Genomic DNA, 137532 nt, shown 5'->3' on the forward strand with positions numbered 1-137532 from the left:
ACTGACACAAATTGGCCAACGGACATAAACAGGATGCCAACGTTTCATTATTTAGCAAAAAAAATGGTGTTCATTGAAAACAAAAGCAGAAAATGGCGATGACCTGTCTAGTGAAGGACCCAAGACATGCACTTCATTTACAGCTATTGATTGGAGCATCTTGAAAGAAAGAATACAAGCGCTTAGATACACGCAAGAGATAGGTTGTGAATAGAACTACATGGCAAACCACGCCATTACTACGTAACGAGAGTGCAACGGCTAGTGTGCACTCCAAAATGGGCACCATAGATATCCACCCGAAGCGCACCAAAGGGCAAAAGATGTAATCGCATGCATTTATTTCTTCTATTTCTTGGAAAAAAAAAACAGAAATTTACAAATTCAGTGTAGGATCGTTTGAAGTTGCCGGTTATCATTAAGAGCTCTTAATGATAATTTGTCACAAGATCGAACTTTGTAATGATCTCTTAACAATTTTGGAAAAACAATTCGAACGAAAATAAGCTAACAAGAAGAACGAATACTTCCCACAAATCAGGGATAACAGCAAAACACGTTTGTCTGTCCATCATCACGGATAAGCCACGCTGGAACCCATCTGTCAGGCACATACGTCTCAAAGAGCATGCCTGGCAACTGTAAAAAGTAAGCTGGAGGGTTTATATAGGAGTTCACCGTCAAGAGCATTATGGTTTCTAACTGACTTTCTCTCTGGGCACATAGTGGGTCTTCGTCGTGGCACACGAAACAGCTCTGTATATGTTGGCTTTTGCCGTCTATTGAGGCTCTACGTCGCCGGTACGAATAATGCCAATAACTGGGACGACTGTATATAAATATGTCCATATTTAGATTTCTATCAAATATAACCGAATATATCGATCCAAATATTTGCAACATTGCCAGCAGTCAGCGCCCCATGTGATTGCTGAGGCGAATACGTATCGCAGGTAGGATGAAATACTGTTTTCAGATATCAAATGGCATTTTTAAAAAAGCTAGCAAACCGACCTCTATGCGTTGAAGCCATTCAGTGTAATCTGCATAGAAATAACCTCTAATTTATGTTATGTCATTATCTGTGGCGGTCTATGTTGTCGCGTCAATTAAAAATGAAGTCGTTTGCGAAACACATCACAGTATCAATTACGGTAGCAACGATAACATTTTAATGTTTTCATAAATTCTCGTCAATTAATTTTAAACTATATGTGGGTATTTTTCCTGCGAGGATGTGGGTCTTTAGTACGTCTTCACTACCTATACGTTGTAGTTTGTTTGATGTGCCTTCGAAGCGCCATACCAAATTCAATTGTTTTCAGCTTAAAAACATAACTTCTATTTTCTGACATATAGTTTCCCTTTGTAGTTTACGACGTAGCGGGCACCTTTCTCATACTACGTTTAAAGCCAGGGCATATGCTGCTGCTGTATTTTTGTCTGATTACTAATTCGTTTGTCATTGTCCGCTGGCTAAACGAACCACCATGAGAATTCCAGGGGCAGCCTCGTCCCGTTATACCAACATCTGGCGTTTTGCGTGTGTCCAGCCCAATGGCGGTAAAATCCGTCATAGCATTGTTGTGCAGCGAAAGAGTGGGCAGGCAACCCAGCTGGCGGTTTCGTTGGCCTAGCGTCATCAAGCATAACGAAAGCTGACTTTCTTCTTTGTTTGGGCTTTCTGCGAAACGGCTGCCGCGGCCGGTAACTTCGAAACGGAGTTATGACCTCGCCCTCGAAACTGCACCTTTAGTGGCAACAAAGCACTTCATAATCAGCAACGAATTAATTCATTAGTCCTCGACGTATGCGGCTGCCGACTGCAGCGACAGCGAGTGACTAGGTTCGTGGTGTATGGAGGGAGCGTCGCAGTTAGCGTCGGCGCTCGCGTGGTAACGGAGCCAACTTTGTCGTTATCATGGATTGATTAGGTGTTTGTATCGGTTAAAGAAGAAAGCGTTTTTTCTTTTTGTATGTTAATGGACATGTGGTATCTTGTCGGTGTTTAGTTTAATTGAATCAGTGTCATTTTGTCATTAGGAAAAGTGGGTCAGATCATCTTCTTCGTTGTTAACTCAGGCATTCGTAAATCGGCGACAGCGACGGAGTCACCCGCCGACGCCAGAAAATCGAAGACAGAATTTGAAGATGCTAATGGAAAGTCGCGCTTGAAATTGTACCTTCGCTTCACGGCTGAACTAGATAAGGCATGTTGTGAGAGGTGGTCGTGGGTATCGTTCGCATATTGCGCGTGCTCTTATCGTAGTTAATAACACTTAGATTGTAATGATATTCGATCCTCTGTAATATATATATATATATATATATATATAGATTTACTTGTTTTAGTAAATTTTCGTTGCCCAGAGTTCGTAGTCAACTATAAACTATTAGGTGCAAAAAGAACAGGAGACTTCGCATGTGCCAAACAACGAGTGAAAATTACACTGGATTAAAATATTAAACATTTATTTTAATACTTACCAGTAATACTGTCGTAATTCGTTTGTTGTAAGTGCGCTACGTTGGATTATCAGAGGTCAATCACGAGTTTTATCGTAGACGACACATTGATTTTCCCGATCTCATCCGTATTATGTGAATATTATGTTACTATCCATCATCTCTTACCGGCAGCATTTAATAAACAGTCTAAACTGTCTTTTTTTTTTTATCCAAAACTACCGGAACGTCGTTCGTTCATATTTCCACAGTGGCTCGTTCGAAAAAATGATCCCCAAAGTGATAAAGCAAACTTAGAAATGACTCTAAACATTTATTTACAGCAATCGTAAATTAAAGTGGTCGTTACTGTCGGCTGGCTTAAATATAACCAAATATTTGTGGATTTGGCTCGAGCAACGACGTTCAGGATAAACAGCTGATCAATGGTAAACTTTGGTTGAAAAAGGAGAGCGTAGGCCTTGCCTGCCGCAGCGATCGAAAACAAGCCACGAGAGAATGCACCCACGAGAAAGCTATGAAAGCAAAAGCGCTGGCTTGCATGAAAGTCCATGAAAGGTTCGATAGTATTCCATAACTTCCCAGTTAGTATAATAGAACAACTGCTAGCATAGAACAAGTAGTAGCGCACTGAATTGCAAATGATGTACGTATTTCTAAAACTTTCAAGTGTTTTCTTATGCCCAGATAAATTTATATGTATAGTAATGTATTAACGGGGGGACGAAAGCATGTTTTTCTCAGTTTGTTCCGGCTGGCCAACTCTTTCCGGCTTCCGGAACATGCATATTGTTGTCTGCTTATATTGCTATCTTTCCATTAAATTTTCTCACTCAGAAGCGTTTTCAGTTAGTGTGGCATTAAAGTAAGTTACATGGTGCGTTGTGCCTGACCGAAATATCCGTCAAGACCGCGTTTAATACTTGAATGCTACATACAGCATTCATTGGTTCAAATATTCGTCATCAGATTCAATATGAACGAGTTGAATTTTTAAATTTTGCTAATACTGTATTAGTCGTCGAGTCGATCTTCGTGCACCTTGAACGGTCGATACAGCCTCCTAATGGCAACGATTGTCCGTTTCATCTTGTAAGTCTTGAAAACGTATTTCGGTGAAGTTTTTAACATTCAACAACATTTTTGTCGCTGGTTAAAGCGTTCTCTTCTGCTTATTGTCGACGAACTGGCTGACACCTCGTGACCTGTACAATGATCTTCATGTTGGTTAAAAACCTTGGATTGTACGTGTTTATATTTTTATACTGGTTGGAGGATCTGGCCAAAAACCTTGCTCCTCTATCCTAGGAAATTCTGCATTTCTTTCATAGGAATTAAGTGAATGAGACAGGTCATCGAAACTAAATTGGAGACCTTTGAAAACGAGGTGGTGATGGGGAGACGACAATAATAGCAATAAAAACGATAGGAAGCTGATGACAGGAGACGCTAAGCTTTTTCGTGGGACAAAATTGTACAGACATTTAAACAGGAGGCCTTGTTCAAAACAACTGACGTCCATGATGGACCACTGTAGAAAAAAGTATACATTTTACTTTTTCTAATCTATGCTACTTTAGCGTTCAAAGGACGCCTGTGCGTTGCTCGGCGTATAAGGTGCTTCCAACAAACAAGACGATGTCAGGTGAAAAAATAAGAATAATCCCATGAAACGCAGTAATCGCAGAGATCACTTCGACAATATGTTAGGGTATCAAAGCTAAAAAGGTAGATAAGGATAAACTTGAATACCCCTAATTCTTTAACTTTCGTTCTAGAAAGGCGCCGTGCTATCTCCCTAAACGCACGTTTTTTTTTTCGAATTTTCGAACCAGACGAGAGATTCACCATGAAATCTTACGTATCACAAGGGACTTAGATAACGTTTATTTATAAAATTCAAGCTTAACGACATTTGCCATTAAAAAACTGGTTTATTCCCGTTCTGCTCTATTATTAGACAGCCCTCCCATGGCAGAAAGTATGTTTACAGTTTTTCTTGAATTGCAATAAATGCAATTCATGATGAGCAATAAATGATTAGGTTATTGGTTACCCATACGGTTGGGTTGTAACGCTTTCTGATGTGCCTTACTCGTGCAGATATTAAAAACTTATGGACAGTGCTGAGATGGCCACTGTTATTTTACAAAGGAGATGATTTTCCTATTATATATACAGAACCATTTTTCCCGAACACACTTGTGATAGGTTATACTCATCAAAATGCCAAGATTGTTCTGGAGGGACCTAGCCTGAATTGGTTGGTACTGATAGGCACTTTATTTATTTTCTAAATTTGTTCCGTGAACAAGTATAGACCAACGCTAGGCTTCGCGATTAGTTATTTTTTCCCAACGTAACTCTTTGTAAGCAGCATTCCCTTGCTGAAACTCGTAAGCAAATTGTATGTGGCAGGCCTGAAAGGGCGGGCGTCCTGTGAGAACTGAACACTTCAACTACGATGGCTACAGCTTATACTATAGCCCCTATATTCGATCAAATTCAAACGTACATGGGCTAAATATCTCTCAATCATAATGAAGAACTACTTTGGGCTGTTTGCATTTTTTCACATAACTGCTTTATAATGAGCGTTATCCTGCTACTGTTCTGTGCCACTTAGGGAGCATACCCCTGAGCTGTACCTCGGGTTCGATTAAAGGTCTGCTTGTTCCACCTTTTATCAAGGCTTTCCTTAGTAGTTACAGCTTCGAATTATTAACTTGTTCGCCGCTTTAAAAATCAGGTATCGGCACTATGTTTGACAACATTTTCCATCTTCCAACTACCTGATGGCTAGAACTTGTTCTGTTCTAATCAAGAGAAGGTACTATGAGCTGAAACGATATCACCTAGGAGAAGGAGAAACAAAAGTGGTTGTAAACTACTCAGTCTGCTATTGCTACACTAACCAGCAGCGATCTGCTCCGAAACTTGCCTCACCTGTCTTTTAAATAGATTCATAAGAATAACACCTCGATTCTATGAAAGGAATACGCGGTTCGTTACCTAATCTATAGAACGTGTTCGAAAACTTATTCGGAAAACTACTCGTATCCGCGCTCATCATCTCCGAATAGTTAAACTGGCAGTCTGCTTTTACAGAAGATTTAGGTGTTTTCTTTCTCTCCTGTCAGAAGACTACACCGGTTTGTTTTGTTCTCACCATACGTACTGGTGTCGATAGACTCAGACAGTAAGCTATGACCCCGGCAAATAGCAAAGTTAACCCTGCCCTTACGTGAGCCTCCACCGATCCCACAGTAACGAGTCTCTACTGTTCGCGCCTGGCCCTTTCTGCAAAACAGCTACGAATTGCATCGTTCCAGCAGCCCTTCTACCCTTTCCGTCCACAGAAGACGAGTGAGTGATATCCAGGAGTGTTAGTAACTTGGTGTCGGCGCGATACGCGGTCTAGTCATAGTCAGTGGTATTCGAGTGACATTAGCGCACAGCGGTGCTGCGGCGAGCAGGACGACCCGTGCTAGAATAGGCCGTAAGTTGTGCCACTAGCTCACACAAAGGCCTATGCCAAATAAAGAGCCCTTGGGATTGAACTGTGATTACTGTAGGGCTTGCAACAGGCAGCACTAGCTTCTTAGTGAAGATAGCTATTGATGCATACGCCGCATAGTTTGTGCTATGAAAAGTTGAATCTGCAACTCGCTTGTGTGTCTGTTCGTCGAGTGGAAAAGGAACGAAAAAACAGTGCGCGATACGTGCACTCAGTTCAACGGAACTTTAACAGTATTCAGTTTACCACTTCGACTGTGTTAACACTCGTGGAGCTTACGATACGTATCTATATTTATTAAAGCAAGCTGGATCCTTTGATAGAGTGGAACCTTCTTTAAGGTGCGTACGTTGAACTCCATTACTGCTTGAGAGGAAATAATTGCGGAGTAAAAAATGATAATTCCATGTGTATCGGCTAGTCAACGTCGTTTCGATCGAGTCGAAAGAATATTGTTCCGGGTGTCACACCTGCTCCAAAATCTCATTTTAGGTCCTCGCTTGAACTATAGAACGAAATTAATTCGTTCGAGCAGCAAACATTGAAAATGTCGCTTGTTTGTCAACAATGTAAACCCGCTCATATCGCAAGTCCAAAGTGAACACGCAAAGAGTAAAATCTCGGAGAGAAAACGGAAATGAGTACATGTTCATTATCACTTGTTGCTTCCCAAGCATCGATATAGATATATGTGTACTTTTTTGACACCGTTGACGAGCAGCTCAAATTTTACCCTATCCATGTTCGAGTGGCATTGATAATCCCTAGTAGAGAAAAAGATTTAGATACACAAACACGGACTATCGGACTTCTTGGAGGCGTCCTAATTACGCACCCGTCTGCATTGGCATACCTCTGAAAAAAATAAACACGGTTTCACTAGCTAGTTAGTCAGCCATATTGATCGCCTGCGTCACAAACTGAAGGTAAATGAAGTATGTACCCCGATCGCGATGTTAGTATGCATGGAAAATTGTAATACGATGTCGCCGACGCATGCCGGAACGTCACTGTTTAGCATTACGGGAATGGCTGCTTGACCGTTGGTTAAAGCAGCCTCCGTACAGAGATGGTCTTGCAGATGCGTTGACGGAGGTGTGCCGAACGGGGAAAAAAGACCCTAGTCCACCTGCACCGGCCCTCGGTCAACCTTCACTTAGGCAGGAAGAGATGACTCACTCACAGACGACCGCGTTCGCTGCGCGTGCTGAAGTTGGCAAAGCAAGTGACTAGGAAAAAGATCTAGACAGGACGGGCGGCGTTCAAAGAAAAAGCCTTGCTCCAACGACAGACATTAACGGCAGTAACGTGCTGTTTCGATGCCATTGTTGTTATCCTTGACGTATATGTTCGTTGTAATTATGGTAATTTTATTACAGGTCCTATTGGTCGCAGATTATGCTACGAACCCTATCTGCGTGCAATGCTGCCAATCAAGATACTCTACTTTTAGAGAGAGAGAGAGAGAGAGAGAGAGCGAGGGCAGAACTACCAAATATGATGACGGAGTTGTTGACGTTCGCTTAGAGTGACAAAGGAAAAGATTTCTTTATCTGTGTCAATTATTTGGTCACCCTATGTTCAACGTCTCGTGGAAGAAGCACGAGCCGGTCCATATTTCCGCAACGCATCAACACATGGAAATTTTTAGGTGGGTAATTTGTCTCAAAAGCTGAGAGCCGCTGTTGAACGGAACGGCAAAGTAAAAGCAGTCAACTAAACTACAGGAAACAAATAGCGGTTCAGTTTTAAAGAAGCTGCCGCATGGTAAGGGTCGATCGAACTGTACGAAATCTCTCGCCATCTCTACAGGTGTCCGAACAACAGGGTTTCCAGACGCATCGAAAATCATTTAAAAATAGGAACCGCGATATTCCATGACCTACAGTTATTTGATAAATTTTTGTTTCTTGCCTATCACTTTGTATTATAGCTAATCTTTAAATCTTACAATTAAAAATGTCTATAAGTAGCCATGTTTTTTCATGTTAACTGTATGTGGGTGCTTGAGTCCCGTTAAGCACAGGATATTATGAACTTTTAAAAAGGGCATACTTCCTTGTCAAGGTTGATATTTCAACTCGAACCCTTACAGGTATACCTGCTCTTACGTATATCTATAAGAGAGCTAAGTAAGCGAAATGCTATTGATAATAGGAAACGCTTTGACGTACTAATATTGTTAAATATATGGCCTCCACTGTATATGTGGCAGCATGAGTGTCTTTTGCTTAATGTTACAACTGATCTGTTGGCGGTCACGCGTACGCTATGAGCTCTCGCTCAGTCGTAAAGTCACAGAAAACTAAATGAATCAGATATGGCGAAAAACTATCTCATAAACTAGTCACGTTCGATGTCCACATAGCCACCGGTGAAACCTGGCTGCAAAGAAAGGAATGAAATAAAAACGATACTCGTTCTTAATATAAATGTCACTTATAGACAAAATGAGCACTTGTATAAATCGTACCTGTTTGATACGGACAACAGGCCCCGAAAATATAAACGGGAGAAAAGCAGATCTTTCTTAGACCAACTTGTGAGCTGTGGCAAAATTTATAAAACCAGTTAGCCCGAACAGGTGGTATAAGTGTAATATCACTCAAGTCTGTGGGCATGCGAGAATTAGTACAGTAAGTACCGTTTATAGAACGGTAAACAAAATACAAGAAACTGTTCTGGAGACCCTCGCTACTGGCTAAATTGATCACTACGTATTCGGTGACATAATAACAACTAAAACGTTTACCAATAAGAGTGCCGTATTCATGTTATCAGAACATACCTGTCGAGATTAGACTGTGTTCTACGGAAAGAGTGATTATATAGAATCTCAGTATAGGGTTCACTTGAAACCGAATGTTGTGACTATAGTGTCTGAGGATGCTTCTTTGACATTTTCATATGACAGATGTGCTCGGGGGGTGCCAACTGTAATTGCTCAGAGACGCTAATGGCAGCACAGAAAAATTCCAATGTACATAGAATTTGAATTATCTTTACGATTCGTTCACCTGAGTCTGTCGACAGTGGTCGCAATAGGGGGACATATGCACATGTGGAAACGCTGTACATCTGTCGCAAATCGGTATTTTGTTCAACCAAGATTTTACTGGCGGGGTGATCGAATAGCGAGGGCGTCTGCCTGTCCATAAGAATTCATTAGTTGCCGTCAGGTAATTCGTTTTTAAGTTTACAAACATTTTAAACGCTGTTGTATTCTCTCTATTTGAAATGGGTGACGGTTGTAGAAAAAAACTTGGCGCCTGGCGGCTTTTCATCAAGATGGTCTTGGCATTAGAGTGGTGTCTATAAAAGGCGTGCAAGAAGAGTAGAAAACATTAGATCAAGAGCTCTATACTGAAAATCCCTTTACGCGGTGTTATTATTAACACAGCTAGGCACAAAGGTATAATATCAGCCTGATCGGCTCGGTTCTTTGACGTGATATTTTTTGGCCTGTAAATTTAGTAACGTCTGCTGTATCCAGTTGTTCAGTTTGATCGAGCTGGCTGCAGCCCTGTAATTGCGACCTGTCTCAGCAAAGGAGATCATTTCCGAGAAAATAGGGGCGGGCGCGTACGTGAATACAGCGCGGGTAAATCGGGTAACGGTCTACGGTCTGTGGCCTAGGTCGAACGTAGCTAACAGCCAAGGCCACCGGTTTAGTGTCGCCTATAATTTAGTGATACAATAATAATTTGCATATACTGAAAAAAACTGACCTACACAAAGAAGTGATATCACTAGTTCAAGCTATAAAATTTAACAGAGCAATATTAATGCGGCACGTTTAAGGTTAGTATTTCCGGAACGGTAAGTTACAAATGAGAGTTGTGTGATAGGAGAAGTTATCGATGGAATATTTTAAACCAATTTTGAGCTTAGTGGGTCCATTGTGGAAACTAAGAAGTTGATGCAAGGGTGACGTGAGGTCAAAAATGTTATAGCCATCCATAGTAGAAATGATCATATACGCGTCTATATGCTGGACCGAAAGTTCGATCTTCACTTATAACTTAATCTTTACTATGACCTATATAGAAGTTGAAGTCGAATCATATAAGTGGTTAAAGATAAAGTTCTGATTAATTATGCTAAATAGGAACAATGCGACTTTTGTACCCAGATGGTTTATGAAAACCATATTTATTTTTGGCTCGCTCTGCAGGCTTTGATGTCTCATGAATTGCTTGATAAATTGCTAAATAGATCGAGGTCCTATTTTGCTAGAAAGCTTGCATGCTGTCATGTATTATAATCGTCAATTAGCAGATGTCGCAATAGCGGGTTAAAATCAGAGGCATCATCAGCAGCGATGATAGCTTTACCGATGGATTGGAAAAGAACCAGGAATAGGATTGTGTTCTATTATTTTGTTGCATGTAGCTGGATCACCGTTACCCCTGAAAACAAGTGATCGCTCCATTCTAAGTATTGCATGAACATACTCGCACGTAATGCGACACGTATGCAGATGGCGCAGTACTTGGAAGCCCTCCCCAATCCCGTTGCCAGCTCCAGCTAATAGCTTGAATTTGTTACACAATGCACACGATAAAAATATGCCTGTTACATAAGGCTAAGTGTACATTATAAATAAATTATATATGAAAAATGTTTCAGTAAACAGAAGGGTATCGGACCGATCTTTTACGCACAATACTAAATAATAATAATAATACAGTTTATGCAAACTTCGTAGAGGCTGTAGGTAACTGTGAAAATACATTATACATAACCTGATGATGCGAAGGCGCTCAGAGTGAAAAGTTCTTGCCTAGCTATAGCAGCCTTATAAGGCCATAGCCTTAGAACACTTGGCACAGCATTACCGTTCTTTAAATTCATCGCAGAATTTGTTAACGGATTTTGATTTGTTTTTGATTAATGATATAAATCACAGTCCCCAAATCTTTAATTCCATTATTTACATTATGATATTATATTCACTTTTATTACTATTATAATAAGCCAATTTTGATAGGCAGCACAATTGAGTTGCGTTGGAAACCAGAGATTGTTTCAGTGCATGACAAACTGTTCGAACATACATGCCTTTGTCACCTACATATATCTATGTTAAATATATATATGTCATATCAATGCAGAATTATTGCAAGGGTGATGACGCAATGAGGCTAGACGAGGAAAGGATGGCGTATTCGATGGACTCCGTGTTTTGCCAATGCACATGACGTGTTTCTATGCAAAAATGGCTGACACGTCATTTGTCATGGATGAATTGTTTGGTAACAGCTAGGTAGATCTCGTTTTAGATAGGGCGCCTAAATTTGAAGGCCGCTTCGTCCTATCGCCCTTCATACGTCAACAGCTGGGTCAAGGTTCTATGACGGCGATGCGAAAGAGAGCGCGCATGAGCCTTGTTGATTCTCGACAAACAGACTTGAAAAATTAATTTCAACATGCAGAGATAAAAACTGACATACAGCGTTAGTGAAATGTAACGCTCATAAATACTTTGATTGGTAGCAAATGACGGGAATTGTATAAGCAGCAAAAACGCATCCATAGAATGATACCGTACGTAAAGAACAGTGGTTTTTCTATCAAGCTCGAAACACGACTCGACCCACAGCAGGAATTTAACTAAAATAAGCATGGCCGTTTTTAAAGTTTCTATATGATCAAAAATATTTTTTAGAAAAAAAATGAACTGGTTTTGATTTTGTGGTCATGCTGAGCCGTTTTGTAATATGTAAAAGAACAAAGACACAGGAGAACCATATAGAAGTTGCCATAGCAAATATGTAGTATGCAGGAAAGCTACCATACAATACTGCCACTTTTTCTGGGTGAAGCGGGCTCTTTTTCTCGGACCATTTAAGCCCCAAATCTGCTAATTCTGATTGTTGATAGACTAATTCATGTAGACATATGCCTTACGTTTTTCGCAAGAGTGTGGGGACATATGATCAGCTTTTGGTATGCGATTCTCCCCATGAACCGTTTCATTGTGCAGACAAACCCAAATCTCCGCATGTTTGACCGCCGCAGAGACAACGTTTCACTTGGCTTGTCATATGTGGTTTACACTTAAAACTTTAGAGGACTTTTAAACACCCTATACATATTGGGTGCTCTATAAGTTATTTTCGACATTACTATGCTTTTCAGACCTTTGCGTGACGACGGCTAGGTATCGTATACCGTATTGTATATTGTGCTCCTCTCAGTTTGTGACACCTCATTCGGCCTTCCATTAAAAAAATTATAAAAGAAAGAATAAAAACAAAGCATATGAAACAGCAGCAGCTTAGAACCAATTCTAAGGCAAAAAAGACTAAAAAACAGATTAAAAGCCCATTTTAAAAAAACGACCTAATATACATTGGGAAGACAAGGCATAAACAGTAATTAGAAAACACCAGATACAATTTGAATGTTCTGTTTTATATTTTTGTATCTTTTAGCGCTAATAGACAATGGATATAATTAAGTCACTTTAGTAGAAACAGTTCTGAGGAACTTTCGAAGTTTGTTCAATGAATAATAGAGCATTTTGCCCCTGAGCAGCATCTTTCTTCGGGAAGGTAAGGAAGCAAACTGAGAGCGTTTTAATGATCTTGTTTGGATCTCGTGCCGATAGACTTTCAACATTTGTACGGGGCACTTTTACTAGCAGCAGCAACTCTGTTTTTTTAAGATACATAAAAGGTTGCTCGACGCACGTCGATTAATGTTAGATTCAAATCTGTAAGGTCACTTCTTCACTCCTGGACGTTTGAAAGGACCACAGTTGATATAAATTCGTATATGAAATTCATCTGTGCAAAAAAATTTGATACGTAGAAAACATACGCTTTTTATATGGAGAGTAAATCATAGAATTGATTCGTTACCTTTGTGCCTGAATCACAAAAGGATACGAACTGTATTTTTGGACCCAGTTGGACAAATCTCGCCTTCAAAGGCTATGTTGTAGTACCATATATCGACTTAGGTCCTTTCGCACGAAAAACCTCAAATACGTCATCGTTTTCTTCTTTTGCCTGCAATTTGAGGTGGTTATTTTACAAGGTTACAGCGGACATCGAGGAGCTACAAATCGGCTGCAATGTAGGCAGTGATATGGGGCCAGCTTAGTACCAATTCTAGCACAAAAAAGATTTCATAAAACTGTTCTTTGTATCTCATAAAGGCAACACTTATTATTGCGATCTAGGCCTAAGCGGTTTAAGGCTTTTGCCATTAATACGTAGACGGGTATGTCTGGATTATCGGTTTCAACTTTTTTACCAATTGACTATGTATAGGCTGGACCTGATAAAAACAAAAAAGCTGATTACCGCACGCCTTGGGGCAAAAATTGGCTCTACACTAAAATCTACACAAAATCATAATCGGAGTGTAAAATGGCTAAAAGTAAGTTTTCTAACAGCAGTTTATGTGTTGAGGACGCATCTAATTCAATTGTAGGTATAATATTTAGTTTATTTTACATTATATATTAGGTCGAAATGAAAATTGTTCCGCTCCTTTACTAAATAAAAAATACCACCTTTTTCGTTTTTATTATGAGTAGCTATTAAGTTATGCTTCCTCTGTCACTGTTTACGATTTTCTCTTATATTTCCCCCGAATGATGTTTGCCGTAGGCGGTAACGGGTCTTGTCTCGAAAAAGTTCTCCAGCAATGCTTTTAGTTGTTGATTCGGCTCGATAATAAGACCACGAAGGTGACTGTCCAGTGAAAACGTAAAAACTCGTCGGCAACAGGTCTGAAGAATATGCTCTCATCTAGAAGCAGCTTTGACGATGTTTGTTCCGTGTGGCTTTACGTTAGCACAGAGCAACGTTACCTAACCTCGTGTGCCGGATGCTTTCTCTTGAATAGTCTGCTCGATGCAGTTGGACCAGACAAACACACCGATCAGCTGTCTGGTTTGTAGAAAGCAATCCCCGATAAGTCAGACCCTTGCAGTCCCACCAAACGTCAAGCATAACCTTTTCTGCATGAAGACCTGGTCGAACCTTCGACATTGGCTTCTTACCTGGAATCACACATTCGAATCTTCGGTTCATGCTGACATGTAGAGACCACTCCTCATCACTGGTGACGATTCTATGCAAAAATCGGACATTATGGTAGCATGATGCTCGATACCGGGTGAAGAAATGTTGAAACGCAGCGTTGGGTTTATTGAGAGGGTTCATGAGGTATCCAAGTTTCTGTGCAAAACCCGAAGGACTTAAGGTGTTTAACGACAATCTTGTAACCACAGCCCATCTTTTCGGCCAGTTGTCGAGTTGTCGCACGTGTTTCTTCAAAGGTGCTTTCAGATAATAGTTATCAAACTCAGATAGACAGCCAGGGTGCGCGCATCCTTTAAGTCCCAAATAGTCTCTTCAAGCATGGCGAACTCCGCTTGAGCCACGCTTCTAACGGCAGAGCGCGGCTCTACACAAAGCAAATGTACCGGGCTCCTTCGGTAGCGCTTTTTGGCGACGATAAGATACGTAGTACAGAAAGCGTCGTCGAAAAAGTGTACTTTTTTCCACCTGGAAAATCCATCTTGGAAAAATTGTTTCGACTTCAAATGGTAGTCACAGCAGTACATGGAAAAATAGGGTTGTTAATCGAGGTGATGGGACGATTACTGCAGAATAAGCAGATAGCCCTGTGGAGAGCAGCAAAAGTCTAATTGGAAAAAATAACTAGAGAATTATGAGAACTATACAAACACATTGCTGGAAAAGAGTAACATAATAACTACAGGAAGGTAATAGAACGACCCACACAATACAATCACTTGTACGCAAAACGCGAGTAGAGTAATAGGATAACAGAGGCTCTGTGCCTAACATAAGTGCGTCCAGATACAGCGCGTGTTGAAGGTACGGTTTATACTCAAAAGAAGAATGAATGGATATTTGCAATTAGGTCCTCGTAGCTATTAAAAATGCTTTGCTCTTCAGAGGTTAAGAGACGACAGTCATTTGGGGCCCATATTTTGGTCGGGAAAAGAAAGACAGGCTGGCATTTATTTGGTAGTTAGTACCATTACCATCACTGTTTTCATATGTGAGCCAACATAGTGGCCGCAAATAGGCCACTGTGTTGCCATGCTGCCACCGTTTAAGGTGAGAAGATTTTTTGCAAAGTAAACCTAACACAAAAACAAGAATCCTACCATTTCTGTCGATAAAAAAAATGAAAGCGGCGGTGTAGATGCTTCAACTAGACTCCACGCTGAAATATTATAGTAATTCATCGGGATGTGCAGCGGACCGGTGCCTATTTCCATGTAGCAGATGTATGACATTTTGTTTAGCTCTTTTTTTATGAATGATCAAGGTGGCGTTCAAAATAGAAACTACCATATTTGGCCGATTTCTGTAGCCGATGCAATCAATCACTAACTTTGTGCAGCTTTTAACGAGCACTTGATAATGCCGACGAAGCAAAATTTGTTAGGATTGATCATACGCTCTATCATATGCGCATCAAAGGTTAGTTGGGTTATTTTCGAATTAGGTTCACTGTTATTTTATTTCTTTATTAATCTTTTATAAGAGAACTAAACCAACATGTTCAGATTTTGTATCAGGGCTCATAGACGCGTTCTGAGTTTACTGATTACGTTATGTTCCTTGTGTGATTACGTGAACGTTTTTTGGTAACAAAATTATGGCTAGCTTATATTTCTGCCAAAAGGCAGAACTACCTGTCCATATCGTATCTAAACAGGTATCCTTTGCAGCTTAGGGTTTGCAGGCATAGTTTTTTCTTGTTCGATTTAGCGAAACCATTTATAATTAATAAAATTAAGCGTTTCAGTGAGATTTCGATGGGTACACATCGGTACCTCGCTGGACGTCTCGGACGTGTCAAATATTGTATCAGGTAGTACGCAATCAATGGTGCCATCGACTTTTCTACGAGGTCGGCGATGTGCGTTTGCTCTTCTCCTTCACTTTAATTGTTATTTATTACACACAGCGAGGAATCTTGAATGAAGTAACATTAGGTTGTTATACAATATTCGCATCTAAGGCTGATTTCAGTCTTTGTGAGCATAGAGCCGAAAATGTTTGTCAAACAGATATCGTACGTATTTTTAGCATTGTATTGTTACACGGATCGGTTAGTATTTGCAAAAAAAAAAGGATTTTCACCATCTATAAATACGAGATGGGAATAGTAAACAGTCATTTATTGTCACTGTATACTAATGGACAGCTACCATTGTTTTGTGGCATTGGTTATAGCTATTCGTATACTCTTAGTTAGAGAACAAGGACAAATGTTTGCTCCAGACGCCCACAATGGGAGCTAGTTGACCGCTGAATATCGAAGTATCATCGGATGAATTTACATATTATTAGCTCATGGTCTTTTTTTTTCTACTACAACTGACATTGGTACACCAGACGTTGATTGCTTTCATCTAGCGTAGCATTCTAGCTAACGTATCTTGAACCTATTTTCGTTCCGTAGCTATCATTACGACAAACTTACTAATCATTGACGCCTTTTCGTCCTCCTGTTCGGTCAGCTCGATTTGGGTCAGCTGAGTTTAGTGGGCAACGCCCACGTGCGCCGCTGTAGACACTGTCGTTTTAACAACTTTTTCGGCTCGTCTGCCGAGTCCCGTGTATCTCCCACACCCGGCCGAAATCATTTCTAGCCACAGCGTGTTCATGCTATCGGCTGTCTTCTGCCCCTGTTCCGAGGCAAGCTCTTACGCGAGCATCTGAATGAACTTGTATTTGGCCCTGCTGTATGCATAGATGTAGGCTTTTCAGCAGACAGAGTTAATTTCGTTTATTTATGAGCTAATTTTTATATATTATGAAAGTCTCTCTCGCGTCTATATACGCCGACGAGAGACGACAACATCTTCCACAAATGTTGTTGTTCAATGTGACCGCTATTTGTGTTTACCATGGCTTCACTTCAAAGCCTGAAGCGCTTACAAGTACTTGGTAAAAACATTTACGAATAACTTTTCGATGGAAGATGGGCCAAGAATATAGCGACATTGATAGCCGTAGATTCGTTGGTCTAAACATATGACATATAAAAAAAAAAATCCAACTGACTTAAATATTGGGCTGATGATAAATCAAAGGCTCGGGGGTTCAAGAAGGCCAAATATTTTTGACTCTTGCTGTGAACAATCGGATTCATAATAAATACTCTAAAGTCTGAAACAAAGCCTAACTTCTGCATCAAAATCATCGTTCCGCTATTGCCACAAATGACCTTTTATGCCATTTAGTGAAACCTGCGAATTTTTTAAATCGACTTTTCACTGTAGAGCTTTCAACGACGCAAACACATTTTACAATTGCTGCTAATTTTCATTCACATCTTTACAACAATTCTCTGCCTCGGCTATGATGGGTCATATTGTTGTTTTGGAATGGATTTCTAAAGCTAAATTTCGTTCCTTTCGACAAACAGTTGTCCGCTGACAGCTCCTCAAATCCTATATATATCCTATATATATATATATATATATATACATGTGCTTTTGGGCGATGCGATCGAAGTAAACGAAAACGATGAAAGGAGCCACGGTGAGCAGATGAAGTGTCCTGTTGCTATAGAGGTTTTCAACGACGCTTACGCAATCGCGTTGGTGACTTCGCAATTTCAAAGGGCTGTAAACAACGGAGCTCATCGTATTTCAAAAGAGCCTTCGGAAGGCATCGTATACAGTAGCAACCAACGATCAGACGAAGTAACAGAAAATGAGTCAGAAAAGACAGCGATAGTAGTGGACTGATGGAAAACTGGGAGGAACGCGGTCCAACATGGCTTGCTAACTAACCTAACAAAGAATGAGATTCAGACATGGTCTTAAGTCCTAAACCCAAGGCAACGACGCTCACTTGCTCGTTGACAGAAAATGATCTTAATTGCTAGACGACTAAAGCAGGGCGCTGTTTGTCGGGCAGCAGGATGACATTGACATTTATCTTTGTCGATGAAGACGCGCTAGCGAAGAGACTGTTCCCTACCACAGTTGAATTCCTGACGTTTGAATTGAGTGACGCGGACGTCGTATGTTCGTACCTTGACCGGATGACAAAAAAAAGAAGATTTTCAGCCGATTAATAAACATAACTCTAGAGTAATTTCTTAAGGACATTATGATCAGCAGCAATCAGAATGTAAAACAGCAAAAATAACGTCTTTATGTGTACACTCGTATTAGTTAATACCTAGAATTTAGTGTTGTATTTTTTTAGTAAGGAAAAAAAGCCGAATGAGAAAGTTTGTCAGTTATGTTGAACAGAACTCGATGCGCATCGGGACGCAATGACAATCAAAAACACTGTAGAACCATACCGGTTTTATGTATGAGTTTTATGTATGTCTCGATTGTGTATGTCAAATTGGCTTACTGAAATCTAGGCTGGGTGCAGATTTTTGTATGATTTACAACATGTGGGTCTGCAGGGACCGCGTAAGCCTTCTCATCTGTGACTTAGGCTATACTTATGGTGCTACGATGAGATATTGTTTGGAATAATCAAAGTGAGTTGTTGGTGTGTGATAACGAAATCGATCCTACTGCAAACAATGCAATACCCAATCTATCTTCATTGAATATGTTAGTATTATGTCGCATTATTATAGGGATTGCAGCGGCGGCGGCCCCCGCCGGCCGTTGCTTTTTACAGCTATACGATCCGCCAAACCGGTAAAAGCCGACCGTCTTAGATACTACATACATAAATCTGATAAAGAAATGGTCAAATTTATATCATGCGAACAGAAATGTTGCAGCCTAATTTTATTCAGCCACATCTTGTAATCGTATTAAAGGCAAGTTAGTAAAACTTGTGAGATCTTCAAAACGGATGAAAAATTAATGGAAATTCAACACAGCTCCTACAATTGAACCTGTCAATTCGTTCATGCCTTTACAATGTTTTATATTCAATTGTCAAACCTGACAAATCAAGATCTAGCTTCCGTTATACAGTAGATGATTAAGAACTCGTTCATCCCACTGCAGTCCGCAGTCGGCGCATTTGATTGCCTTTTCCAAAATCGCTTTTATCCCATTGTACGAATTAGATAAATTCTAAGCTAACTTTCTGTTATACTGAATCTTCTGTAGATGCTCCAGTGTCAAAAGCATTGTAAATGTCCGCACGTGAAAGAAGCTATCTATTCAGCGACCCGTCTGTTACCGTAGCGTTTTCCCAATTGACACGAATCGTTGGTCGATGGTCAACAGTTAAAGGGTCAAAGGATGACAAACAGACACATCAAACGTGGCGTAATGGTCAGGACATGTATTCTAACTTGGGTCAGGCGTATTTCGATTCAGCTAGATTCACCTTTGTATTTTTTTGTAACTGGTTTGAAGCTTTCAAGAGCACATGATAAATTCAGATTATTTCGCAAACATAAAACACCGCGGGCGCAGAATATATATTTTTAAAAACAATTCATCGATAAGGTCAGCTATGATATTTGCAGCAGACAAGTTACGGTGCTGACATTTATCTTCTTGCGTTTGTGTCTACCAATGTTCTGTTAAAGCATGTACGTTTGTTGATTAATTACTCGATTTAGTTTTAATCCAAGGAATACCTGTGGAGGTTGAACAGCGTTTGATAAGATTCTTCCTATCTGGAGGTTGCGTGGCTAAGACTACGCCCATCTCCGAGTTATCGTAGCAGTGTTACTCCAGGGCTGCTCGTTGCGAGTCGACTCATCCAGAAGTGGCTTCCTTTTGCTACGCGATACATACATACATACATACATATCAAGGCCTAAGCCGCAGGTCGTTAGCACGGGTTTCGCGCACCCGACGACCCGTAATAATCAAGAACCTTTCGAATTAGGCCCTAGATAACTTAGAATTGATTTTACATAATTTTACTGTTGTGGGTTCAAAGCCGTTTACTTTCCACATATCTAACACTGAGGCGAAATTATCTGTTAATTTGTTTCAACAAGATTCCACACCAGAACTTGATTCATTTGTTTGTCATATTAAAGATTCGACTTCGGGCGACTTAAGTGGGTAATGTGAAGGCGTTGATATTCTTCAATTCCCTATTAACTCGGTACTTTTTTGGTTTTCGACAAAGGATTCATTAAACAATATATATCAGATATATATCTGACGATGTTCCTTTGGCAGTTTGGCTTAGTGAATTGCAACAAGCTTTTGTCAAGAAAAAGAAGCACGTTTGTTCTTCTGTATGCATTACCCTTACAATATTTAAATCTATCGTTTTTCCCAATATTTTAAGTCGTGTAAATAATACTACTACGTACTAGTTAGGGTCCTCAAAAAATATTGCGGTTCCGAAAAAGCCACATAAGCCGGACATAGATGAACAGACCTGCGTAAGCTCTGCATTACTCTGTATTCTGTACAATTGAAGGTTTACTATAAAAGATTTGACAGTGTGCCCGCTTAAGCCAACTGGCCTACCAATTGACAGACTGGTATATTTAATTCAGCTAAGATGCAGTTAAATACTTATCCGTAGTAGGGTTTGCGAATCACCTAATTCTGAATGATTACCAGACAAAGGTTAGTAACCAGAATGAGAGCAGATCATGATTTTGGTTTTGTACCTTGCTACATTGCTCCTGGTAGTTGTATGATCGAAATAGCCGTTACCTTTCCTCCGACTCCCAGAAACGCTGTTTCGCGGGTGTTTTTGAAAAATGCGCCATACGGCTGTGATGCCGATTCGTCGTGACCTGTCTCATATTAGTTATTACGACTGCGTCAAACGGTGAAATTGGGGTGTGACTGTACGGCGACTATCTAACGAGTGTCTGTCCAAGTTATGCCGTTACGTCCCACCATTTCTGATTAGTCCAAATGACCACTGAAGAGTATCCTTGCAATTATAGTCAGTTACGCGTATGTGAGTGCTGGCTATGTAATGATCTATCTTAACTTAGGGTGCTAAAGGCTAGACATAAGCCTTGACCGATGATCCAAATTGCCGATATTTAGCTATTTTAAATGTCGATAAAAGTTAAGACGCTAAAATTTGGTCATTTAATGTAGACAGTCATCAATTAGAGCTCTCACTTTTTCTGCTAGCCCTGACCAGACGAGCCACAAACTTCTGCGGGCAATGCTTGGCCAAATGAAAAACCCGCTTGTATCAATGCTTTAATAGAGGAGATTCAATCTTGGCTTGTTTGTTACTATGTTAAGTTTGCTTTCTGATTTCTAAAAAAAAACAACAAGATAAATAACTACCAAGAATAATGTAGATGTTCAATAAAGATCGCATATTCGAGGTGAGTGCACACCCACTCACCTCGGCTGTGTCAATGTGCTGTCATTTAAACTTCGACTTTTACAATAAAAAAGCTTATGAACAGTTTCTTTCAACCCCTTTGTAACAATGCTGGGGGATGGGTAAAATCGTCTGGAACGGGGCTGTTAGCCATTCGACATTTCAGTTTTACCACGAACGTATCAAATTGTTGCTTCGTAAAGAAAAACCCACTCCTTTCTTGTGGGCGTTTCTTACTCATCGCCGACCCACTGAACTAAATGGGCATAAAACGGAGTTTGTCCTACCAGAAAATGTATCTTTTGTTATCTTATAAAGGGTCCAGTCTACAATGTCACATATGCACGAGGCGTTCATTTAGTTTCGACAAATATCAGGCTGCATATGTCTTATAGGAGGTCATTTGCTGAGAGCTTCTGAGCATCCTGTCTGTGCAGCAGTCAACAATATTGAATCTATAATGAAGATAAGTAATTAGTTGTCCAAAACAAAAATATCTAGTCATCTTTGATGGCGCATGTCCAACGACACGTTTGAATAAAAGCACAAAATTACAAAATTAATCGCCGTTCTAAAGGTATCGCGTCCTCTGTCAATCGACGCTAGCTGCCGTACATAGTTTAGCTAATTAATGTTAGGAATTTCAACTTCCGTGTTGGCCTAAGTTGGGAATTATATATTGAAACAGCTTCTATCGTAAGTGTTTAGTTAGCTATTTCCCTAACAACTGCATGTTTTCTTTAACACCCCGTTGACACGTTATAGATGGTGTGCTCCTGTTATGCCTTTCTAAATTCATGACAAACACCCAAAACAGACCTCTCGAATTTGTAATGATAAATAAAATAAGTGCGTAGAGTAACTTGCTGGATTGAGCTAATCGGCGTTTGATTCGGATTTTCTTCGCAGGTGAAGCGGCGACGAACGTCGCCATTGCTTATCGTTGTTTCGCGGAAGTAAGAGTCACAATGGCACTTGGGGAAGCTTCTGACCCAATTTACTTGATTATCCAACCCTTGACAAAGTGCCGCCGCTCTTCAACGCTTGCTGTGCTTGTTTTCGTGCTTGTCAACATCTTCCTTAACCCACACACCGTGTCGGCGCGTAAGTGTCATATCAACAAATAAACAGGCCTCTTATGCTTAAAAACTACGATACTTTAAGTTGGCATTCTGAGGACGTGTATAGTAAATCGAAGGAGAGCAAAATTATGCGATGGATGCTATCGATATTTGCTCATAGGATCAATGGCTTTTTCGAGGATGTCTGGATCGGACCGCACATAATCCTTCAATGAATATTTGGAAAGCGGCCTAGTGAATGAGCATAAACATTATAGCTATACGACAAAAAAGTTACACGACAACTTCCCGTTATAAGTTTCTAACTGCATTCAGTGTATAGCTTCTTCTTTAAGGCATTCGAGCGTAGGGTTCAACGACTCGGTGCACACGATGAGAGGTCTTCGCATTTGCTACAGATGCTCCTATTATATTAGATTCATCAATAGGTCTTCATCAGTAGTAGACTTCATACCGCGTTTACAAAGATACTTGCAATTTGACGATCATTTGCAATTTTTATAGGTTTGCTGTTCTTTTTATTTTCACAGGAAGCATAGCTTTAACAAAACGTGCGGCCTTTTATATTGCTAACGGAACAGGTGAGATACTCTCTAGATAGTCTATGTTAAGCTATCAAATAAATGTACAGAAAAGATAAACTCGTTTTTCGAATAAGCTTTTTTTTTTAGCTGCTTTTGTTATTTACTAAAATCTGGCATTTCAAAGAAATGTTCACAGGAAGTCTCCTTAAAGAACTTCAGATGGCGGTGAGTCTCCAGTACGATTGTGTGGCTTAAGAACGCCCTCTAGTTTCAGACGGGCATAGAATACAGCGGCAACACCCGCGAATCATAGGCTCTATCTACGCCATTTCTGAAATGATTATCTTCCGATTTACCCTAAAAGATGATAAACATAAATATTTTATATAAAAAATTATATTTAAGAAAGTATCGTAACCTAATGACGACATTCAAAATGATTGGACGCTGCCGAGGATCTGGATGGACCACTGGTAAGGCATATGACATCGGCACTAACCTAGCGGATTAGCGTTGACACTTAGAAGTAAGGGTTTTTGCTCTTGACACAGGAACGGAACAGGTATCAGGTCAATGGTACGTCCGTGGACATCATTTGCGGTGCACACACTCCACTGCTGAGGTTTTTTTTTTAGCAGGCTAGAGGCCAAAAGCCGTAACGAAAATTAGGTAATAATTTTTAGTTTACTTTAACCGTGGACTAAAAGCTAGCACGACAAATAAGACAAACTTACGTGTGTCTGTCCTGCAACAAGAATTTTGTTCCCACTATAAGAAAACAGGGGCCTTTAAGCCATCACAAACTATACACACCCGCCAATGAACTGGATTATATTCGTATTATGAGCCATAATTTCACAATACATATTTGTGAACGCGACTATTTACTTAATTGGTTATCTTCAGTATGCAACGTCGACGGCGTCATTTACCAGAATAACGAGAAGATCCCAACTGATAATCCTTGTGAGGTAAGTTATGTACATTTCTGGATAATATGTGAGAATATTTCAACCTTTTCACAGATCCACACTCCTTGCCATAAACAAATAATTTATCATAGTTTTTATTTCGTTGCTGACATAACACGGCGATGTTTCTTTCTATCGGTATTCTTTTGGAGAAATATGACAGCTCAATAAGATTAGGCCGTCATTTTGGGACTTGATAGCCAGGCAACCATTTTCGATCTTTTAACACTCAACGAGTGAAGATTCCATGCCAGCTTCCGATGTGCCTATGCAAAAAAATAATGTAATTTTATTTTTTGACTAAAAAAGAAATCTACACTTTTATCTATCATTCAAGAAGAATCTGTTTATTAAGAACTTTGTCATAGTCATAGAAAAACCATCTGAATGATTATAGGTTTGTTACTGTCGACCACCCGGGTTCGCCTGCGTTCTCAAAGACTGCGAACTAAAACCACATTGCAAAGCCGTTCGAAGAGAAGGCCAATGCTGTCCAGACTATCATTGTGGTGAGCTTTCGTATTGTAATTTCTTGCTAACTAACACTTAGGGTAGCCATTATTTTTTGTGCCGTTGAAATATAATTTTTCATACAATTTAATTCAGTTCAAAAAATTAATTTTTGTGTGATACATCGACTGTAGCAAATGAATAGACTTGTCTGTTTTATTAAAAAGGTCTAAAAGGAAAAAATGTGTCAGGTTAGAAAAAAATTCTAAAATATAATGACTACTGTTTTAATAGATATTGACCACTTATAGCCTAATAGTTGTGGGCACTCGTGTATTCTCATCGATATTTTTCTCTTATATTATCAGTTTAACAGTTTCAATGTCTACATCTTGCCGATGAATTTCAGTTGGCCATTCGTACTGAATTTCAAAATAGCTAAGGTTTATCATTTTTTTTTTATCAATCTATGCACTGGCACACCAGATAACCAAGATATTCAACTTATGTCCGTTTTATGATTAATCATTAACATGTCGCTCTGAAGATGGATGTGAGCATGACGGGCAGTTCTTCTCCGACGGTCAGGTTATTCCAAATACGGGATCCCCCTGTTATACTTGTTATTGTCAGGTATGAATCGTCGTCGAGGAATGCTGTAGAGTCACACGATATTTAGTGAAGATTCAAATTTAAATTTGTGTCCTCAAACTATTCATGTTGGCCTTTTCAAGCCCTCTTAAAGGCAAAGTGTTGTTTTCTTGCAATTTTTTCGTGCGGTTTTCGTGCGGATAACGAAATTTCGCGTACGCATAATCTTAGGCCTCAGCCTCATGGTATTACTTGTTTTTTTTTTTGAAAATGCACTCGGCCGCTGATAGATTTGGACTGAGTCTGCTTTCTTACCTCTTCTTAAGCTACCATTCTGAGTGCTGGCAACATCTCCAATGGATAGAGCGGATGCAAAAGATCAGTACTGTTGTCTTAACTTTCAAATATCTCTACTCATATTATCTTATAGGGTTCATCTATCAGCTGTTCACTAGTAAGCTGTAGTTTTCGGAACGATTGTGCCGCTCGTTATAACCCCGGTGAATGCTGTCCACGTTATGAGCACTGCCCCCCAAAGGGTACGTTTACAATAATCAGATAGCCTACTTTCGCTGCATTGTATATATGCAGTGAATATAGAATAGCAAACGTGTACACAGGTTTCTTCCCTGATTTCCACTTAAGATTCGACGGACTGAAGATTTATACGAATTCAGCTATAAGCTTTTTGGTGGCGCTACGTATGTACTGTAGTTAACCAAATATCAATTATGTAATAAAGTATCTATGATCTTTCAGGCATGCTTAACTCGTTCTTGCTGAATGTATTATGTCTTTTGTATTCTAAAGCACTATGTTTCAAAGATATTGCCAATGTAATGCATTACTTGGTACGAACGTTGCCATTTGTCTCTGTGAAATCAGGTGCTTGCATATGTTATTTTCAGTATATCAATCTATTGGAGGGCTACAATTACCGTTACGCTGAACATGTCTTGGTCGATTACTGTATAACTCAAATCTTCGTTGCGCCACCATTTATCACTAATCTGTGCTTAACCTCAATAACCGCGTGTGTATTTCTATTAATAATAACCTTATAACACTATCTTTCCTGTGTGCTTCGCTTAACTGCACATCGTTATGCCGTTACCTTTAGATGTTAATACAACTGAGACGCTTCAGCCCGCTCGACTTCCTACAACACTCTTCCAATCGCGCTTAGCTAAATTCAAATCGCGCACTACCTTTAAAGCCCAACTTCCCGGTGCTCCTGTTGGTACCTCGGGTCAAATTTTAATTCACCACAACGGGCTTGAGTTTGTGCCTACAAGCCCACCCCCCGTTCGACCCACACTGTATTTTACCGGTAAGAAAAATGACTGCAAAGTGAACTCAGACAGGGTCAGTCATGTTGACGTTTCAGCCTCGTAAAAAGACAAATGAAAAAAAAAAGGTATCGATATCTTTTTATTTATTAGTCGAGACAAGGATCTTGCTTCGAGTAAGTATGATTTGATTTATAATTATTAGTGTAGTGTCTTTTCACAGCTTTATTTATCGGTGCAGTTTTGTAAATTTGAGAAAAAAAAAAAAAATTTCTTTTTTCCTATCTAACATGCGATTAAAAACTTCACTGCGCGAATCGAGCGCTCAGAAGACATTGAAAATAATTAGCAATATTGTGTGTCATATTCGGTTGGTTTGTGAGAGACTTAATTAGATAGGTTTTTTCCCTAATTGTCGTATATTGTCTCGTAAATCGTATATCGTCTTACTACAGTAATAGCGTCTCCATATCTTTGCTTCCGATTAAATAGCTATGTAGTAGAAGTAACCGCTGCTAAGCAGATGCGCCATATCACTCCGTTCAAAGCTGCATGCATCTTGTGCAACTATCGCACCATACGTCTGTATTTACCCCTTAATTGTACGAACAAGCAATTTTACAGAAATGGTAAAACATATTGCAGTTGGTAATTACATGTTCAGTGCGCTAATGAGTTACCTTTGAGCTAATGAGTTAGTTCTCGATGAATACAAACGTATCACTGAAATATACATCTATAGTTACACAACACTAAAACAAATCAGCTTGCTAAACCCTCTGATCATCTATAGTTTATACAAGCACCTTCTTTATGATCAAGCAAGTAGCAAGTTAAGTTGTCAATGAGAAAAACATTTCTGGAGCATGCGGTTGCATGGGTCTTCAGTTGTTCCTCACCGTCGACGCTTGATGTTTCGCCTCTACGCTTCAGGCTTTACTACCCCGGAGCGTGAGAATGAAATCGACAACAACAACAACAACAACAACAGCCAGAGCAGCGTCGGTACTATTAGACAATTTACTTTATCTGGCCGCGTACCTCTCTTTTCGAATACAGCACCCGATGATGGCCATAATCATAATGAAGGTAAATTTCGTACACGACGTGCGCATCGAAAGAACCCTTCGTCACTGTCGCACCAGCGCTTTTTAATTCCAATCATATAATGCTCAGATTAACAGGGCTGTTGGCCTAGAGTTCAAAACTGCCACAACAGCCACAAGGTTTTTTGATATCTGTCGAATTTAGCTTTGACTTACGTCAGCGGAGCTTAAGCATGGTTGCATAATGCAAGTTCACACCAGGATGCTTCGGATTTATGGATATTTTGCACCTTTGTTTTCTTCCTAACTAGGAACGCTTACCTCACATATATCTGGAGGAGACCTAGATATAACGGGACGCCCTCAAGCAATCACGGCCATTCCGCGGATAACAACTGAAACACCTGCGAGTACAACGATCCAGATACCGACTTCTCTGGAACCCTCAGGTTTAAGCTCTATGAATCATATTCTGTCAATCTTAAATTAACAAAATCCAATGTTTACTCCATTTCTGCAATATGTTCTACTTACACTTTGCTCCGCATAGTATCCGGCAAATAGCGGATGGATAATTTGTTTCTCTTCGATGACGATTTTATGATTGTTTATCTAACGGGCTTCTGGCTAACTGGGACTTAATAATTGATAGCTCACACTGCAGTGGATAAAATTTCGGTGCGAGTCGATGGTCACGAGAACGAGACGAGCGGTAGTGGAAATTTACATCATAGACGGACGACTAATACACTTCAACCTGAAATGACCGTTTCAACGATCACGACAACAGCGGTCACGACGCTGACCACAATGCCTCCTGCTCCTTCTACGCCCTCAGTGACAACGACAGCTACGACACCAACCACAACGACACTGACGACAACGACTTCAACTACGAGCAGCCCCGTCAATACAACTTCAACAACTCCAACAAGGATTAGTACCACCACGATGAAAACAACGGCGCCATTACGGCCTTCAGAACCTGTAACATCCGTGGCTACTCCGCTAACCAGCAAACAACAAGAGTCTAATAGCGACTCATCGCTGGGAAATCCCTTAAAAACCGTCGATGTTCCGGAAGAAAACATCCATCGTATTGATGATGTCACCCACAAACTAACGGCGGTCACAAAATCCATCTATAATAAGGTGCGTGAAAAATGTACAGGGTTTTCCAAGTAAATTGAGACGATGCCGATATCATTTGCTGGTGAGGTGCATAAAAAAACGTTTACATTTTTTTACATTTGTCCCTCGTTGCCTTCTCGTTTATGGCGTATTTATTTGCTTTGGTCAAAATTTCGATTCGGGGCCAAACCGCCTATCGGCAGTTTTTGGAAATACCTGTTCTAACTTCTCGGTTAACCTGTTAATAATAAATATGCGAGAGATTCGTTTAATAAATACAAACTGGTAATAAATGTGAGGGAAATATATTGGTACGTTTAGATCTGTTGATATTTCGGCCAAACAGTACCCTGGCTATCAAGCAAAAGCTCCAAAATCCAAAGCCAAAAAAAAGAAGTTGAAGTCCAAGGAGGCTCACAAGTTGACTGTTTAGCTTATAGTTAGTTCTCTATTGAGAATTACAACGAGTGGTCGGATTAGAGCAGTCTAATGGATGAGAGTCTTATGTTGCTGTTGGATGAAACAAAGACATTTCAATTAACAGAAACGGAATTTGTGCACGGTATAATTAATACGTGACGATGGCTATTGTAGGCATCGTCAGCCAGCCCTGGAACGATCGAAGATTGGGAACTGGAAGAGTTTCGTCGCGCCGTTGAACTTCTCGAAACACATTACCGTAATTTCTACGGTCGGGCACAAAATTTACCTGCTGGCGCGGCAACACATGCAAACGCCAATAAGATACCTCCAACACCTTCAAATCTGCGTATGTACATCGATTTCTGATTTGTAAATATAACAGGATAACTAAGTCCTTTTATATTATAGCAGTTTTTTTTTCTAGAAAATAAAAATTTACGACCTGCTTGCATCCCTGCATCATTTCTCCTTTAGCTAAATATGTAGTATTTATGTAAAAAGTGACTGGAACTTGTCATACTGTACACAGGACGTCGCGATAGTCTACCTATCCTAGATCAAGACATGATCGACGCGTTATTCACTGATGAAAATCCGCCTGCACAAGTGTCTCAGAAACGTAAGTTCTCGTTCTTTAACGTCAGGGTGGTTCTATCATTACCATACAAGCGGGATAGTGTAAGTCGAACTTAGGTCAATAATGAGATTAGAGGAAGTGTTTACGCCGCTGTTGCGCACCCTGTTGGCAATTATAATACATTCGATTAAAAATACATTACGGCATTGATATTTCACTTCAGCAGCAACGACGCCCATTGCTCAGACCACTTCTCGACCTCCCAAAGGTCCCCAACTTAAGACATCTGATGGACTGGAGGATCTCATTATTCCTGAACAAATGCCGCTGCTGGGACCTGGAGATACCGAACTACGGTCCGAAATCTCAAAAAACACAACCGAAAAGGATATCGAGCAGTTTCTACGTGCGACTTTGGAAGAAGACGATCAGAGACGAAAAGCAATCGCTATCGAGGGACCAGGACAAAGTATTAATGGTTAGCAGAAGAAAAAAGCAATAGAACGCAGTATTTGCAAATAAAATTCTTATTACCGCTGAATTTATTTTAGAATGAGCAGTAGACGGACCCGTATATAACCGAATTTAAAAAGGTCTTAAATTATCAATTTAATAATAATAATAATTGCTTCGATAGGATCAGCAAATGGTGCCGGCTCTCCTACCGAGTCGTCGGCCGAGAAGCCGGTTCAGACCATCAGCACAGAGGCAAGTATCTTCCTAGCTTCAATGTTCTAATATTCAGCATAATAGACGCTCCATCAAAAGCGTTGGGAACGGATCAATATAGAGTAGCTGCATATTTTCAAAATGCAAACAAAAAACAATTAACATGTGAACTTTCCAATTAATTTTTAAATGTAAACTGGACTTAAATATTAAGCCCCGTTTTCGGTTGTCTGTGGCCATATTGTCTTACTCGAGCCTGAAGTAAATGCAGATATTTCTCATTTTTGGTAACGTTTAAGAGAGAGGTGTTTATTGCTTTATTTTCATTCAAAAATCTATCTGAAGTTTACATATAATAGGTATCATACGTATTGTTAACGCGAAACCTATCGTTACCGAGTTTTGTAGACAAAAATATGATAATGATCAATTTTATGAACTTTGCTAGATTTTTTACGAATGGACAAATTGATCTTAGTTCTTGAGGCTTAGTTCACGTAATATTTTACTATATTCCTATCTGTTTTTAGGTGACAACGAGTCATCCATCGACTGAACTCCCGCCTCTGGGGTCGAGCAACGAAACAACGACTCCAACAGTACTGGTAAATAACAATGAAGACTCTAACGGTACTACAGCATTGTCGGGCACGACGGATAACTCGATGGTACCAACTGTCACCCTTACTAATCCTGTACAGTCAAATGAGAAAGTTAGCAAACTTACGGTTTTATCAACGATGACAGGGTCCGTCGTAATGAGCGATGCAACAGATTCAACGGAAGCTAAATGACGCAGTCGTAAATGCGGAGCCATAACCTTCAGTCAAATAATGGCCATCATGAAGAACAAAGAAGCGTACTTCCACAAACCTTTCTCATGCATTGTCTTCTTAAAAAAAAAAAAAGAAAAAAAAAGAAGCCCAAGTATGGCAGCGGTTGGTTATTACAAAAAAATATATAACATGGAACATTTCTTTGTGAAATAAATGGTGAAAAGGCTTCGAAAACGCTCGCAAATACATTTAGGTGCGTAGGCCACTTGTCGTCCTGAATTTATGAGCTATTGCGTATGGGAAATGCCTTTCGATGAAGCTTGGCTGCTTTACTTCAAATGTGTTGCCATAAACATACTTCTCATTAGTATATATATATATATATATACTGAGACATCTGAGAAGTCTGAGGCTCCTGATAGATTGTTACATATATCATAATCAAAACCTTCTAAAACTAACTGCTAAATGCAAATAGAAAAACTAATACTAGCTATATTTCAAAAGCTTTTTTACTGCAGCTTGGCGACCATATAGCTCCATTCTGGTCTGATCGGCTAATGCGCCATACAAAATACATAGTAACTCTAACTAACGAGCATCTTGCCGCGCTGTCTCAAAAAGTTAACATCAGACATCAATAATTCGAAAAGTGATAAATGAAGCAAAAATAAGGTATTACTATTATCGTTATTAGGTTTTTTCATGAATCTGTTAAGCAAACCTCAGGTAAGTCTAGCAGGACTCGCTCCAAATAGAGCCAAGTGATGCTAAACCTGAAGCTAGGTGACTTCGAGAAATAAAAGATTCAAGTGAATGAAGTTTATGAACTAACAAAAGTTTAGTTAAATTTGCCTCTGCTTTTATCTGACGCAGTTTGTTTTGGGCGCCTTAAAACGTTCGGCTACTTATTGTTGAGCCCATAAATGCTATCAGTGTATGCGGTTGACGTTGTCTTCTTGAATTCAATCTGAAACTCATCCGATTCAAAACTTCCGCAGGATGGGGATGAAACGTTCCATGAATTAATGCAACCCTCGATTGTTGCGGCCGTTGGTGTCTCAAGAGCACTGGAAGCCAAGGGTGACGGTGCGAATGTCGCTCGAAAGGTAGGTCGGACGAAGTACTACAGTAAAATGTACTAGAGCTTCGATGGCTTTTGCTTGGCGAAAATCAGCCTCGTATACAACAGCAATAACAAAAAATTCGCTATTACCTATTTATTATGTGAGATCGAATGAAAAAAGCTTTGCTCAACTTTGAGTAGGCTCCCAAATTATCGTTGCCACCAAGACTTAGTCCTTTAATTTTATTATGGGCTTAACAGGTTGCTTTGCCGTCGCCGCATCATTTTATACTCCGCTCGGACGATGATGTGCCGGATCGACTTTCAGGTCAGACGAGCTCATCCGTTCAGGCAAGTTGCAATCTCACCGGACAGCTCGCCGGCCTTTTGGACACGTTAAGCAGGACTTCAAGGTCGCACGATCCTGTTTTAGACTTTTTGAAAAGAGCGATCCGCAGCCACGCTATAATGCATCCAGATGATGTTAGAACCTTCATGAAGGCCAAAGAGTCGAATTCACAGCCCGTCTATCAAGCGAACACTTTACCAAAAGCAAGCGATAAGGCTCATTTCCTACCGAATGTCGACGATATTGACGGTATCACACAGCGGTAACGTGACTTCCACCCCCTGGACCTGAGAATGCGCAACAAATGAACTTGTACAGAGTTTTAAGTTAGAAAAGAAAAAGCAAGGATTAAAAAACGAAAAATAAAAATACGTTAGGTAGCTCGATATGACAAGTAGAAGTATGATGTGATAATTACGATAATGATAATGCAGCTTTGATGATCGTAACCTTACGAGGCAGCTCTTCCTGCGACGAAATTACAAAAAAGCTAAATATTCTCTTGTAACTCGGCCTTCAACCTTCCGAATCGAAACGGTACTTCGCTCGAAACCTTAATGACTATATATTATAAGGTACCTTTGACCATTTTTCGATGTTTATATTCTCATCCCTTGTATTTCGATATTTGCAAGCTTTAGTGTGTGAATGCACGTGAGAGTGTGGCCTTTTAGGTCGATAAACACAAAACCTGTCCCTATAAACAAGTCGCGGATGTAAGTCGTTTTCTACCGTCTGCTTCATTAAAATATACTGCCATTGGCTCGAGTTGGCGTATTGTACCATTATGTGAAAATCTGATCCTCGATAACGGATAGAGAGGACTGTGTTGGCAAAGGCCGTCGCAGATTAACAATAAGCAGGAATGCCATGATCTGAAATTTACTGCTTCTGAAAACACTTCTGTACAAATTAGAGACTCTTATTATGGGCAAGTTCTACAATTGCCTACAAACAGAACTTAAGGCCAACTGAATTATTGAAATTTTCGTTTGGATTTGTTTTTACAACACCTGAGTGTTGCAGTTCTTGTTGCGCGGGGTAAGGGAAATCGCTAAGGCGAGTAACAGCAATTTATCGAGAAATCTTTCACTCTAATTTAGAAACGATGTTACCTAGGTAGCCGCTAATTATAGAAAATTATCTTATAGCAGCAAGAAATAGATGTGTATGTGTAAGGGCAACAAAAGTTCAAATACTCATATACGGTATAAAAAAAACTTTTGAAGTTCAACTTCCTGCTGTAAGAATTATCTTGCTTCTATTTAAATCGTATTTATAAATAGTTGCTAGATAGAAGGTAATTTATTTACTTAATACTAATTATTTTATTTACATAAATAAAATGGATTGAATACTATTTAATAGACATCTTAATTATGAACAGAAGGTTTACTTTAGTTAGCGCGTTCATTTTTGTCATAACTTAACGGTCAGCGAAGCTATTTACGGTGTCATCATTGTTCTTCATTAATCTGCGCAACAATAGCAATAGTACATAATTATTAAGATCCCCCATTGGAGGTCATCAACTGCGTAGAGCAAATGGAATTCTGCCGCGTTTATTAAACTACAGATTATATTATAGCAGCTTTACGCAAGACTTAAACCGGGACCTCTAAGTGCACCAAAAACAATTCATACAAGACATTACCCTTAACTCAAACCATACGCTTCATACCGAGGGATTCTCTATTTTTGGTTACTTGACAAACGTTTTTACATGGCATCATCCATTTTGTCTAGCTCGCAAGCCTCTAAATACGACAATTGCCCTATTACGCGAGACAATCTTCCGTAATTGCTTTCATCTCATGGCAAAATTCTCTCTTTCTCTTATGGTGCCATAAAAGAGTCTTTATATCGAAATGCATATTTATGGTACGCATGGGAAGCAAGCTCAAGACGTCTCCAAGCAAGCCATATTTGCGGACCTCCCATACGACTATCGTTAATAGAATTTTTCTGTTTGCAACATAAATCAATATTGCTAATCCTTGATTCGCCATGTGAACTTTGTCTGGACTATGTAAATCGGGTAATTACATCCATGATTGCCTGGCTACCGTCATTAGACGGGTTCCGAACTTATAAAGTTTAACTGTGTGCTACGCCAGGAGCAGACGAGATGAATGATGCTATCAGCAATAGCAACGTTATGTCCCTGGACGCGTATGTGTGTCCTACGCACGTGCGATGACTGTTATTTTTAAGCTCCCAAGCCAGTAGTAATTTAATTCGATCGGCAGCAACGAAACGCTTTCTGAGCCGGATCGGGTTTCTAGAGTCCATGGTTCCGCCGATGGGTTTAGGGAGGATTTTGCGGGTCAACCTGATCTGTGGCAACCCGTCGACGTACGTAAATCTGATTGGCCAGCTCGTCCATGCTTGAGCGATAGATCGGATCGGCGGTCAGATCTCTGAACTTGTGAGTGTGGTTCGACGCGTTGCGTATGTATATGCACATGACTGTGTCTGCATGTATCTGCGCGGATAAAAAGTCACCAGCCAAGCCTGTGGGAGCAGCATTACCGGCGACGATAGGAACATGCGACAGACAGCGTCCGCCGATAGAGCAGAACAGAAATACGATCGACTCTATCTTGCTGACGACTTTATATTTGTTGCGGTTGTCGGCGATATTTTCGTCCTACTTAGTTTTTTTCAAGGGCCAGCGACACTCCAGCGGCAGAAGTGGCTCAGCTGAGTGTCGGCAGTGAACGAGCCCGCACTACCTACTAACAACTGTCTGACTATGAGGGTGTCGGACTCTATACATAGATTTGTGTGTGTTCGTTGAGGTTTTCAATTTCGTGCCGCTGTCGTCTGTGTCTTGAGCTCTATCTCTGACATTGTCTTCGTTTTTCTTTACGTCGAGGCGGAGCAACTCGGCTAGCGGCAGCGAGACATTTCAACTAGCAGTTCACTACTTATTCTGAAATTTATTGGATAGAGACATTAGTCGACATCGCACAGAGCTGATAGTAGCAGCCGGTGGCGTACCGATAGACCCTGTCGGCGGGGCCGCTGGTTGCATCGAGGCCCATTGCACTACTCTATCCATATAAAGAAAGTATCAGGGTGAAAAAAGCAGCGACAACAACAAAGGCAATGACGATAAAAACTACCACCACAGTGATATCGGAACTGTGTGTATCATAGAACGAAAGTACAGTAAATACTATTTTTGTGTTGCCTTCATTCGACGGAGACTCGTGAAAATAACGTGGACGTCAAATTGCCTTTCTGAGTGACTGTAGAGGCACAAAGCTTTCTGGGTAAAACAGACATCTCTGCGCCGCGTGCTATCGGCCTACCAATTCGTAGAGCTGAAATTATCGACACATACGTTCGTGCTTGAACGTGGATGTAGTTGAACTTTTGCGTATACTCTTGACTCTCACAGCACGTTACAAAGCTAGAAAGCACAAAACAAAAACACTGGGCCTCTATAATTAAGCTATTGGTCAAAGAAACCCGATGACCCTTGATGCATCAGACCGCTGCTATTCCCATTTCGATCATTTTACAGTGAACGTGTTCGTAGCGTAGACTAGCCGAAAAGAAGTTCATTATCAACAGTAGACCTTTAGCTATTCCATATGATTTGAACGTATAAAGAAAACGTCGACGATGTCCATTTGTACTTCAAACACAGAAGTGTTATTCTGAAACGAGACATAAAAAAAGAGACAATTCACACTTTGTCACCATGCTAATATCGTTATTTAATGGCTTTTTTTTTTTTTAAATATAACCTCATAAATACTTCATAGATTATGCCTCACCGGTTCTAGTGAGTTTATATATAGTACACACAATATACAACGATATATACAGTTAGGTTATATTTGTTCGGACCCTGTTTTGGCCACCTTTGCCTCCAACACAGTCATTTGACGTGCCCTCTACATACAATCTATAGAAAGATCTAATCCAGTAGATAATTTGCGGTAAAATCACATTTTGTTCTTAGCGGTGTCGCAGCTAGCAATAGATGGACTATAAGTAATGTTGGGAAAATTGCCCGAAAGAGGGGAATTCTGCATTGGAAAAATGGTTGCATGACAAATTTGACATGGGGTCTTATCGAATCGGTAGTAAGTTGATTTGAATCCGCGCAAGGCTACTCGTTGCCATTTCAAGTCAGTCATTGCTTGCTGTGCCTACTAGTTCCCTACTTGTATCGAGCCATTTATGTCCTAAGTGCAACTTCGAGAACTAATACGCCGCAAAACGAAGTAGCTGTTTATGTCTTCATTGCTATACAAGTCGTGCGGCACACATATATATATATATATATATATATATATATATATATATATATATATATATATATATATATACGCCATAATTATTCATTAATTATTAATACTTTTATAGGATTATTTACAGAATAGGATTTTGCGGGTGATGAAGATGAGCTCGCCGTAAAGATTGTTATTTTTCTAGCGTTTCTCCTCCGACTAACGGATACTGCTACACCGGCGATCATGGCCTGTCTATAACATCGTGGATTGTCTTCTGCTAAGCTAACTGGAGATCTGATCTTCCTTTCTCAGAAGAACACATGTATCCACCCAATGACAAATGGGTCCCTCTGGATAAGAATATGCTGCTTGCTTGCTTTTTTTTTGTGTTTCGGAGAATTTTCAGCGGATCATGGAAAAGTTTTATTGTACAGTAAAGAAATAAACTTCAGGGTGGGTTCACAAGATTAACAAGGTGATTTGCCGCAGTTCGTCCACAAAAGCTGAAGAACACCGGGGCGCAAATGAAGTTCTAATACGATGAGGGAAATCCGCAGTACGTTACCGCTATCACTGTCTGTTTGCTTTTGCAAGTCATCGTTAGAATCGAGCCTAATTTTCGACATCGAGATCGGCTTCCTCCGGCGCATCGGCATCTTCATGCGACGGTTCCGGTGAACTTAACAATTCAGCTCGTTCAGGTGACATTTCGGGAGGAAGCATACTATAGGCCTTATCTAATTCTGGACCCTCGGGAATACCGAGTGTATGAATGAGATTATGTCGACGAAGGTCGCAATTGCGACGGAACTCCTTGCCGCAATGGGCACACGTGTACGGCTTAATGTTTGTATGAGTTAACAGATGCGTTTTGAGGTTCGAGCGCTGATTAAAGCTCCGACCGCATTTGGGGCATTTGTGCGGCGAATCTTCCATGTGAAGTATACGATGAACGGCAAGCGTCCGGCTTTGACAAAAGCCCTTTCCACATTCAGTACATTTAAATGGCTTCTCCTTCGAGTGAATGTATCTGAAACAACAAATACTCAATATTAACATTATTACTAATACAACTGGTTAATCAATTGGTCCTCTTAAAACCAGTTTTTCTATAAACTGCAGCTTTACTATGTCTATTAATCACATTTGACTGTAAATCACGCTATTTCAATACCTATAGAAATCACATTACAATTGAGGGACAAATATATCTGATAGTACAAATGGGATTAGTAGACGTCGCGTTCTTTACCTATGATCACGCAGATGATCCTGTCGTCGGAACGCTTTATGACAGATGTCACAGATATAGGGCCGTTCGTCAGTGTGTGTCCTCTCATGAATGAGCAGATTATAGCTTTTTGTGAATCGTCTTTGGCAGAATTTGCAAATAAACTCTTTTTTCGGCCTGGACGACGTTCTTGGTCCTCTTGGCTTGCGTTCAAACATCATAGCAGCCGAATGTGGTGGAACTCCAAAAGGAGGCCTTCCAGGGGGCGGGGGAGGTCTCGTTTCTGGTCGCATTCCAGCAAACGGAAAGCCCGGAAGCCGAGGTGTTCCCTGTGCATAGGGGGGCACGCCGATTGCTGCTGCTGCTGTTGCGCGCGGAATCGCGTGAGGAGGCAGGTGCAGTGCTGAACCGCGCGCTGGTATTGGCGTCGGCCGTTTTACTGCTGGCTGCTTAAGACCACTTTGCGCCAAAGCTGCTAATCGGGGGTCTTCAGTTGTCGCCGACTCGGCAAGTCGAGCGAAATCGAATTTTCGTCGAGACGACGCTGACGACGGCGATGACATCGATGACGTTAAAGTGCTGCGTTCGCTTGTCGGCGTCGATGAGCTAACTGAAGGCGTCAAACTTTTATGGCCGATCGGTGCATGCGTCGTGCGTCCAACGTGCAGTGCGGGTGTTGTGCTCGCCAATTGTGATACAGCCGCCTGCCTTGCCTGACTAAGGAAAAGCGCTTGGTAGCTCGGACCGAGAGAACCCAATGGAAACGGCAGTAACGGGTTTTGTCCCCCCGAAGCTAGCCTTGCTAATGAACTCATCATGGCCTGCTGAAAATAGGCAACCGCTGACGGATTCGGTGAGGCAGACGAAGATGGTGGCGAAGGGGAAGGCCGAGCTGGAGATGATGACGGTGAACGCTTAACCACTGAGAGATCTGTAGGCTGCTGCGCCAGGGCGGCGGCTGTTGAGGGCGCTATATCTGAAACGAACGACGAAAAAAAAACGCAATTACGTGAACGCTAGACAATTGGCACGTATTTATTATTATCTAAATACTATTGAAATAGTTACGAAATGAAATTCTTCACTAAAAAAAAAGCATAGTTTTTCTAAGCGCACGTTTATACACCGTCATAAAGCAGAAGAAAATTTCTAGGGTTAATACGGTTCAGATAGCTAATATTCCTTTTACGACAAATATATTTGTGGTGGCAATTTTAACTTGAAATGCTATTCAATGGAGAATGTCAGCAATATATTGCCCACAGACATATTCCGCTATGAAAAAGCGTCAAATCAACCAAATCAGCGATGATGTTCGCGTTCATCCTCTATCCTTCATCATCGTTGTCCATCATATCTATCCATTGGAAGCACAGATTTCATTAAATTTGATCACCTCTACTTACATCTACCGTTCTTCGTATATCTCATCTTATCTTCATACATATTTGACTCGTGTTTGCTACCGAATGCAGATCGAGCGTAGGTTCCGGACGGAGCTATATTACAGTAGTATCCAAGCTGATGCTAGCTAGCCATAAAGGCGAAAGCAATTATCGAGATTCGAGTATACATTCCGGTAAATGCCAAGTAGTTTACCAGCATTGGGCATGCTCTCGCAATAAAAACAATAAATAGATAGAGCATCAACAATAACTAGACAGCGTCCATAGGTACAACAATAATAACCCTACAGTTACTGCAGATATTGATTGAGGAGTGAACTGTTTCGTCGGAGTGAACGAAACTCATAAACAAAGGCATCTTCGCTAGCGTCAATGGCATCTACACGTTTGCTGTGCTATGGCTAGATACTACTCGTGACCAATGCATACGGTTGTCTCTGTGTTTAGCATTGTTGTTCTTGTTGCTCTCAACAACGCGGTACGCTTAATTGTAAGGTCGGCACAAAAAAAATATGTCCAAATCTACTTCGTAATACTGCGTCCGGAAGCGACGAAATATAGACGACAAGAGAGGTACTGACTGCGAAAACACCAATCGTGAAAATCCTAAGTTAACAGCAATGGTAATCAGGATAGTTATAGAAATGATTTCTCGGAGCTGAAACCGTGTCGGCCGCCTTCTCTGAAGGCACTTGCCGAAAAAAAAGGGTTTCGTACGCTGGACACAAGCGTTGGCGGGTGCATGGGCAGTTGACTATGACTAGCCACACGGGAATGCTCTCCAATGAATGTGAGGAACTGACACGGCCTAGCGAATCGAAGCTATTTTACAAAGTAGGTACGCCCACATACTGGAAAAATAGGGTCTTCGAGACGGTTCGATCCAGCATTTAACCTAATCGCAGAAAGCCTGACGGTCCTCTAAAATGCCACGAAATAAATAGTAGATTTTGGCAGTATCTGTAGAGTTCACGCATGAATTTTAGTCACACATTTAAGCTGTTGCTGTACTTCAGTTCGGGCAGACCTAATTTATGCCCCTCTGAAGTCGTTCTACGTTCCATTTATTCGCCGTCGGAGTGCAAGACAAGTATATGCAACGATTTTGCTTTTATTGCATTTGTATGGCGGCTGTGTTAAGCCTCGCTAGGTACCGATACTGGCGACGCCACCACGAAGAATAATCATTCTTCGCGTTCCTGGAAATCGCCTGCTTGATCAAGACGGTATCGGCTGAAGCCACGACGGGACCTACGCGGGGCACGGAAGCATCGATATTGATCCATAAACGCACGTGACTACGGTCAGGTGGTGCACGTTTCCGATCAACGAGGGCAATATTCCGTTTTGGCGGAAATTTGCACGTGCACAGTGGACTAATGAACAGCTCAATTCTTTTAATTGACTAGCAGCCAGGTTGACCGGGTGAAAAGGCAAGCAGGGATTCGAAATAAAACCCTTCACATCGGATATAGGTTAATTTAACTAACGTACTTCTGCGAATGTAATGTATGATTCATAAGGGCCAGGTCACGATAGCAAGGGCAAAACGGCAATTCATTTAAAATGGCCTACCCTGTCTAGAGTATAATACTGTGTCTTTGCTCACGAGCCGGAATATTTCTATATATAACATAATCAGTATAATTGTGACTCTGGCTCGTGCTAATGGATCGTGATCTGTGAACGAGATGGATGTATCATTTGTAGCTTCATACATAACAATTCATATCAGCAAAGGGCTTTTTTAAACATGTAATAGACACATCAAATGATCGCCGGTTCTATGATTTTGCAATGATGCAGTTCTCATTTACACCATCAGCGCGTCTTCAAAATTACTTCACTAGTAATGGTAGCGCCTTAGATGATCGTAGACTCGCTGTGACAGTCTGTTTCTATTGTCGTGAAATTATTGGCAGGGAAACAAACGGCACCGTTTGTGTGGACCATTCGTGTAGAGATCTTTCTACGTTTTATCGAGATGTATCCTTTTAGAACAGTCCACATGCGGCGGCGGCATCATCATGATGGAAAGCTTCAGTTGGTTCGACCCGATGTATATGCCCGTAACACTGTCCGTACTGCTGTGAGCTCGATACTTTGTGTATTTTTCGGGCCTGATGCGACCCGCTAGAAGCCGTTGGACCTGCTGATTGCCCGTGATGGATTAAAGTACTCCAGCCGCCGTTCAGCGGTTATGCCGCACTACAAGTTTAGTCGCAGTCGATTCCCATGATCATAGCGCCGACAGGAGAAGAGATCGCCAGCCAAATGTGGACGATCTTTTGTATCAGACGTCGTCGTGATTACTTTATCTTGAACGTCTTTACGTTTTTACCCTGTTTTTTTTTTGGCGTCGTTATCATTAAGGCGTTTGTCATCTGCTGAAAGGAAAACCAATCATAAAATGCTATACAATATTAACTTGAGCTTGTTTATTTGAATTTTCTTTCGCACTTACATAGCAATGTACCGATGAGATTTTTAGCGTCGTTTCTATGGACGCCCTTTGCGTCCTGTGCACTAGGTCTTAATCATGTCATTCCCAGTAAGGTTCATCTGCATATGTTGTTAGCTCTAAGACGCTCACATTTGAATGAGCCGGCCAATAAATGCAGCGACGTATCGCGTGATCTTTAGAACGGTAGCCGAAAAAAAAAAATGTCTTTGGTAGCCACAAAACATTAGCAATGACCTTTAGCCGTCTCATTACGCGAGTCTGAAAAAGGGGTCGGAGAAGAAGTCTGAGCTAAAATTTAAGCCGAAATAAAAGAACCCTCATTTCTTGCTCGAACCATTGAGCATAGCCTTGTGGCAAGAGTAGACTTCTAAATGGGGTCAAACTCAATAAATTTTAAAAGATTAAAAGAGACAAATAACAAATGTCTTCTACAAGAGTTCACCTGATGCGGGCAGGTTTGACTCGGAGATAGCGGTTCAAACTTCCCCACATTTGCAGCACCATCAAACAACAGGCTAATTCTGTCTGAAGCCAGTTTGGCTTGAAACTGACCTGTGGAAGATCGCGCTTGCAGGGCCTGAAGTAGGCTCATTCGTATGGGTTAACAGGTCCTTTCTTGTGGTATAACTCCAGAGAAACAAAACCGCCGATACTAGATTGAACGTCCCTCGATCGAGCTTTCGTGGAAGAAGATAGGTTTAAGCCTTTAGTGAGTTAATTAAGCTTGACTATACTACATTGAAGAATTTGAATGTATCCATGCTTTACCAAAATAAGCCATTTATGTCAAACTTGTCACAAAAACGATCGATTGCGACCTATATATTCCAACGTAAAAAACCTTCTTCAACTAGTGCTTCAATTAGTCGTTAAGTATGATTTTTTATTTCATTGCAGATTTCAGACAGAATGTAAGGTAAGCATATTATAGTAAAGGTAGCCTGACGCTTTTGGAAATCAATAGTCTTCCTACGTGGGATACATCTTAGTTGTACATTCATAGCATAGAAGATGATGACCTATTCTCAGTGTCCACAGTCAACATCAGTAATCAAATGCTTTCTTCAAAGCTAAACAGTTCATCGTTGTTATAGTAAACAGATTTCTTTAAAACTTTATTTAAATGCGTGGCCATTTTTCGAAAGTGAAAAATATTTTGCGTTTTGTGTAAGTGTAAATTGCTGTTCCAGAAAATATCGATTTCGTCATAGTCCTGCACACAGCCCTGATCTGATCAATTCGCAGCTGGCCGCTTCAACCTCATCAAAAATCGCACGCTATCCTACTTATATTTTACGACGTTCCCGGAAAATGCTCTAAGAAAGGCGCGTGCCTTGTGAGATAGTTCAAGACGTCATGCAGTTGTCCTCTGCATTTTAGGCTAGGTGATCGACTAAATCGTCGATGAAGTCCGCGCCTCGAAACATCGTCGCCGAATACATCTAAGAGTGACCTGCCTGCCTCTGGGGCGTCGGCCCGAGTCGGCTAGGTTTCTGACGGTCGTGCTCAGCTATGTATGTATGTATGTATGTATGTATGCAAGCTTTATACAACGGTCGTTTTTTTGGTCCACTGAAGGTACACAAATGCCAAATCTCGCTTTTGCCTTAATTGCTATTGTCCTATCGCCGACTTCAGCCGGTTCGTCGCCATCACCATAGTCCACGCACCTGACCCATGGGTAGACTCTGCCATACAGCCACTTCGTTGTGTCGCAGGCAGCCACAACTGCCTTCGCTTCTGCGGGAATCGAACTCACCTGTCGTCGAAAGTCGCCGTCGGGAACTGCTGCTTCCGCCGGTGATGTCTCTGCTGCTGGGGCCGTAACTACTGCACCCTATTTTCTCCAAGGCATAAAAGCTTGTCGTCTTCCGAGGCGATCCAGTTCTCGTTGGTTTGGATCAATACTAGAACTGGGAGGACTTTTGGGCGACACCCAACGACAATAGGTGCCTATTAACTGGGCCATCTTCGACTCGACAATATCGATCGCGATACATTGATGCTCACGGTTCAGGCGCACCAGATACTCAGACCAGACTCAAATAATGTTCCGCTAATCGAAAGGAGGTATTCCAGCACAGTTTTGTCTGCAGTGAACACTTGGAGGTTAGGTCGACGGCATGCGCGTATGGCCATTTGTGCGCGGCGATCCGGGCAGTCATTTTCGGCCATCCGTCGCTTCCTCCCTGGGCGCACAGATGCCATTGAACAACACAGAGGCAGCCGCAATCGAAAAGCGAGCCGTGGTTCGCTAGTGGCCGACTGGGAAACCGCTACAACTAAGTAAGGGAATCTATCCCTCCGGTGGAACGTTATGGGTGTGGTGATTATGCTCTTTACTCCAACTGTGTCCGTATGAGCGTTTGTGTAAGTAGGCAATTGGCCTATGCTCGATGGCAGTCCTGCGATTAGACGACGCCTGCTGGGCAGGTGACATTACGCGATACTCCCCAATGGCCCGCACCACATTCACAACAGCATAGCGTTGATTAACACCATCGGACATCGTCGCCATCTACATTGTGACAGCTGTTTCCCAAGCGTTTCTGAACTTCTTTTTCTTCTACTTATTGTGTCTGCCTGTTCAAAGTTTGCGGGCACTGCTGAGTCTTAAAATTACAACAGTCCATTGGATCGTCCAGGTAATCGATTATGTTGTACAAGCAGAACGTGAAGGACAGCATATCATATTGAAAGCGCTGTACGCCAAGATGAGATAAAATACTCCTCCTTATGTAATACACGCATCTGAGCGGCATACACGTTGTGAAGAAGAGCTCTGAGCCTGCCTGCTCCTTTCATTAACACGAGAAGGCTCAAAGATTTATCGAACGGGGCAGATATAATGTCGTTTGCGAGAAATTCGTCCGTTCTTGAGAGTACATACGAATAACTTATAGAACTCGTCTTACGTCAGGAAACAACAGGCTCATCGATCGAAGCCGCATTGCCTTCAGCGTATCGTATCGGCCTCGCAACACCAGGCCATAATTCTTCTTCATGTCACCTTGTCAACGCGAACGGCTGCACCGGACGCGTGCATGCGCCCGATAAACGCTTTAGCGGTTGGATCTACAGTTTCAGCCGGGTTTCACCGTCGCGCAGACAAACCCATTGAACCGAGTAGTCGGTCGCACGTTCTCTTATTATACGCTTACCGTCTAGTAGGTACATATGTCAACAATAACCGTGTGTTCATCCCATCGGAAATGCAAGCGTGTATTTGTATCGATGGCGACTATGGTTCACTTTCATATACTATTTAAATTGTTAGGTAAACATCGTTGTACGCTCTACTTCGTTCCATTTCTAATTGAAGCTTCATATCTGATTTTTTGAAATTTACGCGTCATTTTCGGCTATGTTGTTTCAGGGCAAAAACAAGATTTCAAACATTTTGTAAGGGCTACATTCCATTCAACTAAGTCCATATCTTATTTCAGACCATAATTTAACTAAAAAAAAATCTGTGAGGAGCAGTGAAGCTAGTAATTGTGCACTAATTCACGTTGTTACTATTTATCCTATCTTAGCGATTTGCTGTTTTAAGTGGCAATTCACATTTTAATCTATTTTGGTTTTTTGATCTCTTTTAGCTGACATAATTTGGTTGTGTGCATTTTTTTTTAGCATAAAATGTTAACACTAGGTCGGTAAAAGTCGAATATTCTCTCTTTATGTGTGTATATATCTTTTGTGCTATTTGTACCCTAGCCGTTCGTAATTCTCCGTGTTTGTTTCTGTTACGACGATCATTAGAAGTTAAGGAGCGTTTAGATAAACAAGCAGACCAATTTTGGTGATTGTGCCTTTGCCTAGCTTCATCAAACAGCTTATATTTATATTGTATCAAAATTCCGTAACCGGATGAGCCGAGGAGACTCGGAAGAATTTCGAATACGGCGCCTTCAGATGATTTGTTACAACGACAGAGTAGCGCTGGTATTTCGCGACGCGCTTTTTTCTCAGATTGCCCATGACCGCTCTATATTCCGCGCATTCGTTGTACTCACCCAGCTTCACTTACCGTGGATAGTAGATCATTTCCAATTGACTGCGTGCTGTTTATAGACTGCACGACGTATCATGTATGAAGTAATATATCTCCCGATAACTGATGCGGGATGATACAACTGAACCAGATTCACGGAGTTAAATAGGCGCCAGGTTTGTTTGTATGACAATACCATATGTCTGTCTAGTTAAATTATCGCCTGAATATAGCACGTTATGAGGTGCTATTCGTAACTTTCTAATCGTCACGGCATGGGGTCATACACTGTGAGTATTGAAAATGGAAAATACAGAACATAAAATGAAGTTTCTAATGAATATTTCGTTTTAATTAACTAGTACATTGGTGCACCTTCGTCGCGTCTCGCTACAAATATTCGTTATGACATTGTATCATTACGGAGCCATCCACGGTTCCGAATGAGCGTTGTGCGTGGACCGTTGATGTCGAAAAGTTTTATTGACTGAAGGCTTGTTCAACAAGGGGCTAGTTAAAGCGTACGTTTACGTTGCAAACACTGGCAATCAACGTATAATAAACCAATAGTAATCGTACATAGAATAGAGTGAGGACAGATCGTTAGAGTCATTTCGATCTTTAGACGGACCTATCTGATGAATTCTTCCCAATGTAGTCGGCTTCAGTCGATTCACTCTGATGTTTTTTGCCCGGCAAAAAAAGCAGATCAAGATCCGGATTCCTTTCAGTTTCTGAGCTCCGCGTCAGCCGCGCGCACGTCGTCGCGAGCGTCCGGCTACCGCCTACACAATGATCGTGGTTAGTATGTCTACATCTATATAACATGAGTGCTTCTTTGTCTGCGTTTGCTATGTACGCAGTTGGTCGTGTTCGTTCGGGGATATATACCACGAAGTTCTGCTCTTGAGCCTCAAGATTCATACATGGATACAATATCTATAGGCGCATGCTAGCGCGCTGATCATGCATGACTAAGAAACGAGCAACGAAATGTAGTGGACATACCCTTGCTACCGCGAACAACGTCTACGCGTATACGATTCGTTCTTTTTTTTTGTTTTTTATATATGTCGAACTGTTTTTTTCGCCAATGTGATAGCGTTCTATATGCGATCAATCGAGGTATTGCACATTTGTATCAGATGGTGGTAGTCTACTGAGAGGGACCTTCGTCGAAGGCTACGGACCTGAATTCGTTGACCTCTGTATCGAAGTGGATTTTATAAGCTGATATAGTTTGCCCTACAATAACCGACGTTAAGTATTGTTTTTGAGCAAGCTATAAACTTGGTTGTTTCGAATCGAATTATATACACATATGTTAGCCAAGCAGATTCAGCGAAGTCGTTACGCACTATATGCGACGATGCTGGCCTTAGCCGTCGTAAATGGACCCTCGCAAATGCTGGGAGTTGGCGGAAGAGTAACCCCAACCGATCGAGCCATTCGCATTGAGGCTGCTAGGCAATTCGTTGATTAATCGACTAAATACAGCGGAAGGTTACTCTAGCAGGCAGTAACGCGCCGCCTCTTCCTGCCGCGACAGCCAGTCGGTATCAGCAGTAAGACTCTTGTTTTTCGACGTGAACCAAAGGGGGAACGATACTGAAGCGGTTTTGCTTATACGATGACCGCACCGACGCTCGATGCTGCTATTGACGGTCTTGTTGCCGCGATCTGCTCACTACTGAGCGCCTAGAGGCAGTCGGTGATGCCTAATGCTATCGCTTGCCCTACCCGGAAGACGAGATAGTTTTCGCTCAGTCTTCTACCCGTTCCTTAGACGGCCGTTATTTTAAGCAAGCTTCCCAGAGATGCAAATTGCTTCTGTTTTAAGTCGTAGATATATCGGCAGCCACCGTAAGATTATATACTTCAGGTGCGTACAATCATATTGGACCTTATCAATATGTCGGTTCAACATGTTGCATACGACGACAACAACACAGCGAAGGAGGTCAACGAAAGTTTCATTGCAAACAGAATAAGCTGGAAGTCGACTTTTCCCAAGCTGAAAGTATAAAGTGAAACAGCTGGAATATCGAGATACCGCTATGCTCAGTTAAACGTATGGTGTTTTTGGGCAATGTTACGCAACATTGCCCAAAAACGATTTGATATCGACCCTGTTAGCCCCGCTATGCACGCGTCTAGTATATGAACAATTCAAAATACAGGTAAAAATAAGCATTGAAACCAGCTATCAGGGCGCTTTGCCAATAGATTTAGCGGGTCCTGCATTGATATGTCAAAAGCAAACAGGTCACAAACAAGTTCCTACTGAGAACACAAAAATAAATATTTCATGACAGATTCTGGTCAAACGTCTACAGTTAGTAAGGGACATCAGTAATAGTCATTTTGACCAAAAATGGGTCTTAAATATGAGCAGATCTAAGATGTTACCAGGTTAGGTTATTTGCGGTGATCCCACGATGAGCAATGCTCATGAAGATCTAACGCAGCCAGATAATAATAAAATCACCATTGCATGTTTGCGGTAACAGAACTCAAATCTTCGGCCGACACTGCGACTATACTCGTTACATAATGTCTATAAAGGCCTAGTAGAAGAATGTAAATGAGACATCCATCTCTAGATCGTCAAATTGTATCGTATCGTAATCTCTAATCTGTCAGAGACGATCTTCCCGCCTTCTTCCGGACAGAGTGGGGTGTTGCCCACGTTCATACTGATGTCGCCGCAGAATCCACCGCCATGCCCGATTGATTAGTGATGAAAGAACGTTCCTTAGCAAATATTAAGCAAATGATAAAATAGATAGCAAATGATAACAGCCAAAGCGACCCAGGTTTGTCACAGCAGACGGCAGAACAGCGGGACCGGCCCACCGCGATAGAGTAAACAGATCTTTGAACAGCCGGCAATTAGAGTTAGAATGCCTTAAAGAAGCAGAAAAAAACAGGCCGAAAAAGATTACTGCTGTGATCTTACTAGTGGTTAGCTGCTGCCGCCCTATCTATCAAGTGTAGAAAGCTTACGCTTTGTGCGTGTACCATCCTGTATCGGGTCCAAGCTGACTTTTCGTCTTGTATCTAACCGTACATTAGCAACAACAATAACGGCGACGACAACACGTACGTACATTGGCGGTTATGCTTAAGCGACAGGCTATGAAAGGGGCAAAGAAAAGGTACAGGACAAGAGTGAAAATGAAACACACGTGAAATTTTATATGGCATAGCCCAGTCTACGCTGCTTCTATACCTCACTCTCGCAGACAAGCCAGCCGTTGCTTTCGTTCGATGTTTTGTTCAGTGTTCCTGCGTACGGTCATGAACCCTGTTCACCACATCATTCCTTCCCGACGATTAGAAACTGCTCTATTCTAACAGTAAAATGCATATGTGGTGTACAGACGCCGCGTCGCGCCTGCGCTTCTTGTGTTTTTGCTATGTCGGTTGTCGTCGTCGTTGTCAGCATTGTGCTGACGTTTCGATGTTTACAAAGTTCATTGAGATTCGAGATACGAAACGAAAATTCGAGCCGGAGAGAAAGCTAAAGAATAGGCAACGGAGCGCGATCGCTTGCCGTCGCGCACGCAGACGGCAGCACGAGGAACAGACACATACATCCATGACGACAAACCTGAAGCAATACGTTGCACTTGTCGTTATTTGACGCTTTCAGCTTCTGCACGAATACTGCCTGGTGACAACAGCGCTTGTCCGTCTATCGTAGCCTAAACTGTGCTTCGTTCTGCCTGTTCTCGATTACTAACTTTCTCGTCTGTTTTTTAGCAAAATTTCATGGCCGAGCTACAACTCAAACAATAAGAACAATAACAAACTTCACCACACAAGATTTGCGACCTGTTGTTGTCACAGCCCGTCTAGAAATCACCAACAGGGAACAATTTAGGCGGGCGTCACGAATCAACGGCAGTTACTGCCTGGACTGAACAACGCGTCAGAATACAGATTCAAAAATAAACATATTTCGACGTATACATACACAGATTACAGAACAAGAGACTCGTTAATGAAGGCAGATGAACGATTTCGTGTCGTCGGCATTTTGTTGCTCGTAGATGCGTGCAGTGCTTAAATCTCTACTAAAGCTATTCTACGCTGGTCTGGTATTGTTTGTTGCAACTAGTCTCACCTACGTCGGGCACCGTGTTCGTGTTTTTAGAACACAGAAATTATCTACGGTCAGGTCGATGATCGGGCTCTGATTACTGATTTTACCAGGTTCTATCCACAAGCTAATACAGTAATATATTCCGTAGCTGATCGTACGATCACTCTTCATCGGTGTGTTACCTTGTTAGCCCATCTGCACAGGGTCAGTGCCTGCGCGTATCTGTGAGAATAGGTCGAGCTTGAAGGATGTCATCAAAGGTAGCAATCTTCGCATTTGGAGACAGTAACAACGAACCTCGGTTCCTCCCACCTAGGATTTGAGTCTATTTCGAAAGCGTCCTTCGATCTTTTCGTAATCAGCAAACGTGCCTTAGCTCGTTCTGTTCAAGGTCCGCACGGCCGCGGGCGGCCATATAGTACCCGCATGCCACGGAGACATTCTTGGACACCCTACAACATCTACAGGGTGTATCGTAATCGCGGGCTCGATTGAATGACAGGTGCACGGATTCCAATCGCTTGTTGACAGCGGAGCTCGGTTCGGTTCAGACTAGCAGATAAAGCGCACGAGCAATACAGAGGTCTTCCTAACTTCTACACCAACGTTCCTGGTATAGAACTTCAGGGCTCTGAACGTATCGCTAACAAATAAAGAAGACATCTCAATACATTGTGCGGATGACATTCATGAGCACGCTGTACATTCACTATCGAAACAATTGCAGCGGGTGATTTAATAAGAGGTTTGTTATGGTCACCGATACGACAGCGGTGATTTCGGACACGATGCGTGCTCCTATTAACATATACGCTAACGAGATATCTTATGCCGAGTGTTGCTTTCACGAGCACTACGACTACGGGGCATATTTACGTGAGTCGTATGGACCGCTTACGTGACAGGTGCCGATGCCCCCTATACGAGCCCCTGTTTAGAGCCTGTGCGAGAACTTCGTTTACGTCAGCCTGCTACCAAATTCTTTTTGGGCCGCTTATTCTGCGACTAAAATTAACACGACATATGGAAATCGAATTAAGGATAATATGGCGATTAATTATAGACGATACGAAATACAACTTTTGGCAAAGCTCGAGGGGAGCGCCAGGTCAAGTGCGGTTCATGGTGCCTAGGTACAAGATTATTTCGAATCGATATTTAAAACATGAATCCATTTCTTCCTTAGGACTCAAAATGTTTATACATATCAAAGCTGGAATACGACACGATATGAACAAAGCCATTATTGGCCACCTTCACGACCTTTTTTAGTGGCGACTGCTGTCTGCCTGTCGCTCGGTAACAATGACGTTCTGCTCTCGCTAATCAAATCAAAGAGATGCTAAAGGTCAATTCAGCATGAGATGCGGGCGTCAGAAGATGCCGTCGGGCGAAGTCGCTCGATATTGACTACTGAAGCCTCCCGTTATCCTCTTGATTGCTTCGTTAAGCCGTCTTATGGACGACTCGATCATGGTGACGACTGTTGCGTTTTACTATGATAATGGAGAGTGGCATCTTGCCCGTCGTCTGCTTCGTGCTAGAGTAAGACGTTCCATGTGTGCTTCGTTGTAAACACCGTTTTGGTCTATTTGCTAATGAGTCCCTATAATACGATGGGTCGTACTCCAGTGTGCATGGACGAATGGATGAACCCCATTGGCGGCATATCGGAATTCACAAAGACCGAATGACAAATGCGCTCATCATCGAGGCCGACACTAGATGCAAAGGATGCTACAGAGGTAGCGTCACCCCGCAGCTATACCAGGTCTGACGACTACGTTTACATGATATGGTAATCGTGATCGCAGTGACTAAATGTTGCTCTGCTTCTAAATAGAAACAAAAAAATAATACTCGTTTCGACTAACAACACAAACCAGCATACCTTAACGAAACATATTTCCATATTTATGTCGGTCTATACGATGCGACGAAGTTCTACTGAGCGTGTGTATCTATCTGTTTTCGGATATGTATGAATTATCGCGTCGTGCACGCGTCACCCGTCTATCACGATTTTCGGCGGCGTCATCTTGCCAAAAGGCAGCAACTCTTGGGTTTCTATTTAAACGGTCGAATAGATGAACGTGGCAAAGTAAAGCGAGAACATATTATAGACTGATTCAACGAATCATCTGTTGATGGTCAGGGAAACAACATATAGAAATAATGGTACCGCCATGCTTATCTACGGCCTCGTATTGAGTATACTGGGATAAAATTATCAAACTAAAATTGACGTGACAAAAACGCTATCTTGATGACGGAATGGTAACGACACCGACGAGGTGGGGTCATAGAGGAATACCAAAATATATGTTACACATTAACAGCAGAAGTCAACGGACAACAGCATTGAACGTTGTGTATTAGAACGAATAAAAACGTACAATAAAGATCACAAAGCTTGATCTACGTCCTATCCGTCCGCTATGGCGGAAAGCTTAGCGAAGGAAAATTAACTTCATGTGGACGTACTTTGTATGTGGATGATAACTGCATCAGCTTCAATCCCGGCTTACTTCGACCGATTGTGCCATACGATTGTAAACAACTTAATGTCGATGAAAAGACAGACCGGCAAATAGTTATGGGCTGCTTTTTTTTTTTTGAATCAGTCGTGTTTTACACTACCTACACAAAATTGCATGAATAAAAGAGAAAATACGAATGTTTGCAGAACATGGAACATTTGCAGAATCGCCTTACGTTACGTAAACTTGTTTTTGACCATGGTAAGTCGTTGTCGTGCCTAAAATAGTTGCGGAGATAATGATGTCTTCAAATAATGAATATTGAAAATGTTATTTTACTATTATCTGGGCTGGTTAAATAGTCAACTGTTCCTTTTCAAATAAACATTTGTTTTTGGGTTTAAAGACAATGTTTGTTCTTCAAACAATCAAAAATAATACGACATAACGTTCACCCGCGCAATATGTCTACGAGAAATTCAAAAAACCAATATAAAGGGATGAAAAATTTGAAAATTGAATAGAGCGCCAGGAGCTGCTACTACAACGACAATAGCGGTCACTTTAGAAAACATATCCTGTCCGGTATACTTACCCTACAATCGCCATTTCAAGTTGCTCCCGGGCTTCTGCAACGACTTCGGATAGGTCGCGTTCTACCGGCTATCAGCGGCAACGACAAAATACCCGAATACGAATAAAGTTAACAACACGGAAAATTACCCGATTTCTTTTCTTCGCTACTTTCTGTGGTTAGCACATGAGTACATCAAGAGGAACCAACTGTTTACAGCAAAGATCCATGTATCTAGAAAAAAAAAAAACCCTCTATTCCAATTCGACTTCTGAATTTTACCTGGCACAGATGTTTCCAGTAGGGAACCTATAACTCCATAAGCTTACAGAAGAGAAGCGTTCGGTAGGCCTATTACCAGGAGACAATATTCTAGGGGTCTATTCACTTTTGCGGATATCAACCAGTGGCGGTTAAAAGACAGGCACTAATGATGATGTTTGCTGCTCACTTACCAAATAGGCCAGCTTGCTTTCACAGATCCGTTGATTTCTCAAGCGATAGAAGTATGTAATTATAGATTGAATTCATTATATTACCCCCGCGTCATTATGGTTACTATATGGAATATGCCAGTTAGCATACATTGTGTTAGTAAATCTAGTTCGCCATATTGCGTAGAGCACGGTGGATTGATTTTAAATTGGCTAGCTGAATACGTCTGGCTATGAGTTTGTTTCCAGATTGTTGGTGAAGAACTGCTGTGGTGCTCACAACTTTTCGCAGCCTACCTTTTTAGGCTATACGGTATACGGCACGCGGTGCACAGTTGGGGGCTTACCTGATCCAAATAGCGTTCAACGGTTATGGAAACAGTTCTCCATTCTATTCATTGCCATTTGGATTGGAAGCCTCCGCTTTTCAGACGCCGATAGATCGGCACCAGAGATCGTAGTGCAAGTGAATGATTTAGTAACTCGTAGCTTGCGTTGCTAAGTATATCAATGTTCGGCGTTAATTTCAACGGTACGAATCTACGAGGAATACGACTGTGCCATGGAGAGGCAAACGATTGACCCTTACAATGCAATAGGAAATCTGTCAACCTTGGCAGACGAGCGTTGGCAGCGACAGCCCGAGATCGGCCACAGATAATGAGGAAGGCCGAAGCAGTAACAATAACAAAAGGCTTACAAGCATTAACAGGGAGACAACGATACCGTGTTGTCTAATAGCGAATGGTTCATGGACTGATCGTCTGCAAGCAAAGGAAATCGCTTGACTGGTTATTTATCTGTGACGTACGTCAAGACTCAAAAACGTCTAGGTAGTTAAGAAGCGCCCGGAACAGCTTATATTGAGCCTCAAAATTAAGTTCTACTCACTGCAGGAATGGTTGCTTACACAAATGATGCTACCCGCCTTTCCTGCAGTTTTCGTTTTCTCATAGTTTCTGCCTTCAGTAGCTCGATCGTACAGATTATAAGAGTACAATTGAACAACAAACTAACGGGGAACAATTGAAGTACGCGTTCGAACGCACGTTTGTGTTTCACAACGTAGGCGCTGAGATAACTTTTCAGCTCTCATCATTGTCTTTTTCCTTTAGCTAAAAACACCCCATGTACATAACAGGGCCGTTGGATAAGCTCGGCATCCCACACCAGTCACATGAACCTGTATTAGACCTACATTGAGCGACAGTGGCTATATATATATGCGTGTCCTGCTGCGCACGAACCAGTACAGACTTTTCCACACCGTGAAAAAGCTATGGCTCAATCGACGATGCCACCGGTCCATATACCAAACCTACGCAGGCATCTCAACAAGTACCCTGAAAAGCAGCAGGTGACAACACGAAGAACGTGTTCTCTGACCTACATTCGCTCACTCTGTCCAATAGCCATTCCAGCCTAAGCTCCTACCTCTTTAAGTGGTGATCCGAAACTTGAACGCATCTTGACCCCCTATAGTTCTTTTTCGCTAGCTCCACCTTATCAATACCCCAACTCTTTCTACATGTCTACGCGTGTATGTGTGTGATGCATGTATATATTCGGATAAATCGTGCACACGATCTCAAAAAATAAGGATCGACGTTTCGCTCAACTGAAGACTGATATATGATTGTGGCATGACTGTATACAGTCGTGTACACAACGACGCTTTAACTTTACAAATGATGCAAACAAATGGGATATATCGCGGGTCTGTTCCACCTTGTGCATTAACGCTACCCTTACCGATAGCACATGGGCATCACACACTGGCTGTATACCGACATGAACGCTAAAAGCACATTGTGGGCAAGATCTTCCACGCAGAGCCACAAAGCTGTCTACATCTAGGGGCCTAAATGAAAACAGGATCAATTTATGAGATTGGATTTGATCGCCGCTGTCAAGTAACGACCCTTCAGCTTGACGAAACCACTTTTCTCCTGCATTTCCTCATAGAACATTATTTACTGTTTGCATTTCATAGATATAATAGTTGCTTTGATAAACGAGATATATATATTTTGACTCTGTGCGAGGAAAAGTAGCGGAAAGGTTCAGGCTTGCGTTGTGTTCGATTCCAAAGAAAAGACCGCCCCGTCTGACATCAGTGCGTTGCTCAAAGTCGTCCAATTGCTTCGTGCATGCCTTGAATTATTCTTTTATAAGAAATCGTTGGAATACGGGCATGAAGCGTCTAAATTATGTTGATGTTTTAGTGAAAATTCACTCGACCAGGATGAACTAAGCTAAGGCGGCATGATGGGGCCTATTCAGCAACTGATCTACGATGTTGCAAATCAATTACGATACGATCCTATGTTGCGTTGTCGAACTTACACAGTTGACCTATTCTATGTTAGATTCTCTTGAAGCTAAAACAAATTAACTAAACAAACTGTGGAGATATTTCGCAGTTGCTCTCAGAGTTAGTATAGACAGTCTAAAAATCACACTCAAAAAAACGGTTTATTTTTGAAACCCTATAGTAATATAACGTAGTCTTCAGTATTTCAAATCATATCTATTTTTTCTGGGCTACCTACCTCTCCATTCGGCACCCATATAACTACTACATGAACTGAGATATGCTTTTACACTAACAGATAGTCGTTCATAAAAGTCGTTGGAACAGTCCCATGGTCAATTATTTGATTTGCATGACTCCTTTTCGACAGGAGGTATTTTTCCTTAGCTGGCTTTTCCTCTCGACACACAATCACCCATCACAACCCGCTTTTGGGTCTCGTGCGCGAAAACAGAGCTTCGAAACTCCTTCTACCACAACGTTACAGGAGCGGAGCCCCTCAAACGACCTGTTACATAATTTACAACAGAAAAAAAACCGAACGAAAGCGTCCGGACGAATACCACTGTTTAAGTGTCTCTGTTCAAAGCGAAAATATATGGAAACAAACGAAAGAAGAGACGAAATCGAAACACACACATACGAATATGTTTAGGTTGTGCGAAGGCTGAGTTTGACCTTACTGTCCCTTACGGGGGGGGGGGGGGGGGGTATTCTAGGTGCATGACCTTTTATCGAATCACCCATTTGCGTTACTATTAGTATTGGATTCGTTTGTGGACCTGCCTAGCGAACTGATCTATCTTGTATGCTCGCTTATCATGCTCACGCACAAGTACCAAGAAGTACCAAATCTAATTATAGCCGAAACTACATCTTAACACAGCGGGTACAATGTTCATGCTAGATGTTACCAGGTATATGTTAGTTGCGACTCAAAAAAAACTCTTCGAATTGGTCTCGTAAAGAAAAGCTTCGATTTACCCCTCAGTTGTGCCATCCTTGCGTACTCACATGAGTTCCTGATATTGGGCTCTCAACTGTTGTAAGGGATACGGCCTCTAATTTGTCGATTCCCTTATCAGACAGCGTTTTTGATCCTCAGATTAATTACTATTTTGTTCGATTTTTATGTTTTTTCCAGCATAAAAGGCCACAACACTCCGATTACTTTTTCCTGGTGATATATATATGCATTGCGGAATAACTGAAAGTTAGTTGCGCCCCCTAGCGCAAGCCAACAAAACGACCACTTCGTTACTTTTTTTTTTAATCGTCCAAGGTGGTCCGGACCTGTACCGCGTCATTGCCACCGTCGGCGCGTTGTTATTGCTCTCTAGCAAACGGCGGTGCGCTATATCACACGTTAAATCGATATCTCACCGGAACAATGAAAGGAAATTTTTTCCCGAAATAGTTTTTTTTTTTTTAACTTTTCTCTTCTCTTTTTCTGTCTACGTATTTTTCTCGCTTTTATCTATTAACAGATTCAGTCAAAGATGCCTTTCCAACCGATGTAGTTGCTTTTTATACTGATCATTCTGACGCTGACGATCGTAATGATCATGACAATGACGACGCCGACGGGGTGACAATAAAAGTAAAAAAGAGCCAATATCTTCGAGGTAAATCGGTCTCTGCTCGAATGAAATGATCACAGTGAAATATGCCGCATAAGCACATAGCCATCAAAACAGTGGAATACAGGCCCAAATGATGAAAGCATTGAAAAGCTCGGCAGTAAATCATATAGTGAATTTATAAAATGAAGAGAGTTGCGCCGGAGTATGCTTGCCATGTGATTCCTGTACGGAGCGGGACGAGCATTCGACCAACGATGCCGTGAACCGGCGCCTATCTTCCGCTCTAATAGAAGATCACGCTCGGATACAGCGTAGATCTTCCACACCACATTGTCTACTTCTCAGGTCAATGGCAGCACCCTCTAGAGCTTTTGTCAACTCTTAAAATAGCCATTGCACATGCACACCTCTACACCGTACTGCTCAATAAACAACTTTTGCTAGACAGTGATGACTTCGAACATGTGGCTTACAAGACGGAGACGGCGCACTTATACTGTATATATAAGGGTGTATATACGTATATACACTTACCTATATTGTGTAAACCCTAAAATAAGATGATTGTTTTAAAGTCGTTTTAACGTATATCCGAAGAACGTCTTTTTTCGTCTGCTACTTCTTAGAAGTAAGCTTAATCAGATACTCTCTCTCATCGATGCTGATCGTACCGTTTCATCTGATTTTTGGCAGATATACTGGTCTAGAGAGAAGGAAATTAAGCAAAGGAAACAAGAATTCGCAAAGGCCATTTCAGATCTTGATTGTGTCCTAAGGCGAGAAAAGTAGACCGCAGCAGTAAGATCAATTCGAGGCTGAAATTGAAGTGACAACTAAGGCCCAATAGGGTGCATAGCTGACCCGGGTTTTCGTCTTTTCCGGATATCTTTTCAAAACGCAAAGAACACAGTGCTGAGCGGGTTCTAGTAGATGCATGCTGTTGTTACGTGCATAGCGTAACGTGAATTGTTATAAGGAACACAACTAATGTAAACCACACATAGAATTTAAGTGAAATCTGCACACACTAGCTATGTTATGTATGTTTTGTAATAATATAAAGTCTCTTTGCGTCAACGTAACAGTATTGGATGTCTAGAAAAGACGTTGTCAATGACAGTGCACAGTAGCAATCATGGTTGTCGTAGCGTTTATGAATAGTTTAATTTTTGTGAACGTTTATATTGATAAAGGTTCATAAAGGTAATTCATAAGTGTCAACTAAGAAAGTCGCAGCAACTTCAAGTTTTGCTTGTAACTGCGGACCTAGCACAGGCACAAGAGCACCCAGCAACAATCACTGGGATGACTGAAGAGGCGATACTTCTGGATGATACTAGCAGAATATATTATACTGTTGAAATACAGGAAAACAGTGTTCTTTGAATGAGGTAAATTTAAATTGACTGAACTAGTCCAGCGAGGCAGCGACGTTTCCAATGAGAGGGGCCTCAGGACTGCTAGCTAGCAATAGACTAGTATGAAACTTTTACATTTCCGCGTAGTCTTTGCGCTCTATAGCCTAACCATGTGCGCAGTAGATAAACTCATTCTAAAGGCGAACATCTCCTATTAATTATGTTGGCGAGTCGTTCGTTTATTCCGCGATTATACCGGAATCATGTTTTCGGCCCTGTTACTAACAGCGTGTGGTGACGAGACGGTACTCCATATACATATCACAGTTCGCTTTTTGTCTTACAATCAGAGTGGAGTTCGTCATTCTGTGACGAAAACCAGTCAGCCAGAGGAAAAAGAAAAGAGAAGAGAAAGAACCTGCCCGTGTAACGGCTGCTTAACCAGATGAGCTCTGCTGCGCGGCGACTCGTTACAAACATACTGTTGCCCGCACACACGAAACAAGACATCCATATTCCGCTATCGTTCGCGTCTGCAATTCTGCCCTGCATCATATCTTCGTGTTGAGCTTTCGTCCATAGGATGACCAGCCAAATATACACACACGCAGACTGACCCGGTGAAACCAGCAGCGGCGTGTTGCGAGCTAACGAAACAGTCAGCGTGATTGCTAGCAGCGTATACTCATCTGAGATCAACACAGAAGAATTCCAGTAAGTAACCTATATCTGGTTAGTGAGCCTCTGGTGGAACCTCTACCTAGTCAACACCATCTCGGCCATCAACAATCGCCACGCCAATGCGATAGGTTCTCGGAGACAGTTCCGTAAACTACTACGGTCGTAGAAAAAAAATGGAGACGAAGACGCGCACCCACCAAAAAGAATGGCCTTAGAGCGACAACTTCAACGACAACAGAATCAGGAAGAAACATGGTGGCTGAGGTGGCTGAAACACTCAGAAACAGTGATAGAGTAACAGCAGAACTCAGAGCAGCCAGCCGTGTTGCTTCTGACCGAACCGTTTTAGTTACAGATGCGAACGAGCGATTATTCAGCGACTCCACACTGGTTCAGTACGCACGCGCCTAATAGCTTTGTCTTCTTGTTTCATTTTTCCACGTCCTGCTTCATCGTGTTCTGTTCCATTTATCCACATGTATGTCTACTTGATATGAAAATGCGCCCGATGACCTGCGAGCTATTTTTTGAGCGCTGGAACAAAGCCCACAGGCGCCCGGACCGCATCAAGGGACAAACGAGAGTCGACGAAAGGAAGAGAGCACAAGCGAACGAGAAGAAAGGGACACCCCACCCCCCAAATGAAAATGAAAAAGTTCAACAGGCCAAAAAGCAGAAGTAGCCAACAAACGACAGTCGTTTTTTGCCGACAATCTTCGCTCGCGGCGCGATAACAATCATTCAACTGCTTACATGTGTGTGCATGTCGGTGCACGTAGGTGTCGAAAGCATGTTTCTACACGGATAACTGTTGCACGAGCAGATCAGATGCTATGGGATAGATCGGGGATCGCATTAAACAAGCCAAAGACAATACTGAATGAGTAATATGCGCGTAAAGCTTGGCTACTAAGGGTACTGAATGGACGAAACTGCAATGAGCGGAGCATAGATGGATGTAAAAGTAATAAAAATATATGGAATAAGAACGGAAATAAGATGGATTACAATATAAGCTCGAGAAGTATTCGTTAATAGGACGATGCTCGTGTCGCGGACTTAGGTGTGAATGGTCGCCCATTCTTGAGTATTTAAATAAGGTTCTGGATTACAATGAGATTATCTTGGAGACGTTTATCCACCCGAATACTAACACTCCTGTATAGTGCTCTGTGAGTGCATAGAACGCACCTAAAAGTAGGCCAGTTCAATTCATAAATCATTAATGCAGCCTGTTTTCTCCGAGCACAACTTTCATGGGTGGATATCGTTTCCGAATAGCAGTGCAGACAGTTGGGCTCCAGCAAGCGGTGCTACCTAATCAACCGGTCCGAGATGGTCCGTCAAGATTAGACGGCAAAACGACACTCTTTAAGCTGTTGCCAATAAAACGCCTACACGCACATACATACTTATCGATCGATAAGCGGAAAAGAACAACGGAGATGCTGTTTCCGTTGTTGTTCAGAGCGTCTCTTCAGAGGCGATCACACCAGTGCGTAAGACAGGAAAGCGTCCTTCTCGGCTCTCTTGTGTGCCTAATGCGCCGGCCTCCTTCCAAATCGTTAACCGTATTCAGACAGTGCTACCAGCACTTGAAGATCCCTATTGGCCTGAACTAGAAAGAAGACGATCTTTTAAAAGTGAACTATGAAGATATTCGCGTAGCTGGATGCTAGATGACCCTTTTTCGGCCCCAGGTTTCTAATCCATCTAAGTAATATGCAAGTATCTTATGTAATAGTTCCAAATTATTGTCCATCGTACCATTAAACAGTAACCAAGACAGATGCTCTATCACAATTCTAATAAACAGATGAATAACTTGGATCTTTGCCGGTGGTCGACAAACTCTGCGGAAATCGGCGTGCAGAGGACGACCACACGTAGAGAACGCCTGAGTACTACTAGTAGATATAAATAGCTCATGCATTCTCTGTGAAAATGTCGATATAGTCAATAGACCATGCCTAAGATACGGCTATTTTTTAGGCTATAAGAATTTGGCTATATTCATTCACTGGAACAGAAAACTTTGCGAGTGCCGCGTTCAGGCTCTACGGGTTAATCAGTAGAGATCAAAGCCTTGACCAGCCAGGTTTGTTTCGTAATTGTGATGTCAACGCTGCGACACGTTTTTTCATCAACCGAAAATTAGCTACCGCTACTTCTACTATTGCAGTGAGTAGCTCTCATGGTAACCATTAAAGATTTCAATTCAATTTCTATCTGCGAAAGATGTCATTGTCTTGGACAGTTCTAGTGGAGTTTGTTCTTCTCAGCTGATGCTGTTCTCGCACGTTGTTTATTGTGTTCTGTATAAACATGTCTAACAGAACAGAGCTTAATCGCATGAGATCAATTCGCAAACGTTGTCTCGTTTTACGGCCCCAGGTTGTGCTTTACTCATTGGATTCGTTTTCTCGCTATCGAGAATTCTGGCGAACTCATCCTGAACCTTACGAGCGCGGCTGAAGAATCGCAAAGAGGAGCGTTATCATTCTATTTGGTGTCGCTTCTCAGCATCCGACCATTTCGTAACTTCATTGCCTTCACTGCCGCTGCTGCTAGTTCATGCGTCTCCCCTAGCGACTCCGCTGAACGAGATGGATAGATATAGTACAGTTGAACAAGCGCCGGGAGAAGGCATGCGACCACGATAAAGACAGACCCCCAGCAGTGATTCAAGATGGCCTCCGAAGCTCCGTTGATTCGACTGATTTGTCTGTACACGATTTACTTGGCACAACTACAACAACTATCTACAGACCACAACTTCAACAACATGGGGGAGTGTACTATGTCGCTCTGTATCTTCTTCTCCCCCCCACAGATTTGAGATGGTATCCTCCTTTGTTTGCTGTGATCTGGCCATTGGGGCTAGCGCAATTGCAACTGCATTCAGACCTACTTTAGGGGATAGTTGGATAGCCCTCCACTCACATACGAGGGTAACCAGGTAGACACCCTCGTGGAATTGCTCTATCTCGCTTGTACTAGAGACTTCACGCGATTGGCATGCACTGTCGCCTAATACTCTTGCATTATATTATTATTACTATGTGCGTTTCTTGTATAACAACGATACTTTACTTCCCTCGTATTCGCGTGATAACACTGATAGTTGGCTGAAGCATATGCTAAGATCGTGTTGGTCCGATAAAATGTGATTTCCTCTTTTCTGTTCAGGCCCGGCCTTTTTGTCGCCATATGGTCATCCGTCGGGTTCGGTGACAAACGAAGTAGTCGTACCTATATTAGACGTAGCACACATATAACGTATAGCATACACTAGGATACATAGTAGGTTCGAACTAGGAAACAATTCAACTGGACGAGTGAGCAAGATCAATCGAGTGGCCTATACTATAATACACTCATATATTCTCGAGTTAGATCATTTGAGCAACTCCACCAGTCGCCAGGAGACGAACAAAGAACAGATATATACACGTTCACGGGAGGAGAAGTATCTATATGTGTATATTATAATATACGCATAGAAACATTAAATAGAGATGCTCTCTTAGCGGTGCTTTGTGGACCGCTTTTTCCTTCGATCCACATTTTTAGCACTGAGTCTGCTTCTCGTGTGCCTGCGAAGTCACGGCGGGAGGGCGGGGGGGTGGGGGGGACATGGCCAGAAGTCCTATGCCACCTTCGCTGCCCATGCTGTCACACAACGTTTGCTCTAAGATGACTCAATTACAACAATTAGGAACGCATTACACAGATCCATAGGCCAGCAAAGAGTTCGCACAAAGGAACACATTATTGCTCTTACACATTTTGCGTTGACTATCTATTACACTGGGCTTTCTCCTCTTCTGGCTTGGCGGACTATAAAAGTAACCCCCTCTACCGATTCAACACATTGAAAGCTCGTATTGTTCGGTGCCCCATCACAACAAGGAGCCAGGCCTTTGTGGCTTGGAGAAGTCATTGACCAAGGTGGTCTGCGCATCGACCATTCGCCCTGACGGCTATTCGGGGCGAGGCCTTTTACAACCCGATAAGGTGGAAACCCGTTCGCTTTGGGCATTACATGTAATGCGAAGTAATGAATTTCGACGGATTAGAGATGGGACGGGGGGTGAGAACGCCAATAGGACGTCCCAAAGCAAAGGTAGGCAATGACATTGAAGTGATTTAGGCTAGATATAGAGGGGGCGAGTTAAAGTGAGTGTACACAAACAAAGGATACGGCAACAAAGGTATCATCAGCATAGCTACATAAATCTACGGAGCGTCAGAATACTCATACTACATTATGCAATTTCCTCATTATGTGCGATGTAAAAGGCTGTCTTTATTATATATGCGCCTTTTAAATATGAACATTGAACAATTGTCGCTTATCTAGACAGCTATACATAAACGATATAGTTACGCAAGAGTTGCGAACCTAAAATAGCCTGAGATTTTTCAGATACTGTAGCATAGATTTGTTTTTGAAACGGCTTATGGCTCGTAGAAGATGCGATCCTATATCTAGGCCTGTTTAGCTGACATCGTAAGCTGAATAAAAAATCCGACTTTACCATGGGTTCACCCTAGTTCCCTTCGTACATCCCAATCCCAGCGACCTAAATGAAATCTGGACTTTTTTTTTTGTTTGGCGTGGAAGCTGCTCCTTTAGAACGAACATTATTAGCGTTAGCTCTATAGCTCTGACCTGGCTATTAGATGAACGTGGTTCGTTCATATTCTACTGAGGGTAGCCGAAGTCTTTGATGACACCGCCTCTTAACTATCGAAGCACAAACAACACATGTCAGAATGTCTGAGATCTACCCGTTGGACTTATAGCCCAACAAAACAATACAAAAAGTGTGACGAAACGCGCAGCTTCCTGCACACGGGAACAGGCATGTTCGGGGACAAAGTGCGCAATAGGAAACCGTTTGAGCGCAGTTTATGTGCAATCATGAAACTACATGCGTTGTGTGCATCCATTAAGTACGTCCTGTCCCCGTGAGGTGACCTCAGTAGTAAATTGACGGAATGCACACATGTCCGGTGCAGGATCGACGACATCATCATCTCTTGTTAGTTGTACCTTTTCGTACCTATACATGTGAGGTCGAAAATGACACAAAATAAAGGTAGACCTAGTTATGGTGTGAGTGCATCGCTCAGTTGAAGAAAATTAATCAGTTTTTGTCTAAAATACAGCTCTTATTTTAACAATAGCATTTTATAATGCAACGGTTTAATTTCAATATTTTGATTCTAGTAGCAAGCGTCCTGCTCAGCTAGCTCTTAAGCGGGTTACGTAGAATTCAGACACAAAGTAAACTATTAAGAGCACAGCGCCAACGCTTTTTTTGATTAATCTAACCTTTGGACAGGCTATACGCTTTCCGTCTGGGAACCGTATGGGTAGGTAGGTAGGTGACTGTTTCCAAATATTCCGAAAATTCAAGAATATGTCATGATGGCCTTTAGGGAAATTCTATCCAAACACATAGTGCGTCGTCTCGATGTTAACTATTGAAAATCTTTGCAGCTTTAAGGCTAGGAAAGCATGTTTGCAGTACTGAAGAGTTACATATATGTTTCGTGGTGGATATCCCCTTTATATCGCGCCCTGCGAATCGATATGGGTCAAAGCGGCTAAGCGTCGTTTGCAAACCGACTTGTACGCATGCGTACATAGAGATAATCTCCACGACATAGCTCTTGCTGGTAGCCCGTTGGCTGTCCGTCAGGATTAGTTACTTCGGGTACCCTTTTGAATTCTTTTTGCATCTTCTGGTGACTCTTACTGGTATGTCAACAAATTAATGTTTACATACGACATTACGTATACCTGTTCCTCCAAGCTGGCTCGCCGTCAAGGTATTCACCTGGCCTACTTCGAATCACTGTCGAACTGACTCTCCTCTCAACGATCAGGCAACACCGAACGCTGCGCACCTTTATAGTGCCGAAAATCGCGTGGTATTGACGAACGGTAGCGCATGACGCCCAATACTCGTTTGGCTTTGTCATGGAGCCATCAAGCAGTTGTGTTCATCGAATGCTGCAAGACTTACTTAGTTGGAAGGCCTTACTAAATGACGTGTCCCCGCCGTCCTCCTCCATTCCCTCATCCTGCTTCCCTACGGAACAAATTCGGCCGTTTGTTCACAACCACAAATACTACAGCAGAACGATCTCCCTTTGTCAATCGTCGTGTAGGATTGCTACTGCCGCCACCGCTAGGAATAACACAACAATGGTTGAGGAGGCGTAGCGGCAAGATGAAAGGCTAATGGGTGATAATAACGGTGAGGAGAGCTTTATGTGAAAGTGCTAATGGCGGCCTACGAGACAAAAAACCTAGGTTGGACCGTTTTACGTTGGGCAAACTTCAAAAGGAATCAGCCCTTGTTAGAACGCCCCATCGGACGGCAACGAAGAATACAACGCGAATTATAACAGGAGACATGAAACAACGGGGAAGGGCTAAGAGGATGACAAAGACGAGAAAAACTTTCGTGAGAAACAATCGATGGTAGCACTTTTTTCGTTTCCGTATACGTGCCTCTAAGAAAGTAATCCACCTTGTATGGCGTCGGCAAACCAAATCAGGCCGGAGAGAGCAGTGTCGTAATGGTGATAGCCGTCGATAGGATGCCACGTCACCAATGCGCTTGTTTGTAACAAGAAGAGATAAACAAAATCTACAGTAACCATTTGTACAATTTCTACCCGGCATCCTATAGTCTATTAGGCTAGCGTTACGTCAGACATTTCGCACAGAACCTAAGCGTGCGGTTTCCCTGGAAGGTTCCACTAGGTTTCGAGTTGGTTTTTCGTTTGCATTTAAATTCTACACGATTATTCGATATGATTTTTTGATAGTAAAAGAAAACTGACAGAAACTGCAAAAATCTGTTTCTGTTTGACGGAAAAACACCTGCACCCTGTATGTAGTTTTCGCCTCGCTATATGTTAAGCAGTAATTGTTACCAGAGTAACAGCGTGCCACTCTTCAGAGTTGACGTTTCCGCAGCGGAATGTACGCAACGACAGAGTGTCTACACTGGAGTCTAACTATACCTCGAACGATTGCATTGAATCTATATACTGGCTAGAGTAAACAAGTAAGCGAGATATGCTAAGCCTTTTCAATGGAAAAACTGACGCTATGATAAATATACCAATGCTACCTCAGGAAGCTCTTACCGAGTCAGGGAGAGAATCGGCTAGCTAAGCCTTTACATAGCGATGATTATTTAAGAAAGCCCTTATATGATCTACTTAGTTCCAGGTGGCTGCCACATGCCTCAGAAGGCGATATATTTCTCTTTTGCGGTAAAGGTAAAACGAACTGCTAAGCTTGATTGTCTCGCTTGGCGTCCTCGGGTCATTTCGATTTTCGATCTAACCTTCGGCAAGAGCAGAAGTGCTTCGCATTCCTTCAACAGTATTTCAGTTGACATAGAATTAAATCTACAGCTATCGGCTATCTTTTGAGCCCTCTTTTTTTTCGACTGAATCGGCTGAATCGACGGCTCCCGCTGTCGCGTCGAAAAAGCTAATCGAGGAGATAAAAAAAGTAATGGATAAAATGCACAATCGTATCAAACAAGCCGAATCAAACTAATGCGATAGGCAACAGATACTGCCGCCATGTATCGCGGGGCAGCTGGACAGTAAGCTCTGAAACATGACTCGCATCTATCTATTATATTATTATTATTATCATCATTATTATATCCAGTGACGTACCGGTGCTTCAGCCACAACGACGATGTTCCGTGATGGTCTATTACGCAAAGGGAAACATCGAGCATTTGTTAGGATCGACGGCATGCCCGCCACCTAGCGTTGGCGGCAAATTCGAACGGACCAAAGCGCGAATCGATAGATTTCCGGCACTGTTTTCGACGCGCTACGCAGTCTCGCTAGATAAGCTCGATTACGATTTACACAAGCTGCCGCTTCAGGTGCCAAGTTGTGCGTTTGAATTCGACTTCGGAACCGCTTCCACCGCGAGGATATTACGGCAGATTGAATCGTACGCCGTTGCTAGAAGCTAGGTATTCTGGACTGGGTTCGACTGCCTAGTGCGCCGACGATTCAGGTCCATTGGCGTTTCCTTAGGTTTTCACGAGCCAGAAAAACAATCATCTGCAGAATCGATCCTCGCTCGTAGCTGTACTATCGTTCCGCCCGGGTTCTAACGACCACAAGCCGTAACGCGATAGGATGAATACGGGACCGTAATGAAGATGTTCAAGATAGATAATCTAAAGCGGTAGCTGTTGAGTATATCTGCCAGTATCATTTTTCGTCTCAGTTACGTTCCTTCTTTTTGGATCCTTTTTTTTTTTTTTTTTTTTTTTTTTAGTACCTTTATTCGCAATAAATAGTCGACGTTATATTGTCTAATGCTGATAAGTTCCTGGGGCCATAACATCGGAAAGATTCAAGGACAAGCACATCTTTCCTTTCAGAACTAAGTGCCCTTGTAGAGAAACTTACATTGTCTGCAACAAACAAGGACTACAATAGATGTAAGACCGGTCGGTCTTGCTGGTCAGCTTACGTACAGTGTGATTTTTGTGAAAAGCCAATGCTTACACGATGTTCCTATCGGACGCCAGGACCCCTTCGCAATATATACGAAAATCGTTTTACCACATATGCGCAAGCTACTGTATGCGATACGATCCTAGAACCAATAGAGAATTTCGAAGGGAGGGTGCCAAACGGCCCGCATTAGCTAGCTCTTTGTTCGTTTTGGCATTGGCTCAGCACTGTAGAATACAATGCGCCCATTGGGGACGTATATAGACATTAATGTTGAAATGGTTCGCGTCTGGCGGATGGCAATGCAGAGACGGATAGACGCCAACGTTGCTGCGCGTTGGGTGGATGCTGTACCCTCTTATTTATAGCACTCAATTGGAATACTCGTTTTTTTCGGCCACTGTTGATTATACCGGCTTATTAAGAAGAAAAGCGGAAAGACAATGTTTGCTCCTAACGTCCAGTAATGACTCGAAAAAATTCTACCACCACTTAGTTACAGGAGCCTGTCTTTTCTTTGCTGGCATGGAGTTATGGACAATTGTCGTCACATTCGTAGCTTCCAGCGCCATGAACAATTAGTAACACGAGCAACCAGCGTAACGATTATCACCTCGGTGATTATCAGTAGATATAGTCCCATTATAACAGCGGCTTTTCGTAGTAGTAGTGGTGGTAATGATGATGGTGGTGGTGGTGGTCGAAGTAGCTCGGCGAGAAATAGCTATAATGAGAAACAGTTGTAGTTTTTCCTTATATCTACTTGTTCGTGGCCACTTCTAGTAAAGTTCGACTATTATATCGTTTTCGTGCGATCTTTACGGCGCACCATCCTGCCGGCCGCCAAAGTTGATGGCAGCAGCGTCAGCTGGAGATACTGGTGCGTCAGAGAAGGCACAATGTTAGCGCCATAACGCCATACTATATCGTATACGTCGAAATGCGCCTTTGACCGCATCGAAAGCCAAATAAGTAGCAGCAGCAGCAGCAGCAGCAGCAGCAGCGTACATCGCTGAACAGTATACGGCGCTCACTTGCCCAAATACGACGATTTGTGGCGTAAATAAGATCCGGGCCAAGGCCTCATCTTATTATTATTATTACCATCATTATTATTTTCACCCTGCCGCCTATCGGCTAATTTAATGGCTCATTTGCCATTATCATGCAGATTTATAGCTAACAGAAGAGCCGTCAATAGATAAATGCGTTAGTAAAACGAATATATTATGTGTTAATAAACAATAGATAGCCCGCTTGTTTATTAAAGCATGGCTAACATTTGGCGTCCTTTCATCAATCAACGTATTCGACTCTGTTCAGCTTTATCCTGAAAAGCGTCCGGATCACCAGGCCAGTACGAACAGAGGTAAATCATGCGAGTAAAGATCCACCGAAGTATGAAATAGGCGCAAATTCGTCAACAGCGCTCAAGCAGCCATTAGAAATCAGTAACAAGTGCCAGTTCAGATTAGATTACTATTTTCTAACAATACGAGTGTGTCCTAAGAAGATCCTGTCGGTCGGTCGGTCGATCGATTTCGATGGCTATGATGCACACATACGTTGACATCGTCCAGTTTACTCGAATTATGGCCTCATTTTTTTTTTAACTATGCGTATTAAATCATTTGACGCTCTCTTACTTCAGGCCTAGCGCCCGCGGCACATGCTCTCTGCTGGCGTCACTCCACAGGATGCCTCCTACCCCTCCTTTCACAGTTATATGTCTATTCTGTTTCACATAAACACACGGTGATTTTCTTTTTTTCTTCTTTTTTTTTTTTTTTTTTTTTAAAGAAATACAGTCATACAAGGTGTAAGAAATGTACAATTTTTTGCTATCTAGCATTAAACTCTCTCATTATGCGCCTGAATATTAATAGGCGGCCAACTTATTCCAGTCTCAGTAACTCTTATGACGCCACAACGATTTCTATATGCATTATAACTATATGGAATCATTGGACACTCGTTCCCTTTCCTCTGTTGTGTATGGATCTAGAAGTATAAATGTATGGATCTAATGCTAGTGCTACTGGTGCTGACGCTGCGATGCGTACACGCGCCTGTGGCAGGCCCAGCCAAAATCGATGATGATCGGATTGAATCGCAGCGATAGCCGTCACAGGCGTCTGCTTAAGCGGACTCCTACCTGAAGGCCTGAACATATTTAAATGTGGCAATCAATGAGCGACGCCAACGCCACCAACGCGAACACCCTTGCTTTCATTAAACAGACACTCATCTATTTGAGCGTATGTCGATACGCGAACATTTACGCCTACAGACGGACGAACAGATCTGCGCAAGCCTGCACACACGATGCCAGCGTCTGAAGTGCCTAGTCAGTCGAGGCAATACCAACAACAACAACAGCAACACCTAAAATCGGTAACATAACAGAAGACGGACAATCGAGCGCGCCCATAACAACGCCACCCCCACCCCAACGAAATTGACGATAATGGCAATGCCGGTACTGATAATGCTGATGATGGTGACAAAATCCGCATTCCTCCACCGTCTCGATCGCCACGATCTATGCCTATAGTATCATCACCACAATACAACTGCAACTGCTTTATTCCACTATTATACGACACCTATACGTACATTGATTGAGCTCTCGTAACGAGGCTTCTGCTTTGGCGACTGAAGCAATCCGATGCGTAGCCGACAGCCATCGCCACACCCCCTACACCTCCTACATCTTTTTCCCCACGTATCCTCTTCTCTACCGTCTCCTTTTGTGTATGCCACAGGACGACGACGACGACGGCGACGACGACGAGGAAGGGGAGGAGGAGGAGGGAAATGTGGGTGATGAGAAGGCCGAAACGCCGCCGGCGATGGTGGCATTGGCGACTAACTGAGACCAGTAACCGCAGCGATATTGACAACAAAAATGTAACAACACAGTTCCGTTTTTCATTGTTATGTTGTTGGCATCCGCAGCAAGCGTAAAATCGAAATGAGACCCAACATTGTGATGACAAGGTGGCGGTAGAGGGAGTTGTGGAGGACAGGATAATTGTGATCAGATACGCACGAGGTTTGCTGCGAGGTATATATTAGACAAATGTATACCGGGACAATATGTCAGTCGTGAAATGACCACCTCTGCGGTGAGCATCAATAGTTCGGAAGGTATAGGGCAACTAAGTTCGTTCGTGAAAAATCGTCAGACAGTTAAAAAGTACCTTAAACTTCCTGTCTTAGAATGGCGTATCAGTTCATCGATCGGGATTAGATTAACTATATATTGTTAACTAGAGATACGTACAGTTATCATATATGTCTGACGAAACAGACGACGATCGATACCGGCAGACTAACGGTTTCGATATTGGCATTATTCTATTTTTAGCAATCAGAATAGACAGGCAAATGTGTGATACAGATAGGTATCGTAAAATCGACGGGTTATTAGTATCATAATCTAGGATTACGGTCTTCATAGTTCATTGCTTTCATCATGCTTATTTCTTTCTATTTCCGCTACTCCACCTGGCCATTTATCTGTCAGTATAGCCGCCGTGCTTCACGTCAATAGCTTTCGTTGCGGTGAAGACTATATTTTGAAAAGTACCGAAACAGGGAGTGGGCCCTCTTGCTTTGCGCAAGCATAGGATCATTCAGCCGAGTGATACTACCGAAATACACAAGTAACGAACAACGCTGGCAGGCCACAGAACGCGCTGGCGCGTCGTCTACCACAACATTACAAAAAGCCTGCAACGCTTTTCTAGTAGAAGAGGCTTCCTTTATTAGCTATCCCTGTGTATTCGCTAGCAATACATCCTCGAATGTCTCTTTTTTAACCTTAACGCTTTCTTCCAGAGCTTCACCGTGACCGCTTCACGATCGGCATCACCAACACTCTTACGTGCATAGCGGTCGTTTGCCATCGTCGAACGACCTTTGACCTGTGCGCTGCGTTTTTAAAAGGAGTACCCTCCCATATTTGCCAGTGAGAGCTAGCAGCAGAAGCAACGATCATTATACTATGCTACGGTGAACGTTAGCAACGCAATGGAACAATAAGACCACCTTCACTCGCCCGGCAACTCAAAAATTGCCGGACTAACCAGCGGCAATAACTAGCTGCGTACGGGGTGCCGAGCAAAAACTGCACCAAAGATGTAGAAAGTAGGTCCTGCAAGAAAAGGCTTACTAACTGCTGCGCCAGCGTGTATAAGGGGGTTCGGATGCATAAATCCAGCTTCCACTATTCAACGACACTGGCCAAAACGCCAAGAAGCAGCAGCTAAAGACGCCAATGGAAAGAGTCGTAGCTAAGTCAACAAGTGCAACAGCCCAAACGAGGGGACGGCCGTTTATCCAAGTAGAAGTTTTGCTGCAATAATGGGACCCTGTCGCAGACGTCGCCGGCACCGCCGAAGTTTTGTGTCCGTGACCGGCCGCCAACTCGCATGACTCGTTCGCGTCATGGGGTAGTCGCGCACAATCAATCAATCACTCGACTAACCCTCCGGAACTGACCGGAGCTGCACAGTATCTTGTTGTCAAGGTTTTCGTCAGGGGACACAACGCCGCTGATGTGCTATATATGTATGCTATGCGCCCCATGATTCTTGTTTTGACGCTGGCGAACGTTCAGCTAGACAGAAAAAGAAGACGCTTATCAAAATCATACTTGTCTCGACGAGCGCGCACGAGAATATTTAAAACTAACAATGTTAAGTTAGCACTGACTAACTGCGCCGGTTGTGAGCAATGTACGCTAACTGGTATGCCGTTAACATCGAAGACATGAAATCGTATCGATTACTCACCCATTCGAGAACGTCTCAAGTTGATCGCGGCGGGTGCCGGCAGCGAAGATGATGTCCCGAGGTCAAATGGAGACATCGAAAGCCCAATCCGGTTCCGAGGGCCGCTTTCCGCCTGATGGCTAGTCTGTCGTCAGCGAAATAGTGTACAAATCCGCACGCACTCCCTTGAACCGTATTCCTACAACACAATCGAACGACATATGATGTGATGATTGATGATGACCGAACGCTTTAAACACGAGTACAGGCCAAGTTTCCCGATACTGCTTTGTATCTGTTTGACACATTAAACCTGTAATCTTTGCGATAGACATCGGGCAAATGCTAGAGCAAGCGACTGACAAATATTCACTTCGGATACCTAAAAGGGCAGAGATTTCCTTTAGAGTGTGGACTTAGGTGCCTTCCTGTTTACTGTTCCAGCAGTCTGAATGGAGGCCGGCTTACGGCCTGCAGCTAAATTGAATGATAACTAACTATGGTAGGTGCACACTCTATAAAGCGTTCTATTACATGTGGGCGTGCGAGGAAAGCGGGAACATTTTTTGGAAAGTGTCTTTTCCTGGTATTGTAGTTTCAGTAGCTGCAAGTGTTTATTATAAGCTTTCTGGAATTCAGGTTAAAGGACAGTCGGCAGCTGGATTATACGACTGATAATGTCAGTGGCAGGCCACTCTAACTGTTGTCCGTCTGAGCCTAAGTACGCCAAGTAGTTGAAAAAACACAGTTTGATACCGCAAGTGACTACTTCTATGCCACGTTAATCCTGCGAGTGAAATCTTTTCAGTCGTATATCTGACTGTTTAATTGAAATGATTGTCGCAACGCAAACAAACAGTGATGATTTTCAATGTGAAACATATTCTACACGCGCACGCCTTCAATGACACATTACATTGAATGAAGTATAATTGGGCTCCTCATGTGTGTAGATAAATCCATTACACGGTTCTACCAGCGAGTCGTAAAATGTAACAGACATCAGGCGCCACATACGTGCGGCCTCTGCTCTGCTGGTCACGTCACTGTGTTCAGGCGAGCTATGTGAGTCGGTGCAGATCGTAGCGCACTGCTAGAAGGCGCCACTGAAGCTTAAAGGGCGCTAGGGCCGGGACGGCCTTTGAAATTCCATGCCACATTACCTGATAGGGCAAATCATACGTCAGCGTAACTAGGCATATTACCTATTTGTCTGACCAAGTAACGGAAGGGGCGAGGAACCTTTGGGAATAGACGTAACACGTTCTGTCGTGATCACCCATCCTAGATCGGCGTAGAAACCAACATCAGGTCACAGGATAGGCAACTTGCATTGGATTGCAGAGCTGGATTGGTCTCACAATGTACAAGCGAGCTGCACCGCTCTGCGAGCGCATCACTACCAGCCATTGGGTAACTAGACTCGATAGGCAGAACAGACAAAGAACAAAGATGTAGCAGACCGTCTACCGTGTCTAGTTACGGTTTCGCGTGTTCCTATTTGACTACTGGGCACCCAAAGATATGCAATAGTTCTCTTCATCACGATTCATCTCTGCGCTCGATACCGAACGGACGCAGGTGGATGGTAACGGGTTATCAGATTTGACATCCGCCAGGGATCACATACTGGTCACACGTCTTTAACTAGGTAGTTGATAATGATTTAGTGGACACGTTGTTTTAACAACAAGGACAAAGGGCAACTGACGGGTAAACTGTTGCCTTAACTCATTATTCAAATCTGGCTCGCTTTTCGAGCGAGCACTTAGAGGCTGGGATGCCTACCTACATTTCACAGAAACGAGAACTAAAATTACTCTCTTTCCTAATCAACCGTATGTTATCTATACGCGTCGTATGCTATTGTGTGTGAACTTCTGCCTGCCACCAATTGAGGGCAGCAATGTTACGGACTCGAAAACTTTCAAATCGCCGAGCTCATACCATGTCCCTTCAGTGTCCAGATGGACATTACGGAAGCCCAACTGACGTTTCCGATCTCAGACACTGTGTCGCTTTTTAGGAGTACGTCACGAGTTGGGGCGAAAATAATTATCTAACTGTTCTCGCAAAATCAAGAGTGTACAATAAACCGTCTTGATGGAGGTCTTTTAGGTTCGCGCTATTCGTATCGAGGGTGATTAAGAAAGAACAACCATAGTAGTCAATTAAGTTAAAATACCCGGTAGAAGCTTTCGTCTTTTCTCAAGCACAGCGGGCGTCCGTTTTCCTAGTCATTGAAAGATAGCTTTGCCTTTAAAAAACAATTTCTTCTTATCAACTACGACCACGGTCAATTTAAGTAGCTTTCTTTCTTGTAATTGAACAGCCGATTGTGCTCTAAAGTTCGATCGTATGTGTTTAAGTTATAATCGTGTGATGTTACTTATATTGCTATATAAAATTGAATTAATCGTTAACGAACTTTGGCGAGCTCAAAAAATCTTTCGAGTGATGTTTTACAAAAAAAAAAAAAAGAAACAGATCTTTGCGCTAGTGACATTGGAGCTTCTACTATCGTTTACGTTCGCGCATACGGCAAACAGTCTTACGTAAAATTGCCGATTATGTATTCCAATAGGAAGCAATTACAAAGTATATCGACTTTGATGTTTTCACGACGGAACTGCTTTATCTACCCGTTATAGTTTCAACAGACCTGTCGATAGGCCCTATGTAAATTGACATTAGTGACACATGTTCGAATGATCAGGACGATCTATAATAGGTCGTGGTCGAGTTAATCATCTGACGTATCCCCTCCGATTCTCGATTCACGAGGTACGAGCCAAAAGAAATCGCGTCCTTCCCAAAGATCGGTCATAAATTGAAGCAATTTTTACAATCAATTAGACATAGGCAAGTTACATTGAGTTTGACCAATGTCTTTTTCCAAAGGATCTTCCATTATTTCCACACTTTAATGAGTACAGTGTGGGAAAACCCCAGCCCTTATCGTGGAATTTCGAAAAACACTATGAACGACGCTGGTAATAATGGAAAATCCAGCTCACCATCCAATTTCCGGCCATAATTTTCGTTGCCCTCAAACCGCTGCTGTTGGCGATCGTGACGATTATAACAATATTACGTTAGAGTTAATGCGAATAAATGGAGTAGTAATTATTGTATTAAATGTTTCTTGTCGCTGACGATCTTCAGGTGCTGATGATCAAACAGAGCACCTCTGCACAGGGACTAGGATGGCGTTGGCCTAATGAAATCCACACGATTACGTTCCGCAGTATGAACGAAATAGGTTCTCTAATCAAAAGCAGTTTGCCTTTTTTCTGCTATGAAGTTCATCGAAATGACGCGCCTACAGACGAACGCATCGGTTCACTCGATTCGCCCGACAACTCGAACAGCTGCCGTCTAAACCACATACCAGATTTTCTGATTCCAGACAGACGGTAAAACGCGTCGTCGTTAAGTTTCAGAACTGTTAAATACCAGCTAGCGGTCGACAAATGCTGAGTTCGTCGACCCTCGTGCTCGCTCTTCTGCCGAGGCTATTCGATCTCATTACTGAGTTTAGATAAACTGTGGAGCATTAATACCCTGTATACTACTGGCGGCATTCCCGTTTGCGCTGCTATTGACGGCCAACTGATTTGCCCAAGCGCCGATCGAGCTGTCCGGCAGAGTTCAACTCTGGACGCAGAGTACTGAGCATCAGGCAACACCTAGAGGTGTGGGGGCTAATGGGGTTGCAATGCAAATGAAAAGGTTTTTCCCACAGCATATAGGTCATCGCACAGCGCACTAATGAAGCTCTAAAAAAAATCATCCAGTAAGACCAACACAGATCACTTAATATGGCCGGTGGGACACATTCTATTACCGAAAAAGGTTTTTAAACAGCACTAACGATAATCTACTCACAGCCAAGTCTCTTTCATATATTACTTGAACAAATGAAACAAACGTCAAAGGACAAGTATGTAGCTAGTAGGCACGTAGGTCAAAAGTACTATCCATCAGTGTTACCATATGTTAACCGGTTAATCCCTTCGAATTAATGATCTATTTTTGGAGTACGCCCTAATGAATTAGAACTTGAGCACAGACTTGTCTTCCATCGAACATCAGCAGTGCTCGCATGAGGTGAGCTGATTTGTATCTTCCCAAGTCATTTGATGTAACGGTGGGCTAGCAATATTCAGCATAGGTTAAGCGCATGCGGCTAGAAAAACTTGTGTTTACTATAAGCAGATCGAAATCCCAATTTGCCAATTCTCCAGGCCGAGCTCGTGCAAAGTTGCATTGACAGCTTGGTCTCATCTGTGCGAAAAAAAAACTTTCTTACTCGTTTCTGTGCACGAACAGGTTAATTTAGTCCTTCGATGAGGTAATTGCTATGATGTTGGGGACGACACAATCGTCGGAAAGTAGCCGAGGCCTTACGATCGAGACGTAAATCCAGCTGATGTATCTATTGGCGGTCATACCATTGTTGCACAACTACACAAATCGGAGGGCAAACTTTCTGACAATTCCTCACTTTACACCCACTTTGCACGCTTTTATACTCAGGTCCCAACGAGGGGAAGAGGGCCAACGAAAACAGGAAGCTTCTTTGGTCTACTGACAGGGAGTTCCCAACTCAGAGTTTCCTTGCCTAGCAGTTGGTGTTGATGACGGCGTTTCGCCGTCCACCTAGCTGCCTCCTAGACGGGAAGATCGATCGTTCTAGGGCAAAAAGGGAGGCAACAACGACGAAGACGAATTTCAGGATCAGTGGTAATAGGTAGCAGGTAGCTAGTTGGGCCAGGTTGCAGCTCTCCTGTGAACACTCACTTCACTCAACCTTACGATCTCATAGGATCGTCTGCGTATTTCTTTGCTCACGGCAACAGTGGTAACGGCCGCTATCCTCTCTGACTTCGACTACAAGCAACATTAAGACTAGGAAGACTCCACCCACGGCCCATACCCAGAGCTATAACCACGGCCATCGAATACGAACCAAGGGTTGGCCACTGATCGCCTCATTCCGAGCGGGCAGGTCTTCAGGCTGTCTAATGGCCCAGTGCTGGCTGAGCTGCCACTTTATCGTCTTTAGCTCCGTAGTTTAGGCGCCGATAGCGACGACCTGACTCATAACAAACTAACTATTAGGACTCGCTCAGGGTTCCGACCGTAGCAGCACCTTCCGTGCCGCAATTCAACGTAAATGTCACTTTACGTGTGTGCACGTATAGCCTGCCTGTCGTATTACTGTCGTCACGTCTGGGCTAGTTATTGTGTTCTTGCACACAGATACATTTAATTGTATACGTATCTATAGCTGGGTGCGAACAGGTGAACGAGCAATAGCTCTGAGCGGTTCTGGTCGTTCAGAGGTATTCCGCCATGTCGCGAGCAGAACGTGCCAATAAAGTTCATTCGGTTCGGTGGTGACGCTGGCGTGGTCTTGTAGCTAGACTGCACCGTACCCTGTGGCGATCTACGTGACACTGAACTGTAGACACAGATTGACGGAAGATGGACACCTATCTTCTTGCTAACCTCCACGACCTACCTCCCACGCACAACATTACCATCATATTACAGGAGACATTCACAGTACACGCACTGCACGTATCTTTCTGCAAGCGAAATTTCCGCACGTAGTTAGAATCGAAGCACGACCGTTCGTCACACAACGAAGCCACAGTTACGGCTTTTGAAGCGGCACTTTTCTGCGACTGCCGCTACCGTACCAGCTCCACGACTCAGCTGGCTGCCTGCGTACTGCTGACTCGTCTTCACAAAACTGAACCGGAGCAAACGAGAAATCGAGCGGTCGGTGTCGCGCGCGCGCGTGCGTGGACAGCGATACAGCATCAGCGATCATAACTTGCTGTTCTTCTTCTTCTATTCAGCTACTATTACCACCACCACGACCACCACAACAACAACAACAATAACCACAACAACAGCTGCTACTGCTGCTGCTGCTACCGGCACTCTCCACTGGCCACTAGTGGCAATAGAAGCCACTGGACAGACTGACTCGGTCGGCAGTAGTCGACTCGCGTTGGCTGGCGTCCTGCCTGCCCGCCTGTTGTAGTAATGCTGGTAGTCGCTGTCGCCGCCGCCGCCGCCGCCGCCGTCGTCGTCGTCGTCGTCGTCGTCGTCGTCGTCGTCGTCGTCGTCGTCTTCTCGAGGAGGGCGGCAGTAGCAGCAGCAGCAGCTCCGGTGGCGATGGCCGATTGGTGCTGCCGCCGCCGCCGCTGCTGCTGGCGGCAGAGTCGTGGCAAGAAGCGCGGCTACGAGGACACGGACGGCAACAGCAGTCGGTCGACAACAGAAGCAGCAGCAGCTTCGGCTGCAGTCGCGATGACGGTGGCGCCGGCGGCTGTGGCTACCTCACGGCAGCTCGACAGCAACTTTGACCGGGGAAGCGTAACCCCGTTCGTAGCGGTGGAGGCCGACACCGGGGTCGTGGTAGTAGGGCTGTTGGGGGTAGCGCCGCCACCACAATGCGTTGCTCCTACTGGTAACAGTAGTAGTAGTAGTAATTGAAGACCGCTATTGCCATGTGGCGTCGGCGCTAGTAGCTGCTTCTGCTGCCGCCATAGTAGTCGAAGTGATCGCAGTAGTAGGGGCGCTGGCGGCGGTTTGTAACCACAGAAGAGAGGAAGAAACCCTCGGTCGTTGTTGGCGCCGGCGGCGGCCAAGCGGACGGCAGCTGAGGTGGCGGTCGCAGTAGTGATGCCTTTCGTCTCGTCGACCAGATGAGTGAGTGAGTGAGTGAGTGAGTGAGTGAGTGAGTGAGCGAGCGAGCGAGCGAGCCAGCAGCAGCTATCCACCGACAATAACTCGACCCAATCGAATAGCCAGCAGGCGCACCGCAGCCGACAGATCGGCGGCGCTGTTCAATAGCAGTTGGGTTGCGATGGAGGCGGCGGCTACGGCAGCAGCGGGAACCGAATCGCCGCCGCGACTGTTTCTCTTTCGATCCTCCTCCCAGCAGCCGCGGCGACGGTTGCTGCAAGCGGAGCAAAGCTTGGCAGTCAGTCGGACACGAATAGCTACTGACAGCACGGACGCTAGCGACCGGCGGCCATTGTCGCAACTACCGCGCGTACAGCAACAGTCGCCGTCCTTTGAGGAGACTGCGAAAGAGCGAGTAGGTAGAAGGATCCGATCGGCGGTAACGGTTGTGGTGGCGGCAGGCCGAGTGAGTGACAGACCTTTGCCTACCGAAGCTGCTGCAGTGGCAGAAGCACCCGCTTGATGATAGTCACTAACTGCATACGACTACTGCGAGTGCGTACCGCCATCGTCGTCGACTAGGTCGTAGTTCAGCGCTGATGGCTCTTCGTGGCTTGAGAGCACGATCGTCAGCTATAGCAGAGGTCAAAGCTAAACAGCCATCGAAAGTTAGAGTAGTAGAGCGGTGCTGGTGCGGCAAGAAGCTAGCGTTAACTATTACAGTAATCCTTGCAACAAGGGCGGCATTAGGCCATCGCAGTGATGACAGCAGCAGCAGCAGCAGCAGCAACGCTGTTGCTATTGTTCCTTTTGCTGTCGTCTTTTGTTCCCTCACTTTTCTGACAGCTTCTCTTACCGCCGTTGTTGCTGTCATGTTCCCGTATCTCGCACGGTGTTCGGCATAGTCGTCGTTGTCATTGTTGCCATTGCGGCAGTCGTAGCAGAGATCGGTGTGGTACTCCTGCTGCTGTTGGCTACAGTCATACGCCCGCCCTGTGCCGAGACTGCGCCGTTCATTGGCTCCTTCGTTGGTTTTTGCTCCGCCCCCCTCCGGGCAGCAAAGCAGCGACTGTCGAGCGCGATTCGGCAGGCCTGCTCCTGCAGGCCTTCGATTGTTCTGACCTGCGGCAATAGCAGCAGCGACAGCGGCGGCGGCGGCGGGCCTATGTAAAATTCGGCGAGCTCATTGCGCAATTCCTTCACGAAAATCCCTTTGCGTGGTCGTGCAGAAACATGAATATCTTCTATATATATGTATGTGCTGAGTATGAGTGGGTGCAGTAAGTCCTCCGGACAGATCCGGTAGGGGGAACGGAAGGTCAAGCAGCAGCTACCACAGCAACAGGGAACAGCTAGACATTGTCAGTGATGCTGCTGATAGAGGGCGGTCACCTCAAGGCGATATAACTTGTATAAAAGCAGAGTTGAGCAGGCCGAATGAAGCTTTCGTGTCGGGCTATATGCATAGGGCAAAACAACTAAACGCGCGGTGGACGAGCGATGACAAACGGACTGATGACGATCGAAGATTAACGACAATAACTCATTTTTCAAATACAAGCACACTAAATAAAGGGGCACCTGTGCTTCTTTGTTCACATGACTCAAACGTGGTAAAAGTCCGGCCAAATGGTAAACACCAGCCGTTCATCCCATAACGGTTATTTAGAATATATATATATATATATCCAATGTATCATACCACTGGCGTTCTTAATCTCGCAGCGTAGTCACTTTGGCTACCTCATCGCAAGGAGTACAAGGGTAACATAATACCAACCCTAGTTGAACGGTGGCAGGCAACCTATCCTGAGAAATGATCGAACTGACTCTGAGCACGGCGCGTTTTGACCAAAAAAAGGCGAAACTTTTTACGTAACTTGATTTCTAATTTTTTTTTCGTTACTCTATCAAGGCACTGCTTCGACCACTGACCCCCTTAGCTATTCAAGAGATACGCTTCAAAAAAGGGATTATTTGTTAAATCCAAAAGTGTCTATAAACACGATCGGGAAAACGCGATAGGGTGCCACATATGAGCCTACTATGTAGGTAAACTGTTCCGGTTAGGTTAGGTTTTTTTTTTCTTTGTAAACCTGCTCGATTCGTACGCCGACGACAGAAAGAGGATGCTAAATAAAGGCATATTGCTTTTTGAGCCAAGTTTTGTAATTTGGTCGGAATCATAGATGGGACAAAAAGGTAGAAGTCAGTCGCACAATTTTTGTCTAACGTCATGAAAGTTACTCGCATCCGGACTCAGCACCGTACTAAGCTTCACTAGTGTACATTTATACTTCGACGGCGGAATTAGGTCGACAATTCGCTTCGGGTAAGGTAACAAGCGACCTGTTTATGCATAACCATGCCCTCATTAAGAGCGCATTAGGACAAAGAGCTTTTGCATAGCCTTGATAGTTGCACTTTGGACTAAAATTAGAACGTTTTAAACCTTACGCCGTACTGCCATTTGACATTACTTACTAGTAGGCAACTAGGTTTCCAATGCATTACCCTAAACAAAAAGTGTGCAAATGGCCTTCAATATCCATATTAAGTTAGTTAATTAGTTGTTAAAATGTAGGACATGACTATGAAGGATTCCGCGCCTGAAATTAAATTTCTGCTTGGCTAGGGTGCGCTTATTAGGATTCTATGGCCGAAAGGGTCGATGAAGACTCATTAGTAATTCGCCGCAGCAGCGTTTTGGAACTATGGTAAAAAGTTGAACGTAAATAGTTTGCTCATCAGTTATTGTTGTTTTTATTAAACACGTATGGCCTGATTTCAAGGTTTCAAGCATTGGGGTATACAGCATACGTTACAGTATCATGTAATTTGAAATACACAAACTGAATAATGGACAAATTGAGTACGATATTGGGCTCATATGTGGATTTAAGACAGGCCAACGAGACAAGATTCCAGCTTTCGATTGAATAAAGGCGTTGCAGCTATTCCTTGTTGTTCACAGTAGGTCGATCATTTCTTTGACACTTTTTCCAGTGTGCTTGTAGCAGATTTCGTCAGCAGCTAAGGCGAGACTATTAATTGTAAATTATTGTAACTATTAATTGTATAACACACATAAGTAACCCGGAGGACCTGCCAACAACATGCTTTCTATTTGTATAGTTAGCCGAAAGAAATGGCCCGTCAAGCATGCGCGATTAGAAAGAGAAAATAAAGATCTATTAAATAAGATTTCCTTTTTGGTATTTCGTCCCTCAATAGTGGTAGAAAATCATAGTAATAGAGAAAAACTACACGCGGTCAGATAGCAGCTTAGCTAGTTAGGATTAAATGGCCACCTATTCGGCTAGATAGCTAGCAAACAAAGACTTTGACACGATCTGTTAATCGATATAGCCCTTTATAAAAATAGATAGCAACTTAAATCGGGATATTGTCAAATTCAGCAAATCCCCCTTCGACACCGTAGTTTCTCTACTCACCAATACAAACACACATATTTCAGTTCCTATGACGATTCACACCCTCTATACAACGATAGATATATATATGTATGTATGTATGTATGTATGTATGAATGACATATTCATATTCTGGCATATAGTTTTTTTTAGGCGGACAGTGACAGCCCCATCACGTTAAAATGATGAAGATTTTTGCTCGTTCTCGTCCCTTGTTTTCATGGGAATGAAATATTCATCTTGTTGGTATCGTATTGTGTTGTAGACGCGCAGAGTTAGACGGCGGTGTTGCTGTTTCCCGCATATAGCTCGTCTGTCGTCTCTCGAATACGCGGCACGCTGAAGCGGAAACGAATTGAGCGTCTCTCAATCGAGAGATGGCAGACGCTTAGGGGAACGGGCTGTTCTATACCGTCGTTGGCAACGACTATTTGACGTATCTTCAACTATGATTGTTTGCATACATCTGCAATCACTGTCGTATGTCTTCTTGAAGCGATTATCATCATTATCTAAGCCTGCTGATAGTTCTTTATACCGACGGCATCTGTCGGGGTCCGCTGATTAGCACCGCGAATTCCTCTCCGTCGTTAATATTCTAGCGCGATTGGTGCTACGATACGTATTATAGTTATTACTATTTCACGTTTGATGCGGTTCAACAATCACAGTGAATCTCTAAGGGACCATTTAGGCGTTCCGAAGCTTTCTTTACTAATCTATATGAGTCAAGGAGGACCAGATCAGGACGAAAATGTCAATATCGAAACTGTGAGCTGATTGCACTTTTTTTTTTTGCCATCCTGCACCAAAGGATCGAATTAACTACCGCGCTCGTTCTTCACGTTCCGCTCTTGATAACAACTTCCGTTTTGAAGGATTGTAGCGTACTGTCATCGTACCTCGTCAGCGTTGTGTTATTTATCTAATGTGTAACCATCTCGATCGTTAGCGGATGCTTTCTCTTCGTTTCTGAAAGCTGCCATCATCGTGGGAGGACATCGGCCTCCGCTGAAAGGGGGGAAGGCCGAACTTCCGAAGACTCATTTGTGTGTTGTATGGACTCAAATATGTCCTGCTACTAGAATAGTTTTCAAGCAACTGATTCCAGATTTTTCCGAGTTTCTACTACTTCAGTTCAGACGTACCAAATTGAATAACTCTATTCTGTGTGATTAAATACTACATGAATATAAAGCTGCACGATTATTGTCTTCAAACATCATGCATGTTGAACGCCTCCATGATAACCTACTTATCCTTAGGGAACTTCTATCCCTTTCCTTTCCAGGAGCATTGACATTCAGTTGACTAAACTTTTTATTGTCATTACGGCCCTATTCTACAGCTTTTTATCTCGGTGATTAGAAAATAATAGATCTTAATCTTTATTGGTTAATTAATTGGAGACGATTTAGGGGTGGTTTATGGTGAAGTAAGCCAATGGTTTGAAGTCGGGTTAATATGGCTTTTTGACTTCAGCCTATGCTGCCAGACAAGTGTATGTGTCAAAGTACTAGTGACACAAAAACGTTGTACGCAACTTCCCTCAAAAGCAACTTGAGCTAACTTTTCCTCAATAGAAACTTATTGATTTCCTGCAATTTCCCGTTATAAACTCATGTATAACCACAGCTGACTTAATAAACCGTAAATAAATCCTAACTCATTACGGATACGCTCGAGTCTAATGAAAAAACATCACATGTAAACAGGTAGAAAAGCATTAACTAAACGCCAAAGTCAGCCAAGTGACGTTTATTAGTAGTTCAATTCCAGCCTTTCCTTGAAACGCAATGTTGTTTTTCTTCATTCATAAAAAAGCGTTTGCCCTACGGCTCACCTTTTTCCTACACATTATTATGTGTGTTCCCAGAAAAAGTAACAGCGTCACGTCGTCAGCGTTGAGTGTGAGGAACAATGCACCTATGGTACGTTTTCCATCCTGATTGTAGTGTCAATACCGTAACGTTCCATCCGTGACCAGAAGGGGTTCGTCATTAATTAGTTAACCAGGCATTTTATCCCTTGACGGTTCACAGTTGATCTTGCTTGCCGTAGTATCAGCTGCCGTATGGTAGCGCTCAGGCCTAGCAATATGTTTCGCTTGTTCTACGTTTGCTAGTGCCGTTTCCGAAAGCTTTCGTCCATCGTACATCCGTCTGTATTCGATAGCTATGGTAGCAACTGGATTTTCTTTGTTTGGTAGCAGCGCCTTGATAAAGGCACCGTTTCTAATAGAAACTGATTGGACGACTCGCCCAGGGCGTCGGCGAAACAGTTTTACTAATAATATCATCCGTACCGACATTCTCGTCCACTTTGTTATTCTGAAAGAAAGGCGGCACCAAGACGCTAAACAGATTGCAGCAAAGATCTGGTACAAGATGGCCAGTAGTCACGACGGTATCTAAGTTAACTGCTAGTATAAGTCAATTCCAGTATATATCTAGTCTACTGAGTGACAAATCCTGATTTCAAGAAGCAAAATGGCTGATTTTAGACAGCTTAATTTATTCTGAACAAATTTGAACTGTTTCTGATTAAGCGCTCTAGAGGCGTCCACCGTGGATAGCAACACATCGCTGCCGGCCTCGTTGAGGATATCGTTGATTCAGCATCCTGTATGCTCCAGACATCACCGATTTTTATTGACTGGAATACAAAATATGGGGTCCTCGTTGCGTTCTTCTATTTCATCCTATCATTCTATTATGTCCTATGATTAACAGTAGCTTTCATTTTGTACTTCACAAGACTTTTTCATTACAAGTATATTGTAGAAATAGTTCGCTCGTCTTCCCGATAGATAACAACAAAGTCTCAATAAAACAATAGAGTGTAACAACTTCACTAACACAACTGCGTTTACCGCTGTTTCCGGTATTCGAGAGTCTTTTTTTTGACGGTGGCTAACTGGGAAATGAAACCTATCCAGAAAGACCAAGAGATGTTCGAGTAAAAGTAAAATTGCGAGTAAATGTCTTGAGCGCTAAGTGACATATTGAGCATCTTCAGGAACGTATGGAAAGGTGAACCTTTGCTAGGCCATGATCCAGACTCCCATTGAGAGGCGCAGTTGTAGCAAATGGATTGACGGTGGGGTTCAAAATGAACAAGTGCTCTACCACTGATTATCACGGATCTTCAATAAAAATGTGTGACATTATTAGGAGTCTTCGCAGATAGGGAAAGGTCTAAACAGACCATAAAATGTTTGCTGTAAGCGACGATTCATGACCTATATAAATACGTGCACGTAGAAATGTGCTTAAATCCACTGAAGATTATCTGCATAGATTTTTTTGATCGAATAGATATGCAATCAGCGACGTAGGTTTGCTCTATTTTTTTAGGTAGGAAAAGAAGCCAGTAGTTTAATAGTTTGACGCTCTAGTGTTGAAGACGGGGGGACCTTCACAGGGGCACAGTTTGAGTCATCTAGTTGCAGGCGACTGCGTAGTCCTGTATGTCATAACGACACTCTTCAGATAGCCATGGCCATCGGCTGTAGCTAGCGAAATGTTGTCGCGTTTACAAAAATATCTATCGGATTACTACATTTTGATCATAGATGATTTTACGTAGTTATAGTTCACTTTCTGGGCCACCCGTAGCAGCAACCGCAGTCACAGGCGTTACTTCAGAGTGAAGTCCTTTTTGGCGTCATTGACCATCTTCTGTAGTCATCATTTTCAGCGAGGAAGACGAAATTGTGTCATCGACATATCCAGACAACACCGCCACTGAAACTATGCTTTTTGAAAAAAAAAAAAGGACCGAGACACCTTCCGCTGACACCTTCGTCGATTTCGGCGTTCTACACTTATGTGAAACGTTGCACATTGAATTGTGAGCAAAATCTCTTATGATCATTGAAGAAGAAGCGAACGGAGAGACGGAAAAAGCCGATAAAAGAACAAGTATCGAGCCTGATATACAGTTGAGCATTTTCTCGCCTTTCGCTTCTGCCCTTGGCGTCAGCGTTGTTGCTTCTGTTGGCATTGCTGAATACGTCCGTCGTTCCGGCTCTACTCCTTCATGTATCTGTTTTTCTGTGAGAGCACTGGAACGAGCGTTGAACCGAAATGCCGTAATGGGAAAAATATGCTGGCTATCTTATGCTAGATTTACATTTAGTACTTACGCTGCACTGAACATAGAATTCACCATTGACACACACTTAGCGACAGATGGTATAAATAGGGGGTGTTGGAACGCATCAGCAATAGCAGCAGTCCCAACAACATAAACCCCAGACCATCGCATCGTATTTGCAACAAATACGAAAGCGAGGCATTATTACAATATACTCATGTGAGAAAACGGGCTAATTTATAGCATATGTACGTGTGTATATTTTCTAAAAATCATATTTTTCCATTTAAAAAAAATGTGTACATATATAATTTTAATTGATGCAAAATAAAAGAGAACCAAGTAAATTATTTGTTTTAGTGTAAAAAAAAAATGTGTGTATGTGTGTTTGCACACCTCTCCTATCCTGCCTGTTCATATTCATTTGTATACTACCTGTCTAGCGTATTGAAAGTTGCCGTTTTCGCCATTTGGAATTGAGTCATCACGAGTTAGCTCTATATCGAGGTAGCTGTCCTGTACCTATTGACCACATTGCCGCTGGAAGAAGCCAAAAGGTAGCGTTTTGTTCCCATCTAAATGTTAGTTGTGAGCATCAACAACCTCTGTATCGACAAGGATTCAGTATTTATGAGAGTGAATAGCAGCAGTGAAAACTATGCCCGTAAATGCCTCACACATTGCCAAACATAGGATTGGGGCCAAGCCTGTACCATTATATTTTTGCGTATTTTTGACGCCTGGAATAATATTAGTAATCCATATTCTAATGATACCTGCTGTTTGAAGTAGAATGCTTTGCACGATAACTGATCCACTACGAATCTCCAGTCACTAAGCAGGCCTGAGCTACGAGAAAAAAAGTCAACATGGTTTTTCATTTCACAGACAATTAAACGGGCCTGAGTTGTACCCTGCTATTGTTTGTATGTCCTATCAGATTAAGCCTCGTTACATGAAGATGGCCTTCACTCCTTTGCCCTACACCATCGCTGCGTCCTTTAGCCAGCAAAATCGCCATCTAACCTGTATTGTCATTGTCTCCAGTTTACTAGTAGCCTACCGCGTTACAGCCATGGATAACGTGACTGCTTGTGCGCCTATCGTAGCCATTTGCCCTTGTAACTTGAAAGACAGAGACCTCGATGGCACGTTGAAAGCAAAGCGCCGGACCTATAAACAGTCTGGCCGTTCGTTCGAGCAAAAGTACACTGGCCCATCTGCAAGTATATTTTCAGCGCGTGTCTAGAGCATTCCAGGGAATACTATTTTCATTTTCTAATAACTACGGTTTCATTAAGAATACGCTCGACGGGACCAGCGCTACGATTGCGGTCCAGTGTGCCCTTATCCGTTGATGTAACAAAGCATAGCCAATCCCGAGTTTACGCATCGGAGTGCAGTCATACATCAATCATTCGTTGTTACGCAAGGTTGACACATCGATCACTCACCAGGTCCTTACCTTAGGAACAACTAACCCTACTTAAAGATTACATACGCCAACATAGCTTTTAGAGTGCCGAACGCCGATATCAGGCCGATTAAGTGAATAATCTCGATTTGGAGTGGATAAGAAGTTATCAGGTAGGAAATGGTGGATAAGGGCGTAGCTGATATTTTGTTGCGACTAATGACATGAAAAACAAGATAAAAACAACTGATCAGTTAGTACCGGGTTTTTCAAACATCTAGTAAACATCTAGTAAAGAAAGTTTTTCCTAAGATATTTGTTATGATGCAACTGAAATAAGTCAGACACTTCCGATAGATTTAGTTAGGCTCAGATCGAGACATGTCAAAGCAAGTTACTACTCTATAGAGCTAACTATGGATGTTAAGATCTAACGTCAGACTTGAGCAGACTATCTGAGTCTTGTACTCTGAGTCCGAATTCGCGTCTAAACACGCGTCGTTTCGCGCTGAAACCAGCCATCTGATGGCTAGCTTAACAGACGTAAAATTTCAAGCACAAAGAAACATGGAGGGGCTACCATCTATGTTTAATAGTAACGAGCGCTCGATGTTGCCCTGCTCGATGCCCTGCGACGATGATGAGAAACTGCACGGCACTACAGACGATGATGACATAGCGACACCATGATGACGACAGGCAAAATGGAAATAATGTTATTGTTGATCAATGATTATTTATGACTATCTTGCGTCTATAATAACGATATACGTCCAATAAAGGTCACGTAAGGTATTATATAAGAAAACAATCCGGTATTTTCTAAGAGTGACGCGCCCATTTTTGTTTACTAACCTTTATTCTTTTTTTATCGCGTTCTTAGCCAGATAAATAGTATCTCGCTACGGACTACACTTTCATCGATCAACCTAGCTAAAATTGACCATGGTCACGATAAAAGGATTATTGTCTTTTGCCCCTTGCACGTCCCCGTCGCAGCGTATTGTGATAAAAACGTGGTCCAACTTAAACGTTGAAAGAGCGGCAACGTATGTTTTGGATTTCAGCTCTTTGTAATAAGAAGGATGCCGGCTTTTGTCAATAAGTGTTCCCATCGATTCATTCCGAGGGACAGTACAAACACACACACACTCAGTCTGGATCTAAAAAGGATACACAATGTTCTAAACATGTGACTTTGTAGGTAGGGTTGGCCTTCCAATAAGGTTATGCGTTTGTTCTCGCCTATTACGCGGAATTAGAAGAGCTCCTAGCGATCGGAAAGAGACTGAATAGTGAACGTAACGAGTCTCGTCTGCGCATATTAATTAATAGCGAATAAAAAAGCATCCTGTTGCTTCAGAGTAATTCACGGAAAAAAGTATACATTTTTCTGTTACCTATGTTTTAAGCTTTTATTCTTCTAAGTGCCGTCGATAAGTTCGAGCATGCGTCACAAATCCAATATTACTAGTTACGTCCTGGTAGGTACATAGGTGTGTGGCCTAGGTCGGAGTCCGGCGTAGACCGATTTCGACTCGTGCTGGGAGCCAGCCGTCTGTCTGATGGAATGCCTAATACCGATATCGGACGTAAAACTCGAAAAATGGAGATATATGTATATGTATCCATGATGGTGCAATGGTAACGCGTTTAATTTACTAAATTTGTAGATGTGCGAAAAGATCTAGTCCTAAAACTGGGCGATGATATTCTACTTTGTGATGCGCGGAGAAAGCCGCACGAAGCTGCAACGCTCGGCAAAACGCGAAACATTAAGGTATGGATGTAGAAGAAATGGGAAACTGTCCATCGTTGGGATTCCCAACAGACTTGACAAAAGCAAGGGCTACCCGGAAGCCCAATCAAATGAGTGCGATAGACGTGTGCACCTCAGATGCGGATTTAGACAGCTTCTCTAAGAAGCATTAAAAATGCATTTCTACAATGGCGAATAAACCAATATAATGCAGTTTTCCTTTTGTACTTCTTCTTGTGTACAGCCCTTCTGTAAATTAACAGATCCCTGATATAGATAGATTTTACACTTTTGATAAATGCTTTTAATTCTGTATAATGAGCTTACTTAACACTGTTCTAAGCAGTAATAATAATTCGGTACTAGCGTATACTTCTCTAATGCCTTTGGCTCTTTTCCTTGTACGGACAAGTGCTCGGGAGCAATTCGTCAGTAGGGCACTAAAGACCTGCCCCCCACTAGAAGATCTAGCAGGGGGTGAGACTGCCTAGATTTATCTAGGATTTTTCCAACAGACCCAGCGCTGAAATTCAAACCGGTAATGGCCGCATCTTCAAAGTCAGCATGGAAATTTACTTAAAACGATGCGCATTACCCATTTACACAGTATCGCTCTCAATGGCGTAAGGTTAGCGGGGGTAGAGTGTCAAGTTGTGTCAGTCCCTCGAATTATAACCAGAACAATCCTGTTGGAGATATGACAACTTCTTTATGCCCAAAACTTGACGTTCAGCCATACAAGTTCGAATCAATGGAATAACCCTTCGAATAAGATGAAACTATTCATTTATGCCCGAAAAAGACGCAACGTTGTGCCGAACGGCTGTATGCAGACGAAAAATAGTCGCCAATTTATTGATATGAACTAGGCGATACATAGACAGAATATAGTCAGTATAGACCCAGTTTCTGACTTAAGAAGGCCTCCATTTTTTCGCTATCAGTTGTCTAGCGGCGGCCGTTCCCTGTTGTTCTATTCACTGGGCTGCTTAGAAGCGAGCAGTAAATGAATAATGCATGTTGGCTGATGTAAAGACGAACCCATTTTTTGAGAGCTGCGTGTATTTTCAGAATAGATGCTAGTGAAAGTTGGTAAGAGGCACGTATTAGAATTTTTAAGAGATCTTGTCGATTACGTCGAGGTCATTTTCCGCAGTGTTCCTTTGCCTATTTTCCTGTAGGCATACTATAACATGTGTCTCCTCTCAAAGATCACACACACAGGTTAGCCCGAACTATATTATTGGAATTGAAGCTCGCTTGCTAGCGACGTCAACGATGTCTTTTCCGGCTGTCGTTTCATGGGAATCAATATAATAATCTTGATTTCGGGGTGTTAAAAATCTCTCATGCATCAGATGAAGCTGTTTATGTCCACAAAATCAGAAAACAACAAAATATATCCTAGTGATTTACGTGAATACGATACCCTCGCCGTCTTCACTGATGCGCTTCCATGCTAAGAGGAGTACCTTACTTTTTACATTCGTTTGACTCTTAAATCTGTCACTCCCATACTTTTTACTCACCCTGTATATCATAAAATCGGACGTACGTAGCCTGATCGAATAGCTGGAACATCTGGATTTTTGCATAAACATCAGCTATTGTTTATCTTCAGGTTTCCTAACCACTGACGTTAAATGGTGACTTATCGAAGCTGACCTCTGGCCTAGCTAATATTTTGACCGTTCTAGTGTTGTGTACTATTTGCTCGTCATTTTCGTTCAAAAGTATTGTGCCACGGACATTTCGGTGTAAAAACGAGCAATTTGAAGTTTCAAGCTATGATCAACTGAACAACTTCGTTCTGAAAATTTATATACATATATATATATATATATATATAAAGCTTTGTTCACAAACATGACTCATTTATAGATGTGATCGAATGCTGCTTTGGTTTCACTTTGGTTCTTATTTTGCATTTATGTAGTTCAAAAGGAATTGTCGTCAATAGGCCATTTTAGAGTAATTTTAGAGGTAAAAATCAACAAGGAAAGTTTTTAGTGCTGCTATAAGACACACGGGAAAAAAACAATAACCTGTGTTGATGGTCAAAATAAATAAGGAAATAATGTGAAGGATTTCTGAAGTAAATCTCATTGAAAGAAGCGGACATTTCAGGAGAAGTAGAAAGCATTGTCTAAGAGTACGAAGAGCATTGCGATATATAATCCATTGAGTTTGGTTAAAACCGTCCTAGCTGAAAAACAACACACGGCAAAGTCCTGAAGAAGCCACCTGTAGGCTTCACTGTGACCTAAGGACCTCCATCTATCTGAACAACATCAGAGTATCATCCTAGAGTAAGCTTACCACTTTCGAGTAGATATACCAGCCAACATAATACATAACCTAATACTCAATAGCAGCAGCAGCAGCAGATACGATGCACGGAACAAGAGTAAAATTAAAACCGATTAGTTTCCCCTGTGCGACCAGCAGCTGAACCCGAATGCAATGGCTCCGTAGCAATTTCCAGTGACACTAACCTGTATGCGAATTTTTCCGTTTATCAGATTCGGGGGCCAGACAGTCGACACTACTCGGATGGTGAGCTCCCCAAAAACAGCATCACAGGCTGTTGTCTCCTGCATTGCTTTGTATCGGCATCATCCGCGCTGAAAAGCTGCCAGAGCGCATCGCCGGGCACTGAAGCAGCGGGCGGGTAGCGCCCATCACGAACTAGCATGATTTTATTTCGTCTTAAGTGTCTACTGCACAAAACCAATCGGTGAAGTGAAGCAACGTGTCAACACAAGGAAACCCCACTGGCCAAAAGCGTCTGCCATCCGGCACGACGCGCACCCTTCAGGCACTTAGATATTATAGATGATGTGTCGCTGTTCGGGTCGACAAACTTCGAACGTGCAAAGAACGATGGATCTGATACGATTATATTACCATTGCAGATGTCATTAAATCAACCCGATCCTTTACGAGAATAAATACTAGCAAGCTCAGCTAGAAATTCAGCAAAATTTCCAACAAACCAGCTTAAAACGTTAACATCTACGTAGTACTAATTATAGCTAGCTAATTATATATATATATATATATATAAGCATTACGGTTATATATGAATGTATATAGGTAGCCCTATATATATAGCTGATAGCGTTCTTCGGGATTTTAATGAATTTATCGACTGTTTTCCTGTTTATAGCAGATTTTAGATAGACGTAGATGAGTTCTGCTGGCTGCGCATTCAAAAATCAACTCTTAGTACTGCAAAGCTTTTTGCTAGAACAGCTGCTTCTAGTATCTCTAAAACGATGACACAACTGAGTCCCGCCAACGGCGCTGTACTTAGCAACGCTTTTGCCCACCGCACAAAATGGCGAAAACGCCTTGATGTGACCTTTTATAGCTAGTAGAAAAAAGAAGGACCGTTCGTCGTCGAGGTGTGGCCCTCACGAATATCCGCTTAGTTAATATAGATACAAACGTTATCAAGTCACACGTTTACTCACCGAATAAACAGGTACTATTTGCCAATACGTGGCCACAAACGCTTTGGGTATAGCAGTGCTAATGCACTCCAACTTACTTTGGGTGAGGCGGCAAACAGGTAAAGAAGGTTATGTTATATATGGCGACTGTAAGCAGTGTCCATAAAGTTCTTAGCTGACGCCATATTAAAAACTACGCTCTCAATCATGACGCAGAGTACAATTTTACCTACTCTAATCTATTTCGTTTAGGATTACCGCACGCCTACAAATAGGTTTCGGAAGACGACGGCTAACCGTGACCAGCAGAGGCCATAGACGGTGTGAAATTTCGAGACTCCACTTGTTCGTTATGGGTGCAGTTCTGGGCAATCTCATTTTAGCCGCCGAGGAGATATGTACGAACTACCACTACTTGAGCATTACATAAACTAAATATGCTCAGTAATAGCTAAGATGGCCAGAATCCTTTCACGATCGCTGACGGGGTGGGACAGTTTTGTCCCTAAGCCGTCCCTAAGGTAAGCCGTTCCTAATACGGTCCGGGCTAACAGCACCACGTCAAGTGTCCCCACTAATATTGTTACGGTAGTTGCTCTAAGTTGTTGTATTGAGTCACTAGGAGGACTATCTTGATGGACACGTCCGTTAAGATCGTCAGCTGGCGGTGGCGTGAGCACTTTCGCAGGACGTAAGTGGCCTTACCGGGTGATCGTTGCCTAGGTAGTGGATGCTGTTTTCTAACGCAGCTTGTTGACGATCGCAAGGTGCGGCACGAAGAACGAACCAACTGCGAGAGTCTGCTCGCTGTTTATATTGGGTCACATGGGAATCGGTGTCACCGTGATTGGCCAAGCTGCAAAACGCGAGGAGCGCTTCCATTGCAATAGGTTACACGGGCGAACGGTGTCGTTCATTATTCGATCTCTAACCCAAATGGAAATACACACAAACATGCACTAAAGTCTAACCAGAGAAAAAGGGACCATTTCCCGGCAATGAGAGACGGCTCTACTATTCGACAAAAGAGAAAATAGCTACCGACGGTACGCGCTTGCACGCTCGTCCTATTGGCGCATCATACGCCTACCAGGGGCTATAAGAACTATTATCGTGTGAGAAATCGTTCGACTTCTCAAAACAATTTCTATGATCCACGCCTTATATCGAAATTATTTATAAACTTGTGACTTTATATACATTTATATATAGTAGGGGAATCAACTAGGAATATTTTCAATCCTACTATGACTTCAATAAAATGAAATAGGTCGCAGTATAGATATACTATTCTATTGCATTGGCCAAGTTAAAGTCAATCATCAGTGACTGATAGTCATATGTTCACTCTCAGAGGCATCGATGATGTAAACAAAGGATTGAAGAAAGTTGTTACATGAATTATAAATCAAACTTAGCCTAAACACTTACATAAAGTTTTATGTATTTGGCATGTATATATATATATATATATATATATATATATATATATATATGAAATATAGTACCCGTTTTACCAGTTCGAATACATAAGATATTGGAATGCTTAAATTTCGGCAGACTTTGCATAGTCATATATCACCTCCAAGGCTCATGAACAGTCAATTCAAGGGGCGTACGCTCTTTCCCCGTCTCATTAATCTACCTGTGTAGTGCATATACTTTCTAGTTTCATATCTCTAAAACATCAGCGCATCAAGGGCTTTTCTCTTTAGCTCTCATTGAACCTTCCTGTCTCACGTACGAGAAGTTCCACAGATAAGCATACGGATTTTACCTATCAACTTGGCAGTCAATCGTAATTGCCCCAATGGCCCGCAATGACGGCTTGAGATGACGCGGAACAAATGCCCCCACGACAGCATCGCGACTCGAACAATTACTGCCCGATTTTCAGTCAGAAGGCTACCTCACCGAAGAACGTCCTTCTGTGTAAGAAAATGTACTGTGTTACTAGCAGATTCCAATTGAACAGTGAAGGATTCATTGCAAGCATATCTGTTCTCACTGTAACATGAAGGTCCATTGTAGTAAACTGGAATGAACAAGATCTGCAGTTGAATAAATACAGCCATATACAATACATTTACCGATTTGCCCTTCGTCAAAGCTAATCTGCTGAAATGAAATACTTCATCGCATTTTTAACGAGGAAAAATTACTCGTGAAGCTTAACACGATTAGATGGATACTTGAAAATAGGTGGTATGTCAGTCCGCTTGCTAAATCCGCCCAATTGTCTACTTGCTTCTTACTTTGCTTCTTATAAATGCATTATACAGAACTACTTCTTACTATATAACTACTGTAAGTTCGTCTCGAAAAGTAACTATTACCATTTTATCAAAATTAGAATAAGTTAAACCTTCCAGTTTTGGCCATATTAAGGCAACTCATCGACACATCGCTGCACTTTTACATCTATTGTTACCTTATCTATTACCATCTACCTTACATCTATTTATAGTACCTGTTGATGCGCTGGGCGGCCACATCCAACGACTTGGTAGGCCCACTTGAAGCGCCTACGCATGCCAACAGGTTCTACGCGATAGTAATAGTAACAACTTTGTCAACAGGATATAAGTAAAATGAGCTTTGTTAAGTCATAGGAATAACTTGAATTCAAGTTATTTACATTTAAGATAACTGTGCTTTTCAACTGCTCACTGAACACTTTAGTAGATACAGATATATATATATATATTTGTTCTGTGTCTTAACGTATATGGGGTTACATTTTCTGCCTGCAAGTATATATGTGTAGGATCTTCGTAGACGAGAAAATCATCCCACCCACGCGGCGAAGGGGAAAGCGGTTGACAAGTCATCGGGCTTTTGCCGACAGCAAAACGCGTTCTCACCTGTTGTCTACCGGCGTAGTTTCAATCATAACATCATCGCGACGAGTCTACCTAGAGTAGATTGTCAGCTTCGGACGAAACGCGTTTTAGACGCTCTACGGGAATGGGGCAGGAACGATGAAGAGTACGGTGGCAAGATATGCAGGGAAGAATGAGGGGATGTACAAGACAATTCGCGAATAATGCTCGATGGTAGAGATTTGAATCATCTTCTAGAGCTGCCGCTCGTTGTCATCACGTATGATCGCTCCATTTTTCTGATATATGGATATATTCGTGATCAGATGAAGGACACACCAGAGAAGAACCAGCCAGATATAAATATCTAAACGTAATTTGCGTCTAGTCCCTCGAAAATGACATTACTTGAGCCCTCTGCCGACAACGACGAAAAGATCACATCTATAAGAGGGTGACACCTCATAAGGCACAATAACATATAGATGCATAGTCCCTATGTCATTAGAGATAAGTAATACGATATGTGTTTTTATATGTCTGTTTTTAAGGCCGAATACATTGTAGATAATAAGTGTCTTAATGATATGAAATATAATATTGCATTGCTCAGCCGTGAGATAATTCAGATTGGTTCGACCGGCAGCACAATTAGCCTTCTAGTCAGGATGAAACCTTTCCAGTTTCGGTGTAGATATGTTGTAGGTATTCTCCATTATGTCGCCCCATCTGTTAGGGCGTTGAACAGTTTCCTAGGAGACTGTAGAAACGCTAGTAAACTGTATTTTATAAAAAAGTATAGCCACTAAAAGCTGTCAACAAATGCACACCTTGTTGGATGCTACCTTTTATGTAGTACTTCAGATCAGCGTAACTAGCCTTCCCCTATGTGTATGCAGTTGATTGACGTTGTAAACTTTTCTACAGCGACTGTGTCTCTCAGGGGTATTCAAATACGCGCATATGTACTGATGTGGGGAACTGTGTCCCATTCTGCATATATTGTATAATACATATGGACGCCGACTCTTAAACAGTCTATTGCGGTTTAACTTCTCTCTTTGGCTTTATTTTTTACTAGGGATGATGAACGGATCATATTTTTTGTTACTTTGCTTTAGGTCTCTTGTCGTTGCCGATCTTATTGTTGTATCAGAAACGGTACATGTTGTTTCATATGCTTTCTGGTCCGGTTGCTACATTATCATCTATTTTACTTCTTCTCCCCCGGCGTTAATGTTGGCCACTTGTCGCCACTCTGAACAACGTATGCATGATGGACCACCATCCCAGGCCCGCTCTGCTTTTCCTTTGAAGCAAGCCGCCAAGGTTTCTATGCGAGCCACCGATACAGCTCTAGGACAATCGTGTGACGATGTTGCTTTCGTTGGTTCGTTATCGACACGAACTTGTTGCCTGCTGGTTTCCTATTGCATCGTCGTCTTGTTTGCGTCTATTTTTAAGTGGTCCTAGCCCTCATCGTCACCGTCACCAGCCTTTTCGTCTTTCTCCCTTGTCTTGGTCTTGTTTCCGATTCAGGGTCTGCGCCGTTGGTTGCCTCTTTGTTAAACATGAGCCCTTTCGCGACTCCCTGGTCCTAGTACCCCTGCCCTTAAAAGTCCTCCACCATGATCCTCGGCCGCACGTTTATCGTCCTTTGCTACTCCAGCTACGCGTTACTATTTAGCTTTTCATCTACTTACCTGTCCGTCGGATCATTGGCTGTTAGAACGGAAAATAGATTGTTGCCAACATCAGAAAGAAGTGTTTTTTAGATCATTCGTAGCAGCAAATGATGCCGCAGTGTCCGCCGATGTGAACTGATAGGACATAGCTATCGTACTAGCGTACAGATGCCTCGATTACAGGGTAATTTACCACCTAAAGCTAAGCCAGAAACGACAGCGGCCGTTACAAGGCTCCATTTGTACTCTGTTGCGAAAACACCTTCTACTCATGTAGAGTACACACAAAACCAACCACATGTTACTGTACAGTCGTTCATAATATAAGTAGCCTTATCGTTATGGGGTTGCTCGCGTGGCATGCGCCCCTCACACGAAAGGGTGCTCCTGAGCACAGACAATGGTCGATGTGACCGCTTTAGATTTGCTCATTTCAGTTCATACGCGTTGTGTTCAGTTTGTCTTAGTTCGTTCGCAGTCTCAGGCTTGTCATCGCTGTTACCGCCGGTGTTGTTGTTTGTTATTATTGTCGAGGTCGTCATTCACTCGGTGACGGGACGAAGTGCCGGCCTTTGCTGCGTGCCGCCTCTGTAGGTGCTATTCTTCTTTCATTTGTTGATTCATGTCGATAGTTTCCTCTGTTCTGTCCGCCATTCGATGGGCGCGTTCCTTCTCTCCGCTATGCCCTACATGTCACTGGCTGCTTTCATTCAGCTTTTCTCTGTTGTCGTTGTGATCGCGGCCATCAATGTCTGCGTAGTGTTTGGCCACTGTTATTTCTCTTATTCTGCTATTCAGCTGCGGCAGCGACGTCATTGACGAGTCGATGTCACACCTCCTCCAACACACACAGTGGCCGCAATGCTCCCCAAACCGCACCGCACCGCGCCCGCCTTGCGCTAGTCTTAATGGCCTCTCTGCCACTTTCTCCAATTCCACCAGCACATTCCGAATGCGAACAGGCAATACATATCGTATACGGTCCTGCATGGCAGGACTTGTTTAACAACAAAGTTCTGCTGGTCGGTAGATCGTGCAGCTATGAGAGCGAGGGAGCACAGGAGCAAATAAGATGTCCGTCAGGTTGACACAACAGAGCCACAAAACGGGTCGTCACTACCACTACTACTACTACTACTACTACTACTACTACTACAGCACGTAGCAGAAAGTCCACGCGGGCTTTTGTTTGACTATTGCTAATACGATTGTTGTCATTGGGATCGTTGTTGAGCGTGTACACCGATGTCGTTGTCACTGGACTGAGAATGGGTTCGAAAGCAAAAACATGGCCGCCTATTTGATCAGTGCCCTCCGTTCGATAACGAAGAGGATATATATTTGTCGTTGCTGTTGTTGTTGTTGTACAGATGCACTCACCCTCGAATGACGGAAGTTGAAAAGGTCGAGACATCCGTCCGCTATATTGCTACCTTTGCCAGTGACACACAAGCTACGACAAAGGGTCCACCGTACAAATCGCGCGCAGCAACAGAAGACGCAACGCCGAAGGCGCACAATGCAGACTCGCTCGAACGAGGCAAGTTAACGATCGAAGGGCCGAGGTCGACAGACGCAGACGAATGCCTGATCGGAAGGCCGATGTGAGTGCAATTAACAAGTAGTAGCAGGCGTGAAAAGATACACTGTCGCACTTATCCGTGAAGGAACCATCATACACATGTCTGAATGGCCAATGGTTGAAGGTATCTGGATCAGTTCAATGACCAACCGATCTGAAGAATCTGACGAAATTAAATTACTGATTGACTGCCAATGCAATTGTTAACCGTTACGATTTATTGAATTGAGATGACTTCAACTAACAGAAAGACAGTTAAAGCTGGTTGGAGTTGAGAGGGACGGTGGGGCTATTCTACGTATAATTTATTGTAGAAGTACGAATAAACCAAAATATACGTTGGCATATGAAATGTTTTTGATCATTGTTCTGTTCAAAATAAATAACATTCTTCATAGCTTATTTTCGGACCATGAATGAAAGGCAACAACGCATGGCAGGCCGGTGAGTATCCAGAACCAATCAAGCTACTCGAAGACTGACACAGCTAAAGCGTCACATAAGATCACGTATCATAGACGAATGCATGGCTAGTGTTTGAAACTCTGACTTTTTCAGCTCGCCCATGTTGGAAATAGGTTAAGGATTGGTAGCCATCGTGTAAAGGTGTTTGTTAACACGGGTCTACATAAATACGTAGGCTTGTTCAGAAATTAGCAGTGGGGCCAACAAGCACCTCTCTACAGCAGTTTCCTCTGATGGTACAACGAAAATTACGATGCACGTACGTGCTAATGAAACATTACGTCGTGCTTATTTCTAATAAATGTTCGTTAACGCGTACAGTGCAGGTGATGGCGGGGCCAAATGGGCACGAGGCGTTTCCCTCCGGCGGAGTAATTTTAGTTTCAAAATTGTTAGCGCTACAGCTTTTTAGACGCACATGTGCCCTCAATGCTGCCGACGGACTTCTAAAACTCAGGGTATTTGATGATCCAGCTAAATAACATATTTTAAAATATATCCTACGTTTGTTTACCCTCACCCTGTTGGGTCTCACAGCTTCCTATTCAGGACATTGCGACTTGAGGCATGAGGCGCACGCGCTCGGCCCCGTAACCACCTCCATATATCTGTGAGTTCTTCAGATCAACCCTTCATTCAATAACTACGATAATTACGCTGGATTAAGTGCTTCGAAGTTGGCCTTGGGGAAGTACATGGCCATTTATTGAGCTTCTTTTCGTTGCTTGAATAAGACAAAATTCGTGAATGTGCTAGTACTATTTCACAGCAGGACGAACCATAATCCTAAATCTAGCTAGTTTGGCCTTGCAATAGAACAGGGGTAACGTATTTGTTTACGAAGCTTAATGATACGTAGACATACTTCGTTCGTGCTGGGGACCAGCCGTGTGGAGCAATATCGAACGGCTCAGGCGCAGGACGTGAAACTTACAATATTTATTTTTAGATCTAGCTAGATTGACATCAAATTATTATGAAGCATTTTTTTAGCCAAGGCTAAAGTATGTTTTCGGAGAGGATGAGTTTTCTCTTTAGTTTTTCAAAATAAACTTTTCCACACATAATCATATCAACCTCAGCCCTTGCTTATATAACCTCACCAGTTGGTGCTATATAAGCTAAAAAATATTTATCCAACATAAAATTAATTTCATAACTCCCTGTTAGAGCGTAACATAAGTTTAGAAGAATACACCGGTATTATTATGCCTTCCTCGGTCGCATTAGCTAAATTGATCATTTTTTGCATAGCATTTTATAGCTCGCTACTAGTTTTTCGTACCGTAATTTGTTCGTTAATCGTTGGCCTTGCGAAAGTTGTCCGCGGAAAAGCAGGCTTACATGGTCGGTCTGGAGACAAGCTTGTAAATAGTTAACGCTGCTGTCCCATGCGCTCCCCCTAACCGCCAATCACCACAGAGCGTCATGATCAACGGCATCGAAGCGAAGTAGAACTTAAATCCGCTACGATGCTTCAGTATAAGTACAAACAAATTAATAAAGTCTGATTATTGTTATTCTATTCGTAGCAATGTCTCTGGCCTGTCGAGTTTTGATGTCAGGTATTGAGCAGCCGACGGCTTATATTGCCCCGCAGATAAATTGGCAAATATTGATGGACGACCTGATTGAGGCCGAAAAAAAGGCTTAACGATCGGAAAATATCGGCACAAAGAAGAAGCTAATGATATCTTCCCCAGTAACTTCCCGTTCGGTTCATATTGCTTTCTATATGCCCATGATATTATGTACTTCGGAAAATTTATGACGGTGAAAATTACGCTCGTCGTTGCATTTGTTTTTTATTATGTTTGCTTCGATTGCGTTACTGATCTATATATGGCCCGATAATATAAATTGTACCAATTATTTTAACACTGCCATTTTGTTCTACGTAATTTCTGATAAATATTGCAGAACGATTATATAATTAGCGGAACGTGCGAACCATTATAGCTGTCAGCGTCAGGTAGAAAAAAATCGAAGAAAACTTCAATTGCGCACTTCGTTCAGTGCATCGCCATGCGCACGGTGTCCGGGCTTGTCTCCCAAGTCTGCTGGAGAAAACTCCGAATCAGCTCACCAAAAAATCCATTTGTATATCAACCGCCGACCGCAATCTTTATTAGTACTTTATCAATGATTTAATAACGAGTCGTCAATGGCATAACGGATGCAACAACTTCGATAGCTCGCCACCACCCTTCGACAAGGGTCTCGTTTTCGTCTGGGCCATGTGTCGGCTGTCTCACTGTTCAGCCGCTAGTCAACGCCAGTTCCACCAGGGTCCACAAGGTTTTTTGAGCTCAGACGTTTGTCTAGCTCTCATCTGCAACTTGTCCAACCCTCTTCACAGACGGTGACAGGCGTCATCCGCGGACGACATATTGGCTATCGTCGTCCGCAGCACATAGCAGCAGACCCAGAATGCGTTCGATTCACGCTTCGAGGTTCAGTGCGTTTTAGCGGAACCCAGCGACGGCAGATCAACCGGAAGACAATATCAACATGTACATCGAACTACCCGTCGTTGTCGTATTAGCGTTGTGGGTCACAAATGAAACACGAGCGCCCATTATTGCTATGATCATCCCAAGTGATTTAAATGATGACGATAACTAATGCAAGTTTACAAAATCGCTCATGTAACGGCAAAGGTCATAATCAGTTTATGACTGTAACATTTCCAGATCTAATCCAGGGCTTGGACTCTGTCGATTGAGAATATAACTAGCATATGCTACAGACAGTCGTAAATTAAATTTTGGATACCGGCAGCGCCTACGACAAACTCTTTCCAGATTCATATATTCATGAGCAAATACTGACGTATTTCCGGAGGATATTACGTTAAATAGCTATAGTGCAAATGGAGTCGTCCGAACAATATTCGTGCTTCGTGTAAAAGAAGCACAGGATTCACCCTCCCGATCAATCAATCAATATCATTAAGGACAAATAATAGTTTCTTTCCATTGTTTCACAATATGCACTATATAATGTGGATCTACTGATTGCAGCTCAATACCACCGCCCCATCCCTTCGTGCAACGAAGTGCTGCTGCCCGCACGTGCTCATTAATTAGACATACAACTGCTTTAATGCATTTGAATTAGACCGCGCTTTACGTCCCGCCTTTTCGAACTTTCAGAGGCAATATGGCGTTTATCTACGATAATTTGAAACCCTTCTAATAGCAGCGCTCCGTAGGGAAACGGCTCAACATCGGCTATTGCCACCCGAGTATTCGGTTTATGCTGTTTTTCGATACTATACAAATCAATGAAATAGTGATAAATGATCGCTGAACTCGATAGAGTGATCAAAAACTAGGCATGTTTAAATATGTACCATACAAGGAAAGTCATACATTACATTTGATCATACCGTGTTGACAGGTGTTCCTACTGACGTTCATACGGCGTAAACGCAGATGTATATAGGAATTGCATCTCGCGATACATACCCATATTGAAACGGAAAGAATGCATCGGTTATATCTATAGTTATATTAACAGGATCTATCGATAATGGTGAGTGAAATAAGACAAAGACTCATCTATACACATTGAAGTACACAGCGCTGCTTTGTTGGAAGTAGAGCAGCAACCCAATATGAAGGGTCTCAGCGGGTGGCAGCCCATGAGCAGGTAATAAAATGTTTGTGTATACATGGCGCGGGAGCCGAGACAAAATGTGAGCATTGAAAAACGTAAATGGGGGGTACGAAAGGCCACAGATTTGTTCTTTTCCTTGCATCTACGCACGTCCATCCTTACTTGTGCCGTTATGTTTTTGTGTCTTTGTGGCAGCAAGTGGGGTGCTAATATGTTCAATGGGTGCGTTTACAAAAAAAAAGCGATCAGATAATAAATCATCTCATTCGCAAACCAGATCGCTCGTTTTTATACACCCCCAAAGCGTAGTCATTGACCCCCCCCCCTGACCCGGCCGATCGACAAAGTATGTGTACGAATTTGAATGAAAGAAAGTAGATTAAACAGAATAAAAATGTGTAGAAAGCAAAAATAGGAGAGCGTACTATGCGATACCTGACTGCGCGCACATATACACACGCCGACACAGAGATTCAACATACTTTAGAGACGTTATCATATCGGTCGTAAGCTCAAGAAGCGGTCGAGGATCCGCTGCTGTCTTCTGTGAAGGTAGCTTAAAAGGTGGTGAGACATCTCCTAAGGGCAGCATTTCTGAGCGATGAGCGGCCATCACGTCAAGTCCAGTCACGAGTCACGAACCCGCCCCCGCGTAGCAGTCGTCGATCTACCTGCGGCGAAGGTCCTACAGAGGAAACCTCAACCGGGACAAGTTATCTCTCTCCGGGATGCCAATCCTGTGTACTACGCACAAACTGGCTATTCCGCCGATGATGGCGGCGAGCCATGCCCATAGCTATGGCTATACTGGCGCAGAAGAACACGAAAAACCAATGCTACTATTGTCTCAATGATGTTGGGGGTGTTGTGCATTACATGTGGGTCATGGGGGAAAGGTCGCCGCTCCAAAACTGGCAGCGCGTACCATCTACGGGCGACGGTCAGCGGAAGTAAATGGCCCCTGACTAATAAAAGGTGAGCTTAGCAAGACCAAGGGTCTACCTAGCTAACAGACACTGCACACTGTACATATAGATTCGCGATGAACTCTTAACCACAGCGTCAAATAGTTCCCTTCCAATCGTTGGCACGCTATCAAAAAGACGTGCAGATTCCTCGAATATCTGGCCCGATTAGCTGACTGACATGGTGAGCCACTTGAGATGATGTCAGCTAGTCGTGACGTACTGATCGTGCACTGGAATACGTAAAGTAAAGCCTCGATGGAGTATACACGACACGGTACATTCACTACGTATCTATTATCGCTTCGTGCTACCTGAGGTCAACAATCGTTAACCGGTAGATGTGGCCTGCAGCAGGCTAAGGTCTCCCTAGCGAGAATCGAAACCAACGACTCCGCTCGAAGCTCTATTGCGTAATATCCGTTTGTCTCACTTTGAACTGAACGAACTCGAGCCATTGATGACGGCGATGCTTTCGAGCTTTTAAGCTGCACTAATCTTTTACTTTAAATTGCAAGGAGGCTAACGCATATGGCGACCGATGACTAGAACGATAGTACTGGTATAAGAATATGATCGTTAACGAGCTGAAGTTAAATAATACAATATCTATATGTAAAAGCAAACATTGATGAATAAGAAAATTAGATTCATGCAGAAAGCGTGCTGTGAAACTTAGTTTCAGCGCCCTTCGCCCATCACAGAAATGGAAATATATCTATATTCATTTCACACATTGAAAACATTCATTCACCTGATTTTATCGCTGCTGCCACAATCACCAATTGGATCGCATTCATCAGGCGGATGTATAATGATATGTGCCCGAAAAACAGACTTCAAATACTGAATTATCCATCAATAGCACCGTGAGCGTAAACGTAAGCTTCTACTCCCTCTATGATCGGTTACAGAGTTTCGGTGACCTGTCACCAAAGAAATATCGATTAGGTCAACGCAAGCGAACATTTTCCATTCCCTTTTTCTGTTCTCGCTATCGATATTGTAGAGTCATCGTAAAAAAACGCAGCAACAAGAAGAGTAAGCTTCCCATTGATATAGGTATGTACACATTTGCGTTCGCCAAGGAAGTGGACGGCCAAGCAGCTCTCGTCAGCGCGTACGCTGAGATGGGCAGCACTGGAATATAACCGACCGATCACACACAAATCGTCGACGTTTTATGAATCGGCGTAGCGCACGAAACGACTTTACATGCGGTCACTTCGCTCCGCTTACGGTAAGCCTTATGTTCTAGTCATAGCTTTACTGTAGTGGAGAAGCGACGACCACGACCACGACGCCGACGAAGACGACAGCCGCCATCTTTGAACATGGATTAACATGATAACCTTTATGGTGGCCCTCGATCGTGCCAATCGTGTCCTTCAAACAGCTGCAGTACCGGCAATAGTAACATTGGCTTTTCCGTCGTTGTCACTGGAAACGCAAGACCCAAACGGATTCCTACAGTCAAAAGCTCCGACGGAAGCATCATCTCAAGTAGTCAAGCAACTAATGGAGAACAAACGCTGTCATTGAAATCTACCTTCATAACTGAACCGGAACGGTCATTGTCCAACTTGCCTATTTGTGAATCAACAACTTTAGCGGCTTTCTTTACTTCGGAGATAGTCATCTAGAGAATGATTCGTTTTCTCTTCGTTCCTCTCAATCATTTGTTACTAGCACAAATTCAGTTGTTGTTCTTCAAGTTCATACATACCTAGCTTACGCTGCTCCTGGGGCAGACCAACTCGAACATGGCGGCAAATCAGCTGCCAATGGCATTGTCAGCCGGACATAAAGCTTAGTCTACAATTTCCGACAGAATCGACAAAAGTCTTTGAAAAATCACAAAATTAGATGAGACCCTTGGGGGGCCCGTAACTTTCTAAGTGGTCTTTATCAGCGAGTTGGTTCGCCGTTCGTCGAATCGGATCGCCATGAAGATGCGTGGATGGCTGTGCTGATCCCACAGCAATCTAAATGTCAACGCCGAAAGCGAAATGTTCGCGTGGGCCCAGCAGGAGCCGATGGGCGCCAACCCGGTGGCCAGTCGACACGGTAAAGCCCTTCTTGTGTTGGAAGGCGTTGCTGCATGTGGCTTTATATGTGTGTGTGCGCGTATATATATGTTCATTTTTAGAAGGTGTTGTTTTCGATGGACCTGTAAGTTGTAAATAGTTACCTCTCGTCCTAAATAATACACTACTTTGCCATCGTTGCCTTGCGTTAGACGGACTACATAGATAGCAACAATAGGTATCCTTATGACATGGCCGGTGGCACCTTGCGACGGAAGTGCAAAAAATTTATCAGCTTTCGCATTTGTTGGTTCTTCCAAGGCTGTCGTTGTGGTGCTCGTAGCAGGAAAAATTTTGCCACAATGTGTACCACGCTAACAGACAGATAAACAGCTGCTGACTCGATGTTAAGCAATCGAATTGCAATGAAACAATTGTGTGTACACCTATGTAGCACACTTGCATTGTGTACGTCTGTGAACCTTGTCATCCACGAAAAAGTATCAGGCTGACGGCAGAGATTATGATGATAATACTAATGGCCCTGCTGCATCTGTGTAACGCAAACGAGCGAGAATAGACTTACAGAGAAGTGTATACCATAAGCGAACCTCAAACCTTTAGTCAAGAATGCTCATTGAATAGACAAATAAGATCGAGTCTTATCAATGGCCTAGTTTCCAGAACTACAAGTATTCGTGAAGACGCCGTAATTTGTTTCAGCTCTTGATTCTGAGAAATCATGTCTCTGCCTGTTTGCTTTCTACATTACATGGCTCTGAGCTTGGTTGATTGCTTTAATCTGTCGATGTTCGATTGTTCGCTATTGAGGACAGCCATTACATTGGACCGCTGGACAGCTTTCAGGGCGATGAGTCCTTCTCGGAGTGGCACCTATCGTTTGGCAGAGTGTGGTATATACACAGATGGTACCGGTATCATCACTTCTCGCAAGCTCTGAGTTACATTTACCCCCTCCCCTTTCCGCTCCTTCTCTCTCTTTGACTCACATTTATTTTTCTCGATGCTTATGCTGGCCAGTGCAAATAGGCACTAAGCGAATGCCCCTTACTATAGCACTATGCCTGCCTGTGTGCTCAATGATCCATAGCCCCTATGGAGGTCCACGCTTCTCTTCGCGATGCCGTCTTCTCCGGGCAGCGCTCGTACCATTATTATATGTACTTGCATCTGCTGGTCGAGAAGCGGAACAGCAATGAACCAGGGTTAGAGTTGCGGCGGACTATAGACAACATACCGATAACTGCTGCCCGTCCTTTCTTCGAGGAGGACGAACTCAGGGCGGAGTTGGTCACGACCACATCGAGAGAAGAGAGTCCTGATGTGCACCCGATGAGATCGCAGACTGAAAGAGAGACAAAAAGAAAAACCGGCTATTATGCACAGCGGTAGATGCTAACTGACTCAGTGAGCTTCGATGCGTTGCCAGTTGCACTGGGGAAAGGTGCCGTTTAGAGGGCTGAACTGCACCAGCATAGTCTAGGCTGGATAGAGTACACGACTCTCCGACGAGATTCAGCCGCCGGCTACTGCTTATCGCGCACTGGAGGACGAGAAAGGGCCAGAGCCCCCGGCTCTTCATTCATCGAATCTCCGTCTCTGTAAATTGTAGCTATCTTTGTTCACATCCAGATGTGCCCTGTCTGTACGTATGAGCTTGCTACCAGGCTGTTGTGTATCTCGAGATAGTGGCGGTACAAGCATGGTATGAAAAGACATTGATCTGTGACGCTAGAAACGCTGAGGAAGGCTCTCGTGATCAGATCCTATTGCGAATTTTTTGCTTTCAGCTTCAGTCTTCATAGTATTACCGATAGAATCTTGCATTGTTCGTCGATAACCCAGTTAATGAATCCTTGATTCTATAGTAAAGGAGAAAATAACATGTGAGATTATTGTCTGTTAATTTCGGGACTTCTGCATAAGCGCATTAACGGTGTATACGCTGATAAATAAATAAAAGACAATAAAAAATCGATTTTTTTTTATAAATTATTTTGAGAAGCCGAAAAAGCAACATTGTGATAGCCTCTCGAGTAAAAATCACCTACTGGGAAGACTAGGCCGATGGATCATTGTCCATACAGGACAAGTAAGTAATACTTGTTGTCCTACAGCATCGATTCTTTCACTCAGCTTGAACAGTAAGATATACGCATCGTGTGTGAGTATTGTATATGGCTGGGGAGATAAGAACGATAGCTTTTTAAACACGCGTTACCAATAAGCGACTACCAATGAGTAGACTTGAAGCATTGGACTTTTTTTTAATTACGTTAAGCATGAAATTGTCGCACCCACGACCCACACGTGTACGTGGATGAAACGCCCGATGCGGTCTCTACCGCGACGGCACCCAAGTGTTAATTAATTTCTTCCGCGTTGGCCAAGCTCAGAACGAATGCACGAATCGTTCTTCCTAGGGTCATGTTTGTTATACGTCCCAAATTATAGATATGAAAGTAGAATGTATACTTCTGCCTGTCTATGCAAAAAAACCAAATCTGAATTATGACTTTTCCGCATACATCCGAAATCCAGTTACTTTGTAGTTAATAACTCCGGCCTAAAAGATGGCCTAACAGCAAAGTAAAGGCCTGAAAACTTAGCTCTGTGATGTTACCTCGGAGCGAATGGACAATATCGAGTCGTGCTCATCAAGTGTTTTGCTGATATACATTTCTCTGTATAAGATTAGTTTTGTAACGTTGTTTGTAGTGTAAACGTCGCGGATGCTTACTAAGCATATTGAAAACCATTTGTGCGTTTGTCCAGTTGAGCTTTGAAAAGGTTTTTCTGTGCAACCTTTACGTATACAAGCGTTTTATAAATATAATTACTCTTTATCTTTCTTGTCTTATTTGATGTTTCATTGCCTAACAGATGCGTATATTTTTATGAATATCTTCTCTAACTATATTACGCAAGTATAAGTTCTATAACGCTTGCACGTTTGAACTCAAAGTATAACGTGGCTTGATACATGGGGTAGTCTGCTATATGGTACCAGTGATAAGGACACGTTTTCTAGCTTTTGTTATCAGAAGGATGTGAAATACATGCGTAAAGATAGTCTATCCCACCTGTTTCTCTCTCCTCCGCTGTCCCCTCCTCTGGCTTGTTTTATCCTGGCATTTTGATTGGCAGGTGTTGCGTTCCGACTGCCAACATTCGAGTAGCTGCCGCGAAAGGTAACAACAACAGCCGGCAATGGCAATAATCCACTGCAGCTGTCGGCGCCGAATTGAAGAGATAGAGCGGCGTTCTGGGTTGTGACTTTGCAGTTCGCCGCTTCTTTATTTCTCAAACAGCCGCGGCGGGGGCGGCCGCTGCCGCGATGACGACGGCGGCAACAATACCGACAACATAAATCATTGCCTATTCGGAGAAGCTGCGGGCTGTAGTAGCGTTCGTGGCGGCAGTAGCTGCGCGACAGCAGCTCCGCAGAATTCCCAGCTTCTGCTTGGGCTGTTTCAATGCAAAAATACACCAGTTCCCCTGTCCCCTTTCGCCCCCTACACCACCGCGATTATCACTACCAGATCGTGCCCACCGTCGTACGGCCAGCGGTTTTCTATCTATCTATCTATATACCTGTTTGTGTGCGGGCTTATGCGCCCGTTCATTCCTCATTGGTTTCTCCGCGTGCCTATCTACGTGTTGTACAATACAATAGTAATGGCTAGATGGGCGGTGGGCCGGGCGGTCGACTGCTTCCCTGGTTGGTCTGGGGGTGAGCGGGAGGGTAAGGAAGGCGAACAAGAAAGCGGGCTCCTGCTGTTTTTGTTACTGCTGTATAGGTCATCAATGCTTCTGCAGCTGCTACAGCCACCGTTGCTGACTCAGCAGCCACTATTGCCATTGAAGTGCTTTCTACTCGAGCTGCAGCACAGTTTGCTGTGGCGGCCTCTTGTGCGTGGGCAGCTAGCTAGCTAGCCAGCTAGCTAACTGACTGACTGACTGGCTTTCCTTGTTCGCAGTTACTTGCCGCTTCTGTAGTGCCAGCAGTAACTTTTTGAGGGCTGCTGCTGCCCAACTAACATAAGCAGCAGTAGCAGCGAGCATGACACTCCTGAAAGCTACGGTCGGTTGGCACCTTCTCCCCCCAGTTTTGCTCCCTTAGTCAACCAAAGATTTCTGTCTCTTCATCTAAAAAAAGAGAGAAAGAATGGCCGCCATCCCTACCAGGATAATATCGGCCAGCATATCACCATCAGCAGCTGCAGCGGTTAGGTGACCATCGTCCGACAGATCCAACTTCTGCACACCTCCGTTCGCCTTTCGGTCCTCGTATGCCAACAAAACGACGACACAACACATTCACACTCCTATGGAATGAGCGTCATCTGTATCGTCTGACCGAATAAACTCCGAACCGACCCAGTCTTTTTCAATCGTGGCTAAAATCACGTCGTATATCGTGCATCAAGCCATTGACGCCGTGGCCGCTGTTCCGACCGTTGTTGTTGTTGTTCAACCTGAAATAGGTAGTTGCTGTTTGGAACTGTTGTTGCAGCTGTTGGCGAAATGAACGCTGCTGCAGCAGGCGGGGTGTGGGGGTCAGATTGCCATTTAGCCGGCCCGTCGGTCTATCCGTCCGCTGTATGGCCGTAGTAGTCTCCATAGTCCCTGTTCTTACCGTCCAAGTCGGCGCCAAAATCATCATAGACGTCTGCTGCTGCTGCTGCTGCTGCTGCTATTCCTGCCTTTACTTCTTATGCCCGGCTCGCCGCTACTGCCGCCGCTGCTTCTGTAGCTACTACCACGCCGGGTCCGGGCGTACGCTACGGGGATGTCGTAACGGCCATGCATTTGTCCATGGCTTCTCTCTGCCGCGCATCGCGTCGCCGCCGCCGACACGACGATGGTCACGATCATGCTTGCTTGCGATTATCTTTCGTTGTAACGATGGAACGGACGGAGGCGAGGAGAAAGGATAGTTCTTTTGTGCATCGTTTCTGTCATTGTTGTGATGGTTAATCTTCTCATCATCATCGACATGTCGTTGTTGTATCTCGTTATTCTATTCGACGGAAGTGTGCCTTTCTGCGTTGTTTTGTTGCTTCTATTGCTGCATTGTTGCTGCTCCACCTTTTACCTGTTTCAATTCTCTCGACCGTCGTCAATAGCAACATGACGACGCTTTAGATAGAACGGTGTCCCACTAGCGGACCACTCAACAGGATGGCCTCCGGGTCGGAGGTCCTCAATCGGCTGCCGGGACAGGAATCGTTCCGAAAAGCTGCAAATGAAATTGTACGAGCTCTCCATTGGTCGCTCCACCTATTGCTGCAAGTAGTAGGAGGCTAAGTCTGCTTGGGTGAATTTCGTGGTCCTGTCAAGTCTTCCCCTAACCGTTGCAAATGTCGAAACATATCTCGCAAGAGTTTGGGAAAACCACTCTGTTTCATTTACATTGCTCTTAAACATTTCTCGCTATTTAAACATTGAACTTGTTGTCAGCTTTTCATACTGAGGTATTTGATGCTTTTCGAAACAAAATACAAGGTAAATGTACCTTTTTGCAAAGTATGCAATCGGAACGTGAAGTTTTCCTATTCTCTTGAATTTTTTCACTCGTGTTTAATGAATTCTTCTTTTCTTTTTTTTTTTTCTTTGACACTTTTCTCACTAGTAATATTATTAATCGGACATTATGTCATAGAAGCTCGTATCTGTAATGACGTGCCGTGGCTTCCTGCTAATGTTGAGGGCCACTCGATGGGCTGGGTTCGAAACTGAAGAAGCACACACTTTGTTTCGTAATAGGACCTAGCCGTCTGGTGGAATGCCCCATGGCTTAATTAGCGTACGTAGAGCTAAGTCCGTTGCAAGCTGGTTATGCATTATGAAATTTGCAAACACTAAACGTTTGTGGGTTATGATTTGATTAGTAGCTCTGAAATCGGTCTGGTACCCCTGAGGTGATAAGAATAATGGTTCCTCAGCGCCATTTTGTACCGGCAGCTCAACACACCTATAATCGGCAGCGACCTGTGAGTCGATCCTGTGAGCCATTTTACGCCGCTCAAAGCCCCCAACTTTATGGTGTTTTGTGTTTAGCATTTACGAGCGTGAAGAGCTAGAAGACTGGAACTACGTCAACTCGAATTCCTAAGGGCAAAGTAGGCCTTTGGGGTTATGCATTTGCTGATTAACCGAAACGCCTGCAAGTACAAGACAAATGACGCAATCGTTACTAACTACATTCGGGCCTATTCAGCATAGTATGCCACTCTCATAACATCTTGCGGTACCTATGTAAGCGAGTGACTAGGGGTTAAGGTAGGAGTTAACTGAAGGCCCATGGGATGAAAAATACATTGTTCATAGCAAGCCTAAATAGAAATGTCTATTTAGGGATAGCATAGGCAATCGCAAACATGTATCGAACAACCGCACAGACCTGCAGGGGGGTAAACTATTAGTTGGGCCTTTTAATATAACAATAATTATTCACTAATAACTATCTAACTTCGTTCGCCATTAAATTCAATATGGCAGCGTCAAGGTCCATATTCAAATCACTGCAACGTACTAGTTTACGAGGTAGGAAGACTTTTCAAAGCGGTCTTCAAAAGAAAGCTTCTGTGCTAGCGTTTGGAACGTTGAATACCATGTTTGGATATTACGAGACTCCTAACATAGATGAGATTGTAGCCACTCTATTTCGTAATAATATAGTAATTCTTTAAGTTTGAAAATTTTGTGTTCGTGATATTTTTGGCCAATTTGTGGCCCAGAACAGGATGCGCCCTCGGTCAGTAGGCGGCATATAAAATTTTTAATAACGGATTTAAAAAAAATGCGTATTTTTTATTTATTCAAAAGCTTTAAAATATGTTAATCTCATTTATGACAATTCAATGGAAATTTTATGCTCTGACAATATATGGAGAATGATATAATATCGAGGAAGGTTTCATAAAATAACAATAAATGCAATTCTCTCGCTGTCGAGAATCGTTGGATACTATCGTGGACTTATGATGTAGATAGAAAAGCAGCATCTCTTCCCCATCAAACGACCCATGTACCAAAAGGGGAATGACGTTCCCTACTTACGGGCAACTTAAGAGACTTAAAGATAAACTAAGTCTGTTTGTTGAACATTTTTAAAAGAGTACAATAGTAACTTAATAGTCGCAATAACACGGCTAAAGTTACCTTGGATGACATTTGCACATTTTTCAAAATCGGCTGCACTTTTTTAATTGGTTCTTCTTTTCCTTATAGATAGAACTCTAGGGATGTTCCATAACGGCACAGAAATTCTAATCAAGATTCATTCATACACAGAGAAAAACGCTGGAATCTACCTTATTGTTAATGTATGCTAGATTTCTCGTAAGCTAGTTTTTATGAATGGCTACAGATGCAACCCGATAGAATAGTGCGCTGCATGCACGATCGACTATTGAATGAAATGAAACGAAACATGGCCGTTTTGACGTGCATTGATTGACCAAATGAGGAACAAATCGAAGACTGTGTTTAATCGGTAATTTATCGAACGTTTATGCTACGTTTAACAGGGTCTAATGTCTTGGTTGGCAAAGCCAAATTCACCGAACGACGAGAACTGAAAAAGGCATAGAAGACAAAAAGGCTAAGCCAAATTTGTCGTCGTTCGTGATCCTGTGATGATCCTTTTTCAGGCCATCTATTTCCCTTCTGCTATAGTTTTTGCACTGACTATTGTTTCTGGTGTTGCGGCCCCCTTCAACGACAACGCGATCCGGCAAAATGTCTCGACCAGACATGTTTTACTATATTTCATAAAATAGCTTGCTGAGACTATTACGACAACTCTAAAATCCTATTAAATGTTACGTTCCATAGTTATTCTGTGATTTTGAACAATTGTTATGAGGCGCGTTCACGTTCATCCTTAGATCAAAGCATTTCTGTTAAATTACACATGTATATGTTTTTGGGTCCGCAAAACGTGACCTCGATAGTCTATAATGGACACGCAACGTGTAGACAGACTACTGCCATTAGCATCGCCGTTTTCGACGATAACCTGTACCATATGATATATCCACGGCCGTTTGCCGTGCTAACTATCATCACATAGCCTATCGTTTTCTTTTTTCTTTTGCGGTTACTTTTTTTTTTTCTGTTATAGTTTGCTTGTGTAGCTGCAATTGCTGCTGATAATGATGCTGCCCACGGTCAATCTACTCCCCCGTAATAGAAGTCTCTGCGCGATAGAAATAGCGGCTGTATACGGCTGGGACGGGGTGAGGGATGCTGGGCGAGAAATACGATGGCATTTACTGCCCCAGGATATGTCATACTGTATACATCGCAGGTCACAAACACCTGGCACCTTATTGACCTTGCATTGCCGCTCAGGGGTCGCCGAACGGCACCATCTATCTGGATAAATACACCAGCGTCAAAGGTGACGCGTCACTAGAACGATTGTTTACCGCTGCTACTACTACCGCTACTGGTGATGATGCTGATGGTGACGTGCGTAAAAAAAGATCTGGGTCTGCGTAGTGTGCTCTTGGCAACGCCTTTACGTCTCATTGTTGCGCAGACAAGCATGCGGTGTAGATCTAGGGTAAACACTGAAATCGTCTGTTTATATGCACGATGCGCAAAGGAGGGCCCGAGTTACTTGTGTATTCGGGTGTCCCAGGATTCGTCTTTTCGCTAACACCAATGATATTATAGAGCAACCTCGACGGAGGCAATTGTTTATGCAATGTGTATATATATAAAGTGTATTTTTGCTATGAGTGCAATGTTTGTATTTTGGAGAAAGTTTTGCGCCTGTCTACTTGCTGGTCTCAAATTAAGTGTTGATCTGATTATTATCTTTTTGCTGAGTTTCGGGATGATAGCGTATGAATATTAGGCTAAATGCTACTTGTTCTTATCTCCCTTATCAGTTAATGATTCTGTATTCAGCTCCTATTAAGCTACATTAACGGTGTCCGTTATCAAACATGAGAGCGGCAATTTTCGAAAAAGCGTTAACGTTATCGCTAGCAACACCGTTCTGGGTATCTGATTTCGAAAAGTGCCTTTACGTGTGTCCCGTAAGCGTGACGCTCCTGCTTCCTTTACCGTTTCCAACCTTATCACCTTGATGACCAATTACTGCCATCATCATGACGTCTGGTGCTCTACTCTTTCGTTCCGCTATTCTTTCGCTTTCGGCTTTGGCCGAAGCTATTTGCGACGTTTTCTTCAGCCAAACAAAACATCTTTTCCGTCGTTGTATGTTCAAGCGATTCCGGGGTGCGGATATGCAGCTATAACGCGGCAGATTTTTCAGTACGTCATTGTGGCATATGCATTTGTATGGTTCGTTTTCGTTCTTTATTCTGCCTGTCGGTTCGGCCGCTTTCTTATTTTCTACAAGTTGTTGTTTGCTTGCTTTCTTAAGCGTATTTCGCATGTGTATTTGCGTCCGTGTGTTTTTGTGTGCGTGTGGCAATTTAGGCAATAAACTTTGGCGTCTTTGGCTGACTTTGGTGCGCCGCCACTGGCCATTCGCCATTCCCATCCGTCCGCGAGATGCCTTCAATTGCTCATTCGGTACAGGATCAGCAGCGTTCGAGCAAAGCCCAAAGCAGAACAGCATGAAATGGTGAAGATCGGGCTGCCTGTGTTGTCATCATTGCTGTTGCCGTTGCTATGTGTAAGGAGTGGCTTCGCCACTGCGCGCGCCCGCCCGCCCGCCCGCCCGCCCGACCGACCGCCCGCCCGCCCGCCTGCCTGCCTGCCCGCCCGTCCGCGGCGTAGTTCTTCATCTCGTGGAGGGAGGATATATCCGGGTCAAGCGCGGGTCATCTTCGGCTGCTTTCGTCTCGACAACGGCAGCGCTAGCAGCAGCAGCAGCCACCGCTGCTGCTGCCAGAAGTGGTGGTAGCGGCTGAAGCAGTTTTCACCACTACTACCGGCATCGGTGCCACCGCCGACGCCGCCGACGCCGTCAGCATGACCACTACCATCAACAGGAACCACCACTCCTTCAACACTTCTGCATCAGTTTCTTCTTCGTCGTCATCGTCATCTGTTCTCGATCTGTGCCTGTTTGTCCGTCGATGCGTACCATGTAAGTACGCATGTAGTTGCCTGGTCAACAGAATGACTAGCCGGCGGCTTTTCATTCTAGAGGCATTAGTAGCTGCAACATATGAAGGCGATGCCGATGCTGCCGCCGTCAGGTTGTTCCATAGCAGCAGCAGCAGCACCACCACTACCACCATCGTCGTCACCGGCACTCCCTCGCGCGACTCATGCGACCAATTCCGACCGCATCCCGTCTCCCGTCTCGCGTCCGTCTTCCGCGCATCTATCTATCGCTACCACTACCACTACTACTACAGCTGTCGAAGGAGCAAACGCAGTAAGAGTAGAATGTATAGACGTCAGCCACCAGCAGCAGCAGCTACAACAGCGGGACCTCTCCGACTCCACGTCTAAGTTCATCACCACGGCCGCCGCCAACAACAACCGGCAGCATTCGAGCAGCCGCAGTGCGGAGCGCCAGAAATCATCATCATCACTCAGAGAAAAACCATTGGGAACTAACCGCCAACAACGATTCGACGATTGGGTCGGCGCCGGCGACGCCCGCTGGCCCATAACGATAGAAGATGGCAGCAGAGATAGATGGATGCGATTCACTGTCGTTGCTCCGCTGCTGTTATGGAAACTGATGATGATGTACTAGTGCTAGTGATGACCGTGAGGTAGAACCGGCGTAGCCGATTATGTTGTAGCATGGTAGCGTGACTGCGTCCTGCTGCTGCTGCTGCTGGTGGTGGTGGTGCTGCTGCTGCTGCTGCTGCTACTGCTACTGCTGCTGCTACTGCTGCTGCTGCTGCTGCTGCTGGTTATGATAGCATCGTGGAAAGATGGCGTCATAGAGCTCTATAGAATTTTGTCAGACCTCAGCAGCAGCGACAAGTGTCGGCCGCGGCGACTGATCTATGCTTGACATTTATGGTATATTATACCGTGCTATTGTTACCGTATGGCAACAGGTATATGGCTTGGTCGCCTCTATGCGCGAACATAGCCTGGGTCGAATGCAGAGGCGTTCATGCGTATTCCTGTCACATCATCGTCCGATTTGTTGCCAGCGCAAAACGAATAGGATGGCAATGAGATGCAATCAACAATATATTAACTGACACCATCGTAATTACCCAGCTGTTTCTAGAAACTAAATTAGATCTGTGTATTTTCACGTTCGACTTGTCCGTCAGGGCCCTATCGTCTTTGTAGTATTGATTGAATGTTTATTTTCACTATTTGCTGTTTTGTCACTTTAAAATAAAAAGATATTTACTAATTATAACTAAATTGTTTTCAAAAAGGTCACACCATTTGTACATCTTAGACCACTACAATAGTTAATCTTACATATGCTTGAAATGATGCATTTGGTTCGATAGCTGCTAAAAGCCCCCTACTATAATTTTACATCTGTACACGTCCAATCTATACACAGATGAGAAAGATATCTGTCGGAGCTCCGCATTGAAAATATACGCTGAGATTGATTTTAAAATTCAAGTTAATGTTTTCTCGAGTCGGTTTTGTATATTATCATAGGTTGTCGTTTTCGTCCGCGAAAAGAAATCTCTAAACCGGAGCTTGGCGAATAAGATAAAATGCCATAAAAAAAAAACATACACAACGACCATAAGATTTCTGGAAAATAGGACAGCTATACACAGAGCTGAAGACGAAATAAAACATTAACCTTGCGAAAATAGTCAAGTAAAAAAAGAGCGCACAGAATGTCTCAGGAATATTGCTCACAATCAGGTCGTAAACGAATCAAGGTGCATAGGAATCAACTGCGTTCAAAGTTAGAACAATCACTTTCGCGATTTGCTTTTGCCCAGCGATATGGCACCTACTTCCTGGGACGAAGGCCAGTTTACAACAACTTCAAATCGAATGGCCACCTAAATCCAAGTAGTAGGTATCGGGGCACAAATTACGCCTAGTTAGGTCACTTATTACACGCTCGTAACACACAGCTCCTCATGTGTACATTTAGCCGATGCGCATATCGACATGCAGCACAAGGCCTATCTATTTTTCTGGGTTGCCTGCCAGCGAAAGTGTTGGTAACTTAGCGTTCACTCTAATCAGGGTAGCCAGTCGAGGGCAGTCGGCGAGCCCAGGTCGCCCGTCGCCCCCGCGATTTTTCGTCGACGAAGCTCTCAACATCTTCGGCGATCGCAATCGAGCCGGCAACGACCGAAAAACCGGCAACGTTAGATGCATTGTTCGGCGTGCTTGTCACGACGATTAGCTTTCTTTTTTAGCGTAGCGTTATGATAATGTAGATAGCGACAGTCCGTCGAACGTCGCGGATCGAGGAGGTAAGCAAGGACCAGGTTGGTCCGACCAGCGAGCTGACTACTGGCGACCATCCCACCATTCGGCCGCCGATAGCGTGCCGATCTGCAAAAGCATCAGATTGTTCCTAATATTGTAATGATAGTAGTAGCGGCAGCGGCAAAAGATGCAATAACGCTTGTGAATGATGACATGCGGTTATCGAATAGTCAGTATGGAAAAATATGGTGGGAAATTGCGTCGATTAAGTCTGTGCCAAGCTGCCCACGCGTCTGTACGTCTCGCCAAATCGCTTATCACAGCCGCATAAAATGATAATATATTATCGATAATAACAGATATCTAGCCCGAAGAAACAAAGGTGCGTTATGCTGGAGACCCACGAATACATATCATATTGTATGGACAATCTGCAAGATACGGCCAAGACCCCTTTCGCACACAAAAAAGCCTTTTTAAGATTCAAATAAACTATAGCCATATATACAAGTCTAAATGGCGCATTGTCTTGACGAGACGGCTGTTAAGACCAAGACCCACATGATGACACATCTAGTGCATAATAATAATAGTAGTAACAATAACAAGACAGTATCAATAATAACAAAAACTATTTAACCATAATACATTGTGGTTTTCGATGCAACCAATGAAGGGCGACAACAGGATCAACAATGTCGATAGCTTGGAGAAGTCACTACATAGTTTCTGCCCTTAGCTAACAATATTCTACGGCAACCTCTTCGAGACTATCTGGAAGGACGACAGCGGTGAGCACAGGACGTTAAGGTTCATAAGCTACCTACACCTTCATCTGTGCACTGGGTAACAGCCCCGAAGTTGTGCAAGACATTATGCTGAAATGCGTGCATTGCTTAGGAATCTTAAAAAATAGGTAAAAAGCAGACGTAAAAAACTTGCTTAACTTTAATATTGGACTTTTACATTCAGATACTTGGCATGCATCGGTTTCATTTATGTATAGCAATTTCGAGCTCAAGACGTTGTTCGGTTTATGTACACGTCGGGTAGGAAAAATACGTCACTCCTGATTGTCTAGCTCACCCGCCCACAGCGCACGTTTTGACGAGCTCCGTTTGAAAGCGAGAAGTAATCTGTGGTTCAGCCAATTCCGGTTGAAGGAATCACACTCCATCATACAAATTCATCACGTACTATAATGCCTATTTGTCTGTCTGATCAGGGACGAGGCCAATCGACCATCACATCAAGAAGTCTTCTTGGTTCAGTCAGCTACTCAATGACCCTACAGCATAGGCGCGTCGTAATGTATTCTCTAAACTTCTATCTTCTTGTATCCATTTCGAAGGTAATAAGCATTATAACATCTAACCTCAAGCGACGTCTTCTAAGCTGCGCTTAGACATGAACAAATTCCAGACGGACAGATGAATCGTTGATGTACGCACAGGTGCATATGTTTTTGCTCAACTGGTTCGATGCTAGCTGTGGCTTGTGCCCCCCACTCGTATGGGAGCTTCGTATGATCAGGACATCACGTCAGATCGGCCTAGTCTCCACCCACGATCTCAGCTAGGCCACTTACTGAAGCCTAAAGCAGGATGTGGACCAGCCGATGACGTTGAGTAAACTAGGCACTCCCACTCGAAACGCACAAATAGCAACGAAGAAGATGCTAACCACTACCAAAGAAGAGCGAATAGCAACATTATATGGCGAGCCTCTGCTCATCCTCCAAAAAGTGCTATCTTCACCATTGTCCGGATTGAAACGAACAGTTTAGCTGGCGGGAATCGTGTCTTTTGCCTACTAGCTCCTTACCAGGACGACTTTCGTGACCCTGAATATTATTATTTACTCTTGACCAAGAACTTCGAGGTTTACATATGGTTGTAGCTGACTGTGTCAGATCTGGTTGTGTTACCGTACACCGTACGCTCAGAATAAAAAATAGTTAAACGTAAAAATTTATTATTATATATAATTCAGTAGAAAAATAAATCTGTGCTACATGCGCCATCAACCGTTAAACATTAACATTGTATCCATCAAGGAAAATTAATTGTGAATACTACTGATATCTACACGCTACCTTGAGAGGTACTGCATTTTTGAATAATTCTCGAGTAATAGGACACTGTTACAGGCTGGTCCCGCATGTTGCATTAGCTAGCAGAGGCCTAACAGGCCATTGCTCATATTGTAGGATATGTCTAATGTCTGAAAGGGCGGTGGGCGTAAATGTTCAGTCTCCACCCTGTATAGCTATGTGACGTTGAATGCCGAATGCTTTGTATAGATTTCTAGCTACCTGTGTCGTTTCGATAGGGAAGTAGCTAAAAATTACGTAAGGATCTCTGCCGATGAACGCGGATAATGATTACGGGTGTCTGACGACTTGACGTTCAACAACAACGACAACGATGATCGACCCGCCTGTGGGTGGTAGGTTGGGTATTCAGTGATATACTTTCAGTTGAGCCCAAGGTGTGGAGGCACCAGTGCTTCTTGACCTCCGACCCGTGATTCGCTAGGACGAATAGGCCTTTTGTTACTTTACCTTGTTACTTGGCTTAAGATACGGCAATAAAAACCGTGTAGGATAACGGTGAAGAAATTGTGCACTATATATATATATATATATATATATATATATATATATATATATAAAATTTGTTCAAGTTTTCGTTGTCCCAGCACAACCGATTATGCCTATCCTAGAGTTAAGTAACACCATGTCAATAACAGCCAAAACGACAGTAGCGTGTAACAACCAAATTAAATTCTATTTTTCTATTTTGTACGTAATTAGATCTGTTTTATACCGCTTGTTCACTCGGGGCGCCCTCTAGCAAATCTCTCAAATGTGTTGGTGCTTTAATGTGTAGCGGCTGGGTACCTAATACCATTTTTTTCGTAAGTCCTCCCTTTAAAAAGTAGCCTAGTACCTGTGTAATGGAATATCTTCGAATTGAGTTAATTATGGCCTTCTTCCACCCTCGTTGACCGCTGCTGTCTCACTCGCTCACCGGTGGCGTCTGGTACCCGAATCCAAACGAGATGTTGCTGCTGTTGTTGTTGTTATTATTGCTGTTAATACTGCTGCGCCTGTTGCCGATGTCGCAGCGGGCAGTATTGTACATGTAGTACCGTTGTCGTGTTAGGACCCCGTCGTCTTCGAAGTATAGAACCGACGGCCTACCACCACTATGTCGATCAACAGCTCCACCAAGGAGCTGCTGCGTCATCTTCGCTCGTCCTAATAATCAATATAATATTGTCCGCTCGTTTCGAATTAACAATGATAACAACAACAGCCTTAGACGTTGTAGCCGAAGCAGAGCGTCGACCTCTATGGACTGACTATAATAGATCAGTAGTGAGTCAGTCAATCGGGAACATTTTTAGCCACCGTCGGGACGATTCTCGGAAGTCGAGCTGGGTGCGCGCCACCGTTAGCGAAAAGTCACCTGAAGCGAAGCGCCAGTTGCCTTCAGTGTCACGGCACGCCGCTGCGCATCGTTGCGTACAGGCCGATTAACCGAGTTGTATGAGAGAGAGTAGTCCGATACTCATCAGCTAGGGATGTAAGATCTGTCGGAGACGGCCATCATTGCCAGTAATCGAAGAGCGCTTGGGCTTGCTCTCCCGGCGACACACATATGTGACCATTTTTTTTAATTCTATTATGAGCTTCACATTTGACAAGATATGATTGTCGATGCTGAAGTCGAAACGTATTAGAGTGTCATAAGCGGATCTGATAGACTTCGAAATTTTTGACCTAGTGGGGCTAGAATATCAATATTTCAATATGCGTTCCAGTGCTAGCGTTCTGTCAGCTTCTGGACAGCCATATACTCACCATTCGTGTTCTCATACATAATTTCTCTACCTATGGCTTTCCGAAGTAGTGGAATACGCTTGCCTACCAGCTACCTTCTTAGGACTTAGGTCAGGAGAACCGGCGGGCTAAAATCAACGTTGGTTACTTTTTTCCTCAATCCAGGAAGTAGCTGGGACATCGCGATGGGCTGCGGTGTTGTCATCAAGTAACCATATTGCGTCCTTTCGACTACCATGGCAACGGCCCATGAATCTTTTGAAGAACTTTTTGAGGAACCCGAAACAGCGGGCTGCATTCATCTATCTATCTATCTCATTATAGCAGATGATACCCCAGATGTTTACTGCAAGTGCTACTGTCATTTTGCGCCCGAACTTGCTCGACACTATCACATATTCAGGGTGACACCATTCCCTTTCCTAGTCTTTTTCTGGCTGGCGGTCAAGATTAAGCCATGACTTTTTTTGTCAATTAAGTTTCCCCAAATTTCCAGCCGACTTGGAGTCAGTCTACAGGGAACCCAATTTTTACTTATTTTCAATATTTCGATTATAACCCTGCAATAAGTTATATGTAAAGTGACAGGCTTAGTTGATAGAAGCCTTAGACTCCAACTTTTGCTTACGTGAAAGGGTTGCGGCAACCCATTTCTATTTTTTGGATCCCGACCTCTGGTCACCTACTCGGTGTCGTTCAATACTATGATTTTCGTTCATAAACTGTTTGCACTAAGCTGCTAATTTTTGATGACTTTTCGTTGAATTGTATCCTTGAGGACTAAGCGTGTATTTTCTTTCTAAACTAAATCATGCTTTTCCTTCATTTTTCCTGGAATAGCCTCAGCTGATTTTCATTTATAAATTTCTGTGAGATTAGAGTATTTACTAATAAGTACGTAGTTAATTTAATTCCAAATGTCCGCCGGGTTCCCTCGTAGCTGCAATTACTAACTGTCGTCAAGCTAGTTTTGTGCCCTTGTTTCCTGCCTTGAAGATAAAAAAAAGTTCTGGAACATGTCTCTTTTCTGTAGTAATCGAACTTGCCATGCATGCATGCATGCATGCATGCACGCACGCACGCTGTGCTATAAAACATCAACATGGAACTAATAGAAATATGTCATAAAACAATTGCGAATAAGAACAGAAAGCGGTGAGTTGTCAGTTGTCTGAAAGCAAAAAGTCAAGGCCAACCACAAAGGTATTTTTTTAAATATCTTGTTCTGATCTGTGCTGCAGATTTTTTGGAAATAAGGCCTTATTTTAAAAATATGTTCAGCAAAATTAGTCATTAAAATAACGTTTTTGCGTTGTAAAGTAGAACGGAATATTCTATATAGAATTAGCTGTTTATGTAAAGATTGCATAAAATACTACATTCGTCGTACGTGTCTCTTTGCAGTTTCTTTTGCTTGATAATATAGCAGTCTCTTTGTGTTCTTAAAACTTAGTTCTATCCCATATCAGTCTCTTTAGAAGCTGGGGATCTTATAACTGAATCGGCATTAGCCAATGTAACTGAAAAGCAATATAACGGTATATAAAGCCTCGCGTTCATACCCCAATAATCGGGAGACATTTTACCAGGTCCAACTTAGAACACATTTTAAGGCAAGCATTCAGGCCAAATTAATGATTGTCGCTGTTTCGCCACTAAATTATCCACAAGAATTGAAAAAGTCTTCATCAGATTGCACGATCCCTACGACACGATAATATTTAGCAGTTCATCATCTGAAAGCTTCAGTATGGGGGCAATTTGCGCAGGTCGTCGGAGACATTATCAGCTGGGAGCGGTTACTTGTTTGTGTCGTTAGGAGGTACCCATCGTCACCGGTTGGCCGTCTGCTGTCTTGCTGAAAACAGCAGGACATCCTCACCTTACGCGGTTATGGCACTTTCAGGATGAAAGGTTTTAACATCGCAACTCGTTAAAAGCGTTCGCCATTTATCGTTTTTAGAGTATACCGGGATCATGCTAATTTAATTAGGTTGCAGCTATCAGAGAAGACAAGGATTGACCAAAAAGTTGAAAAGGATACGGTTCCTCCAGTGCGACCCGCTAAGATCGTTGACTAGACCTACAGATAGCATTTACCTTCAAATCTATAGTTAACAGTAGTCTGGAGAAAATGACTGTAAGTCCGGTATGATAAAACTGATCTTTGAGTCTCTACGCGCGATACTCGTCAACGAAACGTACTAATCAACCAGCAGATGGGCTTTCTTTTTTAACTTAGTAACTCTTCTTCATTGTACTACTCAAACATGACAACGCACCTTATTCAACTATACTAGATCAGTGAGCCTATACGACACTGCAAAATAATTGTCTCACATCTGAGTTGTGACATTAAACAGTCTAAATTTATTTCACGGAACACTAAATGTCTATTCTTAGCATCACCAAGTAGGTCACATATACTTAGCTTCCAGTCCGCTACGTCGGATATCCTACAGTTGTCAGATCCTCTGTTCGTTATCAAGCTTGTCCTTTTTTTTGCGCACATATAAGTTTTAAAGGTAAGGGAGTTTCGCCAGTCTATTAACGATTTATTTTGCGGTACACATCTTGCCCTTGGCCGTGTCTGCGGCGAAAGCTGCTTCGGATAAGCCCCTTGAGGCTTTATAATAGGCTAACATCCGTAAGAATACACTAGTCCGGATATACATACGGAGACGCGTTTTTCGTGCTCTGTCTACGTAAGTGAGCGTGTGTGGGTGTGTGTGCGCTATGTCTGAGACAGTCAGCGGCATTTTGACAATTCGACCATTGACGCAACTCAAATGTTCAGTGGTAGCAACAGGCGTCAATCAAACATCTGTTGGATAGTTGTAGTAGTTCACCTCAATCGCGAACGAGCTTTAAGGAGTAGCCCTACGAAGCTCCTGTACCTGCTAACAGATATAGATCCTAAATTCTAGTTACTGCGTCTCCCATCATAACTGTCGTAGCCATAGTTGGAACTAACGGGCATATCTAGTTCGACGTCTGAATGATGACGTCGCGAAGGCCGAGGTGACGGTGGAGATGGAGGACTCGTGCGAGGGTATTACCATGAATGAAAGTCGGTGATGTTAGAGGAGTGTGATGGTTGGCAACAATTGTGACTGTCAAATCAATAAATAATTTCACAAGGAAACAGCTCACATGAGAAACATTCATTCTGAAGACACGATTATTGGTCCCTAGTGAATGCCACAGTAGGTATATGTAAAGAAGAAAAAGTGCCATAATAATGGCCTGCTTACTTTTATAATTTATGATAGACAGTTTGTGATGGATAGCTGTGAAGACTCAGAGAAAGAGAGTAAAACGATGAACCGAACGAGCCCGTACTCTTGATCGGAAGTTTCAGGTAGTAGCAATAGAAGCACCTACGGATCGAAACGTAGCCGCTTGTCAGCTAGTCAGATAGCTTCGTTTAGCTTCACCGTATTCTGCGGTCAAAGCTATCTCAACTGGACTTAACAGCTTTCTACTGCACTACTAGATATATATAGGCCACAGCAGTTGTTTGAGCGGAGCCTGAAACGTCGAACAAATAACCAAGAAAGAACACTTAGGGGAGTATTAACAAATTATCGGTCAGCGGTCTGCAGCGGACAAAACGCATCCAGTAGTAGAAACCGCACAATCACAGCATGATATGATAAGTATTTCATTTTTGTATTCCCTTTCTGTAAGCATGTTCGTGGTTCACGAATGGAAAACATATATGGCACCTGCAGTCATAGAAAGTTCTATAGATTGCTACTAGGTTATGGCAAATCTTAGAAATATAGAGCATAAGATACCTTGAAGTTAATCTTTATAAATAATGATGTTGTGTTGGCTACTTGCAATTGAAATATAGATTATTTTTGGGGGTCACCTATCTTTACATCCTACAAAGGTTTAGTGTTCCCCTGAGTAATTCACAGAGGCAGGAAACAAATACACTTATCAATTTGCTGATATAACTATACGGGTACAATGATATTAGGCCTTAGTGGAGATAGCTCTGGATGAGCTTGTTCGCACCTGTATATATGTCGTTCTTCGAACGGTTATTAATATCTGTTTGCAGCAACTCGCGTTGTCGTCGTTCGTCGTTTTAGGTTCGCCGCCGCCGCCGCCGCCGTCGTCGTCGTCGTCGTCGTCGTCGTTTTTTCGTTCTTTTCCTTTTCTACAGATGCGATCGGCAACAGAGGTTACGGCACCCTGATTGTCGCGAAGGGGCCGCTTTGGCCCCACCAAATGGTATCGTCCAGCTTGTGACCTTCGGCGACCTTCAGGCTAACGCCCTCCTCGCGACCAGTTCTATAACTAGGAAGCTAGAGAATTCTACACGGGCTTCTTCGGCCACCTTGTTTACCATGTGGTCAAGCAACAAGTTTTTTTTAGGAGGATCCACCCTCCTTCTGTTGAAGTTAAAAGCAAGGACGTTTGCAATTGCTCTGGCTCGTCTTGTGCCGTGTCGACGTCTTTGTGACACCTAAAAATTCTGAGAGTGAGCAGCGTCCTCAGACCTTCGAAAAATTTCGTGCCATCAGACTCAATAAGAAAGAAAAAAGTCAAAGAAGCAATTGATTCGTTTAGTCAGCCCATACTGGACAGGGCCGCCCTCAAATGATTACAAAAAATTTTGCCTAAACTTTGGCTCTAGCCGTCGGGGCCGGGTGGTGTTTCGCCTGCGGCCTATTCTATGGCTTAGGCTACCACAATCACAGAGTCCTGTAGGCAGCTTAGCTAATCCAAAAATTAGATAATTGAAGAAAAAAGTATCTCGTCAGATACGTGCAACCTGATATTAACCGTAGGCGGTACGCGACTTCTAGACGGCCATACACCCGGCGCTTCCTATATGTATAGCTATACGTGCTGTATGTGCTAATAACGGCCTACATATATTACAAACGTAGACCTCAGCAGCCTTCAAGTGAAATAAGGCGAGCTTCATAATGACGCCTAGAAGATGAATTGATTCTTTCTTCACTGTATTAAAACTAGCGCATAGAGATAACATAAATTCATATGTATTTAACTATATCTGATATGCTTACCTTGGATTTGGGGTAATGGCACAATTTCTTGCCGGAATTCTAAATATAAAGCCCTGAATTAACCCCGTTCAGCTAAGGTTGATTTGCGTCACATGCCGTCTTTAAAATCTAACACATTTAGTAGTCCATTATAATAGTTAAACACGAAAAATAGGCAAGCGATGCTTTTAGATGTACTTAATGGCCTTCTACCAGAGAGGAATCAACACGAATAGTTTTTACGTCGATGGCATACTATTTTTTGCTTTGATCCCACACACACACACACACACACAAAAGCTGTGTTTAATTTGTAACAAACGAGCTCCAATTTAAACACAGGGAAAATTGAAATGAAAACAATGGGCCTGTTTATGCTCCATATTTTCAAGACTAAATTCGAATGTTTCTCTATTCGACTTTGCTCTAGTGTGTGCTACGATAAGTTATACGAATTCCCCGCATTCTTAGCTGAGCCTTAGTTAACTGCTCACTTACCCTACAACTTACTATCAGATGTCGCGCGTATGAAAACGAAGGGACGTAATAAAGGTCGGCACGATGGTAAAGGCTGTTGAAGGTAGAATGTGATTGTTGGCTTGATTTTAAGCGCGCGATCTCCTGCAGATCAATCTAGATCTTTTAGCACATTCCTCAAGCCGGTAGGGTAAGTGGTAAAGCAATCAGGAAGTGAAATAGCTTGTGTGAGAATAGCGTGCGGTTAATTCGTATAAGGGCCGTTGTCAGGGGAAAGCAGTAAACTCATTCGCGTCAAGAATACTTTACAATTCTAAATTGTATTTATTTTATCTATTTAATATTAATGATTCGACAACGGTCATGTTTGATCGTCGTCTTCATTACATAAATTGCGTCCTCCTCGTTCCCTGCGCCGCGCAGTCGTCTTCGCGTCTCTAACGAGGTGGTGCATACCCTCATCGATACAACGATTCCTGGCATTTTTGCTTTTTGACACATCCACTTCGATACGTCATCACGGCTATCGATTCGGCCGCAGCAACATAACTGAATTACTGCAGCAAAGGAAAGGACGAACTTCGCAAAAACGTCTCTGTGTATGTGTGTGTGCTTGTAAGTCTGAGTAGCTACGCAGTGAAGAAAATCAAGTGCCGCAAATACGTCGAGGCGTTGTATCTGTAGCTCAAAATAAACTGAAGTCGATTTTACGTCACGATGGTATTCGTCGTGGGGGCGTCGGATCGGTAGATGTTAGTTTGGAGGAGGCAGCTGAGTGGAAGGAAATCACCGGGGAACGAAAACGAAGTAACCACTTCACTCATCCGCCTTGCCTATCGACTGTACGATATTGAACTTCTGTTAAGCAGATCTGTCGAGACCGCTCTCAGTGGTAGACAAAGCTACACATGAGGTACAAGACGTGGCAATGTCTTACAATGCGACCAGGCCAATGCTAAGGTAATGCGGCTACGCAGCCAAAGAACTAAGCTCGAGCTGCTGTTTGCCCTGCTAGGGCTTTTCGTGTAGCTGTACCTGTGCGTACGAAGCGCCCGCACGAGACAGTGAGAAGCGACAAAAGGTCGGGGGAAACAGACGGATAGGAGTGAAGACCGCGAGTGAATCAACAACAACAACAACGAACTGATGGTATGCTCCGATGACGGACAAGGAACAACACCAAGTTAGCTCGAGAGCTCTGAGTGGCTTAGAGGTATTTGCACCAGTCGGTCATGCCACAGAGAGGAATGCTGATCGGAACTCACGACGAAGTCGACATCCGACGGTTCAATGTTTAAGCAAACGATGAGTCTTAGACTCACTACACTCTATCTATGCGACACAATAGCGTAATATTGAACAACGAAAGGATATGTAGCAGCCTATGACATGGCTAAAGCTACGCAAAAGTTAATCGAACAAAGCGGTGGTTTGTAGGTAGTGAAAGTACGGTGTAACGAAGCTGTGCCCCGAAGATGGTGCAGCAGCAAAAGGAGCTATGACGTTGAGAGCAGAAATTGCAGAACATTAACTGCTAATGTTCAATTCGCGGCTAGTAGGGTTCCAACCACCGAAAAACCGGCAATAAAAAAAAAATGGGATTCTTTTAGCATTAGCCGACAATAAACTCTAACGTACGGCTAAAACACAAGCAAATTAGAGATAGCAAACCGCTTTGTTTCAGGCGCGGACATTCGTAAGTATACCAAACTGATCAATTCTATGGTACACAGGTGGTGCCGTTCAATCGCTGCATCTCCCCATTAGCCCCGAAACCATTCCGTAGTCGGCCACCCCGTGGCTGTGGCACTGACGGCGATTTTTCCCAGTGAGGTACCGCTGCGACTACTCCATTTCGTGCTGTGTACTCCGCGATGTTCACTCGGCACGTAGTGTACGAGTATCTGTGTGCCAGTGTGCGTATGCATAGCGGTTTGCCTATGAAAGATTTCCTGCACTGAGCAAGTGCGTGAGGAGATGTTGTTGTACATTCCTTTATCCACCCCCTCCGGTCACGATTCTCCCGCGATACGACCTCATGAAATGATGGCGGTAGCGACAGCCAGATTGCAGCCGCTCATCGTCCGATCATTCGCGGCCATCATCATCGTCAGCACCATCCGCCTTTTGATGCTCACCCACTACCATCACGACAGTGACTGTGGTGACAGCAACGTATTTCGCCGGCAGCAACCGTTGAGTCCGAACGGATTCGCAATGTTGTATAGCCGCAGCATTTGTCCAGATCCAGCCGGCCGTACGTGTAGTTCCTCATCGCAAGCGGTCGGGATCGTTATTTCTTTCGCCGCGTGCTGCCCCCTTCAAAACAAGCGAATGAACAGACATACTATACATCAGCATGCAATTATATAACTAGGTACATCTGTGTTCTGTGCTGTTGTTGCATGTACGGATCAGGACACAGGAGAAGGAGCCCTAATTTCTGCTTATGCGAATACTCCAAAGCCGAATTTTCAAAACCCTAGTTATTTACGGAAAGCGTATTGATCAATGAAAGGGTGTACATATCGTAAAATGGGGAATGCGATGTTGTTGTTGTGATCTATGCACGATTTGAATTTGAATCCGATAATTCATTGAACGATCGTGACGCTTACGTCTTCTGATGCGTTCCCCTACGTAAATGCATGCAGCTATATGGTATTATTTATGTTTAACCAATTTTTGGGCCATAAATCAGCACGCGAATCAGAGGCTTTACATTTGCCCGTTGGCCGTCGACATATGCCCAAAATATATACAATATATGCTGTTTTGCAAGATTTACCAACGAACAGATCCTCATGCTCACCTCAGTTTTATCAAGCACATAAGCAAAAGTAACTACCTTTTTCCGACAACGTATACACAACTCCATAAGCACTTGCTTGATTCGGTGGCACTCATGCGAACTAACCCCTACGTTCTCGGAACTCAGCTTGATTTCATCATGGAATCGCAGTAAATCACACCTACTTGGGGTAACGAAGTACACGTGGCTTTGGATCCTATTCATCAAATGCTTTTGTTTTCGCTTTGGGGCCAGAATACGCTTTAATCCACCCACGTACTGACACACGTGCGCGCTTGTCTAAAGGAAAAAAAAGAAGAAATCGTTCGTTATTGAAAAGGTCCTCCCGCGCTATATTCATCAACAATATTGTTTTCTAATAACGAACGTATACACATACATAGAAACATTTAAGGACAAACAGGAGCACACACATCATATGTTAATGGACGCATCCGAAGGCGTGGCTTATTTCATCAAAACTTTTCCAAGTACCTTCCATGAGTAAAACAAAAGATCTCAATAATGTATGAAACTCTAATATAGATTCTACTCAAGATTCGACCATCATCCGCCGTCCGGACTGAAAAAACAAAACGGCTATCAATAACATGGAGACGGTCGACGATGTTCGTATCCGCTTCCGTGAAGTGATCTAAATTGACCGCGTCAGTATACGGTATACCTTGAAATTATATAAAATGAATGCATAGTAATTGGCAGACTTCCCTTGTATTGGTCGATGACTGTGAAAGTATGCGTATCGCTGATAATTACAGGTATGATGATATTTTAATCGAAGCTACTATAGTACGTTTTACACTAGGACATTTTGCCTATAGGAGCCGACGAGGGCGTGGTTGTTAGCAATGGAACATGAACGAACGATAGAATATTGATGTAGGCCTTCATTGCTGGACAGTTCTTACTACAGCATAAGCTGACTTCTATTTCTACGGCGCGTGTCTTCCTTATGTTTAGTCGGTTTCTTATAGACATATAATTTTTATCTCCGACAGAAGTTCCCTGATGTGTAATCAAATGATATGTGCATTGTTGCACAATTCTATAGGCCTACATACGTTTTGAAGTTAAGTGATGAAGTCCACTTTGGGGCAAGAACCTACTCGAGGTAAATGAGTAATGATGGTGGCAATTGTGATATCATCGATGTCGTTGTGCCTGAAAAATTATTAAGTTTTGTATGTTTATTCAAGTTTACATTTAAAGACTCTAGATTACATCAGCCATACGTCACATATTGTTTACCTCGAAGTGTTTACATTGCTGTTTAGATCACTGTAGAAAACAGCGGAGGTCCGCGATCGTCTTGAACAGTTTATGGATAGATTTTTTTTTCTCCAAAAAAAAAAAAAACGGGCAGCTCTACCATCCAACACAGTGACGATTTTCTAATCCTCATATCGATGTTTTATCTGATCCACTTTTCCTAGGCAACGTTTCCTCAGTTGCATTGTACCGGTAGTACCTAGCAGACGACAACGAAAGCAAACAGATTATGCAGATCGACCCATACCCACACGAGATGTGGGATCAGATGTATTTGCGAGAAGCAATCAAGATGTACTTGTTTTTAAGATAAGGGAAATTTTCTAGCAGCCAACCGAAGACATTTCGTGGTTTACATGGCCAAAAATTTCACATCATGTTTTCGTTGTTTACTGTTATCGATAGATGGTGACGTAATCTATTTATGCTCCCTTCTCATATGTACTAGGTATTTTGTTTGGGGATTTGCTAGCTGGCGATAGTACCTTTAGTCGTCGACCTGTAGTCGGTAACTGCCAGGCCGATCATTCCTTGCAAAGGTGTGGACAAGCTCTATTTCCGGTTAATGTAAATGCATCTATCTCACATTAACAGGTGCCCCGAAAGCTTTTTGAAAGAAAGTATATTATAGAGGCTGTCTGTTCAATATATCTGGCATTCTAAGAAAGTGCAGAATAACAATAATAAATGAGCTTTGTTTACATCGAAATGATCTCAAGACCGAGTCAAGATATTGTCAACACCTGCACGCAATGCATGGCGTCCGTTACCGAGGTGGCAATCGTTCAAACACAAGCCAAAGACAGATTCGAACCGTTGTCCTCTTCGACAGCTATCGTTCGTTGGACTATGTGATCGGTCGTATATACATTGCACAGACGAGACAGTGTGTGTATCTGGCTGCTGAAGCTAAAGGTCTCTGGGAAATTTTAAATTAGATCGATCCAGGACGTCCATGAGCTCCCCCTTAGCTTCATTCACTGTCTCTTTAGTCAATCGTGAAACAAAAAATTACAGTTTATACTTACGTAATTCGGCTTTTGCTGGCCTGATTGGCTATGCGCAGCTATGGGCTGTACTGAAGGCTGCTAAAATAAGGTGAATCTGTACTATAGTGTTTTTGGTAAGGGGCATACACGTGCATGGTGAAATTTTCGCTTGGTATCATATCAGTAGCTTCGCTTGATCGACAGACCGGCAGTGCTCGAGAAGCTGTTGGCCAGCCTGCGACATGCTCGCGGCAGGGTGACCATGAACCTTATACGTGGGCGGAGAAAGGGTCATTTGGTAGCCAATGACGCGGTGGCAGGCAGACCCAGCGAAACGAGCAACAGCGGCAGCCACTGCAACAATAACGTAAGCAACACTAGCCATCGAAAGAGCGATGACAAGCGGCTCTTCAGCAACGTCCGCCTGTGGTAGTAGCAGAAAAACCTTTGAAAAATCATAGTTCGCACTTTTCACCTGGTTGGCCCATGGTGACTTGAACCAACTCAAGCGCCGCTATGTAACAGGTGGTCTATAATTAGCAGCAGAAGTTTTCTTTCGTAGCAGTGTATCGCTTCTCGTTCGTTGAGATAGAGGATCGATTCCTTCGATCTCGCTGCCAATATCAATGCCTTCAGTAGATGAGCGCAGTTCGTCAAACAAGGAAGATATTAAACTGTGGGTATAACGTCGAAAAAAATCACGATATGCTAAACTATTATATTATAAAGTTGTTGCATTGAGACGACTTTTTCGAAACGAGCCTTTTTTTTTTTTTTTTTTTTTGTCAATGCTGTTTTCCTAGTAATCAGCGATAGCAACGGCATTACAAGCCTGCACACAATAAGTCGCGGTCCCCCGATAAGCCAGGTATTGTATACGAGGGCGCGCACCTGCCCCCGGTGACCGTTCGTCTTCTTCGACGTACTGCTTAGGATTCGTTCCTCTTTCATTTCGGTATGCAGATCTAGCTCACAATGTCTCTTTTGCTAATTACAGGTTGGTCATCACAGACTTCACTAGCGAGCACCTCGCTAGGTTGCGGCCACGCAGATTACTGTATACGAAAGAAATGGAGGCTTCAGACTGGCGAAGTATTCAGGTCGACTGGTGCCTTATCTAGCAAACGCAGGAGCGATATGGTGATGTCTCCATGGCGAAGACACGGAGGACCTGTCCGTCTGTCTGGCTGGCAACGTATGTATACTACTGTGCTATGCGCGACGTAGAGATTGCTAAGTAGATATAGCATGAAAACGCAGACGAACCGAATTTTTGACCTCGTCCGACAGAGTGGCCCGAACAAGCTCTGATCAGAGCATCTTTTCTACCGCATAGTTGTTGCGTTCCATGAAGCAATTCCACTGCACGATCAAGCCTAATTGTAGCTTTCCTACCCAATAACTGCTATATTCAAATAACGTTGATATTTAAGAAGCGGCCATAGGTACGTAAACTATTCTACGTTCAGAGAGCAGCTTTCAAAGTTAGCCTGATTCACAGAACCGCAACGAAAGACAGGCGGAAATAATCATAATACATGTGTAAGTTAATATGATAAATATGTACGTTACGCTTATAGCATGTTAAAACCTTCACATTTTGTCTCTCCGATAAAGTTTTAGTAAATAGTTCGCTTTTTAGTTCTGCTCAGATGGTGTATCTATGTTCTGTGAGTTGTAGTTGTTCTACGTCGGATCTGTGATACCGAAACAGCAGACGATTTTATGAGTCGTTTTCCCTATACATAGAGTGTTTTCTTCCTACACCCGAGGCTTATATTAAGTTACGCACATACTCTATCCTCAATGTACATCATTTACATGGACGTGTTACGGACTAAATTTTTCACAAACCCGTCGTTTCGATTGGGGTAAGTTCCCAAGTGTCTGCCTGGTACTTTCTAAATCCTTTGAGGTAGCGGAAACTGTCACGGCACAGGGTCCATTAAAACGACAGCCACTGAATAGATTGCGTGCCTGCAAACGGGCCCGACAGTTAGGTCCGCGTAAGCAGCTTCGTAAAAAACCCAGTTTTCTCTGTCTATTCGAAATTGATTTTTCAAGCGGCGCCATTGAACTGTATCACGCATATGACCATGACAAGTGATCGCAGGTACGTAACGTTGATAGAACAGAAGTAGATCTCAGAAGAATGAATCAAAATCAAAAATTTCAAAAAAAAAAACGTACTCATATCAAATTTGGTAGGATCTTGGTAGGAACAAGAGTGTTAATCTTCTTCTTCTTCGTCCCATTCGACTCGATAGTTATTATTATTATTACTGTTATCGTTGTTATTAAAGAACGCCTGTTACTGCGTATTCGAGGAATGTACCTATCTGGAAATAAGATAGGCCGTCTCTAGAGGAGAGCCTAAAGAATTCTCTTTCGGAGTTCACCTTTTTGTAGTATGAGATAGCTGACGTTGTCCAGCCATCTTTGAACGACGCGATGACTCTGAGCGTGCCCAGCCACAGTAACCTTTTAGCTAACAAAGACCGGGTCGCTGCCAGTGCATCTGGATTGCTGGTCGAGCAACGACAAGATTGAATTTCGTTCGAAGAACGAGCTCAATTGCCGCCATGTTCAAGGATTCAACCGTAACATCGATTTACAAGCGGTACGTTACTGCCGCTGCTACAACGACTTGTCAGGTCGATGATCAACATAACGAAAGCCTGAATCCAGTTATGATACGAACGAGTTAATTGGCGAAAAGACTACGAACAGTTGTGGGGTTGCGTAGTTTTGTCTGACGATAGCCACGAAGTGCTATTTCTATGGAAACACTAAGATTAAGTTCAACTTTTCAGTCTTGCGATATTTTCACTTACTCAATGAACAGTTAGCAGTTATACAACGAAAAAATTAATAATTGCTTTTTTCTTTGGCAGAATTTAGGATTACTCAATATCAAATACGGCCGTAAGGGGCTTCCAAACTATTTTTAATAAAATTATTTCGTTCAGAAACGGAGCATTGTGAGATGCTTCAAGGTGTCGCCGCCATCTGTCGATCTATGTGTGCTCAACTGCTGATATATGGTTTTCGAAGGTATTCGAAGGTGAGGGCATTTAGGCGCTTTGTACGACATTTAGAGGCTAATACCCTGCCACCCTTACCATCAACCGTGCCGTACTGTGTTCAGCTGTAAAGCGGACGTTCAGCTTACCATCACCACAGTTAAACATATCTTCTCGGACTTGGCAACTTACGATAGACATTGTGTAGCTTCTAAGAATGTAAGATCATAGCGGACCTTTACATTGCTTGTCGTCAGCCATTGCTTCAATGGCAAAAGGCCCAACTGGACAGGTAGGGTGCGGCCTTTAGTGTCGTTTGACAGTCCCAGCTCTGTTGCCGCTGCTTGACTTATTTCTTTGGTGTCTTTCTTTTCCTGCGTTCCTGGTCTCGTTCTGGCTTCAGACCGACTCCTCAGAGCCCGTCTTGATCATGTCTTCACTCACACTACGTTATTGCGATTTCAATTCAATGACTTTGAGCGGTCGTCCGATCATTCGCCGGAGCCGCGGGCAATCCGACATTGTATTTTCGACAGTGCGACGGTATTCGGTCGCTGAACCAGGATCTTATTCTAGAGCGTATTGAAAAGTGGACGATTGTCGACGACAACGGAGCAAAACGATCGGTGAAGTTTTCTGTTGCTTGATAAAGAGGCGCTGTAAAGGGTGTGTATTTGTATGCGCGTCTATATTGATGGGTCTCTAAGTATGAGAGTATGGCAACAACTAAACACGGATGCGAGCTTTGGCACCCTGTCTAGGTTCGGCCATAGTCCAAATCGATAATTTATTTCATTTCATCAAAGTCCATATGATTCGCTAAGCAAAAGAAAAACGATCCTGTAAATAGATATACGCCAATGCAGGGTCGATGTTAGAACAGCTACAAACGTTACAGGTTACAAGACGACCGGTGGAAGGAGCTTTTTTAATCCAAGTCGCAAGATACGGGAACTAACGGCACGGTAGTGGGATCCATCAGTCACCTCTCCGATCTGAAGGGCCTATTCATATTCTCGTTAATTTTTTCTCGATTAATTTTTACCAAGCACAATAGTAAAGAAAGCGCTCCCTAATAGAAACACAATTCTTATTGGGGTATATAAAAGTATGAACCATACTGAACGCTTCCAAAAATGTTGATCAAACTGAAAGGTGACTATTGACGTACGTGTAATTACTGGCGTCACAAGCCTTTGAGTCGATTACGTTTAATGATCGAGCTTAATGATATAGGCCAAAATGTGCAACTGTCACATTAAACGGCTTCGTCCATTTATGCCTGTGCTGGTTACGTTTATATGGTTTTAAAATCACTCGTGTGCGCTCGTTTCCATATATAT

At 43.0% G+C, this 137532-nt stretch overlaps 2 protein-coding genes and 2 long non-coding RNA genes across 22 annotated transcripts; 2 read left to right on the top strand and 2 right to left on the bottom strand.

Moving 5' to 3' along the window:
* Positions 1–5811: 5811 nt before the first annotated feature.
* On the top strand, positions 5812–33550 carry LOC111247426 (uncharacterized). 7 transcript variants are annotated; one of them, XM_086984859.1, is made up of 20 exons: positions 5812–6324; positions 7363–7634; positions 22156–22350; positions 22859–22909; positions 23308–23325; positions 23759–23823; positions 24221–24332; positions 24821–24906; positions 25295–25403; positions 25985–26194; positions 27087–27242; positions 27511–27648; positions 27852–28351; positions 28925–29099; positions 29283–29372; positions 29554–29808; positions 29968–30038; positions 30530–30604; positions 31777–31884; positions 32103–33550. In XM_086984859.1, exons 3-20 carry the CDS (start codon positions 22215–22217, stop codon positions 32454–32456), a joined length of 2709 nt encoding a protein of 902 aa, XP_086840985.1. In that variant the 5' UTR covers positions 5812–6324; positions 7363–7634; positions 22156–22214; the 3' UTR covers positions 32457–33550. The 7 variants fall into 7 exon arrangements, with proteins under 7 accessions (XP_086840985.1, XP_086840984.1, XP_022654052.1 ...); XM_086984858.1 differs by lacking the exon at positions 7363–7634 and having other exon boundaries at positions 5814–6324; XM_086984860.1 differs by lacking the exon at positions 7363–7634 and having other exon boundaries at positions 5817–6324; positions 29557–29808.
* Positions 33551–33645: 95 nt separating this feature from the next.
* On the bottom strand, positions 33646–93485 carry LOC111247548 (uncharacterized). 12 transcript variants are annotated; one of them, XR_002672155.2, is made up of 5 exons: positions 76681–79315; positions 72390–72567; positions 37693–38647; positions 36584–37470; positions 33646–35858 (listed from the first exon to the last, which is right to left on the bottom strand). XR_002672155.2 is itself a non-coding variant. In XM_022798600.2 (4 exons), exons 2-4 carry the CDS (start codon positions 72463–72465, stop codon positions 37053–37055), a joined length of 1449 nt encoding a protein of 482 aa, XP_022654335.1. In that variant the 5' UTR covers positions 72466–72567; positions 93255–93485; the 3' UTR covers positions 35891–37052. The 12 variants fall into 12 exon arrangements, 11 of the variants coding, with proteins under 11 accessions (XP_022654335.1, XP_086840994.1, XP_086840996.1 ...); XM_022798600.2 differs by lacking the exons at positions 33646–35858; positions 76681–79315 and adding an exon at positions 93255–93485 and having other exon boundaries at positions 35891–37470; XM_086984868.1 differs by lacking the exons at positions 33646–35858; positions 76681–79315 and adding an exon at positions 92274–92408 and having other exon boundaries at positions 35891–37470.
* On the top strand, positions 45687–92401 carry LOC147757058 (uncharacterized). 2 transcript variants are annotated; one of them, XR_015324682.1, is made up of 3 exons: positions 45687–45825; positions 46267–46336; positions 92301–92401. It is a non-coding gene; the product is annotated as an uncharacterized LOC147757058 (long non-coding RNA). The 2 variants fall into 2 exon arrangements; XR_015324681.1 differs by lacking the exon at positions 92301–92401 and adding an exon at positions 52739–52908.
* A 31463-nt stretch (positions 93486–124948) lies between the features above and the next one.
* LOC147757059 (uncharacterized) lies at positions 124949–132370 on the bottom strand. Its single transcript, XR_015324685.1, has 6 exons — positions 132157–132370; positions 131970–132069; positions 131073–131187; positions 126619–130415; positions 125847–126123; positions 124949–125705 (listed from the first exon to the last, which is right to left on the bottom strand). It is a non-coding gene; the product is annotated as an uncharacterized LOC147757059 (long non-coding RNA).
* Between the last annotated feature and the right edge of the window lie 5162 nt (positions 132371–137532).

The sequence above is a fragment of the Varroa destructor genome, unplaced genomic scaffold, assembly GCF_002443255.2.
Source record: "Varroa destructor unplaced genomic scaffold, Vdes_3.0 BEIS01000003.1, whole genome shotgun sequence".
In the NCBI taxonomy this organism is placed as follows: Eukaryota; Metazoa; Arthropoda; class Arachnida; order Mesostigmata; family Varroidae; genus Varroa; species Varroa destructor.

Excerpts from the sequence above, each read along its gene's own strand:
- LOC111247426 (XM_086984859.1), top strand. The coding sequence starts at position 22,215 with ATGGCACTTGGGGAAGCTTCTGACCCAATTTACTTGATTATCCAACCC. Across the intron at positions 27,649-27,851 it reads GACTTCTCTGGAACCCTCAG|CTCACACTGCAGTGGATAAA; the intron begins GTTTAAGCTCTA and ends AATAATTGATAG. Across the intron at positions 31,885-32,102 it reads GTGCGAATGTCGCTCGAAAG|GTTGCTTTGCCGTCGCCGCA; the intron begins GTAGGTCGGACG and ends TGGGCTTAACAG.
- LOC111247548 (XM_022798600.2), bottom strand. The coding sequence starts at position 72,465 with ATGTCTCCATTTGACCTCGGGACATCATCTTCGCTGCCGGCACCCGCC. Across the intron at positions 38,648-72,389 it reads CTTGAGACGTTCTCGAATGG|ATATAGCGCCCTCAACAGCC; the intron begins GTGAGTAATCGA and ends CGTTCGTTTCAG. Across the intron at positions 37,471-37,692 it reads GATCATCTGCGTGATCATAG|ATACATTCACTCGAAGGAGA; the intron begins GTAAAGAACGCG and ends TTGTTGTTTCAG.